Source organism: Pelecanus crispus, chromosome 6, assembly GCF_030463565.1.
Source record: "Pelecanus crispus isolate bPelCri1 chromosome 6, bPelCri1.pri, whole genome shotgun sequence".
NCBI lineage: Eukaryota > Metazoa > Chordata > Aves > Pelecaniformes > Pelecanidae > Pelecanus > Pelecanus crispus.
This window is the reverse complement of record NC_134648.1, coordinates 36,392,982-36,514,106: the sequence shown is the minus strand read 5'-3', so window position 1 is coordinate 36,514,106 and position 121,125 is coordinate 36,392,982. Positions and strand designations below refer to the sequence as shown.

Genomic DNA, 121,125 nt, shown 5'->3' with positions numbered 1-121,125 from the left:
ACGTATTTATATCTTTTTCCATTGACATGTCCCATATTGCACATTTTTTTTCTTAGTGTTTTGTGCTGCTAGAGGAAAAATGCATGAAAAATGAGGCTTTGAGCCATAACTAGGAATTCTTGTATTACTGCAGTACAAACCAATGTAATTGCTACCTGGTATTGCCACGGAAGACATTCACAAAGGGCATACCTATTTCAATTCATGCTCAATCATCAGAGCAGTTCACATGTACCCAACCTTACTATGCAAAGCCAAAAAAGTTAAGTAACTTCTAGTCTTTGCAGAATGTTGGAAAATAACCTGAATGTGTTATCACAAAATGAAGAAACAATTTTTTTTTAAAATATTTATTTTCTCAAATTGCTGTCTTTTCAGAAGCTGTGTGTAACAGCCTTGTCATGGCTTGAAGTTGTGATGTCAGTTTCCTGTTTGAACAGCTCTTCCAACTTTGCCCATTTGCTAAAATAGTGATTTGGCTTCCATTAAACACAATAGGTGGGTACTCAGACAAAAGAACAAAGTGTTTATAAACTAAAAAGTCGCCATGTGATCTGTATGCCAAAATAATGCTATAAAGCAAAGCACTGAAAAATGAGCCACATGTGCTATTTCCTTGGAATATTATCAGGGGGCTACAATTAGTATCATCTCTAAGAACTGTTTTGGTGTGTTAATAGGTGAGCATTGTTTCTATCAGTAACTTAGGCAAAAGTTTGCTAAACTTGTTCAGTAACTATAGGAGCTTTTCTAATTAGAGCCTCAGTGTGCTACTTTACACAATTCTGTGTCAATTTTGAGTGCTTGGAAAAAAAAAAAAAAAGATGGTGAGGACAGTAATGAAGCAGCTTAAGATAAACAGATTTCAATCACTTATTACACTGGCAGATAAAATCAGGCTCTCCGGTTGCCTGAGCAAATTTTAACCAAGAAGCTTAAAAGATACAAGACAACTTAGTGGATATTTCTAGCGTGTTGCAGTAGCTGGAAGGAGGAGGTCTAAGATGGCCGCTTTCAAGACATGTTAGCGAGGTCTGTGTAAGGGAGCGCTGAACCTGTGAAGCCTGTGCTGGGCCTCGGCCATGCTGCCTCAGTTGCCGTAGCCTGTGGCTTAAGGATCTTTAGAAGTTGTTGAGATGATACCTTCGATCTCAACCGATCTATTTTGTATGCGTGGAACTTTGTTTGCTTACCAAATGCTTAAAATAAGGGTCGTGGGGTTTGTGTGAATATCTTTGTCAAGTCGCTAAAGCGCGGTAGCACATTCCTGCTGTTTGTTAGCAACTGTCCTGTTTACTTAACTGTAATTGCAAGGCCAAAAATCCCCATTTGTACTCATGTAGTCAACTGGAGGGAAAGGTACGGGTATACCCACGGACAGGGCTTGGCCTGATGTGTTAATTGTAATGATCTCAGTTTGACTCATATCCCAAATTAATTTTGTAAGACTGGCAGCTTGGGAAACAGTTCTACTTATCATATCTGATAAGGACTTATTAATACAAAAAAAAAACCCCAAACAGAGGTACTGGCTGAGGTCAGGCACACAGTCCAGTAACGCACAGCCCAGTATCCTCTTTCTGATTAGGGGAAGTAGTAGCTGCTAAAGAAGGGGTGCCCTGCTTTCTTGGGGCTGTTGTGGTTTGTGTGGTTTTTCATACAGTGACAATCCCTTGCTCTTTTCTCTCTGATTCTGGCCCTTGGGGGTTTTTTAGACGCAGCGGAGCTGACGTATTGTTCTTCATAGCAGAATCTGCACTTGGTATTTAATTTCTGATAGTTTTTTGTTTCAGAGTCTAGACAATTAACTGTTTTCAAACATTGCCACCTGTCTACAATTAATTCTAAAAATGCTCTTACGTCAGAATACTTTTGAACACTTGTCATCTTTCACTTTTATCTAGAAATGTTTCATTGTTCTTTATTTTGATGTGGTTTGTTTTCATCTTACTTTATCCTTAATCCAGTAAAGGAACTAAATACTCAGTGGTGTCCTACACCGGAGGGCAAAGTCCTAGCGTCTTAAGAAGCTGCTTTGAAAAAGCTGGGTATATGTAACCCCCCATGTGACACTGTTCACATGATGATGCACGATGGGCATTGCAGAGCATGCGGCGGGGTTTGTTCTTTGGGCAGGTTCTCTTAATCAGCTGTTCATGGCTTCTTGAGGGACTGACCTGGAGGTACCAGCAGCATCTGTCAGGTCGGCCAGCTGAAATAGCCCAGTTTGCGCTTGGAGCCGGCTGCTCCTGCCCTTCCCTTTAACCATGAGTAGTGTCCTGTGGTCCTGAAGCCTGCAGCTGGCTCTTCCTGGCCCTCCCAATGAAAATTCTATAGCACATAAAGTGTTTTGGCGTCACTTTGAATGGAAAAACTTGCTTTTTTCTTAAAATCCTACGCTGACATGTGGAAAACACCACTATAAAATGGATCTGAGGAAACAGATAGTCCTCCTTTCAGTGAGTTTCAAGTCCCACAGAAGACCTGACCAAGTTTTCTGGAGCTCCCTGGACTTAAACGAATTGAAGCACGTCCTTTTCTGCTGGGAGACTTCAGTGCCAGAGCTTGCCTTCCCAGCACATGAGCGAATACGGCAGCCCCGATCCACTGACTCATTTTACACTATATGACCCTTTTCCCACAAAGCTGTCTGAGAGATCTGTATTTACTCAACCTCCGGGAGCAATATAGGGGCAGTTTGTTAGCCTTGATTAACTACAGAATCAGACAGGGGGGTGGGGGGCGGTGGGTATTATGACTATCCAAGGTATTGAAGAAAGTGAAGGTTCTAGATCATAAAACATAGTGGATACAAAACTTGTTGTTCAATGGTCAGCTAGGGCAATGTTTGCTTCACCATTCACCAGCAGTTTGACAATAAAATTCTTCATTGCTAATGGTAATTTTGCCAAGATCCATCTGTGGGGTTGTGGGTGGTCTGCATGCTGGAGGAAAAGAGCTCGCTCAGATCTTCGACGAGGACTGGTTATGGTGCAATTCTGAGATCACTGTCTGAGCGAGAGCCCCCTGCAAGCTTCTACCTGTCCTCACTAGCATGAAATTATCTCACCCACTTTGTTATAAATTGCCTGCAGTAACAAGCTGAACAATGTGGAGTCAAACCTCAGATACCAAATGGTGGAACACTGTATTCCTGGAGCTGGTTATATAAAGAGCGCGTGTCCAGGAAACACAAGCAGCAGTAATGTCTCTTGTGTACCTAGACTCAAGTTTTCTTCTTTTTTCTCAAGTTCAATTCTGACGTGCAGAATGTTGTGAGCTGAAATTTGTTTTCTTTTCTGCTGACTGCATCAGGTTTTTTTCCCCAAGATTCTGCTTCTGAGCACAACTTTTATTTATATATATATTTATGTTTATACACAGAGATGGAGATTATTTTTTAAATTAAAAGAAATGCACTCAGTTCACTTCTGCTTTATTTTAAGGCCACAATGATATATATATAAAAAAAAATTCACATTGATATCTTTGAAAATACTACATACCTACAGCAAAAAAATACTCTTGTGGGTGTTCTATTAAACTTACTGTAATTACTTTAGGTGGACTGAAGAACAAACATAACGGGGATAGGACTTACGCAGGCAGTTGCCTCGTGGCTGCCTGCCTTTTCCAAAGTGGCAAAGGGACTACAGTAGGAGCTACATAGGTAACTTCCATACAGGCCCGCTGCTTTCTCTTTATACAGCAATCAATTTTTCGAACTTAAGTAGCATTGAGGCACCATTGTATTTCTCATGATCTCTGCAGAAGTGTTCTCTGGGTTGTCTCCAGTTCATTGCCAGGTTTGAATTCTTCGGTGTCTTGCTCTTCCTCACTAAAAGTTATAAAAAATAGTATAAAGATAAAGAAATTATTTGTATGTTCCTTTTCCTCGGTACATGAAAGTGTGACCTATAATCTGATCCGGTGTGCAAAGACTGAGAGATACCTGAGTCACTTTGTCTTACTGAACTCTGGACTCCCTTTTTACATAGCAACGAGTGCTTTTGTTTGTTATAGTCTACATAGTGTTTCTTATCACAGCACCTAGCTCTGCCCACGTATATCACCTTAATTTTGGTACAAGTCAGGAAATGCTAACAGTACAGCAAAGACTATTACTTCTGAACAGCAGTGCTGTCTGAAACACTAGTACTGGTTTATTTCATCAGGACAAGATTTGGTAAATCTATCGAACAGATTTATCATGGCCAAAGTCTTCAAAAATGCAATAAACCTCTAGCTCGTATTCAGCACAAAAAAGGCACTCTGTTTCAGAGGTGCTCAGGAGTTACAAGAGGTCACTGCCTGGTGTTCATTGATGAGACTGCTTTACCCAAAGCCCTGATAGTTGCTTATGTAGGGATTTAGGATATTAAGTTGAGAATCTTGGTTTATATGAAAGTAGTGTGGGCTTTTAGGTGCTTTGGGGCTTCTTTAGTAAAATTTAGTAAAATAAATTTCTAGCAAAATAAATTATTTTAAGGTTTGTAAAATTCTCCTTGCAATCTTAATATTCTATATGTTGCACTTAAGGTGTTCTGATCTGTAGAACCCCTATGAGATGTGTTTATTAGATGAGAAATTTTAAGCGGTAGATTAGTCTGAAATTTTGAGGAGTGCGATTTTATAATTCTGCTTCTCCCTCCCCTGCAATACCCGATTTGTCATCATGTGGCTGCTTATATTGGCCAAGTCACTTGGTGGCGGTTTTTTTCTATACTAAATTCTGTGAAATTCTTTTAAGATCCTTTTCAGACTTTCCTTTGTTTTACTTCCCGGAGGGCAGGTAATGTATCAGAGCCAGCTCACTGTTTAACTAATGTCTCATAGGTAGGAAGAGGGAGAAAAAAATAGGGAAGGGAGGCTGCGTCACGTTGGAGGAGGAGAGTAGCAAAGAAAAATGAGCTTTCTTAAACAAATGGCATGCAGAGCGACAGACTGCCAGGGCTCAGGTGCTTCTCGGCAGGCGCTCGGCACTCTTCCCTGCTGGCCACGATGCAGGAAGCAGCTGGAGTCCTGAAGGAGGGCTTCCTCGTCAAACGGGTAAGTGCTTCGGTTCCCCTTCGTGCGGTTCTGCTCAAAGGTGGAAGCAGCCCCTGAGCAGGGACTGGATCGAGCCAGGGCGCATGGCAAGGCAGCCCGTTGGGCACTGGGTTTGAGGGGCTTCTGCCTGCTCCTTGGAAAGGAGCTCTTCCAGGTTTGTGCAGATGCCTGCCGGGGGAACTGCATGAAGTGCACGTGTTCACTACCCTCCCTCGAGTTTCCCTGCATTGCCATTTACCTAGAGGAAAGTGAATTAGCTATTAGGATTACTCAGTTAGGTATCAGAAAGCCAGTATGTCTGCACCTAGGGCATGCCTCTGCAAAGAGCACATAAAAAAACTACCTGGCAAATGGCTACATGGCAGCAGTGGAAGTGGAGTTTTAGCCAAAATGTGGAGAAAAGAGCTGAAAGATGGTGTCACAGATTTCAGCCTTTCCAAAACTTCTCCCTATAGGACCGTCAGTCATAGCTGGGACACAAGAGCACAACTTAGCAAGGGGCATAAGCTGCTTTTAGTACCAAGACCCTGTCTCAATGACTAATATGGTCCTTGATTGCACAAAAAAAAAAATGCAATTCAAAGGTTTGTTCAAAGCTTTGCCACGCCTTGGGAAATGCTTTTCTACACTACGTGGCAGTGCTTCTGGTGCTAACATGAAGGGAATCCTGGTCAGGAGCTCTCCTGGCAGGGCTCCCGGCCAGCTGCCAGCCATGTGAAGCCATGCCCTACGCGGAGAAGAGCTGCATGGCCCGAGCTGTACTTCATCCTCCCTTCTGCAGCGAGGGCAGAGCAGTCCCAGCTCCTGCTCTCCTCTCTGGGCTATGGTTGTTATTTTGTGGCTCTTAAGTGACTCCTGATTTCAAGATGGGAAGCCAAGGCAGCAAGTGTGTGAGAGGAATAGGTTACTGGCAGCACACTGAGCTGTAGCTGCCAGCAGTCTGTACAACATCACCAAGATACAGAGTCTGGTAGGAAGGAGACCACAAAGAAGATGCCTAAAGGAAACTGAGGGAGAAGGGAACAAGGGATCCAAAGAAAAAGAGGAAGGGGTGGGATCAGGTAAAGAAAACAGAACTTTCTTAAGAAGAGAGCAGAAGCAAGGAGATGATCTAAATGCATTATAAATGACGGAATTATATATTGTAATGTAAACATGTAGAAGTCAGGTAAAGATAAAGAAAAAAAAAGTAAGGCAACCTCCTGAAAAAGAGGAAATCTCCAAGAAGGAAAGAAAAAAGCCATAGCAGAGAACATACTCTCAGGAAAAATGGCCAAGGGACTTTACAACAGGTGAAAAAAACACTGAAGAAGGCAAAGGGAAGGAGAGAACAAACCCAAGTTAGATAAATTGTATTTCGTATAGACGAGAAGACATTAGATCTAAAGTGCCCTGGATTTTAGAGACTCATTACCCCACCTTTTCTTGGAAATTTTTCCCCTTTACTCATAGAGAATTAATGAGCTTTGATTCCTGCCACAACTGGACCTTGCATGTTCCTTTCTTCTAGCTATGCCCACCCTCTCCCAGGTGTCAGAGCTTCCTCTGCCCAGTGCTTCGCCTGCTAGCTGTAATGCTCCGTCGCCTGTAGACATGCAAGTCAGCTCCTCATGCTGTGAAGCTGGACCTGACACCGTCAGACAGGACTGAGCCTGTCAGTGCCAGCCCTCACTGGGTTTGCTCTCCTGTACAGACGGACTGAAGAGAGCTGGGGGCTGTTTACAGAGGGGAAAGAAGAGGTTTTGTCTGTATTCTGGTATAACCCAGGAGGCATTCGACAGCAGCCTTCATTCAGCTTTTTGCCATTAAAAAGCGTATTTCCTTTACAGGAAACAGTAGCACAGGGAAAGTTTTAGCCCTGGAGCTTGGAGGCAGGTAGGATAGAAATAAAGCACTCATTAGCAGTAAGAGGGGATGTAAGGAAAAGCCAATTCACCTAGCAAAGCACTCTCAAAGCCACTTGGCACTTACAGCCACATCAAAATGACAAAGAACAAAACATCAAACACCACCCAGCATCACTGGAGAGGAGCAGTTTGTCGCCAAGAGCCCTCACGCGGTTGGGATTTAGCCCTGTTCCTGCCTAGAGCTGTCAGCGGGCAGGTGCACACCTGAATGACAGCTCTTGGAGATAATTCATGTGAGCCTTTGCAAGAAACAATTCTGTCCAGCAAAGAAGATGTCCTTGCTGGAGAAAGAGCAAAGCACCTTTCTATGGTTCCATGATTTTATAGTGATGCAGCTGTGCTATTTTATTACTAAAAATGTGTATTTCAGGGAGAACAGGACTCATGATAACTTCTTGTGTTTCTTGTCATACAGTTTCCTATCAGTTTATGGTATTATCACACACACACCCACCCCCCCCCCCAAAAAAAAAGAAAAAAAAAAAAGAAAAAATGGTCATTTCTCAATGCTCGTGTTCAAGTTAGCTATGTGGACTTCTTCCCCTCCAGGGACATGTTGTTCGTAACTGGAAAGTGAGATGGTTCGTTCTGCTTCAGGATAAGCTCCTGTATTACAAAATTGAAGGAGGCAAGAAGGAGCCTTCTCCAAAGGGCAGGATCCTTTTGGATGGCTGCACTATTACTTGTCCATGCCTGGAATATGAGAACAGACCGGTATGACTGGAAAAAAGTATCCCTTCTTAATGATGTTCACTTTCTAACTTCTCCCTAGTCTCTTCTTCTCCTCCTGACTTCTTTGATTACTGCAACCATATCACTGGGGTATGTGTTTCCAGAATTAGGCCCAGCCAAAAGCAAGCTGCCATTAGCAGCACAACCAGGACAAGCAATGAACTCCCTCATTGTGTCTTTGCTGTTCCCTGTGCCCAAATCTGAGTCACAGCCATTAACAAAAAAAACCCAAACCCAACACCCCTACACACACAGTGGCAAGAATAAATGCAAATGCATCAGGCCAACAGTGTGTGGAAGGAGGACACAAACAGCTCAATAAAATCTGAGGAGGATGGGGAAAAAGGAAACTTATGATCTCTGGTAGTTGCCTTAAATCCTGGCTGTGTCCACAGGGCATTCCCAGGCAGCCAGGGCAAACTCCCTTTTCCTTTGCCAATGGGACTTCACTGCTGTGGAAAGTTTCCAAGCAAGAGGGCTCTGGAAAGCAAAGTGCTTCCCGCACTTCTCTGCTCACCTGGGGCAATGTAGACTTCCCCTGAGTGGGGCCAGAAGGCAAATGACTCTGGAAGTTGGTGACTATTTCAGTACTTGTCATGGCAGAAAGAGGCTAGCGAGAGTTTGTAGTTGAGAAACTAGAGATCTGGATGTGAAAAACTCCATAGTCAGCAGCACACTTCTATGTAATCCAGTATCTGGGTGATCTGCTGTCTTTTTAAGTACCACAATCTCCATGCATGCAAACCATGCTTGGAACTGAAAACCCAGGGATTTGGGGTGGGGGGGAAGCAAAAAAAACCAGTCGTGCCCACCATCCTTCTGGCCAAGAATCATTCTGTACTGCTCAGGTGGGATGCCATATCAGACTTACTTGTGTTACTTGGGCCAGTACCAAAAGAAGCAAAATGCAAGTGGAGGACAATAGCTAAATGACATTATTGCTTTGCACTTTCTCCACAGCTACTCATCAAACTAAAGACAAAAAACAACACAGACTATTTCCTTGAATGTTGCTCCAGGGAGGAGCGAGACTCTTGGGCTTTGGACATCACTGGAGCTATTCATGCTGGTCACCCAGTACAGGTACAAGAGCTTCACAGAATGAAGAACTCTTTCAAACTGCTAGAGAATATCAGCCTCCAGTAAGTGTATATGGTTTCTGCTTCTGCTATTGCGGTAGTCTGCAAATTGCCTGAGCTGATGGATGGGGAAGCTCCTCTCTGCACAGATCTGCTCCCGTGTGGCCAGGAGCCTCTAAACAGGCTGCTCTGCCCTAGGTTTGCACGCATTTTTGCCAGGGCACAGGAATGCACTTTTTCCTGACCATCATTTGGGGGGGAGTGGGGGGGGGGGGGGGGGGGGGCGGTGAGTGTGTGTGGATTCTGCACAGGCATCTCACTGCTGGCTTGAAGACCTTCCTAGTCAGCTGTAGAGGTTCTCATCGGGGAGACATATTACCTTGGAAGATGTAATGTCAGGGAAAGACCGGGCAATGACATTGTTCATGCCATGTTGATGAGATTTCAAAGCTGATAGCCAGAATCCAGACTAGGATTTTTAGGGTGCATGATGTTAAACAAGAGGAAACAGAGAACTGATTAAGAAGGCAAAAAACTACTTCAATTTGATTTGTGTTGAGAAGGTAAATGGAGGCTGACTATAGCTCAGTTTGAAGTGCTTTAAATTGAAAGATACTTTGTGAGGCATCTTGTTTAATGCAGCTATTGGGACAACAAATTTTTCCTACACCATACTTAGGATAAAACTTATGGGGGAGTAGCTGGACTGTTTCCCATCTTTATGTTGGTAATCATTAAGGCATCCCAGGCACTGACAGAAGTACATGACAGCTTCTGCAGGTCTTTCTATTCTGTTAACATTGTCCTGTGTTCTCTTTTACAGCCACATAGTGGAGAGAATGTGTGACAGCAGTACTGGAATTAAGCTGACCCGCAACTTGGAGCAAGGCAACAGATACAAAGAGACCTTCACAGGTACACCTGCTGCAGGCAAAGAGCTTCCTTGCATCTGACATGCCACATTGCAGTGACAAGGGAGCTACTGTACTGCCTTCATGGTGGGATCAATTGTGGCCCGGTGGAAAGTACTGGTACAGCCAAGTTCTCTGACACTTCTCTCTCTTGCTCTTTGGATATATGGAAGCACATGTAGGACCCCACACTTTTGGTCAACCTTGTACTTCATTGACAGTCTTTGTGATGGTGCCAAAATGTGTCAGCAAATGAAGGCCTGTGCGGCAGGAGACCATCTGTCTCACCTTGGAAGAGCGCGTTGCCTTGGTATGAGAGCTGCCTTTCTCCCCGCAGGTTCTGCCCTGGTGGACTGGCTCATCTCCAATAGCTTCGCTGTGTCACGGTTCGAGGCTGTCACCTTGGCATCCATGCTGATGGAGGAGAACTTCGTCAAGCCTGTGGGAGCCCGCAGCACTGAGGCCACACGCTATGGTGACCTCTCCGAGCAGTTCCTCGACGACTCCACCGCACTGTACATGTTTGTAAGTGATGTGGCTGCCAACAGAGGCACCTCCTCTGCCCCTCACTTGCTTTGGGGCAGTAGTAAAGGGGGCATGCACAGCATGTGACCGAAGGCAAAATTATGTCGGCTTTGAAAGCAGACACAGAAGGAGCAGCTCTAGGCTTTTAGAAGTGCTAACACTTGCACTTTTGCTGGAGACAAATAGCTACATGGATATGAAGGGATCTACAAATTACATAATTAGGCATTAAAAGGGGCGTGTCCCTCTGGTGCCGTGCTGTGTCTGCATTTAACAGAGGCCGTGCTGTAGTTTTGCTAAACTCAAGGCCACCGTGCGTGTGTAGGCTTTACAGCTGTAATTTGTTGCTTGTAAATCTCAGACCTGCTGAGCTGAGCAGCAGGGGCACGGGGTAGAATTTACTTGGGAAAAGTGAGGTAAAAACAGCTCAAGGAAAATAAAATGCAGAACTTTGTACTTAAGAGTGTGTTTAAGTTAAAAAGTGGAACCATCTTTTCCCTATTTGCAGGCTGAGACCACTAAGAAAAATACCAGTTCCAAGGAAGAGCTACAATTTAATATCTCTGAATTAAGTGGCACAATTGTGAAGCAAGGATTCTTAGTGAAACAGGTAAATAAAGTCTTTGAACCTTCACTGGGAAACAAGAAAAATGACAGCTCTTAGGGTTTCCTAGAGAATAAATGTGACTTATATGAGCATGGCTGGAGAGTTGTGGCCAGCAGAGCTAACTTGCCTGTCAGTACTACTATCAGAGATCGTGTGGTGAAGAGCATCTAGTTACAAAGAAGTGAGCTACGGAACTTGCTGCTCAGGCAGGATTAATCGGATATTTTGTATATATTGAGTGCATACTGAAAGGTATAAAACAGTATCAAAAGCAAAAGTCCCACACAAACTCCAAATCCCACCAGAGGTGTTACATTCACTTCCAAGCAGATCCACTGTTCCTCTGGTCCAACCTGTCCCACCCAGGTCGTGCGACCAGCAATGACGTTCTGCTGGCCACAGACAGATTTCAAAGCTGAGTAGATTGACATTTGTGTGAAGTGGACATTAACCTGTGGACAGTCACTCATCTACACATGGATGCTCTAGTGGTGGTGAGACCTGTTTTCTTTGGGCATAATTACCTGTTAGCAGTAATTGTTTACAGGATCCCACCCTCAGTCTGCAAGATTTAGTTTCTGACCCTTGCTATGAACAAGACGAAACTCAATCCCGCAGTTTCAAAGTATAACACAGCCACCTGCCAGAGGGAACCCTACCTGCACTGCATGGCCACATTTCTGCTCTGGAGCTTTTTGCTCTGAGCTCCGATGTTTGCGTAGCGCAAACTGGATCATCACATGCTCCCCAACCCCCCCCTCCTCCAGCTGCCAGGGTGCAGCTGGCGGGAAGCTGGGTGCCAGGAGCTGCTGGGGGATCCCCATGAGGCTGGCAGGGCAGCCCCCCCCATCAGCACCGGGCATGAGAGCTGCCCAGGAGCCTCTCCCCATGGCCAGCAGCAGTGAGGGGCAGCCCCCAGCGGCCCCAGCCCTAGGCTGGCCCTGAGCCCCACCACCAAAGCTCCAGGAGCCAGGGGATGCTCTCAGGGCCTGGCACAGGCTCGCAGCGCTGCCCTGCACTGTCAGCAGCTGAGAGAGCTGGGGGGGAAGAGTGGAGAGCTGCAAAAGGACCTGACGTAATCCCCCCAGAGCACGCACAGCACGGGTTTTAATCCAAGACCCCTATTTAATCTGAAATTAAGAGCAGGAATCAGATATATAATCCTGTCACTCTGCTTTCTTGGTTCTCAGCACAAGGAAGGGAGTGGAGAAAGAGTTATCGATGTATGAAGAAGGATGTTAAGCAGAAAATCCTGGGAGTTACTAAGATGTCAGAAAAGATTTTTCTCTGTTGGCTCCAAACCCTCTTTTTTCAGTACCTATTTAGGTCTCCCCTACAGCCTGCAGGAAAATGGCCATTGCAGGAGGTATTTATTGGTGGTAACTTTAATTATTCTGTTTTGCAGGGGCACAAGAGGAAAAACTGGAAGGTGAGAAGATTTGTTTTGAGAGCTGATCCTGCTTTTTTGCACTACTATGACCCCACTAAGGTATGTGAGTGGGGAGTTACTATCCCCAGAAATCCTCTTACAGACCTAAACATTATAATGAAAATACAACTATCCTGTAAATGTTTCTCTGACCCAAATCTCCTTCTGGGTTTCTCTATCCATTTCCTGGGGAATAAAACCTCTCTGGCTTTACCCTGGGAGGTTGTCCTTGTAGGATTTTCTACCCCTGCATCTTCCCTCCTGTCTTTTCCCCAGTGGGATTGCTTTTCCTTAGCTGAGGGGCAGCAGTTTTCTTGGGACTGGTCTTCTGCTGTGCCCCCACGGTCTGGGACCATTACTTCCTGGGCTGACATCCCACCATTTGAGGGTCATACTGCTACTGGGATTTTTTATGTTCTAATTCCAACATTGAATAGGGTCTCCTTGATGCCAAAGTATTCATAGGAATTTCTGCTACTCAGTTTTAAACTTGCTCAGGGAATAGTAGGATTTATCTTCATAGGTATAATAATCAATGTGAGCAACCCAGAAGGGCGTGTGGATCCATCAGCCCCAGATACATAGGGTACCACAAAGCCCAGTGGGTTGCTAAAAGAACATGTATAGAAATGCTTTATGTGACTTTTAAAGAAAACAGAAACTGAAAAGAGCTTAGGGAGCTGGTTCATTTTCTGTTGCCTGTTTCTTTGTGGGTTTTTTTTTGCACTGCAGCTCACCCTTGTAATGCTATAAACTCGAATTGCAGAACCTGAAGATCAGACAAGAGAGCCAGCCTACTAGTGGAAACAGTCATTTTTTCCCCCATACAGTCTCAGTGAAAAGCAGCAAGCTAAAAACTTGCAGAAATACATATTTTTTTTTAATACAGGTTGTTATCGGTAAGACTGTACGTAGGATTGAAATGTGATTGTTAGCCTACCCTTGTGCTTTTAACTGGTCTCCACCATTCCCAGCCACATCACAGAAACACCTGAGACTGAAACAACATAGTAATGCATTTAATTACATGTCCTAATTGACTTCTCTTGTGACGTGGATGTTTTATATCTGGAAGGACTGTGTTGCGAACGCAGATTTGTGAATCCTGCTGACTATGTTAATTTGTCGTGAATGAGTGACTTCACACTGATTTAGTAGCAGTTTAGAATTTACTTGTGGCAAATCGCAGGATTTGATTGTGATATTTTAATAGCACTCAATCATCAGTCAATTAACAAAGTGATTAGACAAAATTAATCAAAACAGCGACTTGGTTAAAAATTCAAAGATGGCAAGGTTCACTTTATCACTACATGGAAGAAGTGCACAAAGGAAAATTAAGTTACACTGAGTTGGAATGATTGACAGAGAGATCATGGATGCAGGGGATAAGGAGGACCCTCCCGTTGAGTCATGAGGTTCAGAATAGACCCCCTTGATTTCTAAACTCTTTTTCAGAGAGGAGTCTAGGAGCGACTAGGTTCATTCTTAGTCTCAGACTTGGTCAAAGGTTTATGCGAATAAGGATAATATAAATGTATATATGTAGCAGCAGTATAAGACTCACTTTGTAATTAAATCATAGATTTACAGACTACTTAAATTGATTTACACATGCATACACAGAGATATGAAAATATATATATATTTATATACATATATATATAAAGGTATACCTGTTAAAAATTCCCCTCGAGTTCAGTGAAATACTCACATTGAATGTCTTGGCATTTCTCAATGGGTGAGGGTTGAGCCTCAAGGAGTGAAGGGTTTCAGCCCAGGCCCCACTGGCAGTCTTCGGCAATGGACCTCTGATTTTAGCAAACTAAGAGTTTACGAGCTCTGAGAGGCATCACACTCAGAGGGAGATGCTGGTGCAGCCTGCTGCAGTCCCACAGAGCTCAAAGGGCCTCACTTAGGACTGCTGTTTTATAGGATCGTGAGATGATTAACTTTAGTCATCAGTCAATTTCCATCTGAGCCACAACCCAGGTCAGTAATTACTGGAATTCCAGTAATGATAATACCGCTCCACTCAGTTATGTTTGAAGGCTGTCAGGGGATAACTGATTGTTTTCGCTCCCCGCATCAACCATGTAGGAGTTTCTGGTACGATTAAGGGGTGCCTAACTGACCAACTCACTACACAAAGGCCGCGGTCTGGCAGAAATTCCTGAGGCCATAAAGCAGTCGAAGAGAGAAAAGGTGTAGGGGGGATGCACCACCACAGACTGGCATTACATCTCCACCTTCACAAAAATAATTTATGTGCTCTGGGAAATTATTCTAATGATGATATTTTCCAGATAAGCCTCATTTCCTTTTCCTTTGCAGGAAGAAAACAGGCCAGTAGGTGGATTTTCTCTTCGTGGCTGTCTTGTCTCAGCTCTGGAGGACAATGGAGTCCCAGCAGGTAAGCACGAGCCTCTAAACTTTCATACATATTTATGCCATAGCAATAAAGTCTTTGGGTGTGGGTTTGTGTGTATGGCTGTATGCATAAGTGGGCTCGCCTTTCCTCTCCCCTTGCATGCAATGGAAGAGGCATATCATAAAAAATCCCCATACTGCTGGGTTGTCCATACCAGAGGGGATTTTTTTTAGCGTTGTTTCCAATAACTTGTGTGTTCCCCTTTTTATGGGCTTTTCTCAGTCAGATGACCTCTGAGACACTCCTAAGACTGACTAATATTCCAGAGTTAACAGACAAAGAGGAAACGCCTTCTTTTCGGATGTTGTTTAACTCAAAGTCTTGAGGCATCCCCTGATGCAATCCCTTTTCTGTGTGGTCTCTCTCTACTTATGCTGTTACCTTTTCCTTTTTGATCTCCTAGAACCCAAATGTAGGGGAGACATAAGGACAGCAATACAAAAACCAGTTCTGCTAGTGAATATGCTTAGCTTAGGCATTTGTCTAGAACCTCAGCCTCACAGATAAGTGTTTCTGCTGTTAAAGTAATTTATTTTATGACAGTAAGCACAACGTGTGGATCTCAAATAGGGAGCATCTTTCTAAAGACAAAAGACAGGGTCTGAAAAAGATACAGTCCAGGGTGGGAGGCCATGATGAACAACAGAACTTGCTAAGAGGAACCTGAAGATGGGCAGGAATAAATCTAATCTACTGCACAAAATGGTAGGGAGTTAATCCCTCCATTGTATAACTCAAGTAAGATTCTCCATCTAAACAGTGGCTATTTTATATATGAAGCATAGTACACAGTCATTCATACAGTCTGTGTGAGGGGTGTCTGTACTGTATCTTTATTTTGCAGAAGGGAAATCAAAGACACGAGCTTTAGATGTCTTATCCATAATGAAGTGGAAAGGTCTGATACCCTAATTCACTGAATTAAAACTCTTCTCTATGAAGCTTCATATCTGCCACAAAGCATTTCTCTGTGCACCTTCCTGATGTGTCACATTTTTTTTGTCTGCAGGAGTGAAGGGCAATGTGCAAGGCAACCTCTTCAAAATCATCACCAAAAATGATATTCATTATTATATCCAGGCCAGCTCCAAGGCAGAGCGAGCACAGTGGATTGAGGCAATCAAACCACTGACATGAGTAAGGTGGACTCCATGACAAATGACAAGTCACATTTGTGACCAAGCTTCCTGCTCTCATTGTCTGGGAGTGTTGTTTTTCCCTTAGATAGTCTATTTTTGTTATTTGTATCACCATAGCACCTAGCAATTCCCGGCAGACCAGCATCCTAGGTGCCTAGGAGTCATGTAGATCCAGAATAATTCCTCACCAAGAACCTAGCATCTAACCAAGAGACAAGACAACAGATGGATACAGAAAAACGGGGCTTTACAAGGAAACAATGAGATATAGTATTCCAAGATGGAAGAAAAGAATTCTTCTGTACAAGTATTCAGTCTATATCTGACAGATCCAGGTTGTGCTTTATCCTAAAGCAGAAATCCTAAAGCAAGAGCTCCTTTCCCCTTTATAAAGGGGCTCATAAACTTAATAGTTAAGACTGACTGAAGCAAAGTCATGAAAGGTCCTGGTATCTGAGGCTGCCTTTCTTGGTATACCACAAGAGTCTTGTGCTAAGCCGCAATCCAGCTGCCAGGATAATCACTATCGCAAAACAAATCAGGGGTCTGTCTGTCCATCAGTCTGCTCTACCTTTTGGTTCTCTGTTATGCTGGAAAAGACCAAAGGATCCTTCTGTCCAGTATATAGATTATTCTTGTGCTGGTAATGGCCTGTAGCAGCACAGGATCCTGAGTATCAAATCAGACCAGTGGCAGTTATTCTAGACAAATCGCTGGTGCTGAATATATTGGAAGAAATCACTCAGCCATAAAAGCAAGACTTTTCCTCCTGATTATCACCGTAAGTACATTTATGTGGAGCACCATTGGGACTGAGAACTCTAATAGCAGTTCTGACTATTGCTTTTTCTATTTTAGGCCATTAAATTTTCCATTATTTGTCTAGTGAACTTGACTTTGATACCATTACATATAAAAAAAAGTTCAGTCCATTTGAACCTCCTGTGCTCTTTAGACATGGTTTTTCTCAGAGGACAGTCTGAGTATTTGAAAAAAATGGTTTCATACACTGTAAATTTAGATATATAGAGAAACAGAGACATTCTCCACAACACCAGAGGGTAGAATGGAATGTCTGAGATGATTAAAACACGCAACCAGCCTGCTGATATACTATTTTCATAAAATTCCTGTTATCTGAGTACCTGTATCTAACAGCCAGACTCTGCAGAGCCTCCAAAAGCCCTCTGAAGATAGCATGCTATATATCTTCCCTGAAGCCACAGAGGAATTTGATAGCCCTCTATCCACAGAACCACCTCTTTGCAGAGTTTTTGTTCTCCAAGGTATGTACTGAAAAAACAGTCTCTTCATCTAGAGACTCTCCCCTTCATCCTGTGTTACAACCAACCGATCATAACAGAGCCAAAGGCAGCAGCTATGATAAATGCTTATATATGTATTAGAATAGCCATGTATCTAGGACTTTTTTCTAAATCTATGGCAATGAAATAACAGCACAACACTCACATGCATCCAAGTATTTCACAGAGCTGGTGAAATAGTTTGCCAGCAAAGATGCAGTTTTAATTAGATACAAGAATGGGCAATACAGTTTCCATTCCATTCCAGATACCATTTCCTAGAGCTGGTCCAGAGAAGACTGTGAAATCCACAGCTGCTGAAACCTTTCAGATCACGAGAATGCTACCTGCAAGAGATGAGACAGGGGTAGTGGTAAGGCAGTTATTGCTCTGTACTGGGAAGCACAAATGGTTTTGTGCTGACTGAGCAGAGCTTCCAGGAAAAGCAGTTCCCTCCTGATAACGTGAGCCTTGCTGGGGCCCACCAGACTTCCTTATTCACTTATAAGGAAATCTTCTGCTTCTCTTTTCTCAGTCCTGTCACCTGCACACTGCCCAGTTCTTGTCACAAGGGTAACAGCCACCCCCCCACAGAGGACTGACCTGCACCAGCTGGCATGCCTGGGGGGCTAGGGGACCATGAGGATGTGAGATACTGCATAGCATCATAAATCCTGCAGTTTGGGAGGCCCAAAGAGTATCTCAGCAAAGGCCCTCTGATTTACCTGGACCAGCCATAGCTCTTCAATTGCTGAGTGTGTATGAGAAAAAAAAGTGTACGCTTCAAACACATCAGCAAATGAAAAAGACAGAGTTCCCACTCTCCAGAATCAGCCAGGGGAAAAAGACAGAACATTTCTCAGACAGGAGAAAGTACATTTGCCTCTGTCCTCTGGTGATACTGTGGTCTCCTTTTTTTCAAGCCACTTTGGTAAGCTTGATGTCCCCTGTGATCTGCAAAGCTTTCACCAAGTTCAGGGGCTGAATGCGGTGAGTGAAGTCACAGAGCTGCCGTCCATCAAGCAAGACTCGTATTTGCTGGTGCTCACATAAGAGCTCCATCTGCAATGGAAAAGGACAGAGGATGGTGTTAGAGACAAGCGGCAGAGCTGATTTCACCAGCATGGACTTAGAACCCCAAGTGACGAGGACAGCGAAGCACAAAGTCTATCGGTTCTTCTGAAATGCCCCTAATAAATAACCAACTCTCTGCTGAGATGATACTGTAAAGCTCCTTATAGTGAGTTCTCTCACTAAGACTAGACAAAGGAACAGACCTTTCCCGTCAGGGCTTGAACCATTGCTCTCTGTGCCACACCAGACTAGTTAACCTGTCAGTTTCAACAGTTAGCTGTTTGCGGTCATATATGTAGCCTTCAGCCTTTCTCCCCCCCTTTTCTCCACCCTAATCACTGTACCCCCAAAATTACCTTAAATGTGTCGCCTGCCATAAATGGGAAGTAGGGAATAGTCTTCTCTTCTCTTCCCCATTTCCCAGCAATTCGTGCATTTCGGGTGATGGATTTGTCACTAAAGTTAACTGTAAATAACAGCCCAACATCTCTGTTTGCACCCACTGGATCACAGAGCAGAGTCACTGAAAAGCTGAAAAAGAAATTAAATGACCGGAACTTTCAGAAATGTGAAAGGACATGGTGAGCACATCAGAAGCCGATAAAAACTAGAGAAAGCTATTGATTTCTTGTCAGACTGAAACATGGGACTCCTGCAGGGACAGTGCACAGGCTCAAAACCTGCAGAAAGGGATGAGAACAGGCCAGTCTTTGTTTCTCCTCTGGTTTCCAGTAGGATGCTAGTGCCTTCTGATGCCGCTTTCCCTCTCTTGTGACTGGAATCAAACACATTTGTGGGTGAGCCAATTCCGATTTGTGTCCTCAAAGAGGTTATGAAAAACTCTTCAACAGTGTTGATTGCACTGGAGTTGATCACTGTAGATGCAAAAAAGTGTAATGACAGCACAGTTGCTGTCATCCAGGCTAAACACAGCAATGAACCTGCACCTCCTGTGCCAAAACCACTGGTTTTCAAACGGTGTTGATTCCAGCCTCCAGCAGACAACCGACATGCGGGTTCAGAATTGCACCTCTTCCTGGAGAAGTGCCCCTTGTGTGCCCCCTCCGGTTCGCATTAGATAAAGGCAAGGAGTAGAAAACACTGGCAGGGCAGTCAGAAGGCCCAAACAGTGAATTCTTTCTCACCCTTTTAATCTCAATCTAAGAGCAGGAAAATTAAATAGAGCTGTAAGTTATGAATCAATATGATTCATACACTTTCTTCCAAAGAGCACAGACCCTCAAGAAATCATTTGAATTTAGAAGACAGGTAGGAGCACGTATGGCAGGGGTGACGCCCCCCCCAGCCCCATCACCTACCTCTTGGGGTTGGAGTGTACCACCCCCATGACCGTGAGCTTCATGGCTGGTCTCAGGCCACCTTTAATTTCACCAACATACTGCTCCACCTGCAGGGAACAGCGAAAATGTGCTGCGGTAGGTCACGCCCTGGGTTAACCGGCTTTAACGGCCCCTTGGGTCACCTCCCACAGCTTGATTTTGTGTTTACATGTACAAAAGAATTTAAAAATATTTCCAGGCTAAAGTACTTCTTACGCTTTCGGTATTAATCCTGTCAGTTCTGGTATTTGAGGCGAGCGAGAGGGCCACCGCAACCGAACGACTGGTAACCTGCTGATGACTGCCTGACAGGAGTGCCGGCTCTGGCGGGCAGTTTCTGACCAAAAGTGCCATCGCTAAGATGGGTGGCTGCTGTCGGTGCCTCACCTGACCTACACGCGTGACTAACGACCCTGATGGCACGCCTCAGGTGGCTCTGGGAACCCTGACGGCACGCCTCAGGTGGCTCTGGGAACCCTGACAGCACGCCTGAGGTGGCTCTGGGAACAGCCACCACTGACTTGCTGGTTGGACTTGACGATCTTAAAGATCTTTTCCAACCTAAATGATTCTATGACTTCAAGTGACTGATGCCACTCCCCAAGGCCAGAGCAGATACTGCAAGCCCTGAGGCTTCGGTGACCCACACGCCTCACGGGTGACAGGACCCAGACAGCTGACACACCTGGGACGAGTCGGTGACGGCTGCCATGTCTAACGACACGCTAAATCTGTTTGCAGAGCTCCCTGCAGCGGATCAAAAGCTTTGTGGCAGCATGACGCACAGCGTGGACTCTGTGTGAACTTACTCTGCCAGCTCAAATTCATCAACAGATTTTGGTAGGCTAACTTGACACCAGCAGGCATTACACTGGGCCAGGCAGCCTCTGTCCCCCGCCATAAGAGCACAAAGCCAGCACAGACCCTGCGCCGCCACTGCATTTTAACAGAAACACAACCCTGTCCTCACAGCTGATCCCAGTCATACCTGTCCCCATCACTTTTTCAAAGCCAGAAAATGGCTTCTCGGTGGATCTACTTTTGTCCCGCTCGCAGAGACCTGTAGTTGCAAGCTCCACCCAAGGATCAGAGCTGCATTTACTTGCTCCAAGAAATTCTCTAACAGCTTCGATGGTCAGTGGAGAAACTAATAAAGGCGATGGTTGACATGGAAAAATAAGAGAGAACTTGGAAACAAGTGATAGGCACGTTTTGAGGCTTCAGTTTCAGAAATGCCTTTAAAATGTAAATGCCAGGGTACTACACTGTAGCATGTAATCACTCCCTATGCAGTCACTTAGAAAGAAGCTGCTATAAAACACTAAGCGTTATTAGCTATTTGCATAACACTGATAATATTCTAAGGCAATGCACAGCAGACCCTATTTTAGATAAAAAGCGCTTTATCGTTCCACTGTTCCAAGGAGAAAATTCAGACATTTTTTGCTAGAAGACCTGCACAATATATGCATGGTTTTTAGTATTACGACTATGAGAACACAACTTCAGCATGGAAACCCATGGACTTCTGTTCACAGCAAATGGGCTTCCACTCAAGTGTAAGTTGCTACAGATATTTCATAGGTATTTTTAAATTTTGGAAAATATAACCAATGTTAGATTTTTAAGTTATTGAATGCCAGCTTGCTTAACGGAAACACAAGTTCAAGATGAAAAATATTTTGCCTATACTCCATTTCCTAATTTCAATATACTAGTTATATCTTCCGCTAAGATTGTTGCCTTTAAGTAGTAGGTAACAAGATGATCTTAAACAATTTATTTTCCCACCTTGATACTTACATCCAGCCACCTTTACAGCTTCACAAACGTATTAATAAACCCCTAATTCCTAACAAGGCCAATATTGGAAGAAATGAATTAAACAATACCTTCAAAAATGACAGCACTACTGCTGATTGTTAGTAATGTACATTTACCCTTGCAGAAGCGGGCAGGTGACACCAGCAGGTATGGTTTGAACTTTGTAACAAAAGAAAAGCGTCAGCCACCTGAGATGTCTTACGTGAGGGAGCAGCTCCTCAAGTAAGGAGTCTGGCTGTAAGGAGATACTTTAAACTGGATAAAGCAATTAGAGAGTGGGTAATAAGCATAAAAGATCCGAGGCTAAATTAACTTCTTCCTCATACAGGTCCTGCATCCCACTAACGCTCCTTCCTTGCCTACACAAGAGACAAGATACAAAATAATACCCCAAATTGAAAGTGCACGTTGAGAAATGTTTGCGCAGAGCTGCACCATAGTCAGCACCATTGTTAAAGGCACAGGGAATCCAGAACTGAGTAAGTTGAATGACGGCCACATGGTTTCAACACTTAGAGCTCATCCATCATGGCTGAAACGAGTTTAGAGGCATGACTACCCACGCGCCATTTCTCTGCTGATGTTGAGTTGACAGTACAGGTGAAAAGTACTCAGGAGGCCGTGGGAGGTAATGGTACAAGCTCCTGCGGCATCTAACTTGGTTTATTGGTGGGGTGGGTCCCAGCACGTGCACACGGACATAGCCCCCTTCCCGTATTTCCGTTGAGGAGCCCTGGGGACTCACTCGGTCACTTACTTTGGGACACCTCTCCTCTGTCATCACCGCTCTGCCTCTTACACTTGCCGCCACTGTAGCTGTCCCCGAAGGAGTTTTTGGGTTTTGCGCCAGGAAAAAAAAACAAAACAAAAAAACAAAAAGCCCGGAATAAAGGGAGGATGTTGGGGGGCGGGGGGGGGGGGGGGGGGGCTTATCTCTGCCAAACACTGGCTGGACACCACCCAGCCAAGCCGCTGAGTCACGGCCCTCCGCGCCTTGTCCCACCGGGGAGGCTCCCCAGGAGCACAGCTGGCGCGGGTGCGAGGGCAGGGGGACTGCAAGGGTGGGCAGGCCCCCGCCGCCCCGCACGGGGGTGCCCGGCAAGCCCATGTCTGTAGCTGTAGCTGTACCTACACTTTTTTATACAAGTATTTAAAATTACGTGTGCGCATGCATAGCATTTGGTATTTGTCTGTGTAATACATATGAATATCACGTCATTTATTTGACACCGTTTCTGTCCTCTCTCAAAGGGGTAAAAATATATGTAACATACATCCCCATGTAGACCTATACAGAGAGAGGTATATACATAGGGTTATACACATACACAAGGGGTAAATATACACACGCGCACACACATATATATGTGTATACCCCCCCTATATGTACATCCCTCTCTGTATATGTGCGTACATAGGTGCATATAATACACGCACATACAGCCTGCCCTCTGACAGACGACACACCGACCCCCATCCCACGCCAGGGGTCGCTGCCCCGCCCCACACCTCCTCACCGCCCCCGCCGCTTCCTGGCGCTGCGCGCCAGGGGGCGGAGCTTCGGGCGAAAGCCAATCAGAACCACGAGAGGCCCGAGCACGGGGCGGAGCTGGCGTGTGGTGAGAGGAAGCCGTGGGGCGTGCCGGTGGGCGTGGATGGGCGTGGTTAGAGGGCGGGCGGGGCTTGCGCTGCCCGGGTTCCCGATGCGGCGTCAGGCACCCGAAAGAAAAATGGCGGTTTATTTACATTCTGCACCAGCTCGGCCAATGGGCGGACGTCTGCCCGCGTGCCCGCTCGGCGGCGCGGTCAGCTGAGCAGGTGCTCAAGATGGCGGCGGCGAGGGTGGGTGTTGCCGGGGCGGTGCAGTAGAGCCCGGCGCCGTCGGGGTGGCCGCGTCCTGCCCCGTCAGGTAACGCGGGCCGCGCCAGGTTGGGCCCCGGGGGCCGCCAAGCCGAGCCGGATCGGGCCGGGCCGGGGCGGGCCAGACCTTGCGGAGGAGGGCGGGCGAGGCCGCGGGCGGGTGCGCGGCAGAGCGCGCGGCCTGGGGCGAGTGGCCGCCGCCGCCTCCAGAGACAGCCCCCCTGCGCCGGGACGGGCGGCCCGGGGCTAGTGCGGCCGTGGGGAGCGGCGGGAGCGTCCCGCGGGCCGCTGGCCTGGCCTGGGCTGGGCTCCCCCGGGCGGCGCAGCCGCGGCGGGTCGCTCACGGCCGAGCGGCAGCCGCGATGTCAGCCCGCGGTGCTTGTCGGTGGCTTCCCCCTCCTGCCCTTGTGGGAAGAAGCCCCCTGAAGCCTGGCCTTGGCTCTCCACCTCTCCCTGCCCCGGGCGCGCTGTCCGTGCGAAGAAGTCAGGGGTAGTGCCCCAGCGTGCCCTTACGGCACCCGCCTTGGCGTGTGTCACCCTGCCCCAGGTCACCTGCTCGTCCTGGGAAGATGCATTCTTTTGGAAATGAAGAAACTGTTTCCCTGGAGCGGCTCTTCGGGTTCTTCTGTGAGTGCGTAAGGCATGGAGACTGGGAGCTTGCGCAGGCCTGTGTGCCCCAGCTGAGCCAGTGGCACGGGGATGGCCCTGAGAAGGTGGAAGCAATTCTTCAGGCTCTGGTAGCTTGTCCCGTGGGGGTAAGGTAAGTAAGGTACTGTTTTGGTTCAGTGGGCTTGAGTGTGAAATGAGGAGGAGCAATTAGTTTCGTGGTGACTGTGGGAAATAGGTAGAATCTGGGAAATGGCACTTGCTTCAGTGCTGAGGTGTCTTGGATGTGTCTAGATGTGCTGTTATCTGAATGTTGACATCACCGCCCAAGCACTTAGCAGGCTGCCCAGCCTGCTGGGATAACAAGCTGTGTTCATTTATGCAGTTGATACGGTGATTGATACAAGCTTAAAACTATTTGGAAGTATTTCAGAACTGATTTTGTTAGATTTTACTGAAGGATAAGAAGGAGAAGGAACATCTCCTGAAACTACATTCCTTTGACACTGAGCTTCAGTTAATTTAGAAATGGAACCACCAAGATCACCACTGTAGTTATTTAAAATGTTCTGTTGTTTCCAGCTCTTAAAAGACCTTCCAATTTCTAAAAATGTAAACTCTAAGAAATTTAAATTATGCTATTGATTTCTTATTTCTCTTGCACTGGATTTTGAAATGGCACTGGTTTTACTCAATCCTAGTTAGTTTTGATCTCCGCTTTTCAGGTAGGTGCGTGTGAAGGGTGACTTTCCAGCACTTCAGAGAACATTGGTATTCCTCCTGTCCAAGCAGATGATCATACTTCTTCACATTAAAATTTGTATAACATTTTGGTAAAGGTTCTAAGAAACAGTTTACACTGACAGCAACTAAAGGAGTCTGGAGGAAGGTGTGCACGTGGTTAGACGAATATTGGTAACAGCCACGTGAAACATAAGCATTTTTGATCTTTTTATCTTTGATAGTTGGGCTGTCACACCTGAAGGCTTTAGTTAACAGTGCCGAGATTTTTAAAGGCCAATAAACTATCTTGTGCTTTTTCCTTTTCCTAGTCCCTTTGACAGTACTGAATATGTTCCCAAACTGTGTAGGTTTTGGAATGTGTGTATAAGTGCAGGAGCACATGAAAAGCTGATGGAAATTAGAAGTATTCTTTCTTTAATTAGCACATTACTTCACTTTTAGTTTGGACATAATGCTGCATTTGTGCTGGTGTGACCGAAAACTTAGTTTCATTTTTTTGGGTAGAACTAGACAGACCAGAAGATAGCAGTTTGGCAGATGGTCAGATTTCAAAGAAATCTGCTGAAGTGCTCAAAGAGGGCTATACAGACTGAACTTTACACCAGAAAGAAAATTCATTGTTTCGAACTATGGCAGTAGTGTTGGTATTTGGCAGATCCTAAAAGCAGTTATTTGCACAGCAGAAATCATTGAGTTAATGTGTAAGTAGTACCAATATTCTGGTTTCTCTGCATTCTCTTCCTGTCTGACTCATCTTCAGCTATTAGTCATCTTTTGGTTTTATCTTGCACAAAGAAATACAAAAATCAAAATGACCTCTGACATTTTCCTTGGTCTTAGAGATGGGAACGACCTTGTATAATCCAGTGTACATGCTTATTGCTTTTGTAGATGGGGACAGAATTCTAGCCCATGGAGAACTGCATGGCTTTGGCTTCTTGTGCTGGAAAAATGGCTTGCCAGGAATCAGGTACAGAAACATCTCGCTGACTTCCAAGTGCAACTGAGAGCTCTGACTTCCAAGTGCAAAATGTTTGCCTAGTTGCTTATTTAAATTATAGGCTTTCCCACATTTCACGGAATTAAGTTCTCAAGGTAGCTGGAGAGGTGCATTGCTTTGGCTTTTAATAAACTTGTCAAGAAACAACTGTTAATCTTCTCCACACTGGGGAGAAAAATTGGGAAATTTTTTTTATTATTATTGTTTAGATAACAGAAGTTGGCTTTTTAGCATTGAGCATTTCTGTGAATGGAAAGCATGAGTGTATCAACTTCTGCATTTATGTAGCACCTTTCTTACATTAAAGATGAAATAGCTCAGGCATCAGACAATTCTTTATAAGCTTTAGATGGTGACGGATGTTCTTGCTGTATTGCTGTTTTCAGACAGACAGCTGCAATATGTTTCATGAGTAAAGGAGAAGCTAGTCTTTTTTCCTCTTTTTTTTTTCTTTTTTAATTGGTACACTGGGATGTGTGATCATACTTTTTTTTTTAAATTCATTTGCCCTTGTCAGTACTTAGACTTGCATTTTTTCTTTATCTTCTGAGGAAAGTTGTCTCTAATTGATGGGATTGTAATTCCTGCCAAAGTGACACTTGTCTCTGTTTCCAAATGTACAGATAAATGGAATCCACTGGTGCGGGAGCAGAACCTAATTGTAGAATAGCCTTATTCTCAATAGAATAATTGAGAATTGGGTATCTTCAGAGAGATATTTCAGTCTGCCTCAAAATCTTAACAAAATAGCTAAGATTAGGTTTATATGGTAAAGTATATAAAGAAAAGTTTTATTGGCTAACAGCTTTCCCATTCTCTTGTATTGTTTCAGAAAACTGTTCCAGTTGTTCTTCAGAGAGAAACTGAATTTTTACTGTTCTTGGAAGAGCTACGGAAAGATGTGTCTGAGGAAGTCCTAAAGGTGAGCTACTTAGCGTGCCCCACTTCTTCTTGTTAGTTATGCAGAATGTCCAACTTTATCAGGTTTTTGGATCAAAGTTAATGCTTCCTTCTAACTTGACTGCCTCAGATGCTAATGTGTTATTAATCTTCTAGGCAACTGAAAGGGACTGTCAGATTCCTTTCTGAAGTTAATCCACTGTGCCTGCAAGTGATTTCTCTGGCTAGAGAGGAGGCTGTAGGCAGGCAAGGAACACACTTCAGTTCTGACTGCAGCTACTTGCCACAGTCTTATATCTATAGACACCTTTAGTAATCATAAAGCTAAAACCCACTGTGAGCCAAAATAAACAATAGTCAGCAAGTGCATTTTAAAAGTATGTCTATTTTCTTTTTCTTCTTCCTAAGATCTTAATTTTCATCTCCTCCACACCCCTTTGCCCCTTTCCTGGAAGTTTGTGGGTACAGTACTGTTACTACTGATGTTATTTGGTAATTGGTATTATGTGTGCTCTGAGGTCCAGGACACATTTTTCCATTATTAATTAATACATGCAGACTGATGTATTTGAGAAATAAATGGAAACTGCAAAGATCGATTAATACCAAAAGCAAGTGTAGAGCAGAAAATCAGGAGAGTTACTAACTGTTGAACTGTCATAATTTGGTGTTGGTTACAACAGAATTAGACCTGACATGGTATGTGGAATGTCCTCAGGTGTTGCTTCTAGTCTTACAGGTTCTAACTCCTAAAAGAATTTTTTTGTTTGCCTTTTTTAAGAAGAAAATGACAGCTTATATTCAGAGGCTATTTGCAGCTTTTAAATATGAATAACGAAAAGGTGTTCAATATTTCTCTAAGGATACAGAATTAGCAATTACAGGATGAAAGCAAACAAGGTAAACTTGACTGTTGATTAAAATAAATCTGCTTGAAGTCTGTTAATGACTAATGAAGTCTGTGTACGTTACCATCCAACCTCCAAGGTCATGAAAGATTCCACCATTGTCTGCAGTGTTGCACAGAAATAGGAGATTCAGCAACCTCATATCTTTGTCACAATTACTGTCAGTGGCATGTTAGTAGGTAGAGTTATGTTTTGATCCAGCAAATACAGACAAGGATGTTGTGGACTTCTACTGCTAATATTCTCATTTTTGCGCACGCCAACCACCTCTACCCTCCATATTCCCTGAGTTGTCTCTTCCAGACAAGGATAGCACTCACGTAGTTCCAGAAGTGCCGCAAGTGCTGCTGAATTGCTATTCAACTGGATTGTCCCTCACCTTCCCACCCCTTATTGGGAGAGCTAATTGGGATTTTTTTTGTTCGTTTGTTCTCCCCTTCTGGAATTGTAGATTTGCTTCTGTTAGCAAGAAAAATTATTGTTGCTTAAGAAAGAAGTCTGTGAGATGGCTTCTGAATCTGTTGGCCAGTTTTAACCAAGTTTGAAAAATTAGTGTTGATGAGGATGATGCAGTTGGTAGATAGATGGTATGAATCTGGAAAAGTAGGACTGAAAAAAAACCCCACCCTAAACGAAGATACAGTCACATCAATATATTGCTAAGAGTTAGAATACGGTAGTGCTTCAGCCATCCCATAGGAGCTGCCTGTGAACTAAGGTAACTTGCTTGTGAGAACATGGCTCATATAGTGTAGTTGTGTGTTACAGGATTCTCTGTATTTTGTTACATATGCAGGCATATCCACTCTTCTAGGAAGGTTTTTGAACAAGGTGGGCCATTATTAATGGATTTTCTAGGTAATATGATGTTTCCAAAATTATTTATCTTCCTGCTTTCAAGTTTCTCCTATTTTTTAAATAATTTATTTCATATTTTTAATGGAGTCTGAAAGGCTTACTCTTTTATTATTTCCCTACCAGGAACTGTTTGAAGCATTTGAGTGCACCCAGAACAAGTGCATCACAGACAGGAAAAGAAGAGATGGCTGTTCTCACAGATTCAGTTTGGATGTTGTTTCAGCTCTCCGGAAGCTTTTGCTGCGGGCTCCCCAGAGGGCAAAAGCCCTGCTGGAGTTCTTCCAGGAGGAACAAGGCTCACACAGCTCCTCGCTACTGCAATATTGCTCTCTACAAAACATCTTTGTTGAATTTCTTCGTGACTCCTTGAAATCCCTGCAGAGGCTTCAGTGCAGTTCTGAGATTGCAGCAGAACTAGATCAAAGAGAACTAGTAGATACAATTTATGCTGCTCTTAGTATAGTGACTTTTGAGGTGGAACATCAGGCAGATGAAGTACGGCACCTATTCAGGGAGCTCTTGGATGTATGCTGGGCTGAGGGAAGCCCACTGAGGGAGGAGAAGCTACTAAGCTGTATGCTGAGGAAACAGAGCCATGGTCTGTTAAGCCTGTATGGCAGTGTTCTCATAGAAAGAACAAGAGAAAAATTTCTGGTGTCAAAATCAATACAAAAAGGTTTGTTTCGCATCTTGCTTTGTTTTCATTTCTTGTTTAACAAAGCCATTGATACATTAAACAGGCAAATTGTCAAGAAGTTGGGCAGTGTTCTTGCTGATGTGCCTTAATAAGCCATGGAGTCTTGTAAAAGATGATACTAAAATGACTTAAAGCAAGGAATTGGCATAGGAACCCCAGGGCTGTCCCTACATTTCTGCAGTGTGTGCTGCCTTCTTTTGTGAGCGCTTCCTTTACCACCCCTTGCTGCGCTCTATTTTAATCTGCTCAGCGTTTCTCCTGCTGAAGATCTTGCTTGTAACTAGAAAATTGACTCTGCGTATGTATATAAAGTTTTTATTGGTTCTGCTCCAGCTCAGGGTCATCTGTGTTGGGGGATGTTCCATTTCAGGCCAGTAACAGTTCAACTACCTCACTAATCCCAAAACATTTAAACTCCTTAATATTGGAAAAGAAAACTTATAGAAGTGGAAGGAGATGTGGAGTGGGCCGCTATCCCAGCGGGAAAGAAGATGCAGTTTGATTACCTGCTTGCTTGCCAGAGCCCAGTTGTTGTTTTTGTACTGGCTGTAACTTCACAGCTTCTGTCTAGCTACGGGTACATTTAGTTGAGGATCTTAGTTGAAGCTGAATGGCAAGTGGTGCCTGTGCTCTTCTTGGGGAAGTGGCAGGTGAGCATGCAAAGAGGGAAAGGCTAGAATGCCTACCCTCTTCTCCTCACTTCTGTACACTGAGGTGTAAGTCAGTCAGGTTTGTATCCTCTCTTCTCCCTTCACTCATAGGGATTGCTGAAGGGAAGTTCAGGCTTGTGTGGTGTGACAGACTCTGGCATTTCCAATAATAACTACAGTTAGTGCTTCCTTGTGGGGGAAGAGAAATGGAGATACAGATACCTTCACTCTCAATGGGAGTAGTTAAATTCTCACTTTGTACAGATCTGAGAAGTTCCTGTGCTGCACAAGTCTTTGCTAAGGCCCTGCAAAGCAGCATAGTGTCTTAGAGCACAAGTGAGAATTAATGGAACATACAGATAAGATGCATATGACTAGAGAAAGAAAGGCAGTGTGATCTGAGCTAATGCAAACCACCTGTGTGCTGAACACCCGCTTGCTATGTGAACAACTGTCCAGACAGTTCCCTGGTTTCCTATCTGACCTGTTTATTTTCTATCAAATTTCTCTGCTTGGCTTTCTTGTTATCCAGTAGCAGCATCTGAGAGTCTTAACTGTTAACATGTAACAGCTGGTTAGTATTTGAGGAAATGTTGAGTGTTTCTCAGTTTTAAATTAATAGCAATTAGGCTTCTTTGGAAGGTACCCCTCTCTACTGGAAGGTAACCTTGTGACATTTTCTAGGTTCGTCCGAGCAGCTGGATACAGAGCGAACTGTGATGAGTTTGTTCTCAGATCCCAAAGAGGCTCCTTCTTGGAAGACAGCCTATTTCTACTGCTTGAGCAGCAGCAAGCACTTTCTGGAACAGATTCTGGTACGGCCATAGAATCATTAAGAGGGAAACCCAGCGGTGGCTAAAGGCAGTCCCTGTTATTGAACGTGTCTGGGTGGTGCACAGCAGCATTTTGTGTTCAAATAGTGTTTACTAGGGATCATGACTTACAGGAACAAGGAGGCAACTGGTGATAACTCCCCTGCTTTCAGCTGTGTGATGAACTCAAAAGCATTTGGTGAGATTTTTGGAAAAGCTCATCTGCATGCAGACTGAAGATTAGGTCTTTGGGATTTAAGAAGTCCTGTGTTCTGCGTGTCATTTTGTTGGATATGTCAGTTGATTTACCCATGACCTTGAACTCATTGCTTTGCTTTTCTGATGCCAGTAGACTTGGGGCAGTAAGTCTGGTTTGCACAGTAAAATTTATGTTTTAAAGAGCTTGAAGACCTGGTGAAGAATACTCTGGTATGAATTAAATTATTTGAATGTATTTATATAGATAGAAGAAACAGAATACAGGTAGGTGGTCACTGTTAAAGCACGAGTTTTTAAGGTTGAACATATTTCTACTTCTAAATAACATGCTCATTCCAGTTTCTTACATAATGCCCTTGACAGAGACATAATCAACAGAAAAAACGTAAAGATAATGTAGTGAGGGAGTGTGAGTTGGCTCTGTAGTAAGCATTTGAAATTACGTTTTTTTCCTCATGATAGTTTTACTGAAGAGTAATCTGATGGCTTGGAAAATATAAATTTGGGGAAGTTCCAGATGCAGAACTTCACTGTTTTAGTGTAATATTGAAATGGCTACTCGCTTACATAGCCTGCCAGGCATTACAGGTCTCTGCATTTTGGAAAGATAAATATTTCTTCCTTTTGTCTTCTAGGTGACTGCATTAACTTTACTGAAAAGAGAAGACTACTCAGGCCTGAAGAGCTTACTGAGGAGAGAATTCAACCCCCTTAGCCGCCTCTTGGTATTGCTAGGATGGACTCATTGTCAAAGCTTGCAATCAGCAAAAGCATTGCTATGGACTCTTCACAAAACTCAGGTAAATCAGCAGAAAGCAAGTGGCAGTATCCCAGTCTGAGTCCGGATAATGCAATTTGTTTGCAAAAATAAAAATAAATAAAACCAGGGAGTTTCCAGTGAGAATGTTTATCTTTCTCAAAAATGGAATTAAAAAAGCTAAGATGTTACAGTTGTGTGTAGGTAACGTTATTGGACACTTGCCTTTCTTCTTATTCCTCAGCTGTGAAGGGAGTATGGTTGCCCAGGAGATTCTGAAAGTTTCTCTTGCATAAGTTCTTTAGCCTTTGCTTTTAATATAAGAGAGAAAGACAGCAACGGTTGTTGATTAGTTTTGAAAAGAGCTGGGGAACATTTGATCAGTGTCATTTTGTCCAGGGAGTCATCCCTGGATAGTGACCAATTCTGGTCACAACTGACCTGAGTTCAGCAACAGGGTAGCTTGGAAATTTCCCATACCCATTCTCAAAATGAAATGATGACAAGAGCTGTGACTGAAAGATCGACCTTGTTTGGGGGGAGTCTTCATCTTTGAAGAAGAGGGAGGGTTCTAACTCTGAGGGTGTAGTTGCAGTTCAGATGATGTCTGCCTGCAGGCAAGTGGCTTGGACAACAGAGGTGGGGAGACAGGGAGCCTTGCACTGCTGGATCATTGGGGCAGATCTAGGCTGGTATTGCCTTAAGGGAGTTACCAGCTATTGGTAATAGACTGAAGGTCTATTCAGTAGCCTCTGCAAAGTGAAAGTCTTCAATCTGATTTTAGCAGGCAGGCACCTGTAGTGGAAAAGCACATGGAAAAGGAGAATATCTATCTGCTACCCAGTACATCATCTGTTCTAGTACATGATTAGTTCTAGAGGTTAGTGTCTTAAACTGTTGCTAAGAAGTATTAATTTGCATTTTGAAAGCTAGCCTTGAAAAGACCGCCTTTCTGTGGTCTGTAGGTGTGTTGAGTGGTGGCTGACTGATTTTGATGATCCTTCAGAATAGCCCTTCCTTGCTGGCTTTGTAATAAAACTTGCAATTTTCTGTACTTGAAAGTTACCATTTGTATAAAAAAGTCTTATGAACATCCCATATGTGACACAAGCTTGGTTCTGCTGTCTAACTAGAGGATTTGTTGTAAAGGGATTATTTTATTTGTCTTTCCATTTAGGATCTGTGCAATGATTCAGTATTGAAAGATTTCTGTGATGGGCTGTGGGCTCAGGTGGAAGTTCTTGAATGGTGCATAGAGCAAAACAGGTAAAATGATCAGAAGGATTTTTTCCAAACTGTCTTGCCAAATCTGCCTATTAGACAATTTATGTATGCAAATAGAAATTGTGTTCTTTTCTGTGAAACTTGGCTAATCGTGTCCTAGTGACTGTATACCACAAGCTCTTGAAATTGCTTCGTGGGCATTAGTTATGCTATTTGTTTTTCTTTTTAACTTCAGTAGTTTGGTTGAGTCAGACTTAGAGCAGGAGATACGTCTTTAAACATGGCTGAGAGACCTAAATCTGTTTGTGTGACCACTTTGTTTATTCTCTCTTGCAGTATTGCTATCCCAAGGAATGTTCTTTTGCAACACCTGCACGGTCTAGATTGCCACACTGCAGTGTACTCTCTTCATCATCTCACTAATCTTCTGGCACTGAATGAAGACAATGTTATTGAGCTTCTTCAGAAAGTTCCTGCTAGAGACCAACAGATGCAGGGTAAATGTGTAGGGTCGTGAGAATGCAGAAAAACCCCAATCCGTCAAGTATGTGCTGCTCAGTATTTCTGCCAGGAAGAATCTGTTCTTTTGACCTACTTCTGTAAATCAGGAAGATACTGATTGTCAGCTGTTTTGTGGAAAAAAACTAGACAGCATGTGGAAATTATTTTAGAATCCTTCAGAATTGTCTACCAAGAAGGAGTTGTGAGATCTCTTTGATCTCACAAGGACAGATCTCTGAAAGAACTTTTTCAAAATGGTAGCAAGACTTTGCACATGCTTATAATATGTACTACTCATTGTAACTTACATATTGTATAATACCCTTAGCTTGAAAAGTAAGTGTATGTTTTGGATTCCAGCCATCTGTGCACTTAAATTCAAAAACAAAGGGCAAAGCCAGATGAAATTGACAATATCTCATACTATAACAACTTAATTTTTGAAAGATACAAATTTCTTTTTCCTAATAATAAGTATTACCAAATCTACTTTAATGTTAAAATCAGTAAGGCTTACCTACAGGCTGTTTACATCCCTCTTGCTTCACTTCTCTCATCTTCCCATGTTCCAATTTGGTGCCTAAAATACCCGGGATTACTGAACTTACTAGTTCACTTAGAAGTCACTCTCCTTGTACACTCTTGATTGCAGCCTATGTCCAGGTTCAGCTGCTGCTATTTTAATGCTGTTTTCTGATAGGGCCTCTTAATAATGATACCAAAGCTCAGTCTTCCTGTGTGTACTAGAATCTAAGCAGCTTAATTTTTTTGTGCCTTACTCCTTCTGTGGATGGGAATTTGTACATGTGTAATTTCAACCTGAGTTGCATGGAGAGCTCTTGGTGATGGATCTTGCACAGATTTTCCAGCTTGCCTAGTAGGAAGCAGTTTTCTCTCCTTCCAGTATCATATTTTTAAGATACTGGTTTCCAGTCCTATTTTTACAGGTTTTGTTGTTAAAATTATTGTTACAGTTGTCTTGAATAGTCTTAAAAGACATAATTATTGAGACTGTATATTGATCTCTGGTTTCAGTGTCCTGCTTTCTGAAATTGTTTTGTTGTTGCTGATGTTGGGTTTTTTTAATCAGTTCTTATATTTTAATTCTTTTCTGCTTAAGTTCTGTCAAAACCTTTCAAAAACAGGAAGAGGCAGTCCAGTCATATCTTCTGGGAGCTGCATGACTAGCGAAAGAACTCTAGCTGTGGTTTTCTTTTTTCAGATCACCTTAATTTACGGAAGTAGTTAATGGAAGACAAGTCCTCCGTCTCTTTTCAGCCCAGTGATTATTGTAAACTTCAGATAATTTTAACTCTCCTTTAAAATAGTCTATTTTGAAACTTAAAGGGAGGAGAGGAGTCATGAAGTTTTGATTTGTCTGACTTGGTAGTGTTAACAGGCCTTTTTCTCCCCTCACCCCACATACTTCCCCTTCTTCCCCTTCTTTCTGACACACATCTGTCAGCTGCAGTAGTGAAACTGAAGTAGTGGTACTGGTTGACAGTTGTGTTCAGGCACCCTTCAGATTAGTGCGTAACACTAGTTTTGATCAGTCACACTAACAAAAGAAATGATGGGCAGAAATTTCCTTATGAGTTACGGAACTCGAGAATATGGTGTTAATATTTCTGGCACAGGAAAAACAAGTGCTTATAGTTAAAGGATAGTTCTTCAGTACTGGTACAAGGAAAAGGGTTGATTTAGACATGAATGCTGGCACAGACTCACTGCATCCAAGTCTTTCCACATGGGAGGCAAAAGTGTATTTGATTACCAGTGTGTGTCTTGTAGTATCTCCAGCTAGCTATTTCTCTTTTTCAGAGGACTGTATTTATCGGATCTCTGGCTTCACCTGCTTGAGGTCCTCTTAGGACAGTGCTATTGAGAGCTTTTTGGGTGCTACATATTAGTGTAGAGCTGCTGGTGAATTATAGCATTTCTGTGGCCATGTGGGTTCTGCAAAGGATTGATACTTGGATGTTTCCTCAGTTTTGTCTGCTGTCTACATTATAGTTTCAACCATTGTTGCTGTTTAGAATTGCAGTGATAGAGAATAATTGGTTTCAAACTGTTTATGCTCTCAGGGCTTTTGTCTTGGCTGCTCTGTAGTTTTCAGAAGAGTTCAGGCTGGTGCTTTTCTTTGAAATCATGCTCAAGCCTTGTGGAGGGCAGTGCTGAAACACTTTCTAGGTACTGCTATTCAGTCCCAGAGTTTGGATGGTGACATTATCAGTACATCAAACCAGTGCTTTGTTTAAAAAAACCTTTGCTAATGCTTCCCCTGTGTGACTATAGGCAGAAGGACAATCCAGCCCTTGTATAAGAATATAGGATAGTGGATTCAAGCACTAATTTAACCGTGTCTGGGCTTTTGGTTTTTTGTTGTTGGTTTTGGTTTTTCTTTTAATCTTTGTACAGTAGTTGGATAATTCATCTAAACCCAGCATAACAGAATATATGACTCTATATTGTGTTCCTGGATGAAGGGCACCATGATGCAACTTTCACATAATTTGCAGCTCTGATGTTCTGTTGTACTAAGAAGGGATCACGTCTCTGGCATGTGACACCTTCTTTCCTCGGGGTGGGGGAGGGGAAAAAGCAAGACTGCGAGGGAGTGCGTGTAGTACTTCTCTTAAGTTGCCTTTATCATAAATGTGTGAAGGAAACTGTGGGACTGTACTTTTTCCTTAATCAATTGCAGATTGTATATGATCTATATGGCCAGCAATTGTGGATAGAATCAACCGTGATATCTATTTATTAGCACAAATCTGTAGAGGTGGTGGTGCTCTATTGTCGCTGCAGTTATAGCCATTCTACACTATCTCCCTACTTATCTACTGTGTGATAGAACACAAAATTCTATGATGCTGGAATGAGACAGGGTCTGTGTGTGTTGTAAATACAGCAGTGTAGGTTAACCACGTACCTCTAATGAGACTCGTTATGAGCAGATTTTGATCATTCTGTGCTGTAGCCAGGTCCTGTAACACAAATTCACAGAAAATTTCCTTTTCAGAAGGGGATCCAGACCTGACTTTTCTATACTCATCTGTTGTGGGTTGGGTTTTTTGTTTTGTTTTGGGTTTGTTTGGTTTCATTTGTTTTTTTCCAAATGTTGTGAAGTAACAATGAGATAGAGGAAAGCTGGGATGGGGGTGACACTGGGAAAGAAGGGCTGGGTAAATATTGCTGTGTGGGAACTACAGGAGAAAATTAACTTTGTTTTCTTGTCTACCTCCTACCCCCTCACTACCCTTATTGCCCTCCACAGCGGCAACACTCCCGAACACCCTGAGTCAGCAACGCAATCTGGCACTCTTTCGAGCATTTTGCGCCATGAAGTACGCTATTTATGCTCTCTGTGTGAATTCACATAAGCATTCCAAGTGCAAAGATTGTGTACGCAGCCTTCTTGGTGATATCCCTGAAGACGCAACTTTTGGAGAACCAGCAGGTGATTGGTCTCTTTTCTCAGGTTCAGTAGCTTGTGCTTCTCCATTTGCTGGGCTCTGAATTATCACTTAGTATTGGGATAATACTGCACTTTGTGTACATATGATGTTTTTATTCAGTGGGCTATGAATGCTTTGCAAACAAGTATAATGGCATTTCTTTGAGGTGTTGTTACCTTTAGTAATACTAGATATGAATAAGCTACCTGCCTTGTTCTAAAACATTTAAGGTAATTGTATTAAAAATATAGTGCAAAAAGAAGGTGATACTAGCTATAAGACGGTGGTGGCAGGGTTGCTTTTGTAAGAGCTTATGATTTCCCAGAGCTAAAATTGATTTAATGGCTGAAATGGGTGTAATCTGAGTTTGCACATCATTGCACAAAGTGCTAATTGGCATTACTGAGAGGGAGGAGGCATGTTACCTTTTTAAATGTAAAATGTTGGACATATATTTACTTGATCTGTGGAGGAGCGATCAGCTCTGAACCACTGGGACAGTTCCCTCTTCTAGGATTTTCTTAAAGGGCAAAGGTTGGAGGAAGGAACTCCTGGAAAATGTTGTAAATGTTCTTTATTTTTGTTTTTAATTATACAGATTGCTCTTCAGTATTTCTTCAGTACCTTGTGAAGTGTCAGCAGTTCTTAAGGAGTGTTCCTGCTCCTCTGCGCCTGGAGGTTTTGGAGAACATCTTCTCCTTGCTTTTTGTTTCCTACAGTGACCTCCATACTGAGACTTTTCTACCTGAGGACTATGCAGAGGATGATGATCTTGACAAAAAGAATACTACTGTGAGTGTAGAAGGCAGTGCTAGTCGGCGGTCTTCCACCTCGGAAAGCCCACAGCGCCTAACAGAGGCTGAAAAGAAATTAGAGAGGCATCTGCTGGCTGCTCAGACAGTTCACACAGATACCCAAGATCTTCATGACTCAATGTTAGGTAGCAAAAGCTGTGAAACCTCTAGGCTGAGCTACCTGGATCTGAAACACTTCACCAGTGGTGTTACTGGATTTTTAGTGGATGACATGGCCATGGATGCCTTCCTCACGTTGCTTCTCAACCATCTGGAAGAAATTCAGAGTTCTCTCCCATGGGACTCCAGTAATGTGCTTCGCGAAGAGCTGGAACTTGTTGAGTGCTTGAATCTTTCTGCAAGCAGAGATGCCTTTGGAAGTCGTGTGTTACAGTTTTCCAAATACCTTTCTGAAGCTCACTGGCGATACAAGGTGGTAATGAGTAACAGAAATGCAGGTAGGCTTTGTATTTGGCACTTTCTCATACATTGACACTGTTCTATTACAGCTGTTCAGGCAGTGGTCTTGAGAATAAATTCCCTGAGCATCTTACTGAGGGGAGCACATTTTGGCAGATACTAGGAGAGTGACCTAGTTGGAGATGACCTGGCTCTTGCACCATTCTCCAAGAGGAGTGATCTCTGTTCTAATCAGAAGCTTTGGGTTTTCTTTTTTCCCTCCCCTTTATGGACACACTGCTTCAGTTCGCTTGTCTTTCTCCTGCCCTTTTGTCACAAGTTACGTTGACAGTGTAGTGATACGAAGGGACGTGGTGGTGTGTGATCCAGTGCAAGCCAGATAGACTCATCTCGTTCATGAACAGAGTGTTGATTTAGCCTAGTCTGGGAGCATGTTAGCAACATGTATCAGAAGAAGTTGGATTATTCTGGGACGCAGACCACTCCTCAGGAGTAGCTAGAACAACACACTTGGGAACCTATTTCTCACCCTTTTCCACATCCTATAACTTGTTAGCTATCAGATTTCTGCTTGTATCACAGTGTGGCTTATGGTGTATCTCAGACCACGCAAAGTCCATGTCCCAAGAAAGACTGGGCAGTATTGACTGTAAGTGTTCCAAGTTTCCAAACTTGTGTTCAACTATTTCTCAAGTCTCCCCCTATAAAGGAGGGAGTGTGGTGGGACTTTGAGCAGGTAGCCCTCAGTGTTTCTACTGGACAGGCAGCAGCTTTCTGTGGCATTCTGTACTTTTGAGTCCTGACTTCTGACAAATGATGACAACTACTTCATAGAATCATAGAATCGTTTAGGTTGGAAAAGACCTTTAAGATCATCCAGTCCAACCATTAACCTACACTACCAAGTCCACTCTAAACCAATCAAGGGTAGACTAGACTAAACCATGTCCCGAAGTGCCACATCTACCCGTTTTTTGAACACTTCCAGGGATGGTGATTCCACCACCTCTCTGGGCAGCCTGTTCCAATGCCTGACTACCCTTTCCGTGAAGAAATTTTTCCTAATATCCAATCTAAACCTCCCCTGGCGCAGCTTCAGCCCATTTCTTCTCGTCCTATCGCTAACTACATGGGAGAAGAGACCAACACCCACCTCACTACAGCCTCCTTTCAGGTAGTTGTAGAGAGTGATAAGGTCTTCCCTCAGCCTCCTCTTCTCTAGGCTAAACAACCCCAGTTCCCTCAGATGCTCCTCATAAGGCCTGTGCTCCAGACCCTTCACCAGCTTTGTTGCCCTTCTCTGGACACGCTCCAGCACCTCAATGTCTTTCTTGTATTGAGGGGCCCAAAACTGGACACAGGATTCCAGGTGCGGCCTCACCAGTGCCGAGTACAGGGGGACAGTCACCTCCCTGCTCCTGCTGGCCGCACTATTCCTGATACAAGCCAGGATGCTGTTGGCCTTCTTGGCCACCTGGGCACACCGCTGGCTGATGTTCAGCTGGCTGTCGACCAACACCCCCAGGTCCTTTTCAGCCAGGCAGCTTTCCAGCCACTCTTCCCCAAGCCTGTAGCGTTGCATGGGGTTGTTGTGACAAGCCATGAGCTGCCAGCTTCCCAAGGGGAATATTATGGGAGACTGTGTCAAAGGCTTTGCTAAAGTCCAGGTAAATGACATCCACAGCCTTTCCATCATCTACCAGGCGGGTCACCAGGTCATAAAAGGAGATCAGGTGGGTCAAGCAGGACCTGCTTTTCATGAACCCATGCTGGCTGGGCCTGATCCCCTGATTGTTCTGCAACTTGGGGAACATCTTGCAAGGAAAGTGGCTGGCTTTTCTTGACACTGCATATCTCTTGGATTTTCTGTATCAAGGGCTGGCACCCCTATTACTTGCTCACTTGCAGAGTTGTTGACTGAGTCAGGGTTCAATTACTGAAGAACCCAGTTGTTTCAGCAAAACCTTTATGACAAATCAAACTTGCTCTTTTACTATTCTTATTCTTTTTGCCTTGTTTCTAGCTGCTTGTGTATTTGGACTATACCTTTTTTTCTGTATAGTCAGAATCATAGAATCATTGAGGTTCGAGAAGACCCTTAGTACTCATCAGGGGTGTGTAGAAGGTATAGTACATTCCAAGCAACATTGGATGTGGATGTGAAAAACACAGTATTAATTGAATTGCATCAAAATTACTTCATGATCCTGGTTTAAACTTTACTGCAGAAGAGCTTTTAGCTGAGATCAACTGTGTTTCCTTTGGAGATTTGCTGTCATAGCTCTACCTATGTAGATGTGCTGATAGATTCTTTAAGGTAAACAAATAACTGTTATGGCCTGTCCAGCTATTTGGTGTAATGTTTTTGCTTAAATGTTTTACAGAATATGAGCTTGCAGCTTCCAGGAAATACTGCTCTTTAATCAGGTGCTCCAGCTTTAAGAAACGAAGTAGATCTCAAAGATACAAGACAGGTGGGTTGAAAAAGTGACTTGGAGAAGGCATCTCTGAAGTGCATAATTTTGCTGAGCTCATAGCTGAATGCAATTAGATTTAATGGACTAGGAGTAAAGAACTAGATTTATTTCCTTTAGTTTTCTAACTGGTTTGAAGTGTCTTAGTCCAGTTCTGCTTGGATTGAGGTTGTTTTCCTAAAGCTCACCTGCACAACTAAAAGATAATTAATTTTAAATTCAGGTAAGAAAATAACTTCTTTCATACATAGTCTGATTTGGAGCGGGGGAGGGGGAGCACTTTGCGACTACAGTACCAATTCTTCCCTTTCTTCACTATATCAATGACTGTTTTGGTATATTTTCATTCCTATCACAATAGTATCTAGGATGTGAATTTACAGGAATTTGTGGCTTAAATTGGCAGCCTTAGGAGAAAGTTGGGTTCCTCACCCTTTTTTTTTATTTAGCCTTTAAAAGGTACATATGGTTTTGGAGTGGGATGTTCCAAAATAAGAAGCTTTAAAGTATCTGACATGAGTCACTGATGGACCACCCCAGTATAGCCTCTTGTCTAGCATTTTCTTCAAATCAGCAGTTTTTGCATTTATCATAGACATCGGTGATGGCTCATTTGTGAGATACTCTTGAAGATCTCTTGTGGTTGCCTGGTCTGTTATTTGCAGTAAGTTTTAATTACCTTGCCTAGAAAAAATGTGTTTAATGTGCTGGTTTTGATTTGTTTCCATTTTAGATGGGAAAGAGGGAACTTCCAGTCCATCATTAGAAAGTACAAGTAGCGAGCTAAGCACCAGTACCTCAGGTATTAAGCCACAAAAGTGGTACTTCTTTGTCTTGTCAATGTGCATGATGAAGTATTTGCTTGACTAGTTAATGTGAATTACTGCTCTATGCAGGACAGAATTAGAACTTTTCACTTCTCAGAGCTCCCATTTTTGGCTGACTCTTCTCTAATTAGAATGCTGTATCTATATCTGCTGGAATAAGAAAATTAGATTTTTCTTGATGTTTTTGGCTTTCAGGAAACCGCATGCAATGCAGTGATGTGCAAACTGTCAAAAAAGCTAGCAGACTGGTAGTCATATAACCTAAAACATGCTTAGGCAAGCTAAATTGATTTAATAGATCCAATACTTAAGACTTCTCTCTTTATCCGTATTGAACCCGTGCCCTAGTGTTGCATCTACATTATGTAGCTGCTAACAGTGTTACATTTGTATGAGATCCAAACTGAAAGTTCTGACCAAATAGTGAAATATTACAAGAATTTTTAACAAGATGTTTATGTTGACCTCTTTACCCTAAAACTTCCTTGTGACTCTGCCTCTATATTTTTGTATTAAATATGTGAAGTATTGTTATCTGACAGTTGGCTGTTACTGGTGAAATGTTTTTCCCATAATAGTATACTGATTAATTCTGTTGTCTTGCAGAGGGAAGTACCAGTAATGTGTCTGGCTCGAGTGATTTGGAAAGCAGGGTGAGACCACATCAGCAAAACCCCCTCATTCCTATGATGCTTTCCCCACCAGAATCGCTGTTAGTTTCTTGTGTTTTGAGGGGAAACTTCGTAGAAGCCCATCAGGTAAATGAGTTGCATGTATTTTGTGCAATTAAAAATCTAATTTGGTATTGACGTTTGTGGTTGTGACAGCTGATGAAACTCTTGCCTCTTCTGCATTAGCAAGCATAGGGCTGAAGCATCTGCATTCCAAGTGAAAGGGTCACTTCAGAAGTAGAAGCAAGTGAAAGGAACAAAGATATTCCAAACCAACATCCCAAGGATGCCGGGGTGTTTTTAACTTGTTATATAAAACTGCGTTCTCTAAACCTGGGTTCTTGAAGTGTGAAAATGTTTGATGAGAGCTGGCCAAGCTTAAGTGTTTCAGCTGAACGAAGAACACAAAGCGCTCCTGTGAAGCCTCATGAGGAAGCAGCATCTGAACTGCTTACTTTAGTCAGTGAATCAAAACCATGACACTCTGCCACTTGTAAGCTTGGCAGGAACATGCAAATGTATTCCTTAGCCAAAGTGGTGATTACGTTTATTTGAAGGAGGTGTGTTTTGAGGCTACATTCATGGTACTAAAAACAGGCAGAAAGGCTTGAAATTGGGAGTCTGCACACTTGTAGTCCTTTACTCCCTCACAGCTGTGCATACCTTTCTCTATGTGGCTTTTGGGCTGTTGCTCTGAAAAAACATCTTGAGGTGCATCAGTGATTGAATCCTCTGCAAAAAGCAGTGACCTGGTTGAGTTTCAGATAGCGATACCGGAGCAGGTAATGTCATTTAAGCATTGCATTAGCAGCAGGTTACTGCTCAACTCAGTAGTTCTGTTTGAAGCATGCCACTTCATCTTTTGCCTAGTTATAGGGCCAGAAGAAGCATTTTGGTTTGCTTTGTTACTTTGACTTTCAGTATCACCGATGATGAAGAATTCAAGCTCGGTGTGTGTTCTGTTGTTGGTTTGATAATAGGAACTTGCACAGCTATGCTTATCTACTCTCTGTTTAAATTCCTAGAAGGTATTCCTTGCTGAATAAGGATCTTTTTAAAATAGTTTACTTTGGAGGCCCAGCTTGATAGGTTTCACTCAATACACAATTACATAGTGTATTGAAATCATGAAGAGTCATTCTGAAAGGTGTGGTTTACAAAAAATAGTTCAACTCTAACCTTGCAGAAAATAATAGCTGAGCTTTGTAAAAATAGTTGAAAAATGTCTCTGAGGTCCTGTTTTTCAGGCACTTAAAACTCTCTAGGAAAAAACCCACCATTTCAGCCTGCTGTGTCTGTGGGGAAGTTTTTCAGTTAAAGTATCTGTTTTATCTTATACCCTCATCTCCTCTAAAACCCCCCAAAGCTCTTTGACCTTTAAACCTTCTTTTGCAATGCTCTATAATTACATCTCTTGTTATGTTATTTGAAAGGTGGCTTTGATGTTTAATCTGGATACTTCACCTTGCTATGGTGAACTGGTTTTCATGGAGCGCTACCAAGAGGCGGTACGAGAAATGGCAAGAGTGGAGCACAATATTGAGAATCAAGCATCAGATGGCGCTGGAGGCATCAGGAAATCTGGCAGTGGCCGTTCGACACTGCAAGCTATTGGGAATGCCGCAGCAGCTGGTAAGGACAGGGTTTTTGAGCTCTTCTCATCAAAGGTGAGGGAGGAGTGGAAAACAGGAGAAAGCAATTTGAACACTGTCATAATGAGTGCAACAATTGTTCAGAAGAGTAACTGGTGGTTCTTTGACTTAAAAAGAGGCTAAAGAATGCTGAAATTTGCTGTTGATGCCTAATTGGTTTTATCCATTCTGCAGTGAAGAATGGTTAACTGGTTTTATCCATTCTCCATTCATGAAGCAGGCCACCTATTAAATTATTTTCCTAAAGGATTAGAAAATAATTATCCATGACAGGATCTGAGAAAAAGATACTGTTTAATTAGAGATTTTGTGTTTTGCTGATGCATGTAGGAATGGTATTTTATTCCATCTCGGATGTGACTGATAAATTGCTTGCGACTTCTGGAAGTCTTGCCCCTACTCTCCAAGAAAACTTCTGGATCAGCAACATCCAGCTGGAGCATACTGATCCTCTGCGGGAAGTCCTTGAGGACCTTAGTCCTTCAGCAATGGCAGCATTTGACCTAGCTTGTACTCAGTGCCATCTTTGGAAGACATGCAAACAGCTTTTGGAAACAGCAGAAAGACGACTGCACAACAGCCTTGAAAGTCGGGGTAGGCTTTTAATTTTTGTGTTTATCAACATGGGCCTGGGAGCAGAAAATGGCTCTCTATGCAGTGTTGTTTGTGCTAACACCTGAGTCTTAATTAAGTCTCATTTTGTACTTTTGATGTTAGTTTCTCCTTTTTCCACTCTTAACTTTTATTTTGTCCCACTTTGCACAATGACTTTTCCAGGCCACCGACCTGACTTTGTTTTACTGCACTCTGAAGGTGTAAAGGGTTTCCCAGCAGTTCTCCAGCAAATAAGTAAAATTCTCAACTATTCCTGCACATCACAAGCGCAATCCAAGCCAGGTAGTATGCTTTACTGGTAAGATTTTTCTGTTGAAATATGCTAAAATCAAATTCTTGCCTTCTGTTGCAATGGAAACCCGAACTTTCCATTTTTTAGCGTAGTATTTAAAAGAAAAAGGGTGGGGGGGAGCACCTAAGCTCGATTCTGAATAAACTGAAACACTTTGAATTTGGCAAACTAGTTGTATTATAATACAATTTTGGTTCTGTGGGCCTTTTTCTGTCCAAAAATATTTCTGTCTTTGTTATAGTTGCTGTTTCTTTCTCCCTCTTTGTAGAGGTCTCAGATGAGAAAACAGGGAGTCATTTTCGATGCAGTATTGTAGACCTTCTGCAAGCTTGCTACCCTGCCTTGACTGAAGAAAGTATTACTAATGAAATTGTTTTGTCACAAAATCTGGATCAAATCCTAAAAGCACTGACATGTGTTGAACATTCTGTGGGTGAGTTATTTTTGTGATCGTGAAGACTGACAAATGGATCTAAATTTTTGTTTTGGCCTGTTCGGACAACTATAAATCTAGTAGTAATGCTCTTTGACATATGCATAAATGTGTATTTTTTTTAAATCATAAATGCAAAGTGTAAAATTTATCTGTGATTCTTATATTCTGAGCATTTGTTTTCAGAGCTAAAATTATGAACTTGCCAGAGAAGAAAGGAAAATATCAATGAGTACAACTGAGATGGTTATTTGTCCTGTTTTTCTTCAGTCCTAACAAGGAATACTTTATGTGTATTTTAACCTGACAGCTTATAGATAATTAGGTGTATCCCTACTGTTGCCTTTTTTTTTTTTTAACAAAAAGGAGATAAACTTCTAAAACTATTGTAACATAATAATGCCTTCCAATTTTCATAGGGCTATTATAAAACGTCTTATCCTTTTCTGAAGAAGCCTTCCACTGTTGCCTCTTCTCAGAGCTCTCTTAATTATATAGTGCTGGGGTGTTTTCTTATGTGGTTTTTTTTTCCCTCCATTCACCAAATTTCTAAATGGCATGTAGATGTTTGGAAAATATTTAAAAATATTTGTATGTTTAATGAGCAAAAATTTAGGAGAGCTCTAAGGGCTAAATGTTATGGAGGACAAGGACTGGTCAACACCTGTGTTTTAGAATAAGCTTATGTGTTAATGACACACAACTAGATATATTGTAGGCCTGCCTTAATGTATTTCTAACTTGTCAGAGTCATGGTTACCAATTTAGATGAACCATTGATTTATTCTACTGTGAAAATTTCTCTCGCTTTCAATAAAATTATAATGCTCAGACTGAGATCTGTAATTGCAGAGAAAAAATTAGGCTAAAGCATTTCTCTCCCCCCCCCCCCCCCCCCCCCCCCCCGTGCACCTTTTTTGGCATTTAATACTTACTTGAATCTTGGATGTATGTCTGTTCTCTTAAACCAGACTCTAAAGGGAACCTGCTTGGCACCTTGGTGGAGCAGGCCTCTCTCAAACCTGTGGAGCTGGAGAAGCACCTGGTTTGGAGTCAAATGCAGCTCCTACTAAGAACTCTTGACCAGCATGTCCAGACCATGCCAGAGAGCAACATGCAGATAAACTTTGTGAAGGCCTTCTTTGACTACATCACTACACTGGCTGCTGTTGTGTTACGAAGCCTGAATGCAGAGCTAGGTAAGGGGATTCTGCTGGAAGGTCTGAGCCTAGGTGAAGATACCCTAACTGTGTAGTCTGGCCTGATTCTGGAAAGTAATTGTGCAAAAATGGTTCCTTGCCAAATGTGCCTACTCCCTGTGCATAGTCAGATCTCTTGATTGCACTGCTTTTTAAATTTTATTTCTTAAGGCCTTGGCCACCCACAGCTAAGATGAAAATAGCTGATGGCAGTAGGAAAACAAGAACAGAAATGTTGACTACTCACCCAGGTTCTGCGCTTCATTTAGACAAAACAAACAACCCCTGACCTCCAGAAGTTCTGATCACTACCCTGTAAGGCGAGATTGATTTTTTGTATCCAGTGGATCAACATGCTGTGCACTTTTCAGTTCCCTTAGAGGCAACCAGTGCCCTGCTGCTCCACGGAGATAAGAAGAGAGTGTGTAGAAGGCTATGCAGAGGTAACCAGGCAGAGTTTTTTCTTAGAATCAGCAGATAATGGTGGCCATGAAAAGAAATGCGCCATCAGCACATAAAGCTGTCAGAACAACAGAACAATTCAGTGTGCTAGGAGAAAAAACACTTGTCTGTTTTTTAAAGTTGATACTAATTGAGCTGCACTAATGTAAAATACCACAGTACTGATTTCAGAGAATACCTTCCCAAGAGGATAAGAAAAAAGAGCATAGATCTGTTTTCAGACATGCTGGTTCAGCTTGGGTCACCACCATGCCAACCATAACTGTTGTATGGACATGATTCAATCCTCACTGACTAACTGCCAAAGCCAAAAAAATGCATAATATTTAAAGGCTGAGTGAGTTTTGGGGAAACTTTACTGTACTGTGGAAGATAAAAGGAAAAGGTAAACTTATGAGAATCTGTTCAGAGTTACTTGATGTAACTCAGTAGTGGATACAAAGGCTTTTCAGCAATACTGGCCAGGGTTTCACTCCTTTTGTAAAAGTAGCTGTATGTCTGTGAGTTCCCTCTGCCTTTGCTCACTTTGACTTGAATAGAGCATGGACTCACTAATCTGCATCCAGAGATTCCTCAGAAACCAGTGCTGCACATTTTCTGTCTCTCACCTCAAATACATGTTTTGGTGAAAGTTTGAAGTAGAGTTGCTAAACTGTTTGAACCTAGGTCTCGCTTAAAGGCCAAACACTGTCCACTGTACCTGTTTTGGTAATAGGTCCAGTAAAATGTGAGCCAGTGGTGCCAAGTTTGAGAGGCATATCATAATCACAAATGCCTTGCAGTTTACTCTGGATTTTACTACACTAATGTGAATGCGGACCTCTGTGAATTTAGTCAAAGAGGTTTCAGACTCAGGCTCTTAAAATTTGTGTTCCTAAAATAAGACTTGGTTGGTGTATTCAGCTAATGTGTTTGTATTATAATAAAAGTTCTGATTTTTTTTTTTTTTAAAGATACATCTGCAGAAGTGAAAGTGGGGAACCCTTTCATACTGTTACAGCAGAGTCCATCTCAGCTGCTCTCACAGCTGGTGTTTGAGAGACAGGTTCATCCTGACAGGTTGGTGCTTTTCAGGTTATGTACTTCCCTAGGTTATTTTGGTGTTGGTGACTTTGGACTTCATCCAGGATTAAATTCTTCTCTGGCTACGTAGCACAGGTAGTACAGCCTGCTGTGTCCCACCAGCTGATCACTTAGTGCTGCAAGAATTGGTGTGCACAGAGGAGCTTAGTCAAGGACTTCTCTACCAACCTTAAGATTTTTGATAGGGAAAACTGTGGCTCCATATTTTTAACAATTACTGTCTGTTGTGAAAAGAGAGTGCATTTATGTGGATTTTTTTTTAACTGAATGTGTGACGGTTCAGAGCAGTGGACTTGCAGCTTAGCAGTACAGTAAAATAAAATAGACCAGTAGGGCTTCTTAAGAATACAGCTGGGCATGGCTCTTGCCCTGGTCAGTAGGTAAACTGGTTAATCGAAGGTCCTTACATCACAAATTACTAAATTAGGCTGGCATGGAAAGTGTCTGATTTGATGAAGTGGCTCTTAAAAAGATGAGCACTAATGGTGAACTATTTTACTATGTTGCATTTAGGTAAAAGTCAACGTTTGAGGAGTAAGATCCTTTTCTTTAAAGGAATGGCAGCATAAGCTCCGACTTACCGATGTCGTGCTGTATACGTCTTTTTCATTCTGAGTAAACACAGGATATGTACCCTTCCCCTGTATGTACCTGTGAAGAATATTAGGGGGCTTGTGTTCACAAAACATTTGGAAGATTTATGAAAATATGTAATTGTAAAGTACCTTTTCTATGTGTTGTGTAAGCTGGTTCTGTTTTCAATCCTGCAGGCTTTCTTCTCTCTTGGCTAAAGAAGAGTTGAACTTGAATGTGCAGCAAGTTATTGTTAACTGTTGCTGTGAACCACTGTGCTTGTGCAGTGCAAGGCAAATCAGCCAGGCAAAGTCTCTTCTGACACACATCAGCAACTTAGCACACCAGTGTGCCTACCACTGCCTGCCAGATGTTGAAATACCTATTCACAGTTCTGCAGTGACCTCTGAGGATATCTCCACTCAGGCCCCATCCTCTGTGAATGACTTGAGCCAGCACACACTCACTGCCTCCTCCCTGGACTTCCTAAAGTCTCAGTCGAAGCTAGTGGCCACAGTGGCATGTCTAAGTGCATCTAATATACAGAAGATCCCCAAATCGAGTTTATCTTGGATGGAATTTCGGGGCAAACGGGAGGTGCCCTTAGGTTCAGAACAGATTTCTAGGGAGGGTGAGGCATTGTTGAAGGAGTTCCCAATATTGGAACGATTTCTTCTTGCTATGTTTGAGCCACTTCAGAATCGGCGAGAGGAAGGTAGCAGTTTGGCTACTGTTTTCTCTGGCAAGACATACATATCTCTGGTTCTCCTGGGATTGCATTCCACTACAGCTGTTAAGGTATTAATGGGAGTCTTTGAACAAGCTCTTGCTGCAAAGGATTGGGACAGAGCTCTGAAAGTCTTGGATCTGTACAGTCAGGATGTGGATGAGCTGGTCAATGTGAAGGATGCTGTGCTGAGCTGTGCGGCTGCTGAAGGTAAGAAGGATTAAGTCAGGCTTTTTTCCTTTCACCTTTTTTTTTTTTTTTCATGAAGAATACAGCATGGATCAGGAGGTGGAAACTAAAGTAATAGTCCTTGGGCAAATCTAAAGACAGAAACAGTTCCTTTCCCTTCCTTCATCCTAAATTTGCTTTCTCTGATGGTGCAGTTTCTGTTTTGCAAATGTGCAAATCCTGACCAATTTAGTACAAGAGAAGGAATGCATCTGTGGTGTTATTTTTATATGAAGAGCTGAATATATCAGGAGACATTAATCATAGTACTGTTAATGGATCATCTCTTAGAGCAGTGTCATTGTCATACATGGATGATGTATCCTATTAAAGGAGGTGCCTTTTGGAGTCTAAAGATAGTAAGTATCCCATGCTAACTTTGGTTACTTCCCGAGAATCTGATGCTTGGAATGAGTCTCGCATAGATTTTTCAGTACTGTACTGTTTCTTTTGGTGATGCAGCCCAGTGAGGATGAGGATTTTAAAATTTTTCCAAAATATAGAAACCAAGTTTCAAACTAGTGGTTTGTTTCCTCCACAGATAAGGATGGTTGGCAATACTTGTTCCCAGTAAAAAATGCAACATTGAGAAGTAGGCTGGCCCTGCGCTGTCTGGACAAATGGCCCCTTGATGCCTGTTTGGAAATCCTAGCTTATTGCATTTCTGATTTGGGCATAACTGACGAACTAAAAGCCAGTCTGCAGAGCAGGAAGAAAGAACTTCAGGTTTATCAACAGGTACAAAGTCATTCTTCAAGTAACCAGTGAGATGAAATAGGCAGCAGGGAGCAAATATGCTTGCCCTTTGAAAAAGTTTTAGCCCTTGGTTCTTTTTTGATCATAACAGCTTTTCAAGTCTGTCATCCCAAACAGTTCATGTGCTTTCAGTGCTGTAGTATCCAATTAACACTCTGCCTCCATCCTTTGTAACTTTCCCACTCTCCTATTAGCATTCAGGCCTGCAAACATGATTAGACATAAACATATGTGTGAAGCTGCTTTTTTGCAAAGTAGTTGTTTTTTCCATTCTATACAAATGCTAGAGCCTCTGGAAGCTTTCCATGGCAATTCATTATTTTATAAGCTTGAGAGGTGCAGGGGTACCTAGGCATGGTGTACAAGACTAGTGGTCCAATAAATGTGTTTGTATTGCAGTCAGTTCTTCTAACTGCAGGGTAGTGTGGAACCCGAGTTAAGTTGGACTAGCTGGCCTGGAGTTCAGCACAGACTGAAAAGCCAAACAGAGCAAAAAAGGAGTCGTAAACCCCTCCTGAGCTCTGTCTGGTGGTGGTTCTGCTAACTGACAGTTAGCTCAGTTGTCTCTGTTAGTGCCAGCCATGTCTGCAGTATACATGTACTTTTTCAGCAATGTCTGCAGTATACATGTACTTTTTCATCCGTAATTATTGACATTTAGTCTTTTAAAAACCTTCCCTTATAAACGTGCTTTGTAGACTCATACCTCTGAGAAAATTGCATAGTCTTTTTAAGAGTGCAAGTGCATTAGAACGTCCCAGAAAAGGGCTAGAGATAAACGTGGGTCTCCTTTTTGACTTTTTTCTTTGTACAAAGCAGCTCTTGATGTGATCAGCTCAGCTGTTTTCTTAGACTTAATGACTGTTGTGGATAAAGCTTTTAAAATTTGTGCTACCCTAATATTAACTTTTTCAGATTTTGAATGTGCAAAATGAACCATTGTGGAATGACTGGCAGGATCTGAAAAAAACCTGCACTGATGACCCCCAGGCCGTCATGAATATAATTCTGAAAGCAAAGGTTAGGCATCATCATGTGAATTTTGTTGAATTAGAATGCATTAAACTTTGAATAGATAAATTTGTTGAAATAGCATCTTAAAACACTGATCAATGGAGATTACCTTGGGAGGAAGGATTCCCTTACTCAGTTCTGTGCTACAGAAACACACACAGATCTGTGTTTAATGTCAAGATTTACATGTAGTTAATAATCCTTAAGTTATAACTGTTACTCTGAGATACAACTTTTTCTTTTCTCTTAGAATTTTGAAGACTTGAATAGCATGGCTTTTGGCATAATACAGGCTTGATTATTGTATAAGTATTGATACTGTAGATCTGGCTGGCTTTAGAAGCGTCTCTCCAAAAAGCCAACTTGCTTACTGTGAGATAAGAAGGTTTTCTCAATGCAGGATGTGACTGACAAACTTGGCTATCAACTACTTCTCCTTGTCAATGTAATTATTTACTTTTTGCATGTGGGACATGAGTCTAAGCTACAGAATTTCTTGAAGTTAATCAGAACTCTGTGTATCGCAGAAGGTAGAGTTTGTCCTTCTTTTATTTTTTTATTTTTACTTTTTTTTTTTTAATTCTTTAGGATTATGAGTTGTGTGAGGAATGGGGGCACTTATATCCTGTCCCTAGAGAAGACTTGATCAACCTTCACCGTGAGCACCTTCTCCACTTACTGGAGGTGGGAGACATGGAAAAAGCATTGCAGGTAATAGCAAGACTCTTTCAGCCTTACATCCATAGGTCAAATAAGTTGAGAACTGTCATCTTTGCCACCTTCATGTCTGTTTCATGGCCTTTTTGGTTCTTCCCTTAAGAGATGCTATTTGCTTGGATATATCCTGGCTCTCCCCTGTTCTGCTTAAGTGAAAACCCAGCTTGGCAATTTAGTTGTTGACCTAATAGCATAAATGTCACTTACATGGAAATACAAGGCCCTTTTATTTGAAAAATCATAAGGAAGCATTTCTGTGCTGCTTAAGCAGAAGAACCAGAAGTTAAATTAGTAACAGGAATTGGTCAGTTGTGCTTCAGTGCCCAAATTAGTGAAGTGCAAATTCTTGTGGTTTTAATAATTGTGGAGCTGTTGCTAATAACAGCAAGTGTAAAATAAAGTGCAGGCTCTTTCAGACTACATAGCTTTGAAAATATTCTGGAAGCAAAGTGGACACTTCTGATCACTACACCTTCTTCTTACGCTACACCCATTCCTTGCTTAGTTTTTTGCTTACTTTAAATTTTAAAATATTTTTATTAATAAATGGAGCAAATAGGCAACGAGTGGTCTATAAATGGATTATCTAAGTCATCCTTATATATGCAAGACACTTGTGCAAGTTAATTTGCTTGCTGAACCATTGTAGCGCAATAATCTGTCATGGGCTGCCTGTTACAAAAAATACTTTCTGGGAATGTAGTAGGGATTCACTGTATTTTGTTTGGTTTTGTAGCTTTTACAAAGAATTGAAGACCCTGGTATTTGCCTTGCCATCAGTGAACAGTCCCTTGACCAGCATCCGAACTTGGCAGCCTCTCACTTCTTGGCTGATTACCTCACAACTCACTTCTACGCGAATCTGACAACAGCACGCCGTAGTGAAATCCAGGCACTCTATATGGGATCAAAGGTAAGTAAAACTCCTGCATTGTGGGATTAACGGTAATATATAATTATGTAAGTAATTTTATAATACATAATATATAAAGTCTGTAGGTTTTACCTGAGTATTCTCACCGTATTAGGTCTAAGATCCTGTGTCTCAGGATCCAAAGGAAAGTTAGAGAAGTTTTAAGCCATGTCTTCCCCTTCTCCGTCTTTGCAGTTCCTATATTATGAGGTGGTTGTAGCTCCCAATATGAACAGAGCAGTACTGTGTTTGAGCTGTAGGAAGTGGAGGAACACTCAGGCTAAAAGAGGGTGGGGGTGGAATAAAATAAAATTGTGGTGTTTATCAGGACAGTTGCAGTCTTTGTCCCAAGTGAAAAAGAAAGCATCCTCAGCTTACTCTCTGTGTCAGTAACACCAGGTGTCCCACATATGCCCACCTGTATGGTGGTCTTTGACACTTACATTGCATGTTTCTCCCAAATGCCTTCCAAAGGTAGACAGTATCACTCATTTTTGGATGGCCATTGCCTTTACAGAAGTCATACAGGTTCTGTGCTCTGCTTGGGAATAGATGCATTAACCAGTAGATTACCTTAGTCGGATGCATTATATGTAAACAAAATGCAGTGCTTTTGGTAATGTCTGTTGTGTTGTAGGACTACAAATAGCAGCTTGCTCCAGTGTGTACAACAGTATTTTGCTGGGCTTCCTGTTTCCTTACTTGTCCCTTTGGAAGACGTGATTTAATTTGGAAAGTGTCCGTATTAACTGTCCCTCTTTAGGAGAATTGCTCTTATTTTCTCCTCTCGATGTTCCCTCAAATGATGGAAGGATAAGGATTGGCTAATATTCTTTTTATAAGCTTACTTTAATAAGAGATTGTGCTCTACCCTGCTACAACATATTTGTCACAGGGTCACAAAATGCTTGCCACTCTTCAACTGCCTCTGAAAGGAGGGCAGTGTTTTATAGAACGGGAAGTGGAAGCTAAGTAATTTCTGTAAATCCACTCAGTAATTCTGTAACAGAAGTAGGAATAGGTCTGAGAAGCCTACCTCCATTTTTTTTTGGCCCCTATATGTTTGTTACTCCATTCTCTGCATAAGCTACCATGCTAGTTTCTTGTCTTTAATCTCACAGAAACACAGATTTGAAGGTGTATAATTTTAACATATGCTTTGTTTCTTGTGTCTCAGGTGCTGCTGACTCTGCCTGAGCTCTCCCGTGTTAACTACTTCCACCTCTCCTCCAGGCCACTGCTCATGCTGGAACAGCTCCTCATGAATATGAAGGTGGACTGGGTAGCTGTCACTGTGCAGACACTGCACCAACTCTTAGCTGGACAGGAAATTGGTTTTACTGTAGAAGACATTGACGATTTGCTCTCCAAGTATGCAGAAAAAGCTCTCAAATTCCCTTTCACATTAAAAGAAAAGAGATCAGGTGACTGACTGTGAGAATACTGTTTTTCACTTGGGAAAGAAGGACCAATTTCCCCCCAGAATCATTTCACCAATTGTGCCACAACATTTTTAGATGTGTGCCTCCAGTCTCCCTCTAGCCCAGAACATGTTCTTAAAGTCTTTGCCTTTCTTGTAAATAGATGTTCTCAAGGACCAACAGCGTCAAAAATTTCTGAGGCTTTCCTCTGTTGCTTCTTTTTGGGGTCTCCTCTTACATGATGTTGTTTGATTTTATTTCATTCCTGTTTAACACAAAGTCACTGACAACTTAAGCAGTTCTAAAACCTGCAGCCAACTGCATCTTCCCCCAAATAGAATGGGGATTTAATCTTCCATAGTCTTTCCTCCTACCAGAGTCCTGTTCCTTTTTTCATAGAAAAGACTTTTAAACTTGTAGTTCTACTTTAACATTCTCAGCACTGTTCTCTTTTCTGGTTTGCCAATCCTTTCTCATCTGTGTTGTCTTCGATTCTCCTACATTTGGCTCTCCACTTTCAGGGTTTTAGAACTGGAACAGCAGAGGGTGCTGCAGATCAAGTCCAGTGCTTTTGTTTCACTGTATGAAAAGCACATGGTGTGTGTACCTATTTGTATTTATTTATACCTACCAACTTGCTTTATGCCAGTTTCCAAAGGTTGACTTCATTTCATGATTTAAAGATGCAGCTCTAGCTAACATAAAAGCATCAGACTTATCTATCTTTTCTTGACGAATGACCTATAACTTTGCAAGTATGTTCCTTCCACTGCTATGTGGAGTATTCGCTATGAGCATCTTTGTCAACTAATTGTTTTCACATCTGATACTTATTCTCTCCTGTTTTATTACTGTGCCTATCAGTAGTCCATTGCTTTGATAAGGATCCCTTTCTCTGTGTTCTAGGTCATTGAATTTTACATAGTGTTGCATGAATTGTTGTGGGCTAATTTTTGTGAAAACATAGTAATTTGTAATTACACAGCTAGTCCTGTTTTGTGCTGACATTCTTACATGTTCCTGTGAATGGATTCCTCTAGTCTTCATAAAAACAGGTAGATGTATGGCCAGTATTGTTCTGATTTTTTTTTTTTCCTTCCCTTTGTCCTAGATTCTCTGATACGTATCCAAGAAAGTCTCAATCAGGTATTGGAGTGTGAAGTACTGTCTAAATCGGGATCATCTGAACTATCTCCTGTCAGCTTTACTGGTATGGTTAAGACCTTGGTGTCATTTTCCTTCAACCTGTTCTTATTTGTTTTATCCCCTATGTATGTGTGTCCCACCACTTAGTAGTAACTTGGGTCGCATTCAATGGAGGTTAGTAGGTCTCTACAGTTGGGTGCTTTGGGCCCAATTAAAAGAAAACTTAAAGGAGAACAAGAAGTGTATGGCTTTGTTTTGATTTTTGGTAGGTATCTACAAAATGTCTGAAAAATCAGCACAAAACCTTTCCCTTCCAGACCCTACAGAAGAAAACAAGCCTGAACAGACCATAGAAAACAGGACTATATCTGCAGGAAAAAAAAAAAAACAAACCTACCTCTCTGCCACAGCTAGGTTGCTGGTGGATTAATGGTGCTGCAGGTTAATCTTTCTGTGTCTTGACTTCTGTACTCTCTCTCTGGGTATATAGGCAGAGCTTGTCTGGAAGCCCATTACTGTGGTACTTCTCCCTGTCTTCCTGTTCTTTGCTTAGTAACTTTTTTTTCTTCTGGATCTTAACTTCGGTTTTACAGTAGAAATCTCATTTGTGTTGTATTTTTTTCATCATTCTTTTGGTCCTTAAATTTATTTTTTTCTAGGATCCCTCTTGTGACCTGAGGGAAATAACACACCTTGTATTGTCTGAGAGGCTGCACTCAAACACAAATAAATAGAACTAAAATAACTTAAGCCGAAACAACTGAAGAATATTTATGGCTTGAAAACAACCACAAATCCTTCTGTAGGTTCCGTTCAGCATCTAATGCAAGAGATGCACTCTGTGGAGGATATATATTGTGAGAGATGCACAGTCTGTCCTCTCAGGGAATGACTAGCAAAGGATATCCTCAGACCTCCAAGGCTGGTGATTCTCAGCAAGTGATGGGCCTGAACTAGAGCTGCACAGTGATATCCTGACCTACAGTTTAGGGTGTCTGAACTGTTCTCTGGTTCTGTATCCTGAACTGAAGACTCTTCTTGCGCTGCCTGCATGAAGTGACAGCAGCGTCTTGGATTGTGCTGTGTAGCTCTTCAGTTTTTCTCATGATGGTCAGCTTAATATCTGTATGTTGTTACAAAACTTGAATGCATTGTCCTTTAATGTTCCTTTGCAACAAGCTGGTATTCACTTGGATGAGCATGAGTTAGCTTTACTGGAATGGAGATTTTTTTTTTTTCCTGTTTTAGTTTAGTATTCACGTACACAGAAGGTGGCTTGCAGGGCTGCAATGACATGTTGAACTTTTTAATTAGCCTGTAGTGTAACTGGCTCACATCATATAAACTAAAAGCCTGTCTAATACTGTAAACTTGATTCAATGAGTATTTCATTGGCAAGGTCAAAGATCATGAAGGCCAAAGACTTAAATTCCTGCCTCTTTGAACTGATTTCCCCACAGTAGATTGTAAAGAGGACCAGAACAGGGAGGGATATGCTGTTGCTAGCCATACCACACCTCTCCTGAGATTAACAAAGAAAAGTCTCAATCTTCAGGAATGTCAGCACTGGGTATCCTTAAGACTATATTTTTTGCTATATCACTTTTTGGTATCCATAGACCAGGGAATTTTTTGATTCCTTCTCTAAGTCTCTCCTTATGATACAAGAACAGATGTTGACAAGTTGTCTCATACTTCTATAATTGTTATGGTAAAGGTTTATTAATAAGTATGTAATCTTGCTTATCAGTATTGAAGTACTGTAAGTTTACAGTCTTACAATTTTAGCTTGAAGCATATATGTTCCTTACACAATGTTATTGTGCCATGCCTAGTTGAAAGATAATGGTAGTCGTCTTGTGAGCCAGAAAGATCTTATAGCCTCAGTAAGTCCGTCGTGTTTTCTGGTATTCAAGACTCCATTAAATGGCTTAAATCCTGTTCTAAGTTTTTCTTGGACTGGTTCTTTTTAAGGTGTCACCCTATCTGCAAGTTCCAGAGACAGAAGTCTGCAGCAGAATTTGTTTCCTCAAGAATTTGTGCCTCCCGAGAAGCCACCACCAAAGCAGCAATGGATACCTGATGACACTGAAACGATATGTATGGTTTGCAAAACTGAACGGTTTACTATGGTAAGGAGCAAAACCAAAGTACAGACATTCCTAGAACTGTGACCTTAATATGAACACTTGCTTATAGTCTGTTTCCCAAGAGACACTAGCTACTTTAGCAAGTTTGTCTGCATCAGTGTAGGCCTGACAAGATTGCCAGTCCTTTGATATTTAACCATTAGTTTCTACTTAGTGTAGTTGAGGAGACTGGCAACAATTAGCTCCTTGCAGAGTCCTGTGAAGTGATAAGAGCCTGAAGAGGAAATCTGGTCATCAGAGAGGAGACAACTATAAGATCTCAAAGATGTGTAATGATAGTATTAATATTTCAGAAGGCTGTCTAGTTGACTGTGCTGGCAAGAAATAACACAAGCATCATGTAATTCAGATTACCTATATAGAAAACGTAATCTTTGCTGTTGATTACACTTTTCTAAAACCTGTTGTTTCATAGAGTACTTGAGCAACTGCATTGGTGCTCTAAGGGAGAAGATTAATTTTGAGTTTTGCAGGTGTGCTGGCAGTCTGCTATCTTCTATTGCTTAGAAACAGTACCGTTTTCTCAAAGTATCTGTTGCTCTTGAATTTGGAAATTACTAAGATGGTGTCAGAAAGACAGTCTACAGCTGCTGACTCTTCCAAGAGATGATCTAATTAGTGCTGTGATCAAAATTGGGATAATTTAAATAGTGGAAAGCCCAAGATTGCAGCAAACATTTTAAACACCTGCCTTTGGGTTTTGTTTTTGGTTTTGGTTTTTTTTTTCCTTTGCTATGCCCTCTCCAGACAGGAATTGTAACAGTGAGGATCAATCATTATAGTTCTGAAAAGCCTTATCATGCATGGTGTTTCCTCTCTTCAGATGGAGGAAATTTACTCATGAGTGCAGGCAGATGTAGGAGGGGACTTCAGTAAATTCTTTCTGTTGGTCATCCATGACCTCTTTTGCTTAGTTTAACAGGCGCCATCACTGCAGGCGCTGTGGCAGGCTGGTGTGCAGCACTTGCTCCACCAAGAAAATGGCAGTAGAAGCTTGCAGAGAAAATCTGTCTCGTGTATGTGATCAGTGCTATAGCTACTGCAACAGAGAACATCTGCCTGACTTGGTACAAGACACAAGCATGTAAGTCCTTCCATTCTATTTCTCCTCAATTTCATGTACACAGCAAAGTACTTGAATGGAATGAGAGAGAAATAAGCATTTGGGTTTATCCAGATAATGTAACAACATCAGTTTTTTGGCCTCCAGCTGTTGGGATTTTCAGGCTTGATAGGTGTGGGGATGTTCCTTATGCCTCAGTTTACTTTTCACATTAGAAGGAGCACTGGAGAGCCAGGCCACAAAGTCATTAATTCTTTAAGCATCGATTGATCATTAAACCTAAGAATTTAATGCTTTGATGCAAAACTTATTCAGCACAAACTACTACAGTGTGACAAAGTTTCTTGCAGTTTACTTGGCTCCTGGATGAATATCACATGTTGACTAGCTCTGCTGAACATATCAGTGTTTCAATGTTACTCCATAATCCTTTCATTACAACTCCTTGAACCCTTGGGGATTCAAAAGCAAGTTCATGATTAGATAGGCTTTGAAACTGTCCTTAATAAAGGGAACAGCTGTGATGACAAATTTTCATGATGTGGTTGCTTAAAGCTGAGAATTGGACTGAAATCTGTTGTGTGTATGTTAGGCCAGCTGGTGAAGAGTGCAGCTGAAAAGAGTGAGTTTTACACTCTGACCCTGTCAAGCCTGCTGATAGCAGTATTGGCTATGGCAGTATCAGCAGGCTTGTTAGGAAAAGAGGAATACTGTGCATATCTGAAAAGGAACCTCTGAAAAAACAAGCAGTCACCTCTAGCTAAACCAGTTTGCGTCAGAATGGTTGCTTACACTGCCAGATTAGGTCAGCAGAGCCTAGCAGTGAGCTTGCATGCCATCTGTCATGTTTTAATTGCTTAAGTGTCTGGGGTTTTTTTAATACTCACCCTATTTGTATATCAAAACCAACTGAATCTTAAGGACAGAGACCTGGATGCCAGAAACTTCGTTTTAATTCTGACGTATTTTGATACCGGCCAGTTCTTGTTCTCAGTGTCTGCTTTTTTATGATGTGTGCAACAGTCCTATTCCTACAGAAGGTTTTAAGAACTAATTACTTAGTGTAGTTGAAATACAACAATGCAGAGGCAGGATCTTAGATTTCCAGACAGTTGCAGGTAGGGCAAGACAATGGGTCGGATAGATTTTTACAAGACAGTGTTCCGAAAAGGCTAGCCATATTGATCTCCTTTTAAAAACTGTTTTCCCCAGTGTGCTGGAGTAGGCATGATGTTTTTTTCTGTCATTTTATTACAGCAGAAAAGAAGATCAGGACCAAGTGGAAGGTAAGGAATGGAGCAATGTTAAACTTCAGTTTTTTTAAAGTGCCTGATTAGCAGCAGAGTTAGAGACAGGAAGCTGATACATCTAGTTGCAGCTGAAGGCTGATGGAAACTTCAGTTACAAAATACCACTGATGGTTTTTGCATGTGCAGGCTGAAATTGAGCATTCCAAACTTCTGTGAATAGGAATTGAGATTTAGGAGAGATGTCTGAGCCAATATTGAATGTACTGGATGGGGATTAAAGGAAGGAACTGAAAAACAACAGTTGGAGAATGCACTTTGCATACTAGAAACAGTGAGAAGCTGTGGTCTGAGTAAGAATTAATTAGCCCAGTACAGAGCTGTGGTGAGTGATCCTCTTTTTACAAACCGTGGTAGTACAATTCTGAATACCACTGCAGTGTGATGTGGTGTTTGATATCCTGTGCTGGCTGGGGGTAGCACAGTATGAGGCCCCTCTCATGGGTCTGGTTGTGTCCTGAGTTCCGTCTCTTTTGCTGGTTGTGTGAATATGGACTAGTAATTTCTCTTCAGTGACTCAATTTCCACATCTAATATCATAACACTTCAGGAATAATAATACAATTCAGTTGAATTTTTCTTCTCTCTGTCGTTTTTCCTCAGAAGGTATTTACTATTTGTTGCTTAATCTGGTGTTTGAGGTGATTCTGCAAAATTTTTCGACACTGACGTGAAATTCTAGCAGACCAAAACATAGTTATTTGAAGTGCTTATAGCAGTAATGTGAAACATGGTGCAAAATTTGCATTTGTGCTACAAAACAAATGAGAATATTTTTCCTTACTTGTCCCTTTTTAAGTATGATGGCCTATTTGAGCATTTTTTGTGTGTGTTGACAGAAGTTTGCTTTACTACTACCTTTGTTACAAGACTGAAGCAGCTGAAATGCAGTTTCTGAGCTGCTGCTTCTGGTTAGATCTTTCTCTTTGCCTCCAGCATTGCTACACATCACTGGGCCCATATGATTCATTCAGTAGGAGTTAATAAGAACAGTACGGAAATCCTCAGATTTAAGAGGGAAAGTGTTTTATTCTGCTTTTCTAACTTATCTGATGAGACTGTGAAGAAGGCTCAAATGTTTTCAAGCCTGGTTTATTCTAATTATTCCAGTTTCCACTTAGAAATAGTGGTTTTAGTTTTGTGGGGTTTTTTGTTTGGTTTTTTTTTTTTTAAATTCACCCTACAGGTTTAGAGTTACTCAACACTCTAACAGTCCTTTTGTGAAATCTAGAACACTGAATTTTGAGACTTTTTTTTTTTTAATTTTAAGTTTTTCCAGGGAGAAGAGGAAGTTGATCAGGAGAAAGAGTAGCAAATTAGCGTTATTCTCCATTTCTTAGCATTGTGAGATTGGAGATTGTTTTTCTGCCAGGAACGACAATCATGAACTTGAGCATCAGAAGGCTGCACTCAGATGACAGACAGTATTTGATTTGTAGCTATTCTGTATTACTAATTTCAAAACAGAAATTTCCTTTATCTGAAGGAATGAAAAAGACTTTTCATAGAAATGACACTTCTTGAATAATTTGATCAAAACTCCCAATTTTCTGCAGTACTATTTTGTATGAAAACTTAACATAAGGAGTTAGCTTGCCTTCTCATAATCTTTTGTCTTAAAGCCTGCTGTACTGTAACCGTGAGAGTAAGTTTAGGTACAGTTTGGCAGCCTGCTGAGAAATGGAAATGTTTCTGTAATCTGTGTGCTGGACATGCGATACTGGCAGGAAGTGGTACAATGAGATGATTACAGATGACTCTTTTACAAGAGATTTAAGAATACTCTGCATTATGTGTCCTTAGCCAGGTTTGTTGCTTCTTGTACAATGATTCTACCTGGTGTTTTCTTTTTGGCTGCAGAAACTTCTAATAATGAATATTCCACAGTGGTGCGGATACCCAAGGCAACTGAGCTTGAATGGATTTTTTCCTTGAATGAAGAGGAGAATGAACTTGTACGCAGTGAATTTTATTACGAACAGGTGAGGTCTGGAGAAAGAGTCCAATATAAGCAGTTCCCTGGAGAACTACCTCAATACCCGTGTTTGTCTGTCTTTTCTTGAATTATCAGGCTCCCAGCTCTTCCTTGTGTATTGCCATTCTTAGCCTGCACAGTGACAGCATAGTGTGTGGCCACCAACTGATCGAGCACTGCTGCAAGTTGTCCCAAGGGCTCACTAATCCTGAGGTGGATGCCGGTCTCCTTATGGACATCATGAAGCAATTGCTCTTCAGTGCCAAAATGATGTTTGTAAAAGCTGGAAGGAGCCAGGATCTAGCTCTCTGTGACAGGTGATTTACCAGCTGTTCACTAGTATGTATGGAGGTATTGTCAAGACCATTATCCTTTTTTACTGGGGAGTGGAGGGTGGGAGGGTTGTTTTGTGATTGTACTGTGGACATTTTAAACAAGAAGAGAAGTTCGTAATGTAAGAATAATGTAAGAGTTCAAATAGTAGAAATTCAAGTAATATGACTGCGTAATAATTACTGAAAAAATTCTCAGAGTAGGGAGAAATAATTCACAAAGACTGAGGTAAATCTTCTACTTCTGATATTGTGTATCTGCTTTCAATCTATATGTCAATACAGCATTTTAAACTTGCACTTCCTGAGAATGAGCATTTTACACTTTTCTCAAATTTTGTCCTACAGAGCTTGAGGTGGCAGGTGTAATATATATAAATTTCACACGTACTATTTGGATTTGGTAACATATAGCTGGGGTCTGCAGTCAGTGTCTGTTGGTGTTCCACTGAACGTGGAAAAAAACACAATAAAAAATAATCTGAATAGGAAAGTATGATGGATAGAGAAACCTGATATACTGGTGGTTAGGAAAGAGTTGTCTTTGTCATAAAGTTCTTTAAGTGTATGATAATAGTGAAAGTGTATGTATTTGTTTAACCTCTTTGTTTTCTCCTAGCTACATCAGCAAAGTGGATGTGTTGAATATTTTGGTTGCCGCTGCCTACCGTCCAATACCATCTTTGGATCAGATTCTTCTCCCTGCAGCAGTAACGAGATTAAGAAATCGGCTTCTGGAAGCAGAGTACTATCAACTAGCTATAGAGGTAATGACAATGGAGGGATGTCAATGTTAAAAATGCTTTTGTTTTTCTCCCTCCTGAGTTCAGATGGATGTGATGTGTGAAATGGACAATATTTAAACAGTTACAAACTGGGATTAAGTTTTTAAATAAGAAATCATTTTCTGAACACTGGGAAAAAAATTTCTGAGAAGGAAAAGTCCTTCTACTGTGGAGCAGGCTGCTGAAGGGAAGGGTAGGGGCCTTGTTTAAAATTGGAATGGACTAACTGCAAGGAAGTCATTAAATGGAGAAATCTTCCATCCAGTAGAACGGCTGAGACATCCTTTGTGGCAGGACTTTATCTGAGGCTTGTATGTTTGATTTTCATTTGTCTGTAATGCCACAGCAGATACTAGTAAGGCACCTTTCCCAAGTATTTATTTGGAAATCAGCAATGTGGCAAACCTATCTAGCAGAGCTCATCTGGTGTTGTTTATATTCTGTCCTCCTCCTGCTCACAGGATTTTGTAAGCCTCTGTTTATGGCATTGCAGTTTGTTAGGAAAAGGATTATGATACTACAAACAGATTTAGGAGCTTTAAGGGGTAATAAACAGCAGGAATAGGTGACCTATTTGAATAAAAATGGTTCATGTTTAAAGGCAGCTGGTCTACTAAAGAAAATCAGAGATAAATTTGATCAGCAAATTTATGAGAAAACAAGTTGTGGCAGTTCATGAAGCATCTTCTGTTGCTCTTTTCTTTTTTTTTTTTTTTTTTTTAAAAGGACAAACCTGGTGAATTCTACTCTAAAAATCATTTGCTTTACAAGAAAAGCAGATGTGAAAATGTCATGAGTTGTAAAACTGCTGAACTGAAACTTCCCAGATACGTAGTTGCTTAAACTTGTACAATAAAAAAATTCTACATTTTGAGATCATGGGTGTTGTGGTAGGTGGTATTTTGTGCCAGTAATCCAGAAATAATCAGCATCTCTTTGTTTTGTTTTGCGGGTTTTGTTTGTTTTAATGGGAAATGTGCTTTAGAAGGTGAAAGGTCACAATCATAGACTGTGTGATAAGCCGGTTTTCCTGTTTTCTGTACTGGGACTGTGTTGCAGTATTAACAAATGATTTTTAATTTAGGTTTCTACAAAATCTGGGTTGGATCCAGGTGGAGCATGGCATGCCTGGGGCATGGCTTGCCTTAAAGCTGGAAATTTAAGTTCAGCAAGAGAGAAGTTTAACCGATGTTTAAAGCCACCTATGGATCTAAACCAGCTGAACCATGGTTCAAGGCTAGTCCAGGATGTGATACAGTACCTGGAGTCCACAGTGAAGCCCATACTCATTGTGGTAAGAATCTTCTGTTCTGTCTGCTCTGAAGGGCTATAGCAAAGTCAAGTATTGATGTTTTAAAACACACCTTATGGCAATGCATGTTACAGTATCAGGTGTTAGGTTTCTTTCCTTCTTTTGTCATGATTGCATATTGCAGCCTCAATATTGTTGAGAAATTTGTTAGTTGCTTTCTCACAATGAATTGGTGGCTGACAACCAGATCATAGGATTTTACAGAAATTTGGGGTATACTCAGTGGAGGGGAAAGAAGCTGTACTGGTTAACATGTTATTACTACAGTCTGAGGAAACTAAATTCAATCCCAGCAACATTGTGATGCTGCGGTAATGCCCTGTTTCTACTGAAATTCTGATAACTTGGCAAGAACTCAAAGGAGAATTTACAAATACCGTTCCACTCTTCTTTCCTTGTCAAAAAGCACTGTTACATGGTTTGGGATTAGCTCTGGAAGTTCTGGTTAGGTACCAAAGAATGACTTTTAGTAACTTTCTAGTAACTGTGGAATCATAATGATGAAAGACCTCTTAGTAGTATGTATTTTAGGAGAATAAAAAAGCCTGTTTGAACTAGGTTATTGGAGTAGCTGTTGGCAGTGGAATTGTGTTTAAATAAACAAGCTTCCTGTCCATCCCTGGAAACAGCTGTGCCAGCTACAGCAACAGTCAGCACCTCTGTTGATAGGAGCGTTTCAATCTAGTGTTTATAAAAAAAGCATTACTGAAGTGTCACCCCTGTAAAGCAATATCTGTTTTAAAAATAACAGAAGAGCTTCAGGACTGGGTGACAAGATCTAATTGAAAAAAAAGTTTTCCTCTTAGTCATTAACTATCATTGATTGTGTTTTAACGGCAGGATGATGATTACTTTGCCACATTGAGGGAACTTGAAGCAACACTGAGAACAAGAAGTCTGTCTCTGGAGATGATGTGTGAGGGGAAGATTCAACACAACAGCTACTATCAAGAGTGCTTGTTCTATTTACATAGTTATGGCACTAATCTGGCAATAATAAGCTTTTATATGAGGCACGACTGTATGAGAGAAGCACTGCTTCACTTGTTAAATAAGGTGAGTAGTCTGATTTGCCATCACCTAAAAGAAACTTGAGAAGTAGTTAAGAGGACTTCAAGGCCAGTCTAAGATGGTAATGACCATCATGCAGCATTCTGGGTGTTTTTCTGCACGGGAGTTTTCTGAGGTCCTAAATGGTGTTATGAACTATCCAGTGACTGACAAGAATTCAGTGACATGAAAAAATAACTTTGATCTTTACATCTTGTGTTTAATCTCTCTTTCCCATTGTGTTGAAACAATGGCTTCTGGAGAGTAGAAAAGTGCTTTCCCCCCTGCCCAGTACTTCATCTTTTTTCTACAAAGCTGAAAATCTGTGACTGTTGTTACACAATTCAGAAGAGTCAAGGAATATTTTGAATTCCAACATGCTGATAACGGTAGACACTTTTACTCTGTAACACAGTGGCTCTGTCTCTTGGTATTGTGTGTTTAATCAGACGCCCACATTTGCACTTCTGTAACTGTTAGGAATATAAGGGAATACAGGATCATGTCCTAGAGGACAGAAATCTAGGGAAACAAAAAAATGGTTTCCAGTTCTGCCTTAAGAAAACTGCATAATGTAGGAGGGCTTGAGAATGTCTGAGTGAAACAGTTCTGTTGGTGCTAAATTACAATTAAACCCAGAAATTATTCCAACAAGGCTCTCACTAATTCATTGAGGGTGCTTCTTAGGAGGTGTGGAGGAGATGTGAATCCATTACATCTCACCAGCTTGAAAGCTGTAAGTGGCCGGAGGGGTGTTTTCTTTTCTTTTTCAAGTTTCTGTGCTTGTGCTTGATTTTCTGATTATTTATTTATTTATTATTATTATTATTATTATTATTATTAAAAATAATTCTTATTGAGAATGTACAACTTGAGACACCAAATTCCATTATCTTCAGTCTGCTTATGAGCTTATTAATAGATAATTAAGTTGTCTTATCAGCTCTGCTTTCTCATTATATCATTATCCATTCTAAGCTCATATACTCATCTGCATATTAAACGTGTCCTTTATATCAGTTTAAACTTGCCTTTAAAGAAAAATTGCATGTTTTTGCAATGTTGGTGGAAAAAATTGCACTAGTTAAGTAGCAGACATTGAAAATGCTCTAGACACACAATTTGATACGGTATTTTGGACAAGGAGACTGGTAGTGATCATGCAAACTAGAGAGGAAGGTTTGTTACCTTAAAGCTGTAAGGTACGAGGATTCTAATGAAACATTTTGCAGTTGCTTGCTTGGAAACATTTTATGTGTACAGGTTTTGTAGCTTGTATCTTACTGTGAGATTTAACAAATAAAAAAAAAAAAAATCCATATAATGATTCCTAGTTTTTACTTTCATTAAAAAATAATCCAGCCACCAAGCCAGGAAACATGAAATTACTACTCTACCCTTAATTGGTTTAGTGGTGGACTTGGTAGTGTTAGGTTAATGGTTGGACTGGATGATCTTAAAGGTCTTTTCCAACCTAAACGATTTTATGATTCTGTGTCTTTAAAACATTTATGCAGGCCATGCTGTCACACATGCTTCTTTCCATAGTAACATTAATATGTAAGGCTGCGTTTGCGAGACCATAGTCAGGAGGTTAAGGGAAGTATATATCCCCCTCAGCTCACTACTTGTGAGGTTTCATCTGAACTCCTGTGCCCAGTTTTGGGTTCCCTAGTACAAGATAGACGTTGTCAAAGCGGAGCAAGTCTAGTGGAAGGCCACCAAAGTGATTAGGGGCCTGAAGCGCATGATATATGATGAGTGACAGAGCTAGGTTTTTTCCAGCCTGAAGAAGAGAAGGCAAAAGGAGATCTATGTGCTGTTTTCAGCTACCAAGTGGGTGATTATAGGGAAGATAGAGCCAGGCTTATCTCGTATGTGCACAGTAAAAGGGGAAGAGACACCGGACACAATTTGGAGCAAGGGAAATTCCAGCTGGATATAAGGAAAAGTTTGTTGGGTTTTTTGTTTGTTTTTTTTTCCAGTGTCATGTTTAGACATGGGATCTGGAGCCCAGAGGGGCTGTTGAATTGCCCTACTTGGTTATGCTCAGAACTTGACTAGACAGGACCAGATCAGCGTGACCTAAATTGGAAGCTATTCTTTGAGTGGAGGTTTGAACTAAATGCCCTCCAGAGATCCCTTCCAGCCTAAATTATTTATTAATTTTATGATCTCAGTCACTTAATACTCATTTATGTTGTATAAGGAAAATCAGCAAGCCACAACGGCTTATCTTCAAGCTATGTTTCTGATGTTTGCATAGGAATCCCCATCAGAAGTGTTCATTGAAGGGATCTTCATTCCAAGTTATGAAAGCGGAAAACTGCGTATGTTGGAGAACTTGCTGGAAAACATTGATCCAGGATTGGACAGTTGGGGAGCCTACTTGATTGCAGCCTGCAAATACTTGCAGAGGAAGAACTACTACCATATTCTGTATGAGCTGCAACAATTCATGAAGGTAAAGATGAGGGTCAGTGCCATATCTTTCAGTGAAATGTTGAATACTGTCAGACTTTTGGTTATTTCCTTTCGTGTAAATCTGTGTGGTGGACAAGTATATTTTTGCTTCTTTCCAGTCCTAAAAAACAGGAAGGCCTGAGCCTGACTGAAGCTGACCTGCTATGCATTTGTCATGGATCTGGTGGATTACAGTAGATTTACTACTCCTTTAAAGAAAATAGATCATTACCTGCTTTATATGAGCACTTTAGTGAAGACAAGGATTAGTGAAGGTAGTGTACTTTGGTCCATCTTAGTGTTCAGTGTATTTCTTCTAGGATCATGTTCGTGCTGCCATGACCTGCATTAGATTTTTCACTCATGGAGCAAAGTCTTACACTGAACTGGGAGGCAGACAGACGTGGCTTCTAAATATCAAGGACCATCTCAAAGTCTACCTGCAGGAGGTCTCAAGAAGTTCAGGAAGGAAAAAAATGGCATTCACTTTTCGGAAGAAAATGTCTGCTACAGATGTGTCAAGGTATTTATAAACAAGAAGCTAAGTTATAAGAAAGGGGAAATTCAGGCTTTTTTTTTTTTTTTTTTTTTTTAAAAAACCCAGTGGTTGTGTTTAAGTTGGCTTTAGCTAGCTGTGCCTGACCCAAATCTGACTTTTATGTATTTGCAAGTATAGGATTCCCATTACCTTTTCCCCCCAACAACCCAACGCAGGAGATGAGCAACTGTTTCTACTAAAAGTATCAGTCTATGTTTCATGTACCTTCCTTTAAAAAAATAAACAAAACCCCTACAGTGCATAGACAGCTATATATCGATCCACAAGTTTTCTTGCTTTTAGTCTTCCTTTCCACAAAGCAAGCAGCTTTGTGGTGCTTAGCTGCCTACTGTGGTTAACTCGCAACATTCAACTGTATAGAAGTTATAGGTGCCAAACATAACTGGATCCCTGTATTCAAAAGCTGAAGTGTAAATTTAGCCAGATCTCTCTTGTACTTGGGCTTTTATATCTTGGTTTTTGTAGGGGCTTTTTTCTTTCTTTTTTTTTTTTTTTGAGGCTAGACTCTTAACTTAAAGGTGGGGGGGGAGTGTGTGTGATGAGGTGGAAAAGAGGGAGCAGATATTTATTTGGGATCCAGATTCTGTGGCTCACTTCTTTGAAATAATGTGAACAAGTGCTCACCTTCAGCTTGTGATGCATGTTGAGTGCACAGATCAGAAAAGTATCTCATTGCGGCAGATTTGGCTACACAAAGTCAAAAAGTAACCAAAATAATTATTGGTTGGAAATACGTCTTATTTTGAAATGTGTTCAAGTGGTAAGTTCACACAAATAATAATTGACACCTTCTCTATTTCAAAATAAAGTGAGATTTTTTTTTTTCTCCCCCTATCTAGGCACATCAATACAGTTGATCTGCAGATGGAAGTAACAAAGTTCCTGCATCGGTGTGAGAGCTCGGGAACCTCTCAAATGACAGGTTCCTCCTTGCCCACACTCTTTGGAAACAATAACATGAAAATGGATGTTGCTTGCAAGGTACTTATTGCTATTTCAAACACTATTTATCATCAACAATACTGTTGACATATAGGTTGAAACATTTGATGGTTGGAGCAGCCTCTGGTACTTTTTATGGGCAGGTTATTTGTGCATGTATGCAACCTACCGTTCATGAAAAATTCATGTTTTTCCTCAAAGTAGCAGAGAACACCTGAGAACCTGGAGCTCCTCTCCTCAAAGTTCAAACTTTCAGAGGCAGAGGATCCCAAATCCAAATAGTAATGTGCCTTCTGACTATACATCCTATTGTGTTTTGAAGCAAGGCAAATACTGCTATTATTCTAACCCTTCTTAATTTCAGCTCAGCTCCATCTGTGACTTGCCCGATGTCCCACAGGGAATCAGTATGTGACAATAGACCCCATATTTGCTCTATTTGTTGGGGTGGTGCTGTTTTCTCTTAAGTAATGCATGATCTTCCAGCCTCCGGGCAAAATCTGGGAGTGCATTATTATTAAACTCTGTGTAATTAAAAAGGAACATGCATGCTCAAACTTGTTTATGCCTCTCTTTTCAGGTCATGTTGGAAGGCAAAAACATTGAGGAGGGGTTTGGGATTGCGTTTAGAGTCCTTCAGGTGTGGAAAAACTTGATATAACAAGCACTGTTGTTACGAAAGAAACTCCCGCAAGCAGCAGTTGTTTAAGCAAAAGACTTTTTTGCAAAATGTCTTTTAATCCCCAAAAAGGAAAACCTCTTGCAAGAAAAGTCACTAGTTCAAGTCTTAAATGTCTGTGTATTTGGAGGAACATTGGTAAGGAAATGAAGGTGCTGCTTCAGTGGGACACTTCTGAACTAATTGGCTCCTACAAAGGAATTAAGTGCAGCTTTTTCCTTTGCTGTGTACCTTGTTCAGTCACTTAACTCTGGCAAACCGCAATCACAGATGTGAGTAGAGAGCTCTGACTTGGTAGCTCTCTGCAGTTCATGATAGTCATGCAAAGACACAGTGAGTAAGTAAGGCCAGGGCTATCTTTCTGTACTATTCTCCTGTCTGGGAGAGCAAAACTAGTTAACTGGAAACTCTCTGGGGACCTTGCCTTCCTCATGTCTGGGTAGAAGTTGAGGTGCTTATCAGTCAGCATAGCACATGAGCCTCCAAACTCTTCTGTGTGTTTCTCATCCATATATTGGGAGCTGCTAAAAGATACTGCTTCAAGCAGTACAGTTTGCAGTTGCCTCCTGTCTCAGTCAGAGGGCCACTTCTGGACAGAGGTGGCACACTGAAATAGTTTGTGGATATGGCAGGCCCTGCTCCTTCTTTCAGGTCAGGATGTACAAGGCAGAATAGCTGTTTGTATTGAGATGGAAAGCCTTAGAAAAATAGCACTTCTTAGCAGCAGCAGCAGTCACTACCCCCCAGTAAAAATGGAGCAGTAAGTCCGGCTGCCTAGCATCACTTCTGTTTCCTTCCTTTTTCTTCTTTTCTTGCCTTATTCATGGCAGGATCAGTCTGCAGCTTTTATCATCTCTTCCTTCATATGGGAGGTGTACGATGGTCAGTTGCGTCCTGTTTCTGGGGGTACACAAAGGGTGGCTACTGGTGGGGTCGCTAGAGGAATATAGAGGGAGCTCACAAAGTGAGGGAGAGGTGGGTAGGAACCTAGGAAAGATCTTTTGCCAGAAGAATAAAACTGATTTTTTTGCCACCCCTGAAAAGGAGGCAGTAACAGTGCTCTTGTTCATGAGCAAAACTGAGTTTTACCAGTCTGATTATAGGAAAACTTTAAGCCAGCCCTGAGCAGTAATGAGGCCCCTAAAACAGCTTTGACGTTTTGCAGCATGGTGTGATATTTTGTCCTTAGAAGAGATGGTCTCAGTTGTATAGAATCCCTGTGAGAAAACCTGCTGAGAACATTTAACATGTTGCTCTGATGTTCCAACTACCTCTAGGACTTCCAGCTGGAGGCTACAGAAGTGTACAGCAAAGTGGCCAAGCAGCTGGTGAAGCAGCAGAAGTACAGTGAGATCCGACAGCTCCTCAAGTGTGTCAATGAATCTGGAGTTGCAGCAAAAAATGATGGGGATAACATTATCCTAAACTGTCTAAATGAGTTCAAGAACATTCCTGCTGAGGTAATTCTGTCCTGCATTGTGTCCCTTCTGAAGTAAAATGGGTATATACAATACAGGCTACAGGGAAACCATCCTGTGGTGCCTGTGCTGCTCTTTTAGTGAGTCCTTCATATCTTCTGGCTCTGTACTACATGCATTGTTTAAAGGGAGTGTGTGGTTTGCCTTATGCAAGCTACTCTGAGAGGAAACGGTAAGTAGCTGTAGCATGCTTCTACATTGCACTTCCCAAATAAGTACCCATGGTGGGGAGAGAACCTTTGCTTCACAGGATCCTGCCAAATGCTCCTGATTGGGGTGGGAGGTGTTCCCTTCAGTGAGGCTTCCCTGGCTAACACAGAGTATGTGTGGAGGCAGAAACCTCCTGCCTACCACAGTGTCTTTCCTTCCTTCACTGGGATGGAAGATGCCCTCTGTGAAGTTCTACTGATAAGGCTAGGGGATGCAGTTCACCCCTTGGGTCAGGGTGGGCCACGAGGGCCAATTCCTGCTGGGGTGCAAAGAACAAAGTCATTTCATGCAACGTGATCCATGTCCGTGGGGGATTTGCAGGCTCGTAGTATTCTCTAGGGATACCCCACAGACCTGGCAGGCTGGAGAAGCTGTGGTAAAGGGAAGAGTTGGGCTTTGTATTTTCTACAAAGCAGCCCTCGCAGTTGGGACAATGTAACCATCTAGCTGTCATCTCAACAGCCCGTCCTCTATGCAGGGATTTGGTCCCTGATGGGGTAATGGGGTAAAGGTTTTCAAACTGTAGTCACTCTAAATGTGAACATCTTTTCCCTTCTTTGGATACAGGATCTCGATAATCTGATTCAGGATATGGACAGCGATGAAAACAAGGTAAGTAAAAGTACAGTAGAGGAACTCCTTTAGCAAGAGCTGAACAGGCCAGTGGTGGTCTGCAGACTACACGCTCTCTTTCACCATCTTCTCTCTGATACTCATTCAAGCCAAGGTTTTGAAGGCCACTTCCTAGATTATAGAAATCACAGTGAATTCCTCAAGGCTGTGGTGTTTGTAACTGTAGAGCTTGACATGAAGGTACTGATTGATGTTATCCGTATTCGTTCCTTGACAGTCCTCAGAGTGAGGGCTAGGCATTTGTTATAGTGGGAGGAAAAGTATTTCAGAGGGACACATTGGTGGGTTTGTTGGTTTTGTTATCCAACTTTTCACATAGGTGCATGTAAGTTTATAATAATGGCAGACAGCTAATGAGGATTGATGTACCTCCAAGATGACCATTTCAGTTTATTGTTTCAGGATTATACTATTTCTATTGTGATTGAGAGTTAAATGATAAAACTTCTGCAATTATGATACACTTCTTTTCTTAGAGGAAGAGAGGCCTAAACTACTTGGTTTCTTTGTTAGCTTTCATACCAGCTGGCCTAGCCACTAGAGTGTCGCAGATAAATATGTGAACTGTAGATGCATGTTTATAGATGAAGAGGCTATGGCTCAGCGTTTGTGGATTGTTGTAGATCCTGAGTGGCATAGCTGGGAATAAAATCTTAGGATTTGTGACTGTCGTCTGTCCTGCTCCAACTGACAAACTCACTGTTTGTATGTAGATTGAAAAATGGGCTTTTCATTCTGCCTTTATGTAAGATTGTCGTGGTTTAACCCCAGCCAGCAACTAAGCACCACACAGGTGCTCACTCACTTCCCCTGCCCCTGGGATGGGGAAGAGAATTGGAAGAGTAAGAGTGAGAAAAACCCCTGGGTTGAGATAAGAACAGTTTAATAATTGAAATAAAGTAAAATAGTAGTAGTAATAACAACAATATAATAATAACAGTAATAAAAATATACAAAGCAAGTAATGCACAATGCAATTGCTCACCACCCGCCGACCGATACCCAGACAGTTCCCGAGCAGCGATCGCTGCCCCCCGGCCAACTCGCCGCAGCTTATATACTGAGCATGATGTCATGAGGTATGGAATAGCCCTTTGGTCAGTTTGGATCAACTATTCTGGCTGTGCCCCCTCCCAGCTTCTTGTGCACCTGGCAGAGCATGGGAAGCTGAAAAGTCCTTGACTAGCATAAGCAGTACTTAGCAACAACTAAAAACATCAGCATGTTATCAACATTCTTCTCCTACTAAATCCAAAACACAGCACTATGCCTGCTACTAGGAAGAAAATTAACTCTATCCCAGCCGAAACCAGGTCAAAGATCTATCACTGAAAGATGTGAGCTGTTCTAGAACCAGCAACAGAAGAAAATGACTGGTTTGGACTCTTTGCTATGAGGTTATGGTAAATTAATGCACAAGATAAGATTCCTGATGCTAATTTCATGGTGAATACAGTAAAGGAGTTTCCACAAGGGGCAAACTTGATGAAGTACAGCTGTCTATCCATCTTTTACATTGGGATCTGCTCCATGCCATACTCTGCCTCATATTCTGCTGCTACTACCTTGTACAACATGCTTCTGAACTAGGTGTTTCCAGTGAATCCTTGCTTAAGCTTGTCCTCTTAGTTTACTACAGCTTTCCAACCAAGTTCTGACTGTCTCTTCTGCTTCAGATCCAGGCCTACGTGATGTGCAACAAGTTGCGTTCTGCCTATCTAGTCTCGGTGAGACAGGAGAAGACCAGAGCGGTGCAGCTAGTCCAGCATGTGCGACAGCTGGCTGAGAACAGTGGAGATGACGTTGTGAAGGCCATCTGTGCCCAATGGCTCTCAGTGCACCAGCCCAAAATGAGAAATCGGCTTCCCCAGGGCACTAGGAAATAATAAGTAAGTGACTTTCACCTTCATACGGAAGGCTTCAAGACAGCTTAAAGGCGTGTGGTTCAGCAATCTCTTGGTAAAATGGAGGTCTCTTGACTGATGTTGGTGGCAAATGGATGCTGCTAACGTGCCTCTGGTGAAAGGAAGGGAACTAAATTACAAGTGCCAGTCCTGTATTTTGACAAACAGTCACTACCTCAGGGTGTTTTTTGGCTATCTTTTTGATGGGGGGAGGGGGCAGTTTCAAACTGAACAAGCAAGTATTTAGGTGTATGGAAGAGAGCACTTCTGTTTCTGGTTTGGAGGGTTTGTTGTTGTTTTGGGGGAGGTGTTTTGGTTGATTTTTTTTTTTTTCCCGAAAGGCACTGAACTTTATTGTATGTTTTTTATTTTTAATCAGAAAACCTATATAGAGAGGACAGCAAAAATCTCATCAACTCAGTGTAGCCTAGAGTATAAAACTTTTTGTGATTACGGGTTTCCTGTAAGCTTTTTAAAGATTGGAGAGATCTTTTACAAAGACTGAAATTCAGAGGTTTTTTTAGGCCTCTATACAAACTACTGCTACTTCCCTGCCCCCCAGTACAATGTGCCCAATTTCTTTAGTTCATTTGAAAAGGCAGGAACTGATTGTTCAGGGCAGGTTTCTACTTACCAGTCACGCTGTCTGATGTGTGCCATACATACGGCACTTGGGCCCGTACTTAGATGGATGGAATTACAAAGGACGTATCCTGTAAGGGGAGTATAAAGGGAAAATAATCCTTTAAAATAGTTGAAAAATCACGTACCTCTTTCTTTGCTATGGTAATATCCAATAAATTGTTGTGATGCAGCTTTATCACTGAAAAGTTGCCAATAAACTTCCACAGTTTTTCATGGGGTATAGCAGACAGCATGGACACGGCAAGCTGTGGTAAAGTTCAACAGGTGGTCTGTATCCCTGTCACACAGGGATTTATTTGTTTCTGACCAGAATAATCTGTCCCTGTCAGGCACAACAGAACACCAGACTAAATTTTTATTAACTGGACATACTGTATAGACTATATTGACAGGCTTTGCTGTGGAAGTGTTAGGTTGACTCCATTTTATGAAAAAGCAGGAATCTTTGTGTAATGGCTGTGTTCAGGGATGCTGGAAAAAAGCAGCTGCTTCTCTGCAACCGTGACTGGGACATGAGAAACGGGCAGAAGAATGGTAGACAGTAGTAGGACCTTCAAAAAGAAACAGAACAAAGTTCCACAAGAGTTTGTGTTTGCTGTTTACATGTGTTTTGGCACAAGAGGTAGGAAAACTCATTCACATTTTTGATAAAAAGTTTAGTTGTTTCCTTCAAAAGAAACAACAGGTTTTCTGAAATGTAATGTAACTGTAAATAGTTTTAGTACATATAGTAGAAACTGTCAAGCAAGAGTTTTGCACTATCGCCAAGCTCACTGTAGTGACAGAACAGACTTCCATGGTACTGGAAAGGACTTGGTCCGTCTCCTCTAGTGTTTCGTGAGCCGTGCCCCACTGACACAAACACCTCTCTTGGAGGTGCTCTGCTCGCTAGGGCAGGGCTAAAAGTGCCTCAGAGCAAAGCAGTCAGAAATGACCACATTTAGCTTTCACAATCTCCTGACCACAGATTTGCGTTATCTCATTAGCGAGCAGTACTAATGAAAGCTGGTTTTTTTTTCTTGGCCAGACTGACCTAGCTTTCCATCAGATTACAGCAGTTAGGCTAATTGTCAAATGTGACACCACCCATGTCTTCGATCATTTCCAAATCTCTGATTATGGGGAGGAGGTTTTCCCATTTGTGGGTATCCAGATCTGCATTGCTGTAATACCTACTTTTCTGCTCGAGTTCCTTCAGCTGTATAGAGCACGGAATGGAGTTTGCCATGCAGACCAGTCAGTTCTGTACCTGCCTTTCTTCCTGACCTCTTTGCACTGTACCTGATGCACTTTATATAGTGTTAGTTGTAATTTGATGTTCTTAACCTGGAATCATAGGGATCTTTCTGTAACCAGCAGAACTGGAATTTTGATCTGGATTAACTGCCTTGTGTCACGAGTAGTGCAGTTATCAAGGGGCTTTGAATTTCTGAGCATCAAAAAGGGATCGAGTACTGCCAGTTAAAAAGAACTTCTCTATTAATGACCACGGTTTGTTTACAATGAAAAAAGAGAATAAAGTATTATGACTGTTAACGTATCTTCTGTTTGCTTTTTATCTCGGCACAGCTGGGGATCTCTTTCTAGATCTGTATTTTGCTTTTGGCTATGCTTAGCAGAGTAATTAGAAGGGGGAGAATTGTTCTGTCATGCAAAATCTCTCTCTGGCAGTGTCTTCAACATTTAGAGCAATTGGAGTACCACACCTTTAGAAGTCCTTCCAGTAGCTAGGTAGCTGGCTCGGCCTCATACACGTACTCTCACAGACCAGTAATCCTCTTCAGAGAGCTTTGCGAGTCAGTCTTAACTCTCTCTTACAAGCTTCCCTTTGAGACAGCTAAATGAGCTTTAGTTCCCTCATTTTACAGATCAGCCTCGCAGAAGGTATAAATGACTTGCCAAGGTCAAAAAGACCGGCTGTGTGCCTATGGAAACGTGTAGTTATGTGTCTTTTTAAATCTACAATCAAACTTCTTTGAGAAGAGCACTGACATAAAAGGGCAAAATATTTCTGCCTAGAGACACTCTCTGCTTTTTTTTTTAAAATGGTTTGTATTGCTCCTGAAAGCCACTTTCAAGATCAGAGACTCCCACAGAAAGCAAGCAGGGCAAGCCTGCAATGCTAGGTAGCATTGTACTGCTACGTTGTAGTTGTGGATTTGGCTTCATATTCAAGATGAAGCATAAAGAGGGAGGAAAAAAGGTAAGAGTGACAGGGAGAAGCACAAAGGGACTTTAAAATGTCACCCAAACTGAGTTCTCTACATTAGTAAGGCAGGTGCAGATAACAGCAAGTAAACCGATTCAACATTTCTGAAGGAAGATACTGTCTCCTGTTGTAAAAGGAAAATGGCTTTATTTAGTATTGCTCAGAGGTAGCACAGGACTGATCTGCATAGATAGCATCCAGGCAGAAAGAATTAATCGTAAAATTAGCATTTGTTTCCCAAAAGTGGCAGTTGGTCACAGAGGCATGTTCATATGCAACTCCAAAAACTTCCACTTTTTTTTTTTTTTTTTCAGAGGCAGAAGGTAATCCCAGCAGCCTGGGCCAGCCAAGGCCAGTAACTGCTGGGCAGACAAACGTAAGGATTTCTGTGCAAGTCTTACTTTCCTGTCCTGTAGCTAACGACCGCAATACCAAGACAGTCCTGACCTCTGCTTCAGCTATGTAGCTGTAGGTAGTTTGCTGTCATTTCAAGCTAAAGCCTCAGCTGAAGTTGTTTAACGTTTTTTAACATAGTTGAGATGTTCTTGACTGATTCTGCTCTCTTTTCTAGCTTCTAAAGTAATTTAAAGTGCAGCTGGGGGGTTTATTGTGGCAACTTTTACACCATTTTTGCTCAGTGCTTCATGGGAGAGGGGTTAATTTCTGTAATAACTTGCCTACACACAGTTGCGGCACTCCCGCAGCTTTTAACCTCCCAGTCGCCTGCACTGAGAGCTGGTTGCTTAAAAGATAGCCAACCCTCAGTTAGCTTGCTGCAATCAGTGGGCATTTGGGGCCAAGATACTTCAGTGGCTAGGGTCCAGCTTCTTACGGAGACTATAGAGAAAAATAATTGATTCCACTTAAAAATTTTACTTAATGCTTGGCACAAAAAGGCCAGCATCTGTTTCTGTGTTCTTGAGAGCATTTGTATTGCATGTAATTGCCAGAAAATCTAATATCCTAAAGTACTTTCACTCTGCCAGGTCAAATAGTAGGAACAGAAAATAACCTCATAGATCATAAGTTGAGAGTCCTACCTTTTTACTATTGCTGTTAGGAAAAAACACCCCACCTTTAAATGAAGGTAATTCTTTGTTTCTTCATAATCTAAACCTAAGACTGCACCCTCCATTTCTATTCTAAAGCCAGAGAACAATAGGGTCTCGCTGTTATGTGAAATACCAAGCAAAGGTTTCTCCCTGCATGGGTGCTCTAATTCTTCAGCTAGGCAGCAGGATCGGTTGCTTACAAATCTCAATCCTTAAGTGTAATATTCCAGAAAGTCACATTAGGTTATGTCCATAGAGCCATCATTAGGGCAGCTGAAGTATCAGTGTTGTAGTCTTGAGGTCTCTCAGCAGTGCTCTTCCCAGGAGAAGCATCGCCGGGCTCAGCCAGGTAGACTCTTGAAGTCTGCGCTGCTCAGTCCCACTGGATGCCGAGGAGCTCGCAGCTCACGCTCCAGAGCTTCTTTGCTGTCTCGTCATCCCGACCCCGTGGAGATACGTATGCTGGCTGGCAATCACTGTAAGAGGAACATTTTTTTTTATTATTTTTAAGCCAAAGATCTCCATCTGCATTAGCACACTGAAATGTCTGTGTTAAGGGAGTTGCCTTCTATCAGCTTAACTTCAAGACTAATTGAAGAAGGGTGGGAGGCTCCCCAGAAAATGAGCAAGGGTTGGTGCTAAGCCACCTTGAGAAAGCTTTCTTTCCAACAGGCTAGGGCAGAGTCTGTCCCAATTGCATTAAGAACTGGCAAGCAAGTCTAGCTCTTTCTGTTGTCTCAACTCTGAAAGAAACCTGTATACGCTCTACTGTGTACTCCTCAGTGTACATTCTCCTTAATACCACTAAAAAGGGCTATAAACATTAAGCTTCTTCAGGAGCACCTTTTCTAGCAAACGCTACAAAAAAGCCACTCAAACAGCCCTTCCTTCTAAACTATTTATCCCATCCTATTCATCCCACTATATTGCCATTGCATGAAAGGCAAATTTGTCCCAGAATAATAATACTGTAATAGCCATGTACAGTTATCCCCTTCTCTGTTAGCCTCTGAACTGTGGCTCCTTTCTTCTCAGCTCCTGCAATAAGACAGCGCTCTTGTCTGGAATAGAGATCATGTGTTCTCAGCTGTAGTGCTAGATGCTGCAGTAACGTGGGCTTTTAAGAGAACAGAAGAAATTGTATCTTGTAAGGCTTCTATCCAGCCTAGTGTTTTTAGAGCTTAAAGTGCACAGTCTCTGATGTTCCTGAAATGACTCTGATGGACTCCATCTGTCTTGCTGTGGCATCCAAATTCTTTTCTTAATGTCTGTACTTGTGCTTTATATTCTATTACCTGGAAAGTGAAAAGGATTTTAGGCTAGTCCAATGTAAATTGTGAATTACTGTTGAAGCTATTCATTTCCCACCAAGTCCAAAACTCCTTTCTTTTAAGAGTTTAAAATCCACTGAAGTTTTCTGTACTCCAACACATAAATGCTCCATTTATATCCTGGGACAGACAGTCATCCGGGAAAGATTAAGACATCTATTTATATATTCAAGTCTGACTAAGATGGTACAAACTCCCAAGTGAAGATCAGACAAAGTCATGACAAAGACTAATCTGTTGACATATCACAAGAGGAAAGTTCTGCAAAGATGCAAAGGCTCCAACAGTATCGGGGCGGAGGTGACAGATTTTCACATTCGTTTCCCAAAAACCAGTATTGTTACACTGCTCTAAGCTGACAGACACATCTGCACGAATCTGTTCAAATGGCAGTCTTCAAATCTACTATGATGACTACTTGGAACTGCTCTGGGATATAGTTTTGGTGAGGGGAAAAGGCGTGACACTGTGCAAGGTCCTGGAATAAGTCAAAGAAGTCAAGAAACAACAGGTTTTGTAGTGGGAGCTACACAGGACAGTTTGCGGGACAGAGCGATAAGCATGCCAGCAGGAGTCTCTCCCAGCTAGGGGGTCTTTCACACTAGAGAATCAAGTTATTTTGTCACATGCCAGTCCTGAAAATCTCACCTCCTAGCTCTGCAGTACCATCAGCCCTCCCAGCTCCCTGGGAGCACAGGCCCCTTCTGCTCCAGTGGCGTAAAACTACACAGAGAACCAAAGTGGTCTTCCCAGGATTGACTCAAGTGACCTCCCTAACTAAACAGCTGTACTGAAAAGTGATTTGCCCAGGTCTTGAGCAGATCAGGATTAGAGCTCTGCACATGTGACAGCCATTCCTGCACTTTGAATACGGTGATATTCCTAGCACTAAAGGATCCCCTATTGTGTGAAGTGTTGCACAGGTCAGGAATTTCTTCCAACATGCTATCCACTGCAACAGATCTGAAAGGGGTAACGCTCTAGTATTTGTCACCCTCAATCTTATCAGCCAGTCTCTTACCCAGCCCCTACTTAACGAAGAATGACAGTAAGTCTCATTTTCCCCAGCCAACAAGGTTGCCTTCCACAGTATATCACTCCATCAGCTTGCACCCACCTGAAATACTGTCCTGTCACAGAGTCTAGCTCCTCTGCTACCGCACAGTAGACACTGGTCTGAGCTCCTTCCCAAGGTGTCTTCAAGAAGAATGAGAATATCTTCCACAGCCATATCATTACAAATGAGTGCCGGACCAGCTCAGAATAGACAGAACCAGGATGGAGAGCATTTGCTGTGACTTTAGTGCCTACGGCAAAAGAAAGTAGTCCAGGACAAATCTGCATGCATCAAACTGCCTTTAAAAGAAAGGGTAATATAGTCCTTAATTCTACCTGCAGATATTCTACAACTTAAAGGAGGAGTCCAGGCACAGAAACAGAGAAGAGTGAGTGAAGTCCTCTGTAGTTACTGCTTGCTGGAGCATGCCCCGTTCCCTTCCAAACACTGCAGTCACTACATGCCTTCTGCAAAACAATGTGCTAGAGGGCCTGGGTGCTAAAACAGCAGCAGTTTCCATCAGGCTTTTGAGAACACCAGCTTCTTTTGATGTACTGATTTCCTAGAGAAGACACTACTTCTGTTTTAGTAAAATAAATACTACTTAAGTACGTAGTATGCAGTCACGTGGCTGTGACAGATGTTGTGACTTAAGAGGTACTGTCTAGTCCTATGCTTCTGTTCTACAGGCCATCAACATTTAAGGCAGCTGAGTATGTATTATTAGCTTTTCAGTTGGAGACTGCAATTGTAGTTCAGCTGCTTCTGGGTTTTTTTAGCTTCCACCCACATACCACAATTGTCTGCGTGGATGCAGCTAGTTTTTGACAAGCACCAAAGAAAAATGAGATACATTCAACTGTGCCAAGCTACTGACCTCCTCTGCCCTGTTGTTGTAAAGACAACTAGTGTTTTATGTCTCCTGTTTCCACAGACAGGGGATATTTTCTTCGTGCAAAGAGCTGTCGGTGACCCTTGCCTCAAACCATTTCATTTCTGCATAGCCAATTTCCAGACCTTTCTTCAATCCACTCTCCCCATCCATGCTGCTCAAAAGCCAAGCGAAAAAACACTCCGCTTGCCTCTGGGACTTGCCTTGCAGACGCCTCGCCAGCTCCCGGGTGAAGAGCACGTTAGCCAGTTTGCTGTGACAGTAGGCGAGGCCACGATTGTAGCTCTTCTCACCATGGAGATCATGGAAGCGGATTCGGCCTCCGTGATGAGCCAGTGAGGACACGTTCACTATGCGGGCTGGGGCAGACTGCTTCAGACGCTCCAGCAATAGGAAGGTCAAGAGAAAATGACCTAGGGGTGAGAGGAAGTGTCATCCTTCTCTGAAGGGTTCCCTTGCTGGAATTTCAAAGTACTTACACAAGACATTACTTACATGTTCTATCTTACTGCTGCCCTCATTTCAAGTCCAGGCAAAAGAAGACACTCCCCCTCCTCCCCCCTCCCCCCCCAAATCAACAGCTAAACTTTTTTGGGGCCCTTAAGTACTGCTCCTCAGCTTCAAAAAGCAGGAGCTGTCATATATTTCAAATGTCCCAGGTAACACGTACAGATACTTAAACTGGGTCCTTGATAAGCACATACATTGCATTGCATCTCCAGAACTCTTAACTCTGGCCTTCCATCCTTCTCCAAGGAGGAAGCACGAGGAAGAGAAAATCTGAAAGCAGGATTTTTGTCTGGCATTTTGCCACAGATACTGAATGCAAACATGACTGCCCTGGCCTTACCAAGATGATTGACTCCCAGGTGCATCTCAAAGCCATCAGCAGTCTTGGAGTAAGGGCATAACATGACCCCAGCATTATTAATGAGAATATGGAGTTCCTTCTCCTCTGCAAGAAAAAAGAGGCATCCTTAAACAGGGAAACAGAGACCAAGGACGAACAAGGAGGTGGCACAAGTCAGCCAGAAAAACCCACACCTGTCTGAGTTGCAGCCACGTCGCCTCAATAAAATAAGGCTAAGTCTGCTACCACAAACTAGCTCATGGCCTCTGACAAGCCCCTGCTGTAAACCACAGTACCCAACATGGTACAGAGGTATGCAGGTCAGCGATGTGGCATTTGCTAGAAGAGCAGACAGCAGACCTTGGTAAAGTATTCTCACTGAAAAGAAGGATCTAGAGACTGTACCTGCTAGAAAATTCTCAGCAAACTCCCGGATGGACTTCGTGTCAGCCAAGTCCAGCTTTTTCACAATGACTTGCTGGTTCCCTGTCTCAGCTTGGATTTCACTGGCTGCAGCTTCTGCCTTTGCTATGTCTCTGCAAGCAATAATCACCCTCGCACCTGCAAGGGGGGGGAAAGGAGGAACAGAAGGACACTGGAGCACACCGCACAATCAAGGTTATGACAAGCAGGCTGACCACGCACAGTGCTTACAAACAACACATTGTTTCTTTAGGGAATTGGCATCAGTCAGGGGAGCAGCTGGGAGGGACAAAGCCTTTCCTACTATCTTTTCAGCTCCTATCCAGCCCAAAGTTATTTTTCAGACCAGGAAAATGCACATCTGGAGTGCCTCTGTTCAGGTTCTCCCAGGTCACGAGTGTGTACCACAACACTGGTATGATAGGGTTATATCTGCCCCTATAATGGGAACGTCAAGCCAGGAGCACATGAAGATACTTGGATTCAGGCCAGAGTCATTTCTAAACAGATTTGTGAACAGGTAGTTTAATCTCCTTACCAGTTACCCAAAAGGCATTTAAACCCAATTAGCTTGAAACGTGAATAACTAAAGCACAGAGCACTGGATCTATGGCATTTCCCAGCTTCACACAAGCAGAACCCAGTGATACCAGGAACTTCCACTGTCCTCTTGAAACAGTTGCAGTGCAGAGCATTTTCATGTCACCAGACACATTTTTGGAGTTCAAGCAATGAAACCAGCTGAGAAACTGGGGACTTGCACCTAAGTGGTTACAGCCTCCGGACAAGCAACACTTGGGCTTGCCTGAAACAACTTTGGAATCCAACTCGCTTAAACGTGAGCATAAAATACTCCTCCCTTAGGTCCTGAAAAGGGACTACTGATGCACAGGCGCACACGCGTCAGCCCCACAGGGATGCCTGCTGATGAAGGCTGGCGACTTGCCTCTTCGGGCGAGGTCTCTGGCCGTCTCCTTCCCGATGCCTGTGTTGGCTCCTGTGACTATGGCCACCTTCCCCTCCAGCCTCGCGGTCGACTTACACTGTCCTCCAGCGACATACCTCCTGCAAGAGAGGGACCCGAGGACACCTTCCCTCCTTAGGGGACCCGGGTCAGGGCCGAGCCCCCAGAGCCCCAGGTTTCGCCCCAACGGTCGGGGCTGCCCGCTGCGCTCAGGGCCCCGGGGAGTCACGGGCATCGTCACCTGAAGAGGTTGATCGCGATCGTGCCGCGACCAGGCCACCGAGTCAGGTTCCCCGTTCGCCCTCCAAGCTCCCCCCCCTCCCGTGCTCTGCAAACGCGGCCGGGGACCGGCCTGAGCCCGGCCCCGCCCCGGCCCTCGCCCCGCCGCTCCGCCCTTGCGTCAAGTGGGGCCACGGCTGCCGTTGGCTGCCGCCGCCAGCTCCGGAGCCGCGGCCAACGGGCGCCGCCGCGGCACCGTGAGGAGAACGCGGGCCCCGCCCCGCGGGCGCAGCGGACGCCTCTCTCCCAGCCCCGCCGGCTCCGGGCCCCGGGACAGGCCCGGAGTAAGGTCCGGGCGGTCGCAGCCTGCGGGAGGCCACCGAGCCGCGCGCCGGTGCCAGGGCTGGGCTGAGCCCCCGGCGCGTTAGCGTTACTGAGGCGCCGGAGCTGGGCGGGCGTGAGTAACGACCCACCCCAGCGCGGGCTAGGGCTGGCGCGGAGGAATCCACGTTACTCGCGCTCCCGCCAAACAAACAGCCGGGCAGACCCGACCGCCGCGAGAGACGGCGCGCGCCCCCTCACGCCAGCCGCCGGCGCAGGCGCGAGAGGCCAGGGCCGCGCGGGGTAAGACGCACCTGATGTAGGGCGCTGCCACGAGGAAGAGGACAGGGACGGAGACGGCGGCCCCCAGCGCGGCTCCCCAGTAGCTGAGCATCACCGCCGCCCGCTCCCTGCGCACTGCCGCGGCTCAGCGGCGGCCGCCCCGGCTCCGGCCCCGCCCCGGCCCCGGCCCCGCCCCGCCGGCGGCCTGCGCAGCGTCCCCTCCGGGCGCAGGCAGCGCCGGCCCCCTGAGCCGAGCGCGGCAGCCGCCGCCGCTCCCTGTCGCCCCGGCCAGCCCAGCGGGTCCAGCTCCCTGCCGCCGGTGTGCGCCCGCTGGCAGCAGGAAGCGGGCCGGCCCTACGCCAGCGGGCTGCCGCTTTCCCCCACGCACACGAACGCACTCTGGCCTGGGCACCTCGGAACAAAAGCTGCCGCTTTAATTGCGCTTCCCGATTAATAAGCCGAGAAATACCAGAAGAGGAAGCCCAGCGGCTGTCTGGAAAGACATTCAAAATACATTTACATAAGCTCACGCCAAAGCTGATGATGTTAACCCTAGCAAAACGTACGAGATGATGCATTCGTGTACGCGAGCGCGCGTTGAGGGGCTGGGAGAAAGGCGGTGGCGGGCTCCGCGGTGCTCGCTCTCACCTTTACCGGAGCGTTTACAAACCGGACGGCCCGGGGCACCGAGCGGCGTTGCCTCCCGGCAGCCTCGCCCGGCCGTACGCGCCCCGGGAAGGGCCAGAGCCGCCGCCGCCGCCCCCCCCCACGCCCCGGGCAGATCACAGCTCCCGGCGGGCACCGCGCGCCGCCCGCCCCCGCCGCCGTCCCGCGGCGGAAGCGCCTGGCGAGGGCGGCGCAGCCCAGGGGGCGGGCGGCGGGAGCCGTCGCCGAGCGTGGCGGGAGGCGGCCGTCTGCCATGGCGGGCCGCGGCTCCGGCTCCTCGGAGCACCTGGAGCGGCTGCACGAGATCTTCCGGGGGTTGCACGGAGACCTGCGGGGCGTCCCCGAGCGGCTGCGGCGCGGCGCGGCCGGTGAGGCGGGGGCGGGCGGGCGGCGGCCGCTCCTCGTTGCTTGGGGCAGGGCGTAGCGGGGGCGGGGCGGGGCGGCCTTTACCGGGAGCGGGGGCTCGGACGGCCGCCCCCGCCGCCTCTCTCCCTGTCGCTGGGGCCCGGCCGCGGCGGGGTCCGGCCGTGCTTGCCCTCCTCCCTGCCCGGGGGCGGCGGGGCCCTCCGGCCGGGCCCTCCCCGCGGGCGGCCTCTCGGGTAGCCGCGGTCGCCGCGGGGGGTGCGGGATGTTTCCCCATCGATAAAGCCCTTCTCGCAGCCGGGGGGGGGGGGGGCGAAGTCTCCTCAAGGAAGCCCGCGTGCGGGGGGGGGCCTTTGCCGAGGAACTGAGCGCAGCGCTTTCGGGCGGCGCCGCCATGGAGGGCGCAGGTGGCTTTGCTAGGCCTCGCTGCGCTGCGTCTTATTTCTCAGTTGGTGCTGCGCTCTTGCTTTTGGCTGTTTGCCGTTGCTCTTGGCCGTTAGGCCCTGTCACGCAAAGCCCCGAATACGCAAGTGGCGAGGCGGGTGGGCCGCCGCACTCCTCCGGGGCAGCGCCTCTTGGCTGGCAAACTTCAACTCTGTGCTGGGCTTTCAGCTTCAGCCCAGTCTCTGAGGAGGAGTTGTTGCTTGGATGTTATTTCATGAAGTTTCTAGGTGAGCTGGCTGAACTGCAGTACTTAGGGTTTGGGTTTTTTTTTTTTTTTTGGTCATTGTTGGACTCTTGTTTAAAATCTCAGCAGAATTAAAAGCAGTTTTCATTCTCACAACTGCCCACAACCATTTGTAGACTTAGTGGTGAAGATTTGCATTTTAAATGACTGTTTTAAAAGTCTGGTTTATGCACTGTCTACCCACAGACTAGCAAAAAAACTATCAAGCTGCACAAAATTATATTAGAAGCAGAATCTGATTTTATGGGTATTCTTTATACCATACCAGTGGGTAAAGCACTCTGACGAACGCTTCTCTGTAGGACTTGGCATTGTGCTTCGGATTCAGCTCTTAATACTTGGTGGTATTCTGAGAACTGGAAAGGGAAGTGATGTGACAAGGAGAATTTTATCAATGTCACCAAATCTCTTTGATTAAGTACTTCCTTCGTATGAGAAACATGATACACAGTTATCACAAACTGCTGCAGCTCAGCTTGGGTTCTGTACGACAGGAACGAGTAGGGGCTATCAGCCACCTTCTGTGATAGTCTTGTCATTCTCCCAGAATTGATCAATTTTATGTGTTTAGGTGTAAAATCATAAAAATGGTTTGTTCAGAATATACCAGCCTGTGCTAGATAACACAAGCTGTGAAAAGCTTAACATTCCATTTCTTATCTGGCTTTCCATCTAATAATGAGTTAAATTCAGGGTCGCAATCCTTGTCATCAGCATTTCCAGAAAGTTCGGCACAAGAAAGATGTACAGACCTGCAAATGACAACTTTCAAAGCTGACTTAATTTCACTAGCAGTGAACAAGAATAAAAAGCATAAAAGAAGACCTGCCCTTTCTTGGAGGAAATCCTTATTTCCTTGTAGAAAGGAGAGTGGTCGGTTTCTTGGTGAAGTAAAGCTTTGTCAGGTCTCCGTGGAACGGTGTGGTCTTCAGTAATGAATTCTGAGCAATGGGTTTAAATGGAGTATTTACAGGCAGTGATTTTTGCAATGCTTGTAGATTTTCCCCCCCCCCCCCAACAGGTTACAGGTAATTCCAAACTGATTTTTCAGACATACTATGAAATTTTAATCTGACTGTTCTATTCTTTAAATTTGTTGCTGCAAAAATCCTGGTAATATTTTTGGACAGTATTTCTAAGAGAGCTTAAGATGAGTTAGGAATTTGTCTGTCTGGTGGAGGCGTTCCACTCTCCTAACGTGCTTGCTTTGCTTCTTGTACATGGGGGGGTGGGGGGAGTGTATCTTCATTTTCTGAGTTACCTGATTCTGAAAACTTCAGGAGGCAATAAAAGATACCTTGCATACTCTCTTAAGATGATTGGGACACTCCCAAACTCAAGGGAAGACAGAATCTGTAGTCTTTGGGACATCTTTGAGGGGCAGAGGTTTGGAAATGCTGTTTCATGCCATATAAACAAGGTAACATATTCCTAGCTGTAGAAACAAATCTTTTCCTTCCAAATTTGTAAGAAGGTGTTTTAAACAGCCTGCATCCATTTCAAATACAGATACTTTCCTCTAAATTAATTCAGTTAGCTGTCCTTTTCAACTGAATCTATTTCTAACTGATTGGAAATAAATCAATTAAATGTTGATGAGCATGTGGGTAATGTTACTGTGGCTTAGGTGCTTTTTACTGCATTAAAAAAAGTTCTTTCTATGTCCTTTCGAGTCACGGTTTAATTCAGAGTGATATGAATTAAACTGCTCAATGTATTCTGGCATTTCTGTTAGGCCAGATCCAGTATAATGCTTTCAAGCCACATTGCCTGTCTTTTTCTTGGCATATAGACAACAAAGTCTCAAGCCATTGCTACTTGGCTTTTGGAAACTAGCATTTCTTTGGCCACTCGTTTATAACAACACTGTCATCTTAATCTGCTTGGGGGACACAAAGAAGATAAAATACCGCTTTTTTTGGGTACTCCACCAGGTTTCAATTAGTTTGAGGCAGCAGTTGTTTTAAGAGGGTGCTACTTAAATCAGATTAGTGAAATGACCTGTATGAAACAAAATAGTGACTTTGAGGGCTGTTTTCCTGCAGTTCATGAATTCACTTGCAACTCAGCTACACAAATAATTGCATCAGCGCAAATGTACATGGTACATGGTGGCAAATCATGGAGGAAGTTGAGGAGAGTGTATTTAGGAACTCGTAAGTCAGAATTTCCTCCTGAATTAACTGGAATCTGAAATTGCACTTCCTGATACTGGCTAGCGTGTAATATGTTAACAGACATAATGTCGCTTAGGCTGTAATAGTTCTGTGCGCTACTTGAGAAGATAGCTTCTTGTCAGATGATGGCTTTTAATTCTGTCTTAAGTTCTCTACACTTCAGATTCTGGGGCTTAATATGAATTTGAACTGAAAGGGAAAGGCTACAGCTTCGGCATGTCGTGTGTATGAGAGGAGCTATGTAAAAATGTTTTGATCGCTTCTAATTTTTTTTCCTATTCTCTCTTGAGAGTGCAGTGGTTTAAAAAACTGCTTCTTTCACAGAGGACCATATTTACAAAAAGGTATTATCAAGTCAGTTTTTTACCACAACGATGTTTTCATAATGTTATCTTTAATTTTGTCTTTAAGTTAAATCAAATTAGAGAAGTTTTACCAAGATGACCGTCTGCATTTTTTGCTACACAAAATTCTATTTAAGACCGAATTATTCTCCCCTGAGAGATGAATTAGGCTAGTGCATATTTATCAGACTTCTGGCAGAATTTGGTTTCATTCAGCAGGACTCTACAAGAGTCCTCTGCTGGTTGTATTCAGTGCTTTTGCAAAAGCTTATAAAACATGTATTTTTGCTCCATTCAGATAACAGGAGTTTCAGAATTCTACTTTCACTGATCGTGGATATTAGAGAGGTATGATAGTTTTTTAACACATGCAAGATACATGTCTTAAGGTTTAGTTTAAAAATAGAGTAACAGCGGTGAAACCCATTCTTTGGCCTCCAAAGCCCTAGATACAAGGACCTCTGCAAATGACTGTCTCAAACAAGTGAAAGGTCTAGTTTTGTTGGCTGATTAAACAAGTGTTGTCATTCCAGAAGAGGGAAGCATTTGGGCATTAATCTGTGAACCTGAGGTGGTATCTTGATGGCATCTTTGATCTCCAAGTACTCTAGAATGGTTATCACGTTTACCTAGTTACTTTATGACCATGAGAATGCAGGGTGCCCTATCTGCCAGGAACTTCAGGGCTCACTTGGAAATGTAGCTTGACTTGATGTTCTGTTCAAATCCAAATTGAAGTTTCAGCCTTCAGTAATCTTGCCAAATGTGTGCAAGAAATATCTATGAGCTGTTTACCAACATGTCCTCTTTGTTATCCTTTCATGTTAAATGTTTCTCAACATGCAATTTGTCAGTGGAGATTGGAGGATAATAGGTCAGAAAAATATTTCAGGTTTGAAAAATGACTTCTTTTGTCTACCAGAGGTAGTGGCCAGCATTCGGAAGGATGGTTTCTGCTCTCTTCCCCCACCTTCTTCTGATAAGTTGTCGTAAGAACAGGCCGTTCCTGTTTGAGGTAAATTTTGACCTGGCATCTCTGTAATCAGCCATCTGTGGCAGCTTCCTTGTCTATAACAGGTTGAGTTCTGTTGTCATTTCTCCGTAGTTTATCTGACATGCTACTTTTTCTTCCACAGAGGAGAAGAAAAAACTAGTTCGAGAATTTGATGAGAAACAGCGTGAAGCAAATGAAACGGTAAACATTAAGTCTAGACTTCTGGCCTTTCTGACCAGTTGAAACATTGATGCCATAAAAAGGACAGTACTTCCAAATTTTACTCTCTTTGTGGTTCCTATGCTGGCAGACAAATGTATTTTTTTAATGTTTGAGTCATTGATCTGATAGATGTGTCTTTGTTTGCCAAGACTGTTGTATATATCTATATACATTTATAGGTATAGACAAATATTCTTAGATGCATATTTTTTCTTTTGAGTGCTGTTTGGGTATTGCCTTCCTTTTGTTGAATAAAGGAGAGTGATAGAAGTGCAACTACAATTGCTAGAGATTGTAGGGAGGGCATGTAATGAAGCTTCCCCCCGCCCCCTTTTTTTTTTCCCTACTGTCTTTTCTTATGTTGATCTTAACCCATCTGACCTTGCTATAATAGTCTGATGGTTAAATATCAGGGATCTTGAACATTTGAAACATCTATTGTATAGGCTTCCTGAACAGCAGATGATGTGGAACTGCACAAATAGCCCATGTGACTTCTTTTAAGCAAGACATTATGGATTAAGCTTTCTTTTCTTCTTAGGATGTTTTTGAGTCACAGCTGAACATTCTTTTGAGAGAGATGCTTTATTCCTCTAACTTACTGGGGTTTATTGACATGTATCTCTGTAGGTGATGTACGAGATATAGAGCTCATATTGTGAGAGAGCTCATATTGACGGACAGCTTTAAGCATTGTGAATTTGTAACGACTGTCACCAAAAGTTGATATGAAAATTCACACATCTGCAATCCCGGGGTTTACAAATCCTAACTCCAGTTGCCAGGCCTGGAAGTTCAGAATATAAATTTAGTGGCATGCCTACCTATGCAGTAGATCTCTGTTGCATAGATATGATGAGAAGCTGCTACCCATCGTATAAATGCTTAAACAATATGAAAGTGAGAACTGCACATTTTGAAGTTATGGACTGACATTTCAGAAAATATCAAGCATTTAAGCTTGGCGATTTAATTTTTTTGGTTTTTTTTTTTCTTTTTCCTTGAGGCATTGTGTATCTGAAAATCCCTGTGGACTGAACAGCATTAGGCAGAATGTATACTCAATACTAGATGAGGGGTAAAGGGTTTGAAGTTAACCCCCACCACCACCAATCACACACATAAAAACATGTAAATCCCTTCATCTGGGCGTGAGTTCTGAGTATAGCTGCTGCTAAGAATAGATTTGGTGCTTTAAAAAATAAACACTTTTTCTTTTGTTAAAGTTGCGGGAAATGGAGGAAGAACTGAAGTATGCTCCTCTGCCTTTCCGGAACCAAATGATGAGCAAAATCCGGGCATACAGAAGAGACCTCTCCATGTTCCAGAGAGAGATGAGAAGCACAGATTTGGGACTGGGCCCTGGAAGTCAAGGCGATATAAAATACGGAATCTTCTCCACAGAAAATGAACAGAGTGTGAGAATTAAATATAAATTTTATTTGACATTGCTGTGATTGCTTAAAAAACTATTCCAGTGTTTCTACTTTAATCCACATAGCTTCTGTGCTTGTGTAACTCCCTGTGTATCTCTCTGCATGTAACAGGAATATCTCAGGGAGGAGAAAGAACGCCTGGAACTCAAAGGAGAGCTTTTCTGTTCTAAAACAAAGATACGAGTATAACCAAAATGGAAGTCCTTGAATGCCATGCAGCTAGTAACTTACACAACACTCTGTACTGAAGTGCTTTATTTAATCATTCCTGTAGAGCAGTGAAAACACGAAAGTGATGCTACTGACTGAGAAGAAAAGTTAACTGATCTAGTTTTAGTCTCCAAAACTAGCAAACTCTGTGAATCAAGCACTGCATAGGTTCTTTGATAGAATTCTCTTTTAGGCAATCGCAGTGTAAATAATTTCAAGAAAATACATAAGTCATCCTCTAGCACTTCATTCACTATGATGTGCTGCTACAGTGCAGGAAATACACCAATGTCTTTGTTTACCAGGTATGCTTAGATATATTTGAGCTAGTGAGACTGAATCATCTTATTATCTTCAACGTGCTGTCATCTGTACAGAAAGTTCATGGAGGTGAGCTCTGTGTTTGTCTGCCTCAGATAAGGAAGGTCTGAGGGAGGCTCTTGCCTTAGCATCTCGTTCTGCGGTAGCTTGGTAAATTTTTGCATTTGATTCCTCTTGATTGGTTCCTCCAAAACCTGAGAGTAGGGTGGTAGGTCAGACTTTCTGAAGCTTAAGAAAATACTTTATTTTGAGCTACCTTTTGACCCCAAGGTCAGCAAACATTTCTTATCCTCCAGCAGAGGCTACTGGCACGAAAAGAGGATCTTTGTTGCTTAGCAGTCCATCTGTTAGTGCTGTTTGTTCCTAATCCTTTTGACTGTGTAAACTTAATGATCTCCCTGGCAACCAACTGTGAAGTCACAGATAAGACTGAATTTAGATAGGAATGGAAGGAGAAGTTAGCATCTGGAAAGCAAAGATACTATTTCCATGTAAATGTTCTTTGACGGAAAAGTAAATTGTTGCAAAGACAGGTTTTTGTAACTGTTTTAACTCTTCAGTTGCGTGTCCTTCTTTTTCAAGGTTTAACCAGATTTGGCCATAATCTCACAATGTGAACAAGAACTCTTTCAGAATTAACTGGGCTACATCCGTTAACGTAAGAAGCATGTACGGCTAATACAAACGGATGGCCTGTGGAGTCCCATCCTAACTTTTGAGTATGTCAGAAGCCTAATGCCTCTCTCTTTGTGCTTAATAGTGAAGCATGCGTTATTTTTCAGACTAACCTGCAGTCACAGAGGGTGCTGCTTCTCCAGGGAACAGACAGCCTGAACCGAGCCAGTCAGAGCATTGAGCGCTCGCACCGAATTGCTGCTGAAACAGATCAGATAGGCACTGATATAATTGAAGAACTTGGGGAGCAGCGGGAGCAACTGGAACGCACCAAGAGCAGAGTAAGCAGGGAAACTGCGGGCATTGTATTGAAACAACCTGATGTTAGCTTAGTGGGAACTGTATGCCAGTAATTTCTCTCAGAGACCTCCCTAGGCATGGTAATCCACTTGATGTTTCTACGGACCAAATCCAGGCTGCCACATTTCTGTGCTCATAAAAGGAAAAAAAATTACTATAGAAGGGCCCAAAACACGATGGCCAAGTGTCTGCTGCTGTGTCTGTGCAAGGTTGGATATTAGATCTATAAACCACAGCTAAAAAAAAATAGAATTACTGAAAAAATTACAGATTTAAAAGAATGCTAAGGAGTTGCCCACCACTAGCTTACTACTAAACGTTTAGATTTGGGAGGCGGTTAGCACGTTCTTCTGATGAACTGAAATTTAGTAGAAGCTTAATCACTTAATTACTAACCTTCAATATTTGTAGGTTAGCTAAGGAGGGAGAAGGCAGTGTCAGACAAGATGCCTGTCCTCATCCCCAGGTCAAGCAGCTCTGCTTCTACTGTGGAAGCTTTAAGAAGTAGTTCACTTGTTTTGTGTACACACATAGGCAAAACTGAGAATTCAATTTCTGAAGTAACAAACCGATGGATTTTCTGTATGTACAAGGGATCCTGAGTGTAAAGCTTTTAGGCAAGTGACTTGCAGGGCGATGCTCAGTTTGGCAAGTAAGCACGCTCAGCCAAAACTAAAAGCATACCCTTTTTCTCGGGAGTTATCTCCACTCATTGCAACAAAGCCTGTAGCTTTTTCATTTAAGTAGTTTTTCAGTTTCAGTCAGAATTTTATTTGCCCTGCTGCCAAATTTGGGCTTGCGAGCAGGAAGGAAAATGTGATCTTAAGATTTGTAGGTATAGTTTTTGTCTGTTCTTCTTCTGATTAAACATATTATAGTCCTCCAAGCGCGTCAGGCTACCCACAGTTGTTGATGAAGCTGTGACTTTTATTGTGAACCTTTTAGGTGTTGTATTGCTGAATTGTATTAAACATGCATTCCAACTAGAAGCAGGCTTTCTTTTTGCTTGGTCTTTCAGAGCAAAGATTGGAAACCTAGTAAGCTCTGAATGGACCTTGTAGTTCTCTTCCCGACTTGGTCCAGTCGATCTCAGTGCCAGGTAACGTGCCTGCGGGGCCAGTTTTGCCGTTGAGGGCAATAGCTTCAACTAGAGAGGAGTTGTGCAGGCAGGTGTCTGTGTGCGGTGCTGGAAAGTGTCCTGGCCTACCTTTCACTTCCCCTGGAGCTTTGGAAGTGGAATAGCGAAATCTTACCTGGATACCTCCAGTGGCCATGTATCGTGAATCCTGACTCTGTCTGTAAGACAACAGCTTTTTTAGTTGTCTGTAACCTCACTTAATTATGTGCTTCTTAACAGCTGACTGAGAAATACGTGACAGTTCATTTCTGAGCATTACGAAGCTGAAGTGGATTATCTGTTAACAGCTCAGAGCTTGTATCCACTGCGTCAGTTAGACCCGTCAGTGCAGCAGGGTTCCTTCTTTGCTAGAAATTGAACAGCATTTCAAACAGTTCCAGAAATGCACTGGAGAGAACATGTCAGTATAATTTTCTTCTGGTGTCAACAACTAGAATAATCATAGAATCATAGAATCGTTTAGGAATGAAATGAAATTTAATGAAAGGAGCTAATGCCAACTTTCTGGTATTTGTAGATAAGAGGCAGAAAGCAATCCTAAATTGCGTATCTTTGTATGTATCTAAGGGAAAAAGTATACATGAAAGTCTTATTGTCTCCTTTCTAAGGAGGAAGTGCTTTCAGCTTGTATTGTGTGTAGAGAACAATGCTGGCTCTGAATTTTGAGAAGACATGGTTAGCCTGGGTCCCATTATTAATTGCAGCATTTCAACACCAGCTACTTCCAAGGGCATCTTTACAGAGTTGCTCTGTACTTGTTCAACTGGCAAATAACTTACTCTTTCTTCTCAGTTGGTGAATACGAGTGAAAACTTGAGCAAGAGTCGCAAGATTCTACGTTCTATGTCCAGGAGGTGAGTAGCGGGACCGACTCGGAGCACCACTCAGCAGGTAGCATTGTTGCCTGCTGGTTTCAGGGAAAAAATAAGGAATAGGGTGTCAGCTGGAACTGTGGGGATGTTTTAGGGAATATGTAAATGGAATGTGTGCCCATGTGCAGATGCTAATTTGCATTTTCTCCTCTCTGGTAATTACTTAATGGAGTACAGGTAGTTGAACACTAATGAATTCATGCTGCTCATTTAGGATAATATGGGGTCTTTAACTGTCCCGTGTGATAAACTGCGGTGAGGGGAGGGATTTGGACATACATAAGCAAGTTACAGTGAATTGCTAATGGTAGCTTCAGATGCGACGCCATGTTATTCAGGTTGCAAAAAACTGTGCCATAAATCACTGCAGCATTAAGTGATTTAGTTGTCTGATGACACAGACAAATCTGTTTAGCCCACTGTAATGCCCTGGAGTAGCTGGACTGTCGTATGAGTAACTGGCCTGACCATATACTATTTTGATGACTAAAGCCTTGGCTGCTTAAGTGTATTTATAGTTTCTTAACTATATGGCTTAATTATCCTTATAAACCAGTTTATGGAGTATATTTCCAGTACGTACTGCTGGCCTAACAACCTTTCCTTTGTACATGTTGCTAAAGGAGGTTATGATAACTGTATAATTTTCAATAGTAAAAGTACATTATTATTTTGAGATTTTGTAGTTTTATTTCAACTACATAGTTTCAACTAAAAGCACCACAAGGTGGGTTTTAGCACAGGAGTTCAACTGATGTTTTCTTCTTTGCTTAATCAAATGAGTAGGCACATACAGAGCAGAATGAGCTGCCTTATGCAGGGCGGGGGAAGAAGAACAGAACTGCTACTGTTGAAGTAGAAGATTTAAGCAGAATTTCCAGGAAAACATGGGTGGGAAACTACCGAGTTTGTCCCTTCCTGCTTGTTAAGAAACATCTGAATAGGACTTTGGTCTAGCTGAAACAGGGAGTATACTTACTGAAGGCATGATGGACATCAAATTAGCTAGAATCTGCTTTTCATAATCAAGTGGGGGGGAAAAAGCTAGCTTGGATTTTTTTTTTTTCTCTTTTTTAACTCTAGAGTAACCACTAATAAGTTGTTGCTGTCAATTATCATCATCCTGGAACTAGCCATCCTAGGAGGTGTGGTCTACTACAAGTTCTTCCACAGCAGATGAATCTTCCTGAGTGAGATGAGCTTTTCCACATTGAGGAATTGGATGGGACCGGATGTCTGTTCCCTTTGAATGTCTGAGGATTGAACTGTCTCGTGAGACAGCATGTTCAACTGATACTGTACTGACACTAGAAAGACAGAGAATGGGAGTAAAAGGAAAATGCAGAGACAGACTTGAACTACTGGTAAGATTAATAAGAAGGTAATAAATATTTTATTGTCTCAATTTGTATATACTTAACTAAATGAATAAATCTTGGTATGTAATAAAGTAGCCACCAATCAGTGGAAAAGCTAGTTTATTTAAAAATTGAGAAGGTAACAGTATTTGCCAAGTGTTGACAATCTATGCGCTCAAGTGCCTCAGCAGAGCTCTGTAATGTCCAACGTACCCAACACTTTGGGTTCTTAAATCCTCACTTGCTCTTCACTGTCAGATTCATCTGGAGAACTGGGTGTTGGGAGTTCATCAAAAGCGGTGTGTGCTCCTTCCCTTGTCTGCCCAAAGCATGTTGCTATCACGTCGACTGCAAGGCTAGCAGTTGCATTCACTTCCTCTTGAGAAGCTCCAAGCAGTGGATTGACTTCAACCATGTCTACGGCTGAAAGCATTCCTGTGAAAATGGTTTACAGCTTTGTTACTTTGAAGAAGGGTAACATCTCTAATAGGGTTTCTTTTGCAGCCTTTCATTCATTGCAGCAAGTCTGGTATTTGAGCTTGTGACCTACTCTGCCCCTTAGACAAGTAAAATGGGCTCTCAAGTGAGGGATGAGGTTATCATTCTTAGGTGCAAGTTTGTGTTTTTAATTTGGTTCTTTCTTGTATCGTCACTACCTCATTTGTCCATGCTTTTATCAGTCAGGAAAAAGAAGTTTGATGTTCCATATATGCTTATGAGAGGAATGTTTTTTAATCTTGTTTTCTCCCAGTCAAAAATTAGGGGATATAAAATAGTCTTACCTAGTATTTTTTGCCGTCCTGTTAATGAATCTGTTGTCTGGTTGTGGGTTTTTTTTTTCCTTCTTCCCATACCAACTTTATGGCAATTAACTCATTGTTAAAACAATTTAAATAAAAACTCCGTGGCATAAAAAGGAAATTCCTCATATATTGAGTCAACTGCAGTATACTTAGTGAAAGCTTGATTTGCTAGCCTTGAATCCTAGAATGGAACTTCAAACTATTTAAAATTGTTTGCATCCATTTTTTTATTCCAGATGCCCATCTTCACCTCTGGCCTCATGCGTCTAGGAATAGGGGGGACAGTATTATACAAGACCACCAAGTAATTTTTTGGCATTAGTTGTTAATATAATATGTGTTTTATTTACTTCGGTAAGTTGAAGTTGTTGATAGTTAAGCTGCTTCCAACACCCAGGGTATGGCCCAACCATAGGATTTCTTTTTCCCTTACTGAAGGTTGAATTGACTTTGTAAGCACCTTAGGTTTGACTATGTTTATCTAGTCACATGGGAAAAACATAACCAATATGAGCTCTATGTAGTTTGTCCTGTCCTTGCTCATTCCAGCAGCGCTGGCCAACTCCTACCTGTGTTGTGTATTTCCTCTGTGATGTACATGCCTTCTCTGTAAGTCAGTCCACCTAGAACAGGAGTCCCAGTTGCTGGAGCCAGTGAGGGATCAAAAGCATCAATGTCAAAACTCAGGTGAATTGGTCTCTGTCTCCTGAGACAGAATAAAACAAGAAAAGCAATCTCAGAACCTTGACCTTCTTCTACGTGTATTTCTTACTGTCCAGGCTGAGCAGCAAAGTAGCATCATGCTCCACGATGCTAAAGGTCCTAGGTCCTGTACCATGTCTTACACATATTTGGAAAGGGCTTTTTTTATTTTTTTTAATATCTTTGGACTCTGAAACATCTCTTAGCTCAGAACTTTCCCCAGTACACATTGGGAAATCAGAAGTTTGTCTTTCTAAGTTCACTGAGCATCTGCTCAGGTGTGATCTGGCTGAAGATAAGTACTTTAGTTGTAACCATCTTATCTGGTATTTGTCTCCTTAGTTGGAAAAATGTAGAGAAGTGTATGATACAATCCAGCCTTTTCTCCTTTTGTACAGAAAGCCAGGGTGAAAGGCTGAAACATTGATTTGCGTGGCATCTAGGATAGAGGAAGCACCAAACTTGAGGATTTCCTAGACAGCTCATCAAGATGAATGGCGCATTCTGCATTTTTCAGGTCAATAATTGAAGGCTGCCTCCAAACTCTGCCATGCAAGCCTAGTTGAGGAAAAAGTGAAGGATAATCTCAAACCTAAAATGTCAGTTAGTTACTGCGTGAAGTCTGGCAACCCATGACAGCTTAATAAATTGGACACTGCTTGTCACTCAAATGAGCTATTTAACTGGTAGCCTGTGTACTTCCAACTTAAGGCAGATGCTCAGCAGAGAGGAGCATCTGGATTAGCAACTCCTTTACTTGGCACAGCTGCAGCTGGGAAGGGTGAGCACACTTTTAGATACAACAGCGTGCAGCACAGATACATGGACCTTGTTCTGCTTACAGGGCTTTGCTCTACCCTGTGGTGAGAGGTTACCCTTTTAACTCGGATCCTCTCCGTGTGTCCCTAGACTAGCATGATTTGCTCCCTGATCTGGTTCAGCGAACTTGAACAAGGTTAGCAAAGACTTCAGCATTGAACTGAAGTAAGGGAGTGGTCTCAGTGAACTTCACTAGCTGAAAGTGGCAGTTGTCATCAGGACAGCATATGTCTAAGGAGGAAGCCATCAAATGTTTCTACCTCGTGTACCAACAGCTGAATTCAAGTTACTGTCAGTTGCTACATATATTTTTAAAAGAATAATGTATACCCTAGACTCTGAGTTGATTCAGACATTTTGTCAAACTGCAGCAAATGCAGAATTCCTCAAGGAACAGAACAAGTTGTATAAAACAGAGCCACAATTGTAGTGACTAATTTAACGAGTCTCATAGCTTTTTGTGAAACACTGAAATGGTTCCAGTCCAAGATGTGGAAGTTGAGGACTAAAATCAGTGCTAAGCCTTTCCTATTTACAGATGCTGTCACAGTTCTGTTAGGCTGCCTTACAGCAACAGTGCCCTTCACTTAAATAACTTTCAGGAAAGTAGATATTCAACAAGTGGATGATAAGAGTAGTTTAAAATCAGATAATAGTTTATTACCTGCCCATCAGTTGTTCAAATGTTCTTTCCATAACTTTCTGAATTCCAAGGCGATCAATGTCCCTCATGGAAAAATACTGGATGTCATAGTTCTTCAAAATATAGCTGTTAAAATAAAATTTAAAAAAAACCCCAAACATTACTGGCCTAAGCTTAAATCTAGCAACCCTTGTGAACAGCCACATGTAGAAAGCAGCTTATGATTTCAGCCTTTACAAAAATCCTTTAGTCTAAATTGACTTACTATTCAGCAGGATCCACATCCCTCAAACCAATGTACACAATATCAGACGCTGAAAGGCAGGGCTTTAGCCAGGAAAAGCCAGGAAGTTGTGGTACCTGCGAACAAAGGTTTGGTGTTAGGTTAGTTCAATGACATATATAACAAAACTGTATTTAATGCTTCCCTCAAAACTTTTTATTTATTTAGAGCATCCTTTCTCTGTCTAAACAGAGAAACTTCATTACTTGAGAGTCTGGCTTCGTGATTTAATCAATCCTTGCCTTTGTTGTACCATTTTACCCGAGTTTAATGTTAATGATGTTTTTAACCCTCTTACATTTTCCAGTTTGAAGAGGAGGAATAAAAAGCCCAAATCCACAACCAATAGCTAATTAGCATCAGTGAATGTAAGGGGTAATGATAAGAAACTCGATACCCAGATACAGATCACTTACACAGTGCACTTAATGGTAATGCTGTGTAACTTACCCAGTATGTCATACTCAAGTGGAAGAATAAAAACCAAGGCACCTGCATCTTTTTAGGAGAATCACCAAAAAGTCATGCAAACTCTGTTGCAAAAAAACATTAAAGATGGACAAATTCCAAGTGGGAAGTAAAAAAGGGAAAAAATAAAAGTGTTGGGCCTGTACACTGGGCTACATCATACTGTTTTTTAATGTAGGCCTGAAGAGAGCAGGTCTAGGACAGCAAATGAAAGATGATGATGTCATCATTTTTCATCTTTGGTGATTCAGTAGCCATGGTATGCAATTATAAAAATCCTTCAGTTAGTAATATCTACTAAATTTAGGAGTGCTTTAAATTAACTCAAATTTCTCTTCTTCCTCTCCCAGCTCTGAAAATGGCTACAGCCAACACAGCTGTCAAGCAGCAAGAAGGCTTCGTTTCCCTCTTATACTTCTCAATTACTAATCAGATTCTAGTTACAACACTTGGATGGGTTTTTAAAGGCTAACACACCCATAGCTATATTTAATTACACTGGGATTAAATAAGCACATATAATGAAAGCATTTGTTATTCTGGGGCAATAACCTGAAACTTTTCTGCAGTCATGAATTCAGAAGAGAGAGAAACAAATTGGAGACCACTAGGAAAAATAATTCAGGTCTCCAAAATGAAGCTGTATCTGCAAAACCCATCACCATACCATAAGCTGAGCATAGTGTTGATAAAATTGTCAGATATTCTCTAGTATCAATGATTTAGTAGATTTAATACTGCCATTTTTAATTATACCTCTTCCTCTTGAAATAAAGAAAACTGAATGCCTTAACTTCCTTTGGTAGGCTCTGTTTTTACTTTGTTGCAATAGAAAAGAAGTTGCTGATAGTAAAGCCAAACAGGCATCAGAAAAAGGTGCAGGCATTTTCATGGTAACTTATTAATAGCAGTTTGTGAGTTTAGCCTGAGTGGTTCCAGGAGCCCTGACACTAATACTCAGTTTGAGGAATGCCAGTCAAAGGATTATGTTTGTAAATATTTTCCCTTAAAACAGCAAATTAATTGTAAAAGTTTTTTAAAAGCCCTAAAGCGCCACCTTGCCTTGCAGCGTACCAGGCGGTGCTCCTGTGAAGCTACCAGGACAAACACGGAGCAGCTGACAGCCTGTGAACAAGACTGTGCAAGCAACACCAGGGTTTGTTCTACAGCAACCTGGCCAAATGCTTTATTTTATCTCATAGCCAGATACATCACTTTTGTCCCCATGTAGCAGACAACATGAAGTATATTTAATTCAGTAGAGTATTGACCAAGTTCATTAGCCCTGGATACATAAGGGATTCTGAAAACAGGTGAGATGATAACACCTAAACTGAGGGACTTGAAACAGCCTTGGGGAGTTCTTGGCAGTTGTGCTAATTTAAGCAGTTGCTGCCACATCAGTTCCCCATTATGTTGTGCCAGGACAGCTCCTTGTAGGGTCATGCAGTGAACGAGGGCTAGAACTTGATGTGTCTCAAAAATTAACCAAGCAAAGAGACAGTGCTCCTGACTCAGGTCTCATGCAATCCCACAGAAGGTTACACCAGCTAGAGTTAGCTGGCATGGGGTCAAGAACAGTCTAAACAGATTGTGCCACCGAGAGAGACATATGTTACACTACTACCTCTGTCTCATGTCCTCTTGATAGGGAATCAAGAACAAGGAGCCTGGAGATGCTGGAAGAGCAGTACCAGTTAGTAGAGATGGGCAATGAATCAGGAAGACAAAATGTAATTGTGCAGGCGATTGTGCTCTCTTTTTATATCCTCAAAAGAGCTGTTGTTTCTCTGTGGTTCTACAAAACAATCTAGACAGGGAGCCAAGTGCTAACTCCTGAGACTACTAGGTCGATGACCACATCTTGTGACCCAGAGAGACAGCTTGGTGGAATTATGGGAGTCCGCCCAGAGAAGCATATAGACAGATGTGTCATGGTGGAGACAGGTTGATCAACAACTCCTTCACAGCATGAATGAAAGCAAGGCAGGAGGTAGAGGAATCTCCACAAAATCTCTCTTGTCCTCTCACGCTACTATGCTGTGTACCCTTTGACAAGACAGAAACCTCCTTGAGAAGCAAAGTGCAACTGGTTAGTTTGCCTATCGCTTTGAGAAAGAAGTTATGCTTAGCAGAGCGTAGGACTTCAGTTCTAGGATTCAAAAAGAATCCTTGCAAAGCAGTCAGGAAGGACAGTAAATTTTTTTGTCCTGTTGTCAACACAACTGCTTTACTGGATGAGAGTGAGAGAGCAAGCCACATGCACCTGTTCACACATAAGTTCCCTCCAGTGAGTCGGATATGTAGCCAGACAAGCTATTGTCAAAGGCACATTCTGCTACTGCTCAACAGCTATTTAAAAACTTGTACTGTTGTAGAGGCCACCTTATACCAGCAAGACAGATGTTGTTTTAAATCCCTCTAAACTGGAATACAATATGGTAAGAAAACCCTCTAAATCAGTACACATCTGCTTGTGTAGCTGGAAATACAGGTTGAGGGGCTTGTGGTGGATGTTTCTGCATAGGCTTCCTGACAGCTAGAGCTTAGGTGGGCTTGTAATGAGATCGCATAACCAGCACCATACCTGACTAACTCACCTCTAACCATAGCCTAATCTTACTCTTTCTTCACTACTGGTGCTGGCAAGAGGCCTGCTCCCCCATTGACCCCAGAAAGCTCACAGTATTCTTCTAGTAGCTCAAAAAAAAAAAAAAAAAAAATTGCTTTTCTGTGCTGCTCAAGAACCTGAGCCCAGCAGACCAGAAATCAGCAACGTGTATACAGGAAGCCAGTTAAATACTTTTGTCATACTGACAAAAGAGAAAAGCAGCATATCTTTTTCTGCCTTTCTCCTCCTTCCTCAGCTATCAAAGAACTTGTCACCAAGACATAACTCACCTTAGGTGAGCTCCAAAATTTGCAAAATTTTGCTCTTCCTATCTGTCCTGCAGAAATGGGTGCAGTTGCCAAAAAGAAGGGAAAAAAAAAATCACCCCCTTTAACTTATGGGCAAGAAACTAGAAATACAGTAACCTTTTATATTGACCTTCTCATGTCCTGGGGATATTTCAAGAAACCCTATTAATTTTGCATTACTTTGGGAATTCTAGCATGTTTGTAGAGACCATACTAGAATTATTAGAAAGAGGAAAGGATCTAAAAGCACCAAATGACTCTTGACTTGTGGATGGAATTCATTCAAAAGAATTTGCAGGAGAAAAGCAGAAGAGCTTTACCAGATGATAGCAATCTTGCTATGCCAGACAGGCACTAACACAATAGTATCTTCAATAGCCATAGAGACATTAAACATCCTTTATCTTACTTGGAAGAGGCATACTTCCATCAACACAGCAACCCCCAAATTTATCGGGGGGGGGGGGGGGGAATCTAAGAGAAATGACTAGCAGTGTGAAGTGCCAGAATAAAATCAAGAGTCAGGTTTTCTGCAGCTCCAGCATCCATTCTCAACCTGCAGTTGCTGTTCCTGCTCCCACTCTCCAGCCTAAGCTTCAGCAGAGACATACCTAAGTTCCTACTGCAAATGCCCCAGTTATTAAGAATGCACAGGCTGTCACTGTAGTGTCTCCACTAGATGCTACAGGTACCTGTACAGGGAGTTACAGCCCACAGCTAAGCCAAAAAGGTTATGGAGGCCTTAGGTCATCCTACTGTTTAGCATCTTGACAGTAGCAAAAACTGGCCATGCACATTCCATGTGCCCCGGTAAACAGCTCTTTTTGATAATTTGACCTCTTTCCAAGACAAAGATATCTCTTTCAAAGCACCCTGTAAGCAGGTACAGCTGTTCTGATTTGTAATATTTGCCAGTGAGCCAACACCAGAGCAGCCAGTTAAGAGAGATCATGCAGGAACAGCCCCTGTCAGGCCCCAAGGTTGTCAAAACATGGAAGAGCCAAACTAAGCAGAAGAAGAGTGCAAGGTATGCAGGAACCAGCTGTCACTGGAGGTGAGCTCAGCACAGCTCTCACAGGCTCAGCTGGGGGGAGGTTCCCCCTTTTGCTCAGTTGGTAGAATTGCAGCCTCAGCACCAACTCCGCTCATTACGCAGGAATGGCACCATGGTCAGCTGCTACATAGAGCTTGTGTGAACTCTTGCTTTCTGTACAACCCATGAGGGTGCTAACACAAAGAAAAGCTTTTTCTCATTCTTGTTTCTAAATGTCTATGTACATCTGTATTTACGTGTGTGTGTGTGTGCACGCGCGTATATATATATATGTAAATGCACAAATAATACATATTTTTGATTGTACTCAGATAAAAAAAGGTGTGCATTTGCAGCAGATAAGAAAGCACCTCACAGCAGAAAAAGTAAAATGCTCTGAGGATTTCACTGTAGGCTAACCGTACAAGCAAGATACTTACTTTATCTTTGAGCTCTCTCAAGAGAAATGAGAGAGGTTGTCCATGGAGGTTTCCAGACTGAGTTGTAAGAGGGGTGTTGATATCAGCATGCGCATCCACCCAGATCACGCCAAGGTGTGGGCACTGCCGTGCATGGCCACTGACAGAACCGAGTGCCAAGCTGGAAATACAGTAACAAAGTCTTTAGTCACCATTTCTCCTTCAGAACAACTACAAGGACAATGGGAAGTTGTTGCTGACCGAAGTTGCAGAATTGTCATGCTTCAACACATCAGCCATCCATGACAATAAAGGGTGCATCCCATGCAAACTGCATGGCATGCCACTATCATTATTCCAGGAGACTCCAAGTAACTCTGCAGGACTATACCAGAACTGACAGATGAGAAAGAGCTCTTTTCTCTCTCCGGTGTCACCCTTCCCACACTCTTAATCTTCAACTGTTCTGCTCCAAATGAACTTGTAGAAGATCTAGTGTGCTCACTCACCAATTCTGCTATTCAGCCCTTTTTTTTTTTTATTCCAGTCATGACACCTTCCCCCCCGCAATTAATTCTTGCATACCCTAGCTTCTTCAACCAATTCTCAGACCAAAGGTTAGTGAAAAAGAGGAGAAACAGAGGTTCGCATATATAAAACGGTCTGTGCGCAGGCATTACAAATCCATCCTAAGAGCTGACATCCTGAGAGTTGAGGGGCAAAAGAGACACATCACTAAACATCCAGTAATAAAGAAACCGCAATGGTTCCTAAAGGGACCTGATCACACAAACTTTCCCAAATAGGAAAGCCTCCCTTCTATGTTTGCAGATCACAGAACAGTCTGGAACTAAGCAGTACTGTCTTAGAAGGTCAGATTTTTGTAGCTGTCTTCCATGTTCCACCCTAAAAGACCCAGCAATAAAATCAAAATGCTTCTACCCTATGGCATTGCCAGGAAATGACCCCAAGTTGTTCCCACTGTCCCCTTATTTTTTAATTAGATTCTTATACTCCAAGCATCAGCCTGCAGCATACACCACTAACTGCTTCTAGTTCAGCTCACCTGTGGTCACCTCCTATGGTCACACAGCTGTGTCCAGCGGCTACTGCTCTGCTTACAGCATCAGCCAGTACCTGGCTGGCTAAACCCACTGACCGGGGATATAAAATCAGGTTGTTGTACAGTTCATCATTGGGAACTTGAGTGAAATTCAAATCTCCAAAGTCGTACACTTGGCATCCTGGAAACACAGCAGCAAAAGGAGGAAGTGAGTTACTTAAATAAGTGCCCAGAGAAATGTTCAAAATATGGTCCCCTCAGAAAATCATTTGGGCAAATATGAAAGGAACAACAGGAAGGGAATAGATTCATTTGACTATTTGCATGCCCTTGCAAACAACTGTGTCACAACTTCACAGATTAGAAAGCTTAAGATAGTATTGTCACTTTAATTCAGCAATGAGATAGGACAATCAAAGAAAGTCACCTAGAAAAACAGCTTGGTTTTTTTTTTAATTATTTCTTGGCAATTTTAACATGAAAAGGTACAGCTTGTATTGCCATCTCCCTTCCCAGTTAGACAGACTGTAGACAGCCTTAAATGAACCCAGTTGCTCAAAGATGCCTAGGACTACACCTTTCACTAACTATACCCAAGTCCTAACAGTTATTTTCCATTTTCAAACCCCACAAGAATCCAGGCACAAAAGTGCCACGTTACCAATAAAGGAAATTTTCTTACAGTACTTCCAGGCAACTCCATGGAGGCTGCACTAGTGCTTTGTAAGAGAACCTGTCCATTTTCTCAACACAAGATGTTCTAGAGGCATTTTAATTCTGGGGCTTTGATCCCAACCCTCTTTGAGATCCCGTCATTGCCAGTTACAACTTAATTGGCTGTTGAAGCCTGACAACAGTCTGGGTCAAAGACTCATCCTTTCCTAAAATGGATTCCTACTTACCCTGAAAAGGAGTCACTTCACAGATTAAGAAAAAAAGGGCACATTTTTGAGTGGTGGCTCCTCTCCTCCACCCTGTTGGGAGCATATTTATTAATTGGCTGCATTTAAAGTTTAATTCTCTTTCATACACATTACAGAGCTTATCCTTTGAAGCTCTGCTGTCCGATACCATGTGCTTTCTTAATAGTCATTTAGATACCAAAATTTCAAACAGTATTTCACAGGCCAGAGCCTCTCAGTTTCAGACAGGCCTGTCACTGCAGGCACTGATGAGGACTGTAAAGGCCCCAAGGTATTTATGGCTACACCAACAGTGGCTTAATAAGTCAAGACCACCCTGAATACCAGTCATGCCTGTCCCATTTGTTCCTCAGAATCACTATTCTGTTTGCAGTTCAAAGCATCCAGGCTAAAGCTTGACATTCTGCCTTTAGCCATCCTATGCCTAACAGGGCATAATTAAAAAAAATTTAAGGCAAGCAAATCAACATGAAGAAACAGCCCACCTGGGGCTCTGGGCTTCCTGCTTAATTTCCATTAAGCCATTAGTCTAACCTCTAGGAAACAGGATCTATGAATTTGCTTGGTGGAAATAGCGTAGAAGTAGCATTGAGAAAAACATGGCTTTATTATAATTTCAAAAGGAGTTTTGACTGGTGAAAAGAATGAAGGAAAATGGTTGAGTCACTTGGGAGAATTAGGTGGCTGGGAAATAGGCAAGCATGCTTTTTATAGCATGGACATATGTCAGGGTATTTGCTAGGAGAGGACATATCAGCTGAGCACAGCTACTTGACAAAGGATTAAATAAAGGTAGTCTCAGCAACTCTGAGAGAAAGCACATTATCTGCAGGGACTTAAAGCAGTAAGCTGGGCCATGACATACCGCTCCCTGGTTTTCAAAAGGCAACACAGGCATACAACAGCATTTGTTGTTAGGCAGTACCTAACTAGCCAGCAGGACTAAGACTGTGGAATTTTGAGCCCATTTTGTTCAGATTTGAATGTGCTATCTGATCTCCCCTGTGACCACTACATTTTTTACCCTCCGTTTCATACTGCTGCTGTGCAGAATCAGAAAAGAGTTGCGAATTCTGAGAGCTGTTCAATGAATGTCAGAAATCTAATTTTTTTATTTGTGTCTTCCTATAAGACTACTTCTCACACATATGCACACTGCTACACATTTCAGAATTTGATGAACATACATGAGTGTTCCTGGGAGACAAGTTTTAGAAATAAGACTTCAAGATAATACTGCATCGTTCAATAGGTATGATGAGCTTTTGGAGACACTACACAAGTTAGTAATACCTTTGACCTAATACCTCTGACATCTGTGGGAAGTAAATCTGCAGTTGGGAGCTGTGTTCAATGACTTACACGTTGCAAGACAGCACACTGCACAATGTAATGGAAGAAAGGACTGCCACTTATGTTTTGTTCTCTCCTACAGGACATACAAGCACATCACAGTATTTTTACCCCTTAAAGGATGAAAAAGAATGAAAATAAATTATATCATGAAGCTCCATCTTGAGATCAGTGTAAAACAAAGAACCAGCCATGCCATCTTTCATAGCACTTTAAGGAATCAAAGTTAAGATTCGTCAGGTTATGCTCAAAGCAGGCCAAACATGGCAGAGTCTAGCAAGTGTGTTTGGAGAAGTAGCACTTGTATTCAGGAATTTCTTCTTTATCCTGCCTTCCTCCCAATCCCCATTTGTAAGGCAAGAAGACTTGGTTCTGCTTCTGAATAAAAAAGCAATTCATTTCTTATGATCACATCAGGTTCATACAGCTTACAATGTGCGTATGTATGGTAGAGATGGATGGACAGACACACACTTTTGGGGTCCAGAATTCAGGGATCTTGTCCACCTTTTGTACAAATGGTACTCTCCTATCTCCTGCATTAAGATGCCTCTCTAATTATTTTTATAAAAAAGCCTAATGTCTGTTAAAGACAATAGATGCCTTCAGTTTTTGTTACCATCTTCAAAAGTTTAGTGGTGTTCATAGAGTTCATAAACCTTGTAGCAGCTTCTTTTCTCAGCTTTGTGCTTTCCTCTTTTATTTAGGCCCACTGTTTTTATGTGCTTGCAGGAGATAGCTCAAGTTTCCCAGGGTGATATGAATGTTTTCAGCCAACTATGCAACAACTATCTGATTAAGATACAGTTAATCTCAGAAGTCCGCATTAATCCAATCCTCAAACATTAATATCTTTTCTTCCTACTTTTTTTTTAAATTGTGCCTAGAGTTTTGAAAGCTATGATTAAATGACCTTAGGGCAAAAAGAAAGCTCAGTGAATAGATAGCACACATACACACACACAGAAAAACCCCTACCCACCCACAATACATAGATAAACCATGTATCCTGAGGTGATTAGAAGTGCGTGTATGTGCATGTGTGCACATATATTTATTAGGATTGCCCAGATATTAAAGAGATGAACTCAACATGTACATTTGTCTTAATGTTTACTGAGCAAAGAAGAATAATTTGTCAAATTATTAAAGTAATTATTGATGTATTTTCTTAGCTTCTATTTAGAGTGTCTCAGATATTAGCCTAATACCTAAAGACCTCAATTGTTTTCCATTTCATCTGCCTGCTTACACATAGTTTTGATTTAAAGAAATTAAAAAACTTAACCTTTCTCAACTACATTATTTTGCCCAATACAGAAATAGCTAAATGGATAGACACGCTGTAGTGCAGTGCGATCTGGTGGACCTTGCTGTTCTTTGGCCATTAGTGAAAGATTTATATAATCCACCACACCAAACAATATGCACTTACTTTCTTTGGTAGTTGGGGTACTCTCTACTTTAAGATACTAATAGCTATAAACAAAACAGCTTTTTAAATCAGCACAGAAAGTTAACATGAAGAATATATATATGGGCCTATTAAAAGACAGTAGATCCAAGTTCTGAAAACTAGAAAAAGATGTGGGCAGATAGGAAAGCCAGCTTCCCTACATTCATTAGAAAGCACAACATCCACACCGTTTGTCAGTGCAGCAGATCAGGTCTAGCCAGGATTGAAGTTCTTTTTAAATGAGACAGTACCCTACAGTACTTACAAACTAACCACCACAGTCATTTTGCTAGTAACTAAATAATATGAAATTAAATATGATCAAAAGAAGCCTTTCGTTCCACTTTCAAGCTCTAACAGATTACATTCAAATGAAAAATATATTGTTTGATTCATTAGTCAATTATCAACAGTGCACAAAATTTATAACAACAAAGTCCATATAAGTCAGCTTCATCAGCATTCTGGCTCAAGAGGAGATCCTTTTTTTGAAGTGAGGAAAACAAAAAAACCCAGGCTTGATTCATCTATTTCTGTTACAGGAGCTTGAAAGAGATACCAGGGAGACTGAGGTGTCAATCTGAATATGAACACACAGTATAGTTACATAAATAAGATGCATACATGCACAACAGTCCTCCTATTTGTATGAATGATTAGCGTATAAAGGCAGCACACATCTCTTCTGCAGCTGAAGAGTGCAATCCCCAGTGGTTCAATGCCCCCCCAACAGAGTTTCATCAACAGGGCTGCTTGGGGGCACATTTCAGCCAAAAATAAATAAATTAGCTTCAAATAGTTCATACAATAGATCTTCCCTAGGGCAACTTCTTTTGACCAGAACAGGTTTGGGAAAGGTCACATAGGCATTCAACCAGCAGACCAGGGGATGGAGGGCAGTCATTTCTTCAGCCTGCACAGCCAGATCCAGAACTTTGCCGATTTCCTTTACCAGATATAGCTATTTTTCATAATTAGGAGCCAAACTTGTACATAGGTAGAAATACAACCTAAGAACACATTTAAGAAAAGGAATTTTCCTGCGTGCCTTTTCAAATAAACTATCAATGTAGAACTCAGGCTTAACCCAATGACGCTTGTAACTGGGACATAAGATACCCTTCAAGCAAGCTATATGACAACAGTGATGTTTGCCTCCTATCATCTTAAAATACAGTCCATTTATTCAGCACCCACAGTAGACAGCAGTTACTACAGCAAGTAATTTCCCTGCACAGATTTAGAGAGAACTTTCTTCTGTAAAAGCAGGTGGCTCATAAGTCCGGGGACATTTAACCGGAAATCATCTGGGTAGCAGCCGGGAAAACCTCCCCGTCCTCCTCCACTAGGATTCTGCACCAGAGCCAGAAGCAGCAATCTGACAGGAGGAGATTCAGCTTTCAAAATCCAGGCTGTCTGCTGACATTGCCTAATGGCATGCTACTGTTACACAGTTGTAACAACTCTCCTAGGCAGCAAATGGGAATTGGAACAAAAGCATGTGGAACATGATATAGAAATGATCTCCTGACACTGCCTCTTTACACTGGGTATTTGTGAACTAGAGGTAAAAAAAATAATCCTAAATTAATGGGAAAATTAAATATTTCCTCTCCTGGGTTTCTAAACCCTGCTGAACTACTTTCAAAGGAATCTGGAAATCACACTGTTACTACCTCGTACTTCATACCATGTGTTACATAAAACCACTCACATGAAAACATCACCCCTGCAAACTGTTTTCTCAGATTACAGCCCGTTTAGTGAGTCAGGACAGACACAGAAAGGCTTTTCAGGAAGCAATGAGTATTATGAACAACACTGATAGACAAACAACATTTTCCTTCCTGTGAACAAAAGAAAGGCCTACAAGCTGTCACCATCCTTTTCAGTACGAGCTTATTGTACGGACTTCATAATCCTTTCTCAGAGATGCCGTCAAAATGTTGCACAACAGCAAACAGATGACTCAATTCATTATGACCAGTGCATTCTAAAGCCTATTTTAAGATAGTTTTAACCCTCCAGAATTATCCAGAGGGTGTATGTATAAAAGCTATATAAACAAAGGGCATACTTTTGTTTTACATGAATATGAAATTAGGCTAGCAAAGTTCCCACTACAAGAGACCTGAGACTTCAGCAGCCTGGTTTAATCATAACCTTCTTGCTTGGAAGTTCTTACAGAGTGTCTAATTCTCTTTGAACAGAATATATATCCACTGGAAGCAATCTCCTATTGCATATAAATATTTGATGGTTCAGTAGGTTTCTGCCAGCTCTAAAATTTCACTTCCTAAGAGGGAAGTTCATGTCTCAGTTATTTCCACCCTGCCTTTTGGCATTCTGAAAGGTCTGGTTTAAAACAAAGCTTCTGTGTCTGTACCTATTTAAAAGGCTTCAGCTCATACAACAGCCACAAGCAAAACCAATTCCAATTGCTACCCCAAGTCTGTAGTCTCAAGGTGTCCTTTGCATAAAATGAGCCAAGAAATATTTTTTCTGACGCTAATCAAGCAGCCACCTAATTTCCCTTTGATAGCCATTTATAACTTTAATCTCTTACAAAATCCAGTGCGCTTGACCTGAAGCAATCTCCAAAAACGTCAGTATCAGGTGTTGGGAAACATTTGCACTGTGGCTTGCATCAGAGAGGAGACAAGGGTGTAGCTATTGCGGTCTGCCACTCTGCTGACAAACCCTGCACAAGTTCTAATTCCCTTCAGATAAGCTTAACCCAGAAACAGTCCTGATAGCAAGAACACAAGTAGGCACTTACAGCCATAGGAAGTCATAATACCAAAACAGCTCTCCTCAACAAGAAGCACCTTGTGCTTTAGATTGATACACAAGTAAGTAGTTATTACATTAGTTAACCCAGACAGGTAACACTTGAGAGGAAGGGAGAGCAGAATATATCAGAGATTACCGAAGTCCTCTCCCCCTCCCTCTTAGCAGCTACAAGAAACTAACATCAGACCAGCTCACTTCTTCATATTCAAATGAAAGATCCGATTTTGTTGTATTTGACTTTAGTGCCTCATTCCCTGCTTTTCACCAGGTGGTTTTACAATGGAAATTTCCACCTTCCATCCAAAAATAATCCCCTGCACCATATTCACATAAGCATATACCTCCCATAAGTATCTTGGTCTTGTGAGTCCACAACGAGAGACAGGAATAAAGTTTCAAATGAGAAAGTAGTAACAGATTCTGTGCACCATAAAGCAGATCAAAACCCAGCTCGTTACCTAAAATTCCCTCTGTCATCTCCCTTTGTGCCTCTCCCCAGTAACTCCTCTCCTTCAACACCATTCATGGTAAAAAAGTAAAACAGCATGTGATCTGAACTTATTCCAATCCAGAGTTAATTTTATGGGTGCAGAAATTCAGCTAAGTCATGTACTAAAACTAATTTTAGAATATAAAAATATCAAGGATGAAGGGCATTGCCGTAAAACCAAAGAAATACAAAATCCTCAAGAGGTCTTATTTGGCCCTTAAATCTCATCTCCCTTTATTGAAAGATTAGGGAAAAAATAAATCAAATCAGGTTTCCTGATCTGTATCAGCATAACTTAATTTTGTAGATGTATTTAAACTAAACTGCTAAGAGGAACGATTACTGTTAAAGCACCTAGTGAACTTTACCCCAAATTAACAAGGTTTCTTCTAAAGCCAACTTCATGGATAATGCGCAACCTGGAATATGCACCAGCCGAATGGGAGAGGAAAAAACCCAAACAAACATCAAATCAACGATTGACACAAAGCTTTTCATTCCAAAGCAAAAACAAGCAAATGGTGTCCTCCATCAGCCTGGGGAAGGGAGGAGAATCAGAACTGACCTACTGCAAGGAATGCTCCAACTCCATGTACTTTCACTGTTGGCATTTTTCTACTAACTTCTAAGGCTAATTGTAATCATGCAGATATCAAAGGGTACAACATTCAAAAGGATAAACCACAACTGCTGTCAGAGCACACTCCCCCACTTCCAGGAGCTTAGCTTCCCATGCTCAAGGCGAGCTAGCTGATGAGGTCCATGGTGAAGAAGCAACCTAGAAACAGCCCCAGTGGAGGCCTCCCCAGAATAGCTCTCCTCCAAAGCCTCAGCAGGGCTCCTTCAGCCTGCCTGGTTATCAGAGTCAGCTCCTGGCTGCCTTCCCTCACAGAGCGGAGCAGCACCTGCCCTTGGTGCATTCTGACAACTGGCGTAATTTCAAAGACTCTCTGCAAATGCCAGTTATGACCAGTCCATTTGACTGTGCTTTGATTTTTGTCAAACCACTGGTCTTTCAAGCTAACCAGTCATGGCTAATTGACATTTGAGAAGTAAACAAGAATAACCGAGTCTCTGGGATCTCTATCTATCTCTGTATAAATAAAAAGAGGTCATTTATTCTAGTTCCAGAAATAAGCTGCAGTACTACATAAGCATGTTTTACTGATTTTATTAAACAGAGGTGTTTGTGCATACTTGTGTCTGAGGGAAAGAAAGGAAAAAGAAGAGGACTGCCATTTACCTGTTCTGTTTCAGAGAAAAAAATGCAGGGAGGGTATGCCTGGGTAAAAAAAAAAAAAAAAAAAAAAAAAGACATTCCCATTTCTGCTTTGTGTAGGGCAGAAGACTTAGCTATTAGTCTAACATCTTTACGCTATATCCTAACTGATTTTTTTCCTGAGAATGTTCCTAGCAAATTAATAGACTTAGCTTTGACAGTACTGACAGCAGATGTGATTAGAAAGAACCCATGAACAGCAGCATTTCTCATCTCAACAATGCAGAGATTTAACTAAAAAACATGCTGCTTAAAATGCCAGCAGTTATTGAAAAGTTTGTCTGTCTCCCATTTCAACTTTATCAACAGCAGAAAATACAGGAAAGACGCTAAAAAAGACAGATCTTGATGTTATCTATACAATAAATTTAGACTTTATTGGAATTCTACAGATTAGTAGAGCCAGTCAAATATCTCTAAACTAGAAAGTCTTAAAGAGTTTAAAATACTGAGCTTTGAAGAGACACAATTGAGGTAAGAACTCGTGCAAAGCTAAACTAGATACTAACCCAAGAATATGGAATTCCCAACAGATCTTGTTTCCAACACAAAGGGATCTTTGTCAAACTACAGTCTGTATGTCCAATCTTAATTCAAATATAGAGCAAGCAGAACAGTACAGTTTATCAAAATCTTCAGGGACATAGGCAACTCTTTAAACACATATTTACTGGATGGGCTGATGAAAATTATTTTCCCAACACCACAGCTGCAACTCTTGCCAGTCCACATCTACTGAACCGCAGCACCAATGCTTCATTATGCATACCTTGGTGCATAATTGAAAGACTATTCGTCTTCCTCTTCAGCTCTTCACCTGAGAAGATTTTGAGTGGGAAAAGGGGAGATATATGTAGAAGAAGCTGCTTCATGATTTATTGTTAAGACTGAAACTAGCCATATGAGCAAAGCTCATACAGCAAAGTTGAATTGCTAGTTTTTGGCAGCAGGTGTCAGTAGGAGTCCAATGTTTTTAGGCAAAGCAGGAGTATCTTCAGTCACATGGAACAGCTCCATTCCTCTTTTAGGGGAGGCTACACCCTTCTGAGCCACTACACTGACCTCCTGAAGCTTATTACCGAAGAGCTTTGTTCCAGTCAAACAAAAGACTAGCAACATGATGGTCATTCTCTTTGACAAGTCTAGCTCTACTTCTGTCTGTAGGCCACATGTCTCTGCAGTCCACTAACTTGTCAAACCAGCAACTCGGATCCAAACTTTGTTAATCCACACCCAAGTCTGACTAAACTCAGCAACCCAGCCACATCCAGCTCTGCATAAAGAAGGTAAAAAAAAAAAAACCAAACCAACACCACACACCCAAAAAAAAAAAAAAAAAAAAAAGAGGAACTCAACAGCTAAGGTTGTTCCCATGTTAGGAACAGCAGGGGTGCTCTAAGTCACCTCAAAGGCTATAGTAATTAACACACAGCTATCTATTACTTATAAAAATCTGAGAATGGTCTTTCTCTCCTTCAAGTAAGAGGACTAGGCAACACTCTGGATTTAAGTTTGATCAGATTCTCTGCCTCATCTGCAGCAAACAGGAGAGGTCCAAGAAATTCTCACTTTAAAGAACATCTATACTTTGCATCTTCTATAGCTTAGGTCAAGTGCATCTGTTGCCTATCTTCCCCACTCCTTCCCACTGAAAGTCCAAGAGCCTCCACATATTGCACCCATTTCTCTTTACTGCCAGAACAATATACAGCCCTGCATGCTTTGTACCCTCACCTCCCTCATGCCAGGGAGTTATTGGTCTCTATTTTCATATAGCACTTTTACTTCTTTGGTGAGATGGAAGAGTTCTTTATGGTATTAATATTTTAGTATCCCTTAGGGGAAGCAGCAAAGCCAAAAACCAAACATCATCAAGGTGAATAAAAAAACCCCACAGGCTTAGTCAGTTATATTTTAAATTATCCCTGCTACAGACTTGCACATCCACCCTTTTTGGCTTGGGAGCTGGACTCCTGCTACATTAGCTCTCCTCCTGAGTATATCCTTGAGCTACTACCAGCACATAATAGTGTTCTCTCTGCTTCTAATAAGGGGATAAAGTCAAGTTAGTGGCTCAGATTAATCTCTGACAGTCTGGTACAGAGTGGTGATACCATCTGCCTCTGAGCTCCCTCCTCATATTTCAGCTTAAGCATAAACAAGCTGTTCATTGGCAGCCATCATTTTAGGCAGCCAAGAATTTATCATACCACATAGGTACAGTCACAGTCTCTTTCAAGGGAGGGATTCCCCCCCCCCCCCCCCCCCGAAAAAATAGAAAATGGCATAGCACCTCAGGACGCTACAATAGGACTACGGAAGAACAGAAATTAGGGTGAAAGGAACAATAAAATTCCCTCCCAAAGATACCAGCCAGTGAAAGAAAAATGCAAACCAGTGCAATAAGAAGGAAACAAAGGTCTAGTGTTCTCACTCTGATGTGGCTTGAGCACTTTCAACGGATGTCATTAAATCAGGCATACAAACAGATGAAAAGCCAATTGGTTGGTTGCTATTCAAAGTACTAAAGTATGTACACATAAGACTAAAACAAACAAACACAGCGCAGTGCTCACATCTTACTACCTGAACACTACATTTTAGAGGAGACTTCAGAGCATCTTCATTTTATGCAGGTCAAATTGAATTTGAATATACGAATGGCAAATGAATAAATCAAACTTTACAATTTCAGGCAAACAGAAGAACCTGGTCACCAGAAATCTCTTCCATGTTAAACAAGTGATGGCAATTTTATTTGAGAGTTACTGTTAATACAGAGTTTTCATTACAGGAACACTGCCTCCTTCCCCCATCTATACTTCCTTAGAGGCCCAGAATCCACCCTCACTCTTCTACTGGGAAGCATCATTCCACAGCTGGCCTCATGCCTGGTTCCAAGCTTGTAATGACAAGGAAAATCATGTTTACAGCACTCCCTCACATCCCAGTGGGGAATGGGGGCATGCAACAACAAACACTCCCACACACACAGACCCTATGGACACAAATGCTTCGGAAGTAGCCAACACGTACGGAAGAACAGAAGCCCTATATCTTAGAGAAATCTTATTTCTTTTTAAAGGAGAAACCTGGTCTGCTGCAGTATTTACCTGCTCCTGGAAAAGAAGCAACAAGGTGCCATGAAAACTATTAATTCTTTTAACAGATACATAGAATATCCAAGTTGATAATGAGAATAATACTGTTGCTCTATTGCCTTCTTTAGCGTACAAGAAGAAAATTCATGGTGTTAGAAAGCAGCTAATGTTTTACCGCCAGTTCAGCGTACCACAAGAGTCCAAGCAATGGCACTATTATCACAGTACAGACAAAGCTATCCTGCCAGCTCAGGGAAGAAAAACAGACAACCCATACACAAAACCAATCATTCATTAAATTTCCATGAACAACAGATGTGCACAATACAAAGACTACATGGTAGTTTCCTCCTCAATCTACAGCCCTACCCTCAAGCAGATTGTCTTTGCAAGATAAACGACCCCTCTGTGTATGCTGGTGACTGTCATTGTTTCAGGATGGGTCTTCACAGCAGAACCTGTTCATAAGAGAGCTGCAGAGATTTAAGAAGCAATAAAGATCAACACTGGCTTAAAAAAAACCCCCTACCCCAGTGGAAGAATGTGTCAGCAATAGGACAGTGAAACTGCAGGAAGAAGAAATCCCAGAGCCTTTAAAAATTGTAAGGTGACAGCAAGAAAGTATCTCCATGTGCATTATTGATTAATGAGTAAGGAGTCCATAAGCAACTAAACAGTTAAAGTATTTTTTACCTTCTGCTTATTTTTTAGTTTAACTTGCTTCATTTCTATCCCCAAACTTTTTGTTACTGGAATTCAGAAAGGGCTTGTATCCTCCTTTCTTTCTACCTTCTCCAAGTTCCTCTTGAAGTGAGCTTGTGTCGTGCAAATGAGGTTTTTTTCTGTTGGTTTGGAGTTTTCTTTTTTCCCCGCAAAAGAATCCTTACAAAATGGAAGTACTAGATTCTGAACTTCATGGAAGAGAGAACCCCAATCCTTCCAGTATAGAATTCTGTCATCGATATAAAAATAAACTGCTGCCTACAGTCTTGCCTAGAATAACATAACCTCCTTTCAAATCTGGTAACTTGTTAGTTTAAAATAAACTCTAAGCACAGTAACATCCAGATCTGCTTTTATTCCAGTATATAAGACCTCTTTTAGATACCCTCTTCTATGTTATAGATGACGCTCACCAGAGTTCAAATATTGCCAAGGACGGCATACATCTCAACTTTGCACAAAACAAGACAGGAAAAGAATGCCTACTCATTTGATTGCAAACTGGGACTTTTCAGCTTGCAAATCATAAGACATGCAGGATAAGCCTACAGGGCTGCACAGAACAATAGCTTCTGTTTTAAAGAGGTCTTATAATTCAGAATAAATTTGCTAGAGGGTTATTAGGTAATTATCTTTCCTCTGCATGCATCTAAATTCCACTAACACTCATCACACATACAGCAGATAACACAGTTCTTTCTGTAGTCCACTCCTGCAATCCATCCCCATCATATAGTTTTCCGTAACACTTTTTAAAGATTCCCAGAATTCAGCTTTACAAGTTTCTATCCCTCATGTCCTGTTTCTAATAACTGTGATAGTTTTCTGCAGTTCTCGGCTTGTAAAAGCAATAGATGTGAGAAGTCGAAACACCAATAAGCGCATGGATTTGTTTAAATGACAGTAGCGGTAACAGTGAAAAGACCAGAAACAGCAACTTTCCATTCACACAGCGCTATTTGCGAGTGCTTTACAAAGCAAAACTTCAGTCAAGACCTCATACGCAAATCTGAGGATTTCTCCAGAAAGTTCTGAATCTCATCACTTGCAAGCATACAAGTATCTTAGGAACAGGGCAAGTAGCTGGTAATGAATATGGAAAAAGCAAACGCCTGATGCAAGAGATGGAGGAACACAGTCAAGGGTATTACTTGACTGGATACGCTGAGCGCACGTAACGCTTTAAAGGGCCTCAGGCTTCTCCAGCTTTTCTGAAGTCAGCGCGGGCACAGCACGGACTCCGCCGGCCAACGACGCGCTCCCTGTGCCAAGCCGGGAGAGGCGGGCACAGCCGGCTGTCGGTGGGACGGCGGCGGGGGCGACCCCAGCTCCCTTTGTTACGGGCAGCGCCGCGAGGCCCCGCCGCGGCCGTGCGCTCCTGCGGCCCCGACGGCACGCGCACGCGGGTACGCGACAAAGGCAGCCTCTCCCGGCGCCGCGGGAAGGCAACGGCGGCGGGCAGCGCCTTCCCCCCGGCACCGGCGGCTCCGCGGCGGTTTCGCTTTCGTGATTCTATGATTCACTGCACCCCACCCCACCCCACCCCACCGCCGGGCTCGCAGCAAGCGGCTGAGTCACGCCTGGCCGAGCTGTGAAAGGGATGCCCGGACAGGGAAGGGAGAAGATGAGGGCAGCCCCGCAGTCCCCTCCGCCACCCCCACCCCACTTCCCCCCCCCGGCGCCGTGCCTCACCGAGCCCGGCCAGCCGCTCCACCAGCCCCGCGGCGCGGAGGGTAGCGGGGCCGTGATCCACTCCCCGCCGTTTCTGCGAGACAAAGAGAAGGGGGATGCGTTAGCCAGCGCTGCCCGCAGCCAGGTACGCGAGCCCCGCCGAGGGGAGGGGAGGGGAGCCGAGCGGCTGCGGCACCCGCCTGCCCGCTCGGCGGGGCGGAGGGCGCCTCCTCGCCGCTCCCGCCTCGGCCGCGATACCCACCTGCCCCCTGGAGAGCGGGGCTCCCACCAGCGCCACGGAGTGCGCCTGCTTGGGCAGCTGGAGCCCCACGTCCGCCTGCTTGCGGAGGAGCCGGGCGAAGCCGTTGCGGAGGGCCATGGTACCGGAGCCGCCGAGCGCCGCCCGCCGCCGCTGCCGCCCCGCTCCTTTTAACCGGCTCCGGCCCCGCGCGCGCCGCGGCCGGCCGCCGGCTCCCCGCCTCCCGCCCCTCACACGCCCGCGCCGCCCGGCCAACGGCAGCGCGCGCGCCCGGAGGTGTGTCCCGCCCCCCCGCGGCGCACGCGGCTCGGCGCGCGACGGCCCGGGGCGAGGGCGGGGCGGGGGGAGGAGGGGGGGAGCGGCCGGCAGAGCGGGGAGGCCAACGGCCCCTCCGCAACGGCCAACGGCCCGCGGCCCCCCGGGGCCACCCTCCCGCTCGGCCCCCCGCGGACTGACGCCACGCCCGGTCCTCCTCCTCCTCCTCCTCCTCCTCCTCCTCGCCGGGGTTTTTCCACTCCCAAGCGCCAGCTCCCCGCGCCGCCGGTGGCAGGCAGAGCTGCCGGGCGCCCCCCGGGGCCGCGGTCCCTTGGCGGCTTCCTCCACGCGGGCCGGTGCCACGGCGCCTCTCCCTTGCCCTGCCGAAAGGACAGGCACGAAGCGTCGGCCAGGCCCGCGGCTGGGGGCAGCGGCACAGCGCAGTCGCCCGCTGGGAGAGATCTCCGGGAATGCCCCTTCCCTTGGTATTTCCCCTTCGGCCGCTGCCGGAGACCGGGCCCCGAGGGGGGGATGGATCTCGGTGTGAAATGGTGGAACTTGTAACTGTGCCAGGGGCAATCCCACACGGGGGTGCCCGCAGCACCACCTCAGCCCAGCTCCCTGGCCGGCCGCACTGAGCTCCCGAGAGCCACCTCGCCGGAACGCTACTCCCTGGCTTTACTGAAGAAAAACTGGGGTGATGCTCTTCATCTGATAACCTTGACAAAACATTAAAAAGGCACCTCTCCAGCACGTGCCTCGAATACCTGATCTCGGGGTGTCTTGGCCTGAGATGATTCACAAGCTCTGAAAGCTCTCATTGTTCCAATTCACAGCACATTTGAAGGATTACAGATTAAGAAATGATCTAAAAACTACTAAATGCCCCCATCTTTCCCTTCTGCGACAAGGTAACGTGACTCCTACTGTCAAATGTGCCACCTTACGTACGCGCTTGAAAGGCAGGCTGGCAGCATTCAGGAGAAGAGATGACAGGGTGCAAACATGGTTAAACTGGGACTTGCCAGTGACAGGAAAAAAAAAAAATCCACACTTTGAAATCCTACTTAAGGATTCGTACTTGAAAATCCTCTTAATATTTGCAATTCCGCTCCTCGCCTCTCTGTATCTCAGTAACTTCCCATGTCTTTGTTTACGGGAATTACCATTACCACTCCTCCAGGAGCTCACATTTCTATTCCCTCCTGTCACTGACCTTCTCACTCTTCACATTGCTTTTTGTTCTTCTACCCCCTACTCTGATTTTTCATTCCCCTTGTCCCTGTCCCCATCTCCTAGGCCGGCATACCAGAGCTCCTATTTGTTTACTTCAGTCCTTCTCACCTGTCATTTCAAACATTTCTTCCTTTTTTTAAAAGAACTGTAACTCCAGTTCCAATTTACTGTTTTTTCCACTTTCCCCACCTATAAACGTCTTTCACCCTCTTTTTAACTTCAGCATTTTCTCCTCTGTTTCCGCAGTTCATTGTCGGCTGTTATTTTTCCCTCTCCGGGCCAGCTCACCTTTTCTGTTCAGAGCTCCAGCCCAGCCCTCACCTGGGCTCTCGTGTCACGGTGAGATCCTGGATTTGCTGCACCAGTCTTCTGCGACTGCCAGCCATTGCCCACTCCTCTAGGCCAAGCAAAAAGATCTTGGTAGAGATTCAACGCCCCTTGGTTTCTCGTGTCTGTTAAAGACTCCTTTGCTGCCCTTACAAGAACAAGCTAACAGGTTTATAGATGTAGCATCCACCCAAGAGCTCTGAAGATACCACGAATGAAGTAAACTGCTTACAGAAAGACGGTACCTGCAATTAAAGCTAATGGACACACTCCAGGACTGTGGGAGAGGGAGAA

General features: G+C 42.8%; 6 protein-coding genes across 15 annotated transcripts; 3 read left to right on the top strand and 3 right to left on the bottom strand.

Moving 5' to 3' along the window:
- Positions 1 to 5,001: 5,001 nt before the first annotated feature.
- PLEK2 (pleckstrin 2) lies at positions 5,002 to 16,162 on the top strand. The gene is made up of 9 exons (XM_075713399.1): positions 5,002 to 5,049; positions 7,506 to 7,670; positions 8,649 to 8,830; positions 9,591 to 9,682; positions 10,016 to 10,203; positions 10,712 to 10,813; positions 12,216 to 12,299; positions 14,574 to 14,652; positions 15,680 to 16,162. The coding sequence occupies exons 1-9, from the start codon at positions 5,002 to 5,004 to the stop codon at positions 15,805 to 15,807; spliced, it is 1,068 nt and encodes a 355-aa protein (XP_075569514.1). The 3' UTR covers positions 15,808 to 16,162.
- Positions 16,163 to 17,290: 1,128 nt separating this feature from the next.
- Positions 17,291 to 24,337, bottom strand: LOC104026336 (galectin-related protein A). 8 transcript variants are annotated; one of them, XR_012831157.1, is made up of 5 exons: positions 22,109 to 22,240; positions 19,507 to 19,595; positions 18,544 to 18,718; positions 17,839 to 18,175; positions 17,291 to 17,460 (listed from the first exon to the last, which is right to left on the bottom strand). XR_012831157.1 is itself a non-coding variant. In XM_075713407.1 (5 exons), exons 2-5 carry the CDS (start codon positions 22,130 to 22,132, stop codon positions 18,032 to 18,034), a joined length of 432 nt encoding a protein of 143 aa, XP_075569522.1. In that variant the 5' UTR covers positions 22,133 to 22,161; positions 24,323 to 24,337; the 3' UTR covers positions 17,291 to 18,031. The 8 variants fall into 8 exon arrangements, 7 of the variants coding, with proteins under 7 accessions (XP_075569522.1, XP_075569521.1, XP_075569520.1 ...); XM_075713407.1 differs by adding an exon at positions 24,323 to 24,337 and having other exon boundaries at positions 17,291 to 18,175; positions 22,109 to 22,161; XM_075713406.1 differs by adding an exon at positions 22,793 to 22,815 and having other exon boundaries at positions 17,291 to 18,175; positions 22,109 to 22,167.
- On the top strand, positions 23,241 to 75,989 carry ZFYVE26 (zinc finger FYVE-type containing 26). 2 transcript variants are annotated; one of them, XM_075713397.1, is made up of 43 exons: positions 23,241 to 23,260; positions 23,759 to 23,971; positions 25,453 to 25,531; positions 26,394 to 26,483; positions 28,351 to 28,903; positions 30,259 to 30,389; positions 31,241 to 31,405; positions 32,540 to 32,628; positions 32,923 to 33,083; positions 36,365 to 36,547; positions 37,144 to 37,797; positions 40,144 to 40,233; positions 40,967 to 41,035; positions 41,667 to 41,818; positions 43,165 to 43,363; positions 43,714 to 43,977; positions 44,161 to 44,280; positions 44,559 to 44,723; positions 45,695 to 45,922; positions 46,294 to 46,365; positions 47,338 to 47,443; positions 48,238 to 48,977; positions 49,537 to 49,733; positions 50,667 to 50,771; positions 51,354 to 51,476; positions 52,219 to 52,395; positions 53,573 to 53,819; positions 54,928 to 55,026; positions 56,937 to 57,094; positions 58,027 to 58,196; positions 59,433 to 59,461; positions 61,343 to 61,464; positions 61,554 to 61,774; positions 62,409 to 62,556; positions 63,659 to 63,868; positions 64,727 to 64,942; positions 67,203 to 67,400; positions 67,720 to 67,922; positions 68,798 to 68,939; positions 69,481 to 69,540; positions 70,857 to 71,039; positions 71,835 to 71,879; positions 73,577 to 75,989. In XM_075713397.1, the coding sequence occupies exons 2-43, from the start codon at positions 23,781 to 23,783 to the stop codon at positions 73,784 to 73,786; spliced, it is 7,764 nt and encodes a 2,587-aa protein (XP_075569512.1). In that variant the 5' UTR covers positions 23,241 to 23,260; positions 23,759 to 23,780; the 3' UTR covers positions 73,787 to 75,989. The 2 variants fall into 2 exon arrangements, with proteins under 2 accessions (XP_075569512.1, XP_075569513.1); XM_075713398.1 differs by lacking the exon at positions 46,294 to 46,365.
- Positions 75,990 to 76,658: 669 nt separating this feature from the next.
- On the bottom strand, positions 76,659 to 84,161 carry LOC104026176 (retinol dehydrogenase 12). Its single transcript, XM_075713402.1, has 7 exons — positions 84,082 to 84,161; positions 83,210 to 83,328; positions 82,246 to 82,401; positions 81,841 to 81,945; positions 81,194 to 81,403; positions 80,159 to 80,348; positions 76,659 to 78,186 (listed from the first exon to the last, which is right to left on the bottom strand). Exons 1-7 carry the CDS (start codon positions 84,159 to 84,161, stop codon positions 78,084 to 78,086), a joined length of 963 nt encoding a protein of 320 aa, XP_075569517.1. The 3' UTR covers positions 76,659 to 78,083.
- Positions 84,162 to 84,968: 807 nt separating this feature from the next.
- VTI1B (vesicle transport through interaction with t-SNAREs 1B) lies at positions 84,969 to 100,663 on the top strand. 2 transcript variants are annotated; one of them, XM_075713404.1, is made up of 7 exons: positions 84,969 to 85,083; positions 89,424 to 89,482; positions 90,730 to 90,921; positions 92,253 to 92,426; positions 94,376 to 94,437; positions 95,539 to 95,819; positions 100,601 to 100,663. In XM_075713404.1, the coding sequence occupies exons 1-6, from the start codon at positions 84,969 to 84,971 to the stop codon at positions 95,633 to 95,635; spliced, it is 699 nt and encodes a 232-aa protein (XP_075569519.1). In that variant the 3' UTR covers positions 95,636 to 95,819; positions 100,601 to 100,663. The 2 variants fall into 2 exon arrangements, with proteins under 2 accessions (XP_075569519.1, XP_075569518.1); XM_075713403.1 differs by lacking the exon at positions 100,601 to 100,663 and adding an exon at positions 96,072 to 96,110.
- Positions 95,848 to 119,133, bottom strand: ARG2 (arginase 2). Its single transcript, XM_075713400.1, has 8 exons — positions 119,017 to 119,133; positions 118,776 to 118,848; positions 104,969 to 105,146; positions 103,924 to 104,083; positions 99,046 to 99,140; positions 98,802 to 98,906; positions 97,186 to 97,322; positions 95,848 to 96,248 (listed from the first exon to the last, which is right to left on the bottom strand). The coding sequence occupies exons 1-8, from the start codon at positions 119,131 to 119,133 to the stop codon at positions 96,043 to 96,045; spliced, it is 1,071 nt and encodes a 356-aa protein (XP_075569515.1). The 3' UTR covers positions 95,848 to 96,042.
- Between the last annotated feature and the right edge of the window lie 1,992 nt (positions 119,134 to 121,125).

Bases quoted from the DNA above. Each gene is read 5' to 3' on its own strand.
- PLEK2 (XM_075713399.1), top strand. From the start codon at position 5,002: ATGCAGGAAGCAGCTGGAGTCCTGAAGGAGGGCTTCCTCGTCAAACGG. The intron at 7,671-8,648 runs GTATGACTGGAA...CTTTCTCCACAG, and splicing joins TGGAATATGAGAACAGACCG to CTACTCATCAAACTAAAGAC. The intron at 9,683-10,015 runs GTACACCTGCTG...TTCTCCCCGCAG, and splicing joins ATACAAAGAGACCTTCACAG to GTTCTGCCCTGGTGGACTGG.
- LOC104026336 (XM_075713407.1), bottom strand. From the start codon at position 22,132: ATGACAGAGGAGAGGTGTCCCAAA. The intron at 19,596-22,108 runs GTAAGTGACCGA...TGTTCCCTGCAG, and splicing joins CAGAGGAGAGGTGTCCCAAA to GTGGAGCAGTATGTTGGTGA. The intron at 18,719-19,506 runs GTAGGTGATGGG...TTTCTTTTTCAG, and splicing joins GTACACTCCAACCCCAAGAG to CTTTTCAGTGACTCTGCTCT.
- ZFYVE26 (XM_075713397.1), top strand. From the start codon at position 23,781: ATGCATTCTTTTGGAAATGAAGAAACTGTTTCCCTGGAGCGGCTCTTC. The intron at 43,978-44,160 runs GTAGGCTTTTAA...TGACTTTTCCAG, and splicing joins CAACAGCCTTGAAAGTCGGG to GCCACCGACCTGACTTTGTT. The intron at 58,197-59,432 runs GTAAGTCCTTCC...ATTTTATTACAG, and splicing joins TTGGTACAAGACACAAGCAT to CAGAAAAGAAGATCAGGACC.
- LOC104026176 (XM_075713402.1), bottom strand. From the start codon at position 84,161: ATGCTCAGCTACTGGGGAGCCGCGCTGGGGGCCGCCGTCTCCGTCCCT. The intron at 83,329-84,081 runs GTGCGTCTTACC...CCTCTCTTGCAG, and splicing joins GTGGCAGCGCCCTACATCAG to GAGGTATGTCGCTGGAGGAC. The intron at 78,187-80,158 runs GTGGGTGCAAGC...TTCCTCTTACAG, and splicing joins GTGACAGGACAGTATTTCAG to TGATTGCCAGCCAGCATACG.
- VTI1B (XM_075713404.1), top strand. From the start codon at position 84,969: ATGGCGGGCCGCGGCTCCGGCTCCTCGGAGCACCTGGAGCGGCTGCAC. The intron at 89,483-90,729 runs GTAAACATTAAG...CTTTTGTTAAAG, and splicing joins AGCGTGAAGCAAATGAAACG to TTGCGGGAAATGGAGGAAGA. The intron at 90,922-92,252 runs GTGAGAATTAAA...GTTATTTTTCAG, and splicing joins CCACAGAAAATGAACAGAGT to ACTAACCTGCAGTCACAGAG.
- ARG2 (XM_075713400.1), bottom strand. From the start codon at position 119,133: ATGGCCCTCCGCAACGGCTTCGCCCGGCTCCTCCGCAAGCAGGCGGAC. The intron at 99,141-103,923 runs GTAAGTATCTTG...CTTTGTTCGCAG, and splicing joins TGAGAGAGCTCAAAGATAAA to GTACCACAACTTCCTGGCTT. The intron at 97,323-98,801 runs GTAATAAACTAT...ATTCTGTCTCAG, and splicing joins TTTGAACAACTGATGGGCAG to GAGACAGAGACCAATTCACC.